Source organism: Lissotriton helveticus, chromosome 7 (genome assembly GCF_964261635.1).
Source record: "Lissotriton helveticus chromosome 7, aLisHel1.1, whole genome shotgun sequence".
NCBI lineage: Eukaryota > Metazoa > Chordata > Amphibia > Caudata > Salamandridae > Lissotriton > Lissotriton helveticus.
The window spans coordinates 1,938,644,967-1,938,789,145 of NC_136068.1; positions in this window are offsets into that span (position 1 = coordinate 1,938,644,967).

The following is a 144,179-nucleotide window of genomic DNA, read 5'->3' on the forward strand; positions in this document are numbered from 1 at the left end:
TTTCTAATTCTATCCCCTCCCTGAACGGATTAAAACAAGGCTGTATATTGGCACCCATATTGTTTTCTTTATATACGGCTGATCTCCCTATGACTGTTTCAGTTTGTGAGGGGTTAGCCCCGAAAATTGGAGGGTCAGCTATATCAATTTTAATGTATGCGGACGATATACTTGTCTTAGATCTGACTCCGAAAGGTCTTTCTAATCGTCTTCATGCATTGAATCAATTCGCAGATGTACATTATATGAAAATTAATAGTTCCAAAAGTAAAGTTATGTGCATCTTCGGTAAGAAGAAAAGCAGGTCTAGTAGCTATAATTGGACAATTAGCGGAGAAAAACTTGAGGTGGTAAAAACCTACACGTTTTTAGGCAAAATAATATCTGCTAACCTTAGTGAGAAGTCTCACATCGAACATAATTCCAGAAAAGCGATGACCCATGGTATGGGATTATGTTCCTTGTATAAAGCTACTGGGAAGAGACATTTCTCCATATGCTTGGAGGTATTCCGAATGAAAATTCCTGCAACTCTCCTTTATGGAATGGAACTAGTGGAGTTGAAACAATGGGGTTTCATGCAAAAAATGGAAGGAAAGATACTAAGAAAAATATTGTCATTTAACTCAGCCTGCTCTACATCCTCATGCAGGCTGGAATTCGGACTTCGAAGTTGTTGGGCACAGGGGTTGGTAGCCCTTGTGAGATGGGTAGCTTGTCTGGCCAGAGGTAAACCGGGAACCTTACGGGAAATTATAAAAAAAGAACTATTAGGCAACTTTAATGAGTTCTCGCTGCTGGTAAGAAATTTTAGAAAAGCGGTATCGCTGCTTGAACTGGATGAAAGCACATTATTCTTACTTTCTCCATTAGAGTTAAAGTTGAAGTTAAAAAGTATGTCCTGGGAACTCTGTATCAAGTCAGATATACTTGCCCAACCGAAGCAAAAAGAAAGGGAAGCACTGGTTACGACATATACTCCCAAAGTAGCCCAACAATATTTAATTTGGAATATTCCACATGGCGTCCGTAGATTCTGGTACCTTCTACGCCATAATTTGCTTCCACTGAATTCACTGTTAGCCAAATGGTATGGGGTTTCGCCTCTGTGCAGTTTTTGTAAAAATGCTGTTCAGGATTTTAATCATGTTTTGCTTATTTGCCCGGTATTGGGACCCATGCGCCAAAAATGGATAAAACCAATTTGTTTACAATTGGGAATTGTGAATGTAATAATGTTTTTCCATGCACTTTATTGCCCCCCAAGCGAAATGTTCTGTTCCAGAATTTTTAACTATTTTAAAGCGTTTTTAGATATTTATGAATGAATTTCCGGGAGATGTTGATAATTGCCTCTCGTGCAGATAATTCTTGTGGCTATTTTCTATGTCGTATGATGTTTTGTATGTATAATATTGTGTTAATATGTGTGTATCTTTTTATGTGGCCCTCAATGAGAGCCAAATCATAATAAATTTTGACTTTGACTTTGACTTTGGTGCAATATGTCAACAACATTTTGCTCTGCAGCACCACAGAACAGCAGTGCAGAAAAGACACCACTTCTCTGCTTACTACCTTAGCATACAGATGTTACAAAGTGGACAAAAACAAACTTCATTACTTCCAAACAGAGGTACACTATTTAGGCCAATTACTATCAGCTTCAGGGAGACGAGTCACACCAGATAGAGTTGAGGCCATAAAAGGCACCCCTGAGCCCCAAACAGTCAAAGACATGCAGAAGTTCCTAGGATTAGTGAACTATGTCCGCCAGTGGGTCTTTGATTTCTCAAAGACAACTGCCCCTTTGTTGAAAGCAGTTAAAGCAGCCAAGGACAGCCGCAATAAAATAGACTGGACACCTGACATTACAGCATCCTTTAAGCAGTTAAAAGATGAAATAACAAACACGCCAGTGTTAGGCTCACCTGACTACACCAAGGAATTCTACCTGTTTACTCACTGCAATGGTCAGGTTATGACTGCTGTACTTACGCAAAAATACCCCATGGGCCATAAGCCCATCACCTACTTTAGCGGCATGCTGGACTCTGTCATGAGAGGTCATTACCCCTTCGAACAAGCTCTTGCCGCTGCAGCTTTCGCTGTAGACAAAAGCACCCCCTTTGTCATGGGATCCCCATTGACACTGTACACTGAACACGTCGTCTTTGCTACAATTCAGAAAGCCAAGACGACAACACAAAGTGTCAGGTTACAAAGTCATACTGTCATTGCTTTCCCATGAAAATTGTCAAATGTCACACAGTCAATCCTGCCACGTTCTTTGCCCATCCCATTGCAGCCTCAGACAATGACACCCCCATGATTGTGCCACATACTCTCCAGATGAGTCAGGAGCAGCAAAGGAGGACCCCTTGCCAGACAGCACTGTATATTTTGTGGATGGGTCCTCCACCATTGACCAGGAGACAGGGATCAGGTACACAGGAGCCGCAGTGGTTAGGGCCTAACAACATGAGTCCTCTGATTCCCAAAACATTGTACAGCAGATTGCATTACCTCCACATTACTCAGCCCAAGCTACTGAGTTAGTGGCACTAATTGCCGCTGTGAACAACGGGGGAGACGACCACATCACCGTTTACTCAGATTCGGCATATGTCACAACAACTACACACTCAAGTATCTTGCGCTGGAAAAGACGCAGATTTCTCAAATCAGATGGGACGTCTGAGTGTCACAAACAACTATTGGAAGAATTAATTGAGGCTCTTACACTTCCTACAGAGGTAGCTGTTGTTAAATGAGCAGCACACACTAATGGACAGGACTTTGTCTCCAGAGGTAACGCTCTGGCAGACTGGCCAGCTAAAGCTGCAGCCAGAGGCCCCCCACCTGTGACTGTATCAGATCCTCAAAGCACCCCTATCCTACTTGCTCAAGCAGTAGCTCCAGCAGAGCAGACAAACACGAATGAAGACAGTATAGCTCCAGCACACAGACACGTAACTGATTAAACTCTTGGCACATGTATGCCTTACACTATCGACAACACGCAACAATATGATCACATTGCCCAACTACATCTCAGAGAAATACAAGAAAGTGCACCACATCAAGAGAGAGAGTTATGGAAGAAGAGGGGAGTACAGAAGGGCCCTGCTGATTTCATTTACAGGCAGACCATGTCTGGGAAGCCTGTCATGCCACAAGCCTTACTGCAGGTGGCAATGGACCAACTACACCTTCCCACACATGTCTCCCGAGATAACATGTCCACAACACTGCAGGCAGACTGGTTAATTCCCAATGCCCACAAATTAATACAACTCTTTGTTAACAAATGTCTCATCTGCCAGCAATATTCACCAAACCCATCTCTCAAAACAGCCGCTTCCACGATCCCCAAACCCTCTGGCCTCTTCAATGAACCTCATATTGACTATGTTCATATGATTGATCAATGCCAAAATTACTGATATCTCATTGTGGTAGTATGCCCATTTTCGCTATGGAGCGAAGCTGGACCATGCGTCCACTGCGATGCCAAAGCAGCAGCCACATTCCTACTCCGTGATATCATCTCCCGCTGGGGGATCCCTGATGCCATCAGGACAGACAACGGAAGCCATTTTTCAAACGCTATCTTTTCTTCTCTGAAGACAATGCTAGGCATCAGACACAAACTGACATCCGCTTATCACCCCCAAAGTAATGGCATTTGTGAGCTCCTCAACGGCTTGCTTAAAAACAAAATAAGCAAAATAAGCGCTGTGAGAAGTTGGCCTGATATATGATGCTCACTAGTTCTAGAGATCACCTTGTATCAGTCCAAACAACCCTTATGGTGATTGGTTGTAAGTCAACCTTATAGACCAGCTATCCTAATGGTAGCATGGACAAAGCAGTCTTAGGCTAAACTCTTTTGGCATGTGAAGCCAGCTGTTTTACCACAATATAACCCCTTGAATACCAGATGAAAGGACACCACATAGGTTGTTATGAAAATAAAGAGTATATTTATTAATAACAACACCTCTGAACTCTTTATGAGGTCAGAGGGTTAAGCACATGACAATCTCTTACGAAAAACACTACAAGTTGCACGAAATTACAATGGTGCCCTAGGGGCACGACAAACCATATACTAAGTAAGTGGAATGTGAGAGTCGATAAAAGGAATGGTGCTGTCCAGAGGCTGTAGGATCGATGGGACCACGCTATACTAACTTCAGGTAAGTAATAGGAGGCCCACGGAACGCGTGTGCAGAGTGTGAACTCACACGCGAGATGCGTAACAACGTCTATGGACAGTACAGTTCAAGAAAAATGTGAGTACGGACAATCCTGACTAGGTAGGACTAAAACGACTGTGGAACTGGACACTAGGACAGTTAAACTACGCTTGAGCACCAAAATGCTCTCGTTACCTCACCCACGGGCTGCGGGTGCATAGGTGTCAAAGTGCGTCGGGTTCTCGCGTTGAAGTCAATGGAGCCTGAAAGAAAAGATGCTGCAGGCGACCAGGAGGAAGATGTCCGGTGCAATCCAAGGGTTGATTGTTGAAGAAGGAGACCTGAAAGCAGAGGGGGCAATGTTCACAGTCACTAGCCAGTGACTGGAGTGGAACCAGGAAGGAACCAGATGTCGTCGTCGCGATCAGGTGAAGAGTGAACTCTTGACTCTGCAGCCACGTGGACCAGGCGGTGTCTTCGACTACCAGGATGGAGGCATGAGCTGTCCCACGCAGGCTCTCGCTGTCGGCGGTGTCGGATCCGGGATTGGACTCAACAGGCCTTGGCAAAGGCAACCCACACGGTGAAGGGAAAAGATGTCTGGTGCAGACTAGGAGAGTCCAGGGTGCCCCTCTTTTGGAAGGGAGCAAGGGCCAGTCTGGAGCAACCAGACCAGCAGCAAAGATTCAAAGGTTCATCATCTAGGAGGCCACTAGCCAGCCGGCAAGTGACCAGACAATGCGTCGAGCAGCAAACAAGCAGAAGGGCCCCACGCAGATCTCGTGGATGCTGGAGGGCTGATCTTCGGTGCAGGGGCTGCTCGGGGCTGGGGCTTCTCAGTCCCCAAAGCACTTGGTCAAGTTTACCTCGGGAGTTGTGCTGGAAGCGAATTGCAGGTTGGTTCAAGATGGCCGGTCCCTCGTGTCTCGTCGCACCCACGGGTCTCAGCTTTGCTGCAGATGTAGGTAGAGGTCGTAGAGGTCTGGGAATCCGGGTCTCGTCGGGCTCTGAAGTCTGGATCCTCGAGGGAAGATGACAAAGTGAAGCCGCTGGATGCTTGATGGTGCCTGCAGTTGCAGGGTGGACACTCCTTGTCCACAAGGGAGATTCTTCAGTCTTCTGTGGAGCAGAACGTCGAAGGCCAGAGTTTCTTCTTGTTGAATAGTTCAGGATAATCTAATTTGGAATGGGACCAGCTCCCACCTTTATTCACCTAAAGGGGGCTGCACTACTGACTAGGTCCCTCCCCTGGGTGGGACCAGGAAGGGGGTGGTTACACCCCTATCCTTTGTCCGGTTTCCCGCCAGAGCTGGGGCAGGGATGCCCCAGCAACTGGTTTGAACCGGTGTATGCACAGGGCACCTTGTGTGCCCCAGGCATGTCTCATTCCTTTCAGGCCTCTCTACCTCAATACACAAAATCCTGTCTGGGGTGGTGCTAGCACCTCCCAATGCAGGAAACCCTTTGTCCAAGCCATCCTCGCTGGAAGGACTCCCAGCAGCAGGAGGTCAGACTTGTGTCTGTGGTGGCAGCATCCATTTTGTGATGCTGAGGCTCGAGTTAACTTTAACCGGGGTTCACAGTTACATACATGTCGTGTCCCTCTAGAAGGGTAGAATGCTATCCCCGTCACCAGAATTGGCAAGGGGGTAGTATTCCAAATCGTATGACACCTTACTCGACATGTTTTGATAATGTCATACCAGAGTTAGCATTTAACCGCAAGGTTGATAATGCACTTAAGAGTATATGGTATAGCGTTATCATGGAACAGCTATTAGGACTTGGTTCCGCAAGCTGCAAACGGGCTTAGCTCATGCCAGAGCACCATCTCACATAATTCCAAGCACTCTGCCTTCAGGATTGATAAGGCCTTCCGTAGGAGTGACTGATATGAATATATGTGTCCATTTTAGGGTTAGATATAGGTATACTATATCTACAGCAAAGGGTGTTTACACCACCTTGCCCCAACTGTCATGCAGCCAGTTGTGTCAGATTTAAATGGCCAGCCAGGGGTGGCATAATACATGTTTCAGCCCCTGGTAGGCCCTGGGTACACCTATGCCCTGAGTACAGGGACTGATAAGGTGGCCCAGTACCAATTGGTAAATGCACCTAAGGTACATGGAATCCATTTTAACAGAGAGAGCAGGAAGCCTGGGGTCCTGAATAGCAGGATCCCAGGCCAACTAAGTAAAAAACCAGCAAAACACCAGGCAAAAAGTTGGGGGCAACCATAGTCAGATATCCACCTTCCTACAAGCGCCACCGTCTGCAAGAAATGGCTCTACTGCCTCCCACTTTCCCTCTTCTCACTAAGAAACTCCCCAAGCTCGGATCACCACCTCATGCCCCACCAGCTTGTCACTGGACAATCCATAAATATAGCTGTCCCTTTCACCAGGCCCAAAACTGATAGTGAGTCATCTTCTGAGATTGTTAAAGCAGAGCTCTACGATTACATGTGCACACTAACCCACACTGCGCAGTTCATTTCTGCCCAGGTATCCAAGAGGAAAGAGAAGGGCCCAATCGATCCTGAGCTCCAACCGATTCTTCCTGGGACCCTGATCTTCATCCAGAAGCACGTCAGGTGCTGGAAGGACCCCAAATTTGAAGGCCCCTTTGAGGTGACGGATTCATCTCCAACTGCCTTCCGGATAGCCGAGAGGAAGACGTAGATACACCGCAAAGACATTCTCCTCGGTCCTGCACTTCCGCAGCATCAAACAATGGACTAAAAGAGGAAAATTATATGCCCATGGCCCCCCTGAATGAGGACAGCTGCTTCCCTTCCATTGTTGACAAAGATGAAGAAGACACTCACGTGCTGCTCTATGAATACAGCGGCTGTGACGCCAAGTTATGTATACTGCCTATACTGATGTTATGTATCATTGTTGGAGTGGCACTAGCAACATTTAATTTGTATATCTTTTTCCTTGCTGTAAAGAGTCATCACGATATAGGTAGCGAAAATGTCCTGGTATCCTCAGTACCCCCCACTGTACCAGCTGTCACCCACAACCAGAAGAACGCAATAAACTCCCTGACAGAAGCACTAGCAATACATACACCAGTACACATCTCAAACTCCCAACTTCGATCTCAAGCCACAGAGACAGTACATGGGAAAGGATTGCTAATCTGACTGAACAGCCACCAGCACTCCACCAACACTCTTCCCGCCACCACAGAGTCCGCCGACTCGCATTTCCCCTCACAGGACAAAGCCCCTTGTCCCCCACAGGCCCACAGGGTATAAGACATTCCAACATCTTGTAGAGATACAGAAGAGCCTAGGGCCAATAATAGGTTTACAGCAGTCAATCAAGGATCATTCGGTCCACTCCGCCCTAGTAGAAAACTCATGGTACAAGGATATGACAGCAGTGGGGAAAACAGTAACAAATGAGGCTTGATACGTATGTTCCTACATCCCCCGTGCAGTAGGTACTGACAGACTAATTTTCCGTAAGGAAGTCCCACAATACATAGTCTTGTGACTTCTGCGTTTGTACTTCTGCCGGATACAAGGGCAAATTTAGGTCCTTTCAGCCGATATGGAGATTGGACTTGTGAACACCACCAAATGGGATTACACTTATACTATACACACGGTTGTCACTAACCCAGCAAAACTTGAGGAAGAGTTCAAGGAAATGGGTAGGATGAATGTAAATGATATGGACTGGCAGGAACCTGCCATTAAGAAGCGTGGATATATAACAAGCGAGTTACCCCGGGCGAACTGCGACGTCTCTTATACCCACCCCCCAGGCCCATGCCCATGCCAAAATAGGACAATGCTACGCCTCCTGGCACATGTCTTCCTTAACAATAAGTGGCAGAGCCCTGGAGGCATTATATGTAAGGCAGCAGCTTTAGGCCCCCCCTTGGGCTGGAGAAACACAATGGGAAGAAAACATTGACTGGGATGTTGAGGATAACTGTGAACAGATATGGGCTCAGGAAAGCGGAAGGTACATCTGGGGTGGGGAAGGAAAGTCCGAACCTAAAAGAGCATTTAAACTTAAAAACCCTCTTCTTTGTTTCATAGGTAACAGCTCTGTACCTGTTTGGCGTAACACAGATTGCAACACGACTATCTTTAATTTTGATATGCAATTCGGCATCTCCGCTTTGATGGACTACTACTGGGCTTGTGGAGAACGCCTCTATCTCCAGCTACCTCCTCAGTGGCTCAGACTGTGCACCTTAGTGACTCTGCATGAAGTACACCTGGTTGTGGCGGCACCGAATGCCTCCCAAATCCTGTCACATCCAATGACAGGTGATGTCACATTCCTCCACCACCACCGGCAATCGACTGAGTACTTTGTGACCGATGTCCTTGGGAACGTTCCTCAGGAGTTCCGCCTCTTCAACGAGGCCCAGCTCTTCTTCGGAGGGGTAGTTCCTGTTTTCCAAACTAATGCAAATGCCCGTTGGCTGGAAGTGACCCGCTACGAGGTCATGAAGGCCATCAACCGCACCAGGGATGGACTAAATGCAATTAGGGAAGAGCTTCGCCCCTCAAGACTGATGGTTTTAGAGCATCACTACTTCCTCGACATGCTGACTGCCAAAGACGGTGGTTTGTGCCATAGAATAGGAAAATCCTGCTGTACGTTTATACCGGGTAACGACGAGGATAACGGATCAATAGCAAGGGCCATTGAGGAGTTGACCAACTTGGGAAAAGAAATGACTGAGGAAGGAGGTACCCCTGCGGACATTGTTCCAACGGACTAGTTCGACTTTGGCTGGATGCCCTCATGGCTGACAGCAATACTGAATTTAGTGATACCCATAGTTGGATTTATGTTGCTTCTGTTTTGCGTCTTTCAGCTAGGGAGCCACTGTATCAAGAAATTTAGCACCAAGATAGTAGGGATACATTGTGCTATCGCAAGGATTTACAAGGCGGCAGCCTATGAAGAAATGGACCGTGTTCCTTGGGATGGGACTGGGATACAATTAGAAATGGGTGAGCGAGCAGCATCTGGCCCTCACTATGACATACCTACAGCTCCCCCACTTCACCCAGGTAGAGACACTCTGCGTGAGGGCCCCACATCTGTTCGATACGAATGACTGCTTATTAGGTCAGGTGGAGACCATGCAGAAATTCTTATTAAATCAGATTGAGAATATGTCGAACTAAGGGAAGGGCAACAGGGCGGGCTTGAATGCTACATTAATGATACACCCTGGTCCCCCCACCGGCAAAAAGATCTCCAAGATACTCTGTAAGAATTGTGTTAAAAAATGAACAAGAGGAGGGAGATGTCGGAGGGTCACGTTTTAATATCCAAAATTAGTTTGACCATTTATACCATACAGAACCACAGAAACTTTCCACAGTTACAAGTACGGGCGCATCACACCCACTCACGGGGCTCAGCTGGTACACCCTCGACATCGTTTGCTTCATTTTTTTAGTATGCAATGTTCCAAGCTTGCTCAGATCAAACCGCAGCAGCACTTTGCGCTGGTAATGCCTGCCTTTAAGTTCCTGTCTCATATGTATTTTTAGAGATATGTACGCTACATATATTCTTTGTTATATTTTGCGGTCAAGCGTTACAGACCACGGCGCCCAATCACCTGACACACTGGCCTGCCACTTCAGTGTTCTCAGGACTTTAGCACCACCAATGTAGGCGTGTGGTCATGCTGTAGGCATGCGGTCAAACACCTGCACAATTACCTACGTCAATGCGGTCTGACCATTTTTGCTCTGAACAGGTATAACAGGCCTAGCACACCACTTAGGGCCCAGAACTCTCCTGCGAGTGCTTTGCTCAAGCGTGGGTTCTACGGCCATCCGTTTATCTGACTCGGGACTTCAAAACCTATTTCTCAGGTGGTACCTCCCAATCTAGATAACCTATTTGCCTTTATCTCTCTTATTATTCTCAGTATTTTTCATCCACACCCAATTCCTTGCATTTAGGGTCTCTTAAAATGATATATCTCGCATGGCTAGTTTTCTTTTAGAAAAGTTTGCCTCCCGGCACTAGAATTTCATAGTGTGCTTTGTATCTTTGACTCTCTAACTGATTACAATTATGCCTTTTTTAGCAGATTCTCATTCCAGCTTGTCTTCTCGAATTTTGAGCATTATAAATATGTAAATGTAGTATACTTGTAAAGCGCACAGCTGCCCCAGCAACGGGGCGTCCCGGCGCTGTATAACTCTGGGGAACCCGTCCTGGCTTTCCCTGTGGGATGGTCCCTTGCTGGGAGTCCCCAAGGTGGAGCCAGGCATCCCCGGAATTGGTGGGGCCGTTGTGGAGATTAGGCAAGCTAATGCCCAGAGTTGCCGAGTGGAACCCCTGATTAGAGTAAGCACCGAAGCGAGAATTATCGAGTCCGCTGACCAAGGTCCACGACCCTGCCGCGTCGGGAATTGAACCCTGGTCCCAGGCTGACTTCTGCTCTCAGGCCTGCCGCCTCTAACCAGTGAGCCACACTACTCCACGAATAATCATGTGTTCTAGTCCTGACAGAGTGAAGGCAGGTTTCTTAATGGTTTTTGCTTAGCTATATGAAATGATCTGCATTTAATGATCTGCTTGTGATTTAACGAATAAAAGTGCCACTTCAACATGGCTCTTCGTCGTCTTATATCTTTCTTCCTTGTTTCTCAGTGAAGAGGTGCTTCGGTGGCTTGTAACTACAGGTGACCACACCCTAAGGGCATTTAGCTCCCTTTTTCATACCCTCAAGGATACCTACACAAATTATTTGTATATAACACCTTCATTGACTGTTTGGTTTCGTGAATTTGTACAATTTTATTCACTTGTTCGCCGTTGCGCCCTCCACAGTCGCTGTACATACTACTTCACGTTATCACTTGCGCTGTCACAATCCTTCATGAGCACTTGTGCACAGTATCCAACAGGTTACATGCCATTTAAAGTAACGCAGCGCAACCTTTCTGCTTGATCACATGGGATTGAATATGTCAAATATGTGAATATACCATTTTTGTTTGCAAAATATTTGGTTTCTTCCCTTTTTTCCCCCTTCTGGATTTATCCTTCAGTAACTATTGGAACTAATTACATTGTCCCTCTATTGACACCCCTTCGAGACATTGTTATTTGTCCCCACACAGCAGCAGTCAGGCTTGATAAACCAATCTCTCCTATTTGGATCACCAAAATATTGCTTGGGTATGAATTAACCATGAAGAAATGAAAAGACAAGAGGCGCTTAACAAAACAGTAACAAGTTGGTTTAATTAAAGGCAGCAGTAGGGATAGTATTGACAGTGCATCGGAAGAAAGACTCTCACTGTACAAAGTTTCAGCCAACATTATATACAGCTCGTGAGGTACAATAAACCAATTCTGCATTCCTAAAAAAATATCTTAGTCGTAAATAACAAGTCCGATCTGATAAGGACACAGATGGCTCTCGACCTCAGAGACTGCTAGTGCGGGTCAGTGTGTATGTGTCCAGATGTCTGGAATGGGGAACGTGCAATCACTACGTGTGGTGTGCATGTTGTGTCCTGATGGATGAGTGTTTCCATCTACATCTGTGGTATTTGGAGGGGAATACGAGTCTTTGGCCAAATGAGTTTTATTGGGGCCAATTTCCTCTGACCTATTTGTGGTGCAACTGTCTATCTGCGGGATGGATCAGGGTTTTCCCTGGGTGCACGTTTGTCTTGTCAAGTTAGATTACAGAGACTACATGTCCTGCATTTAAAGCATCCCTATATAGTATAAGCGACAATGTACTGATGTTTCTGAACTATGAGTTTTGAAGGAGCGTACTTTGCCAAAGGATGCTTCAAATTCCGGCCCCTCTTGAAAACAAACATTGGTATGTTCAAATCGGGTGAAACAGTTGTTACAATACTCAAATTACAAAGAGTCACCTTTTTTCAACTGGTTACCAGTACAGAGATTTGGAATTCCTATAGCCAAACACCCAGGACATATTGTTTGGGGTCAAGGGTGATGGCGCAGGATTACCGGCTCAGTTAATCATACTCACCTGGGCCCATAACATTCACACTTTGAACCGGTAATCCAATTTAACTTCCTGCCATCAGAGTTTTATTCACTTTAGGACTTATAGCTGTACACTATGACTTACCAAATCCTTGTCACATGTGTGCTAAGTCCTATTCTAAGGGAGTTAGAATAATAGGTAGAGAATAACATTTACTTCATGAAAAATAAACCACAGACTCGGGAAAGTTTTAAACACTTTATTTTAGTAATGAAACTGGACAAGTTGAAGTATGTCTGGTTGGTTTATTGAAGATAAGTAGTTGAGTCCAGAAGTAATAAAGTACAAGCCCCACCAGGAGCAGCCAGCCGGCAGCTCAGCCCATCTCAACTGTGCCTTTCTTGAGAGACACCCAACATTCCACAGAGCATCATAACACTGTAACATTCAAGAGGCATTGCAACTGATGAAAGAGGAGAAGGACAAGAATAGACAGAGGTATAAAATACTGGTAAATAGAGAAAAACTGCAGGGAAAGAACAAGAAGGAAGAAAGAGTGGGAAGAGACCACCGAAAGGTACAAACACATAAATAAGTGCTCATCCTCCCTTTACCATAAAACAATAAGAAAGAAAAAGAGAAAAGAAACCCAAGAACTTCTCCAGACACACCCACTGACAGGAAAAGTATGAAAGGAGACAGGCATAGAGTAAATGGAAATAGCTGACAGAGTAGCAGAGGAAAGAACACCAAAAGATCCTTTGTACTACCTTAGAACAGCAATAAAATATAATGAAGATAACTTTAGAATAGAGCCTTACAATGTAACAGGTCACATATTGACAAAAGAAAAGAGATAAAACTTATATCCTATGCATACGAGACGACCTCATAAAGAGTCACACATTAAAAAATTGAGAAGAATGACCCCGTGATGACAACCTGGTAAAGGTCAAACATAGAAAATATATTGATGAATAGAGGGAGTAGCGGGCATGGAGTGGGCGCGCCGGTGGTGCGCTGAATGCGCACCAAAGGCAAGCCCGTCTGCACCCATCCAAGCCTGTCCGGGACCAGGGGCCATACACTATGCCCGTCATTTAATGTACACCCCCTCTGAATTAATGCAACTACAAGGAGCTGCGGACCTTAGCCCTTGTACTAAAGACAAACTAAAGTCACTTGGGATTTTTTCTCATGAGAATCACTATCTTGATAATCCCTTAAAAATTGCTGACCAAGAGTCTTCCCTAAATAACAAATGTCCCACAGCTCCTACTAGCTCTTCACATTATGCACAAGAAGGTCTCTTAGTTTGTTACTTAAACACACGCTCAATGGTAAAACACCAGCTCAAGATTTTCTTCTTGCTGGATACTGTCAGGCCAGACATCCTTCTCCTCTCTGAAACATGGCTGACTGAGGAGACGGGCACTGATATTCTCATGTCACTCCCCGATAACTACCACATTCTTCTAGATAACAGACCTGCAGTGAAGGCTGGCGGAGGGGTGGGTGCCATAATTAACCATAAATACAAATTTACCTCTTTGGTTTCTTTAGGCATCCCTCTAGTTGGTAGCCTTTTACTAAAGTTTGAGTCTCATGACCTCTTATTTACCTGTGTTCTACTTTACAGTCTCCCATCCTACATGCCTACATTCCCTCAGCTGGTGGCGGACAAGATAGCCGGGTTGGTGGTCAACAACTCCCGAGTTTTAATTGTCGTGGACATCAACTACTGGCCCAATAAGTGGATATGGAGGACTTTGGTTCCACACTAACTGCTTTGGCCCCTACAGCCTCGGTGGTGTCCCTTCATACCCAAGCAGCAAACATTAATACTTGGCTGGATATGGCCAGAGCTAGGGTAGCACCTTTGAAGAAGGTTAAAATAAAAAAGCCTCATGATGCACAACGCTGGTTCTCAATAGAACTGAAGGCAAAGAAATTGTATCTGAGGCAGGCAGAACGCAACTGGCAAAGCAATTACTGCCCCAATCTTAAAGTCATCTTTGTGTCTTTATTCAAAGACTATAAAACTTCGCTTATTCAGAGCAAGGCCGATACTTTTCATCTAAAATACTAAACTCAGCCAATAAAGCGAGGGACATTTTTTCAATAGTGGACAAACTTTCTAAATTAGATCGAGTTACAGTAAAACCCACTGCCTCTCAATCCCTATGTGATTCACTTAATCATTTTTTTATTGAACAAAATTGTTACCATCAAGGCTAGCATTCCTAAGCCCATAGATCCATTGCCTTTTTTGTGCTGTGGCACAAACACTGATTCTTTGCATCAATTCCTCCCTGTTACTAAAGAAGCCTTCTTTGGATTACTTATGAAAGTTGTCTCTGACTCCCCTATTACAGCTGCCCCACCCATAATCATTGGGAGGTCTTTCTACGCTGTCCGGATCAATCTCTATCTCTCATTAACAACTCCCTTGCTCAAGGGACTGTTCCAGATTAATTTAAGATGGCTGAAGTCGTTCCTATTCTCAAAAAACCCAACCAACAGATAAAACAGAGTTGATTCTCACTGGCAGTTTGGTTTGGTCAACCCGTGAAATTCTAGCTTTTGGCCTCCATCTTTTGGGAGCCCTCCACTCCCGGCCTCCTCAGTAAAGAGTCTGGGGATTCTGATAAGCAATGATCTCACCATGAAGGCCCAGGTCAGCTCTGTGGTTTCAGCATGCTTTTTTCATCTCTGTAGAATTCGTAAAATTAGCAGATTCCTCTCCTCCGAAGCAATGAGTCAAGTGGTTCTTGCCCTGGTTATTTTGCATATTGACTACGCTAACTCCTTGTACATTGGTATACCTGCATACCATTACATCACCTGCAACGGGTTCAGAACCAGGTAGCCTGATTCATTCTTAGGCAGCCGAAGCAGTCCCATGTGAAAGCACTGCTGAAAAGTATTCATTGGCTTCCCATACCTCAACGCTGTCTGTTTAAACTGGGCTGTACCTTCCACAAAGCCCTGTCAGGACATGGTCCTGCCTTTATTGCTTTAAAAACTCAGCGGTACATCCCCCCCATGATTTACATTCCTCTAACAAGAGCCTGCTGGTCTCTCACTCCTTTAAATGGAAGAAACACGGTGAACTCCGATTTGTGATCCTGGCCCCCCAATTTTGGAACGCCCTCCCTCTTTATTTGCGCATGGCAGACCCCTACATGCAATTTAGGGAATTACTTAAAACTTGGCTTTTCTCCCACGCTTACAATTGATTTCCACTCACTGTTTAATTTTGTTACCGGTCTGCTCACAGCCCCAAGAAACCGTTTGGTGAGCGTGCGCTTTACAAGTTAACTTTAACATAACATAACAGTAACCCCATGTTGACAACCTCATAAAAGTCAAACATTGAAAATTATTGAAGAATTGAGAGGGATAAACCCCAAATTGAAAACTTGGTAAAGGTCACAGATTGAAAAAAACATTGAGAAAAAGTTGAGTAATTGAACAGTCTAGGGTGACCATTTGCAACCCGTAAGTACAGTGGAGAGTACAACACAATGTAATCCTAACTAGCGAGTTCTACTGGAATACATGCAAATTATGAAATGCAATCACGAAAAAGGGATACTGCTTTGAAAAAATAGAGTAAATAAACACATGCATGTACATTGATGCAATAGAGCAATCAAAGCAGGATGAAAAAATGGGCCCGTTAGAGCAAAATAGAAGTGACTTGACCTACAATCATGCACATTACTTGAACAGTAATACTAGACCATTTGCAAACGATAAACATCATTTGAAAGTAAGCCCATAAAGGGGAATGACCTCATAGCGACAATCAAACATAGAAAATATTGAGTAGAATCAAACTGCCAAATGCAGAGCGAGGTTGGCATTGATTTATGATGGGCAGATACAAAACTGTATAGAGTTGGATCCCCAGCCAGAAAATGGCAACAGATACAGAGAACACACGCCGAGAGACTCCCGGCATGCTCTTTAAAGTGCGAGGTGAAAGGGTTGAAGACAGGAAGGACGTAAGGGAAGACTCTTGAATGATTGCGCGTGACACCATAAGACAGGTAAAGTGCGTGAGCTGTTTGAATTGAAAATCATGCTCAACTGTAAGCTTGTACAAGCATCGTAGAGGAAAAGAAAAACACTAAAAAACGAATAAAATTGCACTTTGCTCACCAAGTCGATCAGTTCTCATTCAGCAGACAGGAAGACTCGGCAATAATAGTGCAGCCAAACCACTTAACTTTGAAAGAAACTGTGGGGCATATTACCAACGTTAAGCGATATTTATCGCTAACGATGCTTAGCAACGACTTTTTTAACGCTAAGCATCGTCAGAAATTATCGCAGATAAACCTTGCTATTATCAAGGTTTATCGCAAATGCGATAAAAAACGGCCGCAATGCATGAATATCGCTGAAAAGTCAGCGATATTCATGCATTATCGAGCAAATGCTCTTAGCCATGTTATCCACCTCCCATTGAATAACATGGCTAAGAACTGCTCAGGGCAGGTGCTAGCTTTTGGAGATATTCGCGCTTAGCGCGAATATCTCCAAAAGTTGGTAATAGGAGATAGCGATGTTAGCGACTGTTTCCAGTCGCTAACATCTTGGCACGCCCACTTTGCATGTCATTAGTGATAAATATCACTGACATGCAAAGTGGGGCCCAAGATGGTCGCTATCTCCTACTAGCTGTCGCTAACTGGTGTTAGAGACAGCTTGGTAATAGGGAGATCATTTTATCTCCGCTTTCTTGGCTTTTAAAGCCAAAAAAGCGGAGATAAACCCCCTTGATAATATGCCCCTGTATTTGAATTTGAACTGGCACAAATAAAGTGAAACACAGGTGCAGAGCTGGCACAGACTTGAATGTATTGTTAAATCCAATACAATATTGTGAACGACAATGCACAGGAAGAATTAACAATTGAGACATTGATAAAAAAAACATACAATATACTTAGGGAAAAAGATTTGAAACCATTCAAAAATAGATTTGAGCATTCAAAACAAGAGTAGTGTGCTTAACCATTGTAAACTCAACTAAAGAATACAAGTAGAATGGGCGTGAATTGAGGTGTACAATCCAAGCTAGGTAAAACAGCGCGCATGCACATTGAAATGATTCAGAATAATAGAGCAATAGAATTGAGTTGAATGGAAATAACACAATGTAAAATCCTGTGAAGGAAAACCTTTAAAAAAAACTGTAATATAAACATTTGCATTAGCCTACATTTCACTTGGATTGTACTGTGACTTGAAGGGAGAATGGGACTAGTCACTATCCCCTAAATTGTACAATAAGTCCAACTAAACACAGAAAAGGTTTAAATACCATAAACAAACTGGCTCTGTCAATGGAAAGGTTGAAGAGCGCATCCCTATAAAAATTTAAAAACTCAAGTGGTTTAAATTTGCATTACCTCTTGAGAATACTGCAAACGTTGAAATTGAGTAAAGTTGCACAAATTGAATATTTCGAAAAACAGAGTAATTGAAGACTGAGAGTGTGTAATTAAGGTGCAAATATGCACACGATAGAGATAGATCGAAATTACACACATGCAATCTCACAAAAGATTAACAATTAAGAAAATAATTGAGGAAACTGAAACACAAATACAGTCCTAAGCAAAATGCGGACAACTGTATATAGTAAAATGGGCATAGATAGAATTTTAAGAAATCAACAGTGCATTGAGGTCCCTTAAGAAAGTGAACAAAATAACAACACTAGATCTAAATGTTCTGTGGAAATATTGATCCCTGTCAATGGGCATTACAGATCATTTTAAAATTGAGCAGTTGTACACTAGAGGAGCTGTCTTCAAAGAATGCTTGCAAAGATGTGAAGTAAATGGTAAAACCGAAGTACATCCAGAGTGTTGAAGCAGTGCATAAGTAAACTTGTGGCCTTACTGGAGAGCGACCAAGCAAAAGGATGACACCCAGGAGAAACATACTATATCTGTTCAAGAGAGACATCCATTGCAACTGCAATAAGACCGACAAACCTGACACAAGAAACAACTCAAACTCACCGCCTGAACTTGAAGCAAGTTGAAGGTCCACTACACTTTGAGTCAATGGAACTGACAAAGGCATCAATGACGTTGGAGGATACTTCCAAAATAAGGACACCTTGACTGACAGGTCGAAGAGAAGAAAAGTTCATGACAAGTAGTAGCAGACTCGAAAATATGAGGTAAACTGCCAATTTCGGAGTGTGGTTGGCAGAAACCAAAGGAGAACACGGTGAAGTGTTATGTGCCTCAGCCAAACACAAGATTTTATTTATTTATTTATTTATGGATTTCTAAAGCGCGTAGCTACCCTAGGGCGTCCCAGCACTAACATACAACCTATTGTTCCAGAAGGGGAGGGGGAGAGATAGACATGTTAAGGGAAGAGCCAAGTTTTTAGTTGCCTGCGGAAAGAGAGTAGGTTGTGTTCTCTTCGAATGGAAAGGGGAAGAGAATTCCACATTTTAGAGGCGTTGTAGGCAAACAATCTTCCCCCCGATCGGGCTCTGTTTATTCTTGGAATGCAGGCAAGGGAGAGAGAATCAGACCTGAGTTGTCTGTTAGGGTGGTAGGGTTTGATGAGGGACTTCAGGATTGGCGGGCCTTTGTCTTGCATTAACTTATGTGTAATGCATAAGGACTTGAAAGTGACCCTTTCTTTGATAGGGAGCCAGTGGAAACTTTTAAGAGCCGGTTTGGCCAAACATCTGGGCTTGGTTACTGTAAGGAGTCTGGCGGCTGCATTTTGGGCGCATTGCAGTTTTTTTATGACTGAGGCAGGAGCTCCTAGATACAGGGCATTTCCGTAATCCAGTCTGGAGTTCACCAGACCCTGGATAAGCGTTTTCCTGGATTGGAAGGGGAGTAGATGAAGGATCTTTCGTGCTTGATGAATGAGACCGAAGCAAATGCCAGAGGTTTTCCTGGCTTGGGTTTTAAAATTGAGCTCCTGGTCCAGCCAGATCCCCAGGCTCTTGATTTCGGCTTTCGGAGTAGGGGGTAAGCCCATGCATGGTGGCCAAGAGAGGGACGTGGGGAGTTTGCTTGGGTTGCCTAGCAGAAGAATCTCGGATTTCTCTCCGTTTAATTTGAGGCGAGATTCACACATCCAACGATGGATGGTATTTAGGCACTCCGCTAAGTTGTCCAGGCTTTTGCATGAGTGGTTTAAAGATACCACCAATTGGGTGTCATCGGCATACATGACTGTTTGTATACCAAATGGGGTAATGACTTCCTCTAGGGGGGACATGTAGACATTATAAAGCGTGGGGCTCAGGGAGGAGCCCTGAGGAACCTCACACTGTAAGGGAAAAGCCTTGGACAACAAAGGTCCGTCAGACACCTGAAAGGTTCTACCTTCCAGGAAGGATTTGATCCAGGACAGGGCGGTACCAGACACTCCTGCCGAGCTGAGCCGGTGGAGAAGAATGGAGTGATCCACCGTGTCGAAGGCGGCACTTAAGTCGAGGAGGATCACTGCCACTGATCCTCCTGCGTCTATGATGGTTCGTGCCTCTTCGACCATGGCAAGAAGTGCGGTATCAGTGCCCTGTCCAGGTCTAAACCCTGTCTGGGAATGGCGCAGAAGATTGTTGGTCTCTAGAAAGAGAGACAGTTGGGAATTAACAATTCGTTCGGCGATTTTTCCCATGGCCGGGAGGAGCCAGATGGGTCTGAAGCTGGATAAATCTTTAGGGTCTAGGTGGGGTTTTTTCAGCAGAGCCCTGACTGTCGCTTTTTTCCAGTTCTCTGGAACAATGCCTGATGCCAGAGATTTGTTAATCAGTTGGGTAAAGGGCGGCGTGATAATGTCGGCGACCAGTTTTAATTTGCTCAGCGGAGCAGGATCCGATGGGGCCCCGCTTTTCACGGATTGTAGGGTGGACAGAAACAGATCAGTAGTGACCACGGGGAAGGCTTGGAGGCGTGGAGTTTCTACACCCGGGGGAACGGTGTTGGGTAGTTGGGAGGGGGTGGGGGGCGGAAGGGATTTCAAGATATTACTGATTTTTGTAGCGAAAAATTCGGCTATTTGATTGCATCTAGTACCAGATAGGTCTGGTACAGAAACCGGGACAGGGGTTTTTGTGAGAAGGCGTACGATGCGATAAGTTTCTTTGGAGGAATTTGAGGCTGTCTGTATTGCTTTCTCAAAAAAGTTTATCTGTGCATTTTTTATACAGGATTTGTAATGTTTTATAGCTGATCTGTATGCGTTTTTGCTTTCGGTTGCCCAGTCCTGCCTCCAGAGGCGTTCAAGTTTTTTGCACTGTTTCCTAAGCAGTTGTAGATCTTGGGTAAACCATGGAGATTTAAGGCTTCTCCTCTTACTGGGAAGGGGTTTGACGGGAAGGATAGTATCCAAAGATTGATCTATCCAGTTGCGTAGTTGCGCGTCTGCCTGGGATGGGTCGGACTCCAACGCTGGCAGGGTCGGAGCAAGTGTATGAGCCCATAGAGCTATGTCCAGTTTCTGCCAGGGACGGGATGGTGCTTGCCCCGAGGAAATCTCAGGTATTTCTGCCGATAGCTTGAGGTTAAAGGGTATAAGGAAATGGTCTGACCAAGGGATGGGGGTAGGGGTATTCACTACTAGCCTCGAAAGGTTTGTGAATATAGGGTCTAACATATGGCCCAGGGTGTGGGTTGCATGGCTGTTTTTTAAGTTGAGAGTAAGAGAGGCTAGATCGTTTTTGAGCTCGACGGCTATTTTGTTGTTTAGATCGTCGAAGTGAAGGTTTAAGTCTCCCAGTACCGTAAAGTTGGGAGTTAGGCATGCCAGAGAGGTGATAGCTTCCACTAGTGAGTCACAGAAGAGTCGTTGGTATCCTGGTGGGATATAGACTAAGATCCCTGTAAGGGTTGTATCAGGTGGCAAGTGAATAGAGAAGTGGACGTTTTTGCAGTCCTGGATTGGGCTGTCCTTGAAAGTGCAGGACAGGTGATCACGGTAAATGATAGCTATCCCTCCTCCGGTACCAGAGGATCTGTCCATATGTTTTATGAGGTAGCCTGGGGGGAGTGCTTGGACGATATCTGGGTCCGAGTTGGCATTAAGCCATGTTTCAGTGAGGAAGAGAACTTCAATCTCTAAGGACTGTAAAAGCATGTTGATTTCCACTTGGTGTTTAGGGAGGGATCTACAGTTCAATAAGGCCATACTAATCAGGCGAGGTTTCAGAGAGAGACGTGGGGAGAGTTTGTATGGGCAGTGTGCACAGCGGGACTGTCCTTCTTCTAATGGTGAAGTACTCTGACAGGGAGTCATTGCACCTCTTAGCTTGAGGAGAGTTTCCCGGGTGTATCTCCGAGGGGAGGGGGCAGGAGCAGGGGGCCTGGGCTCTAGGCTCGGTCTGGCGCGGACGGGCGCAGACGGGCTTGCCTTAGGCGTGCCTTCGGCGCGCAAACGGCGCTCCCGCTGCGCTTCCTGTGGATGCACATATTTTATGCCCGAGGGAGGGAGGAGAGGGCGTGGCCTAAAAAGGGTCGTGGCCTCTCTCGTGGCCGGTAATGGCGTCAGGGGGAGTGTCGTGGGGGGCTGCGCGGCAGCGCTGCGATCCGCTGTGCTTTGCCTGTCCCAAATGAGCGAGTGCTCTGCAAGTAACCTCCCAAGCAGGTGAGTTAAAAATACAAGAATTTGTGACAATCAATTTGTAAAAGCAGTTTAAATCAAGTTTTTAAAACCGAGTAGAAATGCGATAGAAAAGCTCCCGGCTTCCGCCTCAGGAGATAGGAGTATCTGACAGTCGCTAGTAATCAGCGGTGTTTTAAGCTCGGCGACGGGGGGCGTGGCCTAAAAATGGGCGTGGCCTCTCTCGTGGCCGGTAATGGCGTCAGGGGGAGTGTCGTGGGGGGCTGCGCGGCAGCGCTGCGATCCGCTGTGCTTTGCCTGTCCCAAATGAGCGAGTGCTCTGCAAGTAACCTCCCAAGCAGGTGAGTTAAAAATACAAGAATTTGTGACAATCAATTTGTAAAAGCAGTTTAAATCAAGTTTTTAAAACCGAGTAGAAATGCGATGGCGGCACGTTTTGCATGTAGTGTCGGGTGGATCACGGCACATTTATACATCCAAATGTCAAGCAGGAGCCGGCGGTCGCGAAGACCTCACCACATAGAAGATTCCAAAAGAAAGACGTCACATGGGATACACGAGGTTTCGCTGGAAACAGGTACGACTCCAGGTGCAGAGGCTTTAGTGATGCATCTTTTGAAATAAGGAACGTGCAGGGAGAATGCACAACAGGTGGCTCATGAAGAGTTTTCAAACAGGCAGTTGAACTCCCAAAATGTCGAGAGTACGGCCGGGCCCCCAAATAAATAAGAAAAGTAGGCTTACCCGAAAGCCGCATAGAGACATTAGCAATGTTGTGCCAAGTCAGTTCATGTTAAACCGACACACTGGAAAACGCCGCTCCGGTGTTGTGCATGCCGGTCCGACACTGCACATGAACAGCTGTCCACACTTGTTCCAGGCAAAGCACGGCATGTCGCAAAATGTGACACTGGTCACACATCGCGCAATAGAGTTGCCTTCAAACATTCGACGCAGTGCAGAGCGATTGACATCTTATGGAAACACAGTTTGTGGATTGCCAGAAAACACTGAGTGAAACAAAAAGTCCTAGGCAACACTTTCCCAGATATTTTGATGCACAGTAAAACACTGTCCCACCACATACAGCAAAGATGGCAGATTGTTGATTCTAGGGAAGCACTTTGAGTCTGGCTTACCTTCTGGAAGGTGGTAGAGAAGGTGTCGTCCTTTCCATTGATGTCGAATATGTTGGGAACACACTTGAATTGAAGAATCTGGTATGTACATGGTGTTTACAAAAAAAATATTGCCATTCCTTCAGAACGTTTGAAGTGCCAAAATGTCGAAGGGACGACTGGGGCCACATATGAGTAAAAACAGACTTTCCCCATAAGTTCATATGTGGATAACTGCATAACTGCTTGATTTGAAGCCTCAACGTTGTAAATGTGCACAGCTCTGTTTTGTGCGATGTTTACCTCATGGAATATGTTTACAGTATTTTGACAGGTCCGTTTTAGGGCAGGACCCTATGTAGAGATCTCTGCTCCTATTGTAGATGCAAGGAGCACTTGAAAACATCATATAGGCACCCCATTAGTAGCAACCACAGGTAGAGGTGCTGGCAGCAGGAACTGACAACCCTTGATTCTTGAGGCAGTTTAACATCATAGTAAAAGAAAACTTAACTGTGTGCAGACAAAGCTTGTCCAAAGGGTATTGATCACAAACACAGCCAGAGTTATTACCTAGCTTGTGGGGGTAGAAGTTGAGATACTGTGAGCGCAACAGGAGATGGCAGGAAAAGGCAAGAAGCAGGAACTGGCAGGTTGGGCTGAAGTCCATTAGTGTAGTGTCGAGACACTGGAGAAATGCTGCTCCGTTGTTGAACACAAACTCTTACCCACACCACTCCAGCACTGCACATAAACAATTGACCACACTTGTTTGGTTGAAGTTGATATGCACATAACTTGAACACCTTACTACTTACGGGAGACACACACAGGCAACCACCAGTTACCTTCCTTGTTGAGGTGGTGCTGTTGTAGTGATGAGATTGCAGTAGTGTGGGTTCCCCTTGAAGTTGAAGAAGTTGAGTTAAAGAGGGATCTGGCATATGTAGGTTGGGGCGACCAGTGAAATGGTCACCGGTGGGGCTTTGTTTGAAGTTTGAAGATTGATTAAGCTTTTTGAATATCCTGCCTTCTTGAAAATTGACTTCTTGAATTGAGCACAATGAGGGTAAGATCAAATTGTTGCCATAAAATTGTAGTAATGAAACTGGACAAGTTGAAGTATGTCAGGTTGGTTTATTGAAAATAAGTAGATGAGTCCAGAAGTAATAAAGTACAAGCCCCACCAGGAGCAGCCAGCAGGCAGCTCAGCCCATCTCAACTGTGCCTTTCTTGAGAGACACCCAACATTCCACAGAGCATCATAACACTGTAACATTCAAGAGGCATTGCAACTGATGAAAGAGGAGAAGGACAAGTATGGGCACAGGTATAAAATACTACATTTATCTATGCAATATTTTGTAAGCCAGTTGCAATAACAGTGAGATTAAGTATTTTTCTAGTAATAAAATAACTATTAAAGCATAAACGTATTTCACCTCTAACCCCATTACTTTATTTTATCTACAGCATTACTATTTAAGCAGAGCATACAAGTTTTAGTTCGAGCAGGAGCATGTGCATTAGGAAAAGAAGCATGAAGTGGCCATCTTTGGCATTAGTACGCAGCTGCAAAGAGTTCCCGCCAAAAGCATAGATTGGTCACACTAAGTAGATGTAGTAGACGCATGCGCAGAAAGGTTCCCGCATTTTCGGCAGCCATATTAGGACACTCTGGTTACAGTTAGTAAAAGCACATAGGAAAGCTCCCACTAGATACTAGAAATGTCGTATAGTGCGGTTTTAGTAATCACTAAACATATTGGTTAATAAGTTACATGTTATTTTGAGAGGATTAAATACGAGCAAGTTTCTGTATGTATGAAACCTTGCGATTTTGGAAAAAGGGGGGTGGTGATGGACAGAGTTTCTGAATGATGCAGAATACTCTTACCAAGTCAATAGATCATGGTTTTAATTCATCACCGTTTTTTAGCTCACTGCACCATCCCAGCTCAGAACTTGGCTATATGCAAATTAGTCTGTTCCTGTCCCAGTGCATGATGGGAACAGGGCAAACCAAACTACCAAGCCAATTCTTATACTGTATGAAACCTTGCCCCATCAAGGGCAAGGGCAACGAGTTTTCATGTGTATTTTGTCCTTGGGACAAATAGGCCCACCCCCCTACAGCACAATCCCTTTGGCTGCCAGTTTACAGTACCACATTATGGATCAGGGAAAGGTTTTGACTGCAGCTAAGGTAATATTTGTGTCCTTGTGTTAATGATGCATTTTAGCATGAGCAAATGTGCAGGTGTAGATTTGCTCATTGAAAATCTGAGTATTCCCTTTCCCTCCAATCACTATTTTCCCAACCCTGGAAGACGTTTGATGTCTGCCATTGTCAGGAGTACATTTCCAATCTGGGAAAAGATTAGAAAAGAGTTGGCAAAAACCCTTAAAACATGCAAGTTAGTAGGTTTCCACAGACTCAAAAGGGCATTCCAACCCTGGAACTGTTGATTACCATTACCTTCAGCCCTAGTATGAAGATCTGCGGAAACGTGGCAACATAAGGGAATTGCTAGTATTCAAACCATACCATTGAAGGAACCCAGGCATAATCAGAGAGTCTATTACAGAGCTCTTATATAATGAGATTGCTGCCATAATTTGACACAGCATTACATGTCACCAAAGGGACAAGTGGATTTTGTTAAAGGACAAGTAGATTTAGGAAGCAAACTGCCCCATGGACAAGTAGATATTTTATTAAATTCCACACCCCGTAGCAGGTTTAAATTGGTTAACAAACTTCAATCGTAATGGAGGCTCTCTGTCATGTGGGAAAAATAGAATGTCTCTATGAAAGTATGAAGCTCTTTTTTGTGTCCTATTGAGAAGACACTTGGGATATCCTCTCTCTATTAAGCACGAAATAAGAATCTGACTCACGAAAGAAATCCTCCGTCAAACAGTTCTGCCGTCTATAAAGGAACTGCCCGAAGGGGAGGTTATCCCTTAGACTATGCAGGTGGAAACTGGAATACTATAGTGTAGATTTTATTTTGGTCGGTTTCCTGAAGAGATATAAATAAATTCTTCCCTGGTCGTGTTTTACCATCAGATCCAGGAAACTTATCTCCTGGACACTAGATGACATGGTATGGTGAATATGTGGACTCTTCTGGTTAAGCCACCGAAGAAAGAATATTGGTTATATGATGATCCTGACAAAAATAAAAAAACAGCATCAATCGAACACTTCCAAGTCGGCATCCTGGACCAGAAAAAGTTAGTCATTTAGCAAGAACTTTTGTTCAAAGTGTGGTAAATAAATAAATAATACCCTATTTTTTGAATGTATAAATGAATAACAGATAGCTCAATAAAATAAGAGTCAAGATTCGAGGTAGTAGGAGTTATGCAGGTTTAATACAGGATAAGGACAGGAACAGGACAACCTGCACAGGAATAGGATGGCAAGCGCTTGCCTGGGGCAGGAAAGGAATGGAATAGGCAACTTTTAATAATAGTACATCGGCATATATACATAACGCAAACACATAGCATTGCATTGCAATAGGCGTAGCAGTGGGTGGAGCAGAAGGTGTGACGCGTAGCAGTCGCGAAAGATAAGGGTGAAAGTGGGTGTAACAGGGCGTATACATAGACATGTGATGCAAACGTAACAGAATATGTCATGAATGGGGCGGAAACCATGGAGGGGGCTACCTAAGGAGCCGGGACCTCTAACCTAGTGGTGCGCGCAAACTTGCAATGACGTATCACTAGGAGAAGCTGGGGGCTATGAACTCTGTGCTAGGAGCAGAGACTGAAGTCTGGAGAGTCAGGGCGACATGTACCTAAGCAGTATCTAGTATCTAATGTTTAGAGAACATGTTGATATAAACTAGAAGTCAGGAGGGGAAAGGCTAACAGACACTAAGACTGGACCATGCATTATTCTACATGTAGTGCGTGATGAAGAATACTAAATGACCATTAAATACAGTATTTCTCTTACATGGAGACGTGAAGGCTAGACAATGACGGAACTATTGATGCAGTTCAGTAGCTTAGGAATGCAGAGAAGAAGGACTGAACTGATAACTGGAATCATAACATACTTTTGGCAGACTCAGAGGCAGAGCCAACTGAACCGGGCACTGCGTGGCAGGAAGTAAGTGAAGGGTCGAGGATACAGGTGGGGGCTGTATCGCTCCTCAGCGAGGCTTCAGGAGACAGGAGCTGAATCTGGAGTCCAGGCCCTTTTGAGGCCTAGAAACGGGGACTTTACAATGAAATAACGTGCACACTGAGAAACGTGGCAACGTAGCTTTACATAGGCCTGATATTCGTAGTATTCACGAGGACTGGAAACTGGCATACTAGAGGTGGACACAACTGTAATTGCGTCATTAATCAAACATAGGGAATACATATGCATATTAATCATGCACACATAACATATGATGGATGACACTTAGTGACACAGAACATGGCAAAATTTACTTTTCCACATTCCCTCCTTGTCACTACGTTTCCATCAGGAAACATCAATTTTCATGATACCGTCTATCATTTCATACAGTATCATTTGCTCGTCTCGAATTATCCTGGAACGGGATTTAGAACGGGGCTTGGGACTAGGAATACAAGAGGTAGCACAAATGCCGCAAATCGCAGGGCCACATTGTATACAGAGACAGCAGCTGAATATGATCGCTACTGCAATACCTAGGAAGGACAATATTTTCCATCCCCATGCGGAAATTATATTCCAGAACCAACCGGACCATGTCCAGGTGCCTGGATCTTGGTGTATCAGATGGGCAATTTTATGGAGTCTGGTTATAGCTGAATAAACAGACGGCGCGTTATTTGGAATGAAAATGCAGCAACTAGATCCGATGACTCTACAGGCCCCGCCCCTATCGGCCAGTATGACGTCAAGGACGAGACGATTCTGTAAAACGACAAATCTCATAGCAGACTGCTCTTCAGTTAAATTACCTAGAGCAGAGGCAGTCTCATTTACTACAGCTTCGAGGGTTCTGGTTAACCTACGGATTAGCTTACTATTCTGGATAGGTCCTATAAAGAAGAAGAAACCTCTATTGAAATCTGTATATTGTTCTAGAGCAGTTTCAGTATAATCGACAATTGGGGACTCCCTTCTATGTCTAATGTGTACTAGATGTGTATTCCTATGATAATCAGGTGGGGCTAGAAAAACAGGTGGCAGTAGGAAGGCAATGTAACAGGTTCCCTCCCAATCGAGGGGCAGACGAACATATGCAGTTTGACCACAAATAAAATAAGAATGACGTGAAGCTTTGAAAATGGATTTCCCACTGTCACTATACTTGATAATAGTAGTACAATCACTATGTCCTACATGTACGGAACCATTATTTCGGACACATAAATCGCCTTTGACCGGTAGTACTGAAATAGCAGGTAAGTCTGGAGTAGTATCAGACTGAACATTCAGGACCATGAAATTCGACGAATAATTACCTAAATTATACACTTCATTTTCTAGATCTAACCCGGTTCTGTGGGGGAGACCTTGCTTGTCTGGAAAACATGTACTGTTAAGAAAAGACATATCTGTTGAGGATGACGTTAACGTGGACCATGCTCCACACGAACCATTATGTGAAAACGGATAAGGAAAAAGTGGCAGAACTCCCTTCGGGGTCTGGAAAGGGGGGAGTCGACCACACACCCAACAATTAGTGGCATTGCTGGTCTGGTGTGAGTAATGTAACATACGGATGAATGAGTTATTTCGCATAGCGAGGCGGTAAGAGAGTTCATGAGGAGGCAGATCACTAAACATGTGCTCTACTGTAGCATTAGCAGACTTATTTACATGAAGAACTGGGAAATACAAGAAAAATGCGTAACTGGTGCAGGAAATCATAATGCTGAGAAATAATATGAAACATAGAAAAACGATACATCGGATTGAGTTTTGACTAACTCTCTCACTATGGGGGTCTATTTTATACATGTCAGAAACAGTCTAACCGTTTCACCTAGGGGAGGACTTATACAATCAAACTGACTGACTTATTTTACTAGACCGGAGTTTTAGCTTATACTCCTGTTGCGGAGTTTTCTCTAACAGGGGAGGGGTTGTAGCAATGTCTTTTGCGGGACAGTCCTTGAGAACAATATTTTGGCAATCCTTCAAATCCTGGGAAATGTTCTTTAAGACGGGTTTCAGTCCATTAAATAGTTTGACATGAGAAAGGTGCACCCAGCCTTTGCGTCCTTCCAACTTCACGGCTGTACGGGTGGTGAGGAGGACCTGTCGGGGCTCTTTCCAACGAGGCTCCAGCAGGCTTGATCTGTCAAAGTTGCGGACCATCACCATGGATCCTGGAACGATTTCGTGCGGTGCCACCTCGGTATTGTCTGGAAATGCAGCGGCAACCTGTGAACGACATGAGTTGAGGGCAGACATCAAGGAAGCTAGGTAATCTGTCAGCATATTACTTGAAACATCGGTAATACTTCGGGGTCTAGGAGTACCCCACATGTTAGGGGGGCGGCCGAAAACGACCTCATACGGGGACAGACCTGATCTGGAATGTGCGACCATGCGCATATAAAACAAAGCAACTGGCAGAGCTACTAGCCAGTCCACACCTTTTTCTTTGCATACTTTGGCGATACGGATTTTCAGAGTCTGATTATGTCTCTCTACGAGACCGGCTGCTTCAGGATGTCGTACACAATGAAACTTCCACTGGTACCCTAATAACAGGGAAACATGCTTCATGAGTTCAGATGAGAATGGCTGGCCGTTGTCAGAATATACGACTCTAGGGAGCCCATAACGAGGGAAGAACTCACAAACCAACTGCTTGGCAGTGGTCGCGGCTGTGTAATCTGGGACTGGATATGCTTCTGTCCACCTGGACAAAGCGCATACAACTACAAGGACATACTTGAAACCTCGACATCGCTCCATCTGAATATAATCCATCTGGAGGACTTCAAAAGGGTGGTCAGGGGGCTGGAATCCACCTTGTTCCACCGGAACACTTTTACCTGGATTAAACTGACAACATATCATACAGGTACGGACTTTCTGCTTGGCTGCAGCTCGTAAATGCTTGTTGAACCAAATGTTCTGGATACTGTCTAACATGGCTTTTTCTCCTAAATGTGCTGGACTATGTGCGGTATTAATAATGACTTGAACCATAGAGTCGGGGAGAAACCATGTGGCTCTACCCTTCGTTAACCATCCTTGATCTGTCTGGACCCCTCCTTGTTCGGACCATTTCTTGATTTCTTCGGGAGTAGCATGTAACTGTATGTCTATGACATCTTGTGTAGGGTCCTTAACTGTCATACATGTAGTCGGATCTAGAGTATGTGTCATGTTAACTGGAATGTCTGGAGTCTGTGCTGTAAGCTTGGCTGTGCGGTCTGCTAGATCATTACCTTGGGAAATAATGTCAGTAACTTTCGTATGTGCTTTGCACTTCATGATAGCGATAGATGTCGGTAAGTGTATGGCATCTAACAGAGCTTGAATAAGTAGACCATGCTGAATCTTGGTTCCATGAGAAGTCATGAAACCTCTCTCCTGCCAGAGCACTCCGAAGTCGTGTACAACTCCAAATGCGTAGCGTGAATCTGTGTAAACATTAACTTTCAAGTTCTTGGCGTGTATACAGGCTTGTGTCAGAGCAACTAGCTCTGCTGCTTGAGCAGACAGGGTGTCAATACGGTGTGTTTCAATAACTTCAGTGTCAGTAGTCACTGCATACGCGGCGACTAGTTCTCCTGTACTTGTTCTCATACATGAACCATCCACATAAAGTGTCAGGTCGGGGTCTGGTAACGGAATATCTATCAGATCTTGTCTTGGCTTTGTCGTAATGTTAACTACTTCCACACAGTCATGTGTGGCAGAATTCAGAGTAACTGAGGGTAACAGTGTAGCAGGATTTAAAACGTTGCAGCGTCTGATTTCTATGTGTGGCTGGAACAGTGTCAATTCATAACCGGTTAAACGTGCAATTGTCAAGTGCTGAGTTTGTGTTCGGTTTAAAAGAACTTCCACGGAATGTGGAACTTGTACTGTATGGGAGTGTCCTAAGACTATGGAATCACTTTGCCTGATAGCTAGTGCTGTGGCTGCAACTGACTTGAGGCACGCAGGCAGAGCCTGGGCTACAGGATCTAATGTGCTCGAAAAATAAGCACAGGGCTTGTACTGTCCTGCTTGATCTTGTGTGAGAACAGATAGTGCTGTACCTTCGCGTTCAGTGACGAAAAGTGTAAAAGGCTTACTGTAGTTCGGTGTAGCTAGAACTGGAGCTTGGCATAGGGCTTTCTTTAACTCATTGAAACTAAGTGTATGTTCAGATGTCCAAGGGAGGACAGTCGATACGGCTGCCTCCTGTGTCGTTAACTGTATCAGTGGCTTGGCTAGAAATGCATACTGAGGAATCCATTGTCTACAATAAGAAGTAAGGCCAATAAAAGCACGTACCTCCTTCTGGGTCTTGGGCTGAGGAAGACTCGCTATTAACTGGATACGATCTGGTGTCAACTGCCTACCCCTCTTGGACAGTAAGTGTCCTAAGTATACCACTTGCTGGACACAGAATTGAAGCTTAGAAGGGGACACCTTGTGCCCCATCTCGGCTAGGAAATACAAGACTGTAAGGGATGCTCGCTCGCAAGCACGTTCAGAACGGGCTGTGATCAGGAGATCATCGACATACTGGAGCAGGGCAGTGTCAGTTGGCATGTGAATGTTGTCTAGTTGTCTCTTAAGTGCTTGACTGTAAATGCTAGGACTTTCTGTGAAACCTTGAGGAGCTCGTGTAAACATATAGCTCCTTCCATTTAAACAAAATCCGAAAAGGAACTGGCTGTCTGGATGAATAGGAACGCTGAAAAACGCGTTCTTGAGGTCGATTACAGTAAAGAACGTGGCATCGGAATCAATGGCTGTTAATAGGGAAGAGATATCTGGGACAACTGGGTACTGAGGAACAATACATTTATTAAGTTCTCGTAAGTCAATCACTAATCGATATACTGGGGGTGCATTTGGATCAGTACGTTTCATGACTGGAATGATCGGAGAATTGCATACATTGGAGTCAGTTTCTACAACCACTCCTTGAGCCATGAGCTCGTCAATAATTTTGGATAAGGCCGCTACAGCCTCAGGTGGCAATCTGTACTGTCTGATTCGTGGTAACACTACATCTGGCTTGAGAGTCACACGATAGGGTGTGATTTGCATGTAACCAACATCAGTTGGACCTTGTGCCCATAGATGCTGCGGGACATTAGACAGTCTTGAATCAAAATCTCGTAATACATAGTGACCCTTAAAGTCACGTAGGAACAATCGTATTCCCTCAGGGGAACAGCATATAACTGCACCTAACTCTTTCAGTGTCTTAATGCCTAATAGGTTTTCTGGACATGACTTAGTAAGTAACAGATCAGTAGTACGGGACAATGGACCTACTTCTAGAGAAACTGGCTTTGATATTTCATTTACGATGGGTTTTCCTGAAAATCCAAGGGAAACATTTCTTGAGCCTGAGAGCGGAGCCCCTGGAACTTCGGCGTGACTAATTGTGGTCCTACTTGCCCCTGTATCAATCAAAAACTTTCTGTCTTTCCCTAATACTTGACTATGAACATAGGGACCTTCTTGATCTACAGGTATCTCGATGAGAGGCAAGCCTACCTCCCTCTCTAGGCTGTTTCATGAATACTGTTGGTACTCTGGATACTCAGACTGTGCATACTGGTACATCTGCTGTGTGACGTGCTGTGTTGCAGCAATAGGCTGCGGTGCTGTAACTGTCTGTGGTGCATTCTGTGGCTGAAGAATCTGTGAAACTTGTTCTTGTCTAGGCGGACGTGGTCTTTCTTTAGTCTTACCGGTAGCTATGTTATGTTTCAGAACTGCACACTCGTTTATAAAATGACCTGGCTGTTTACAATAATTGCAATTCCCTTTAACGGGAGTTGCTGGATGACTGGCTTGATTTGGACCCCTCTTCTGACTGTCTTGAGGAACAGATTGTGCAACTAGTACTTTCATTTTCGTGTCTTTCATACGTTTTCTTTCGTGTTCTTGCTCTTCTCTGATTCTATTCTGGTGGTATTGGAGCATTTGCAACATCTGGGACGGGGTATTAGCTTGCCAGGTACTTTCGACTTTCAAAACTCGATTTTTAATTGATGGACTTGAATTCTCGACTAATTTGGTAACAAAAAGGTGAGGATATGACTCACTACTTGTCTTAAGGCCACTGTTGATGCTAAAACATTTTTCAAATCTAGAATAAAAATCACTAATATCTTCGTCTTGTTTCTGTTTACAGGCTGAGATTGCATTCCAGTCTTCTTTTCTAGTTGTCAATAATCTAGGCAAAACTTGAATCAATAATTCTGGTAATTCTTTACATTTATCTCCGAGACCGGTACCTGGTACTCGTGCCTTGTCTTCAGCTTCTAGGACTGCCCAATCGATCTTTTTCTCTCCCACCTCCCATTCTTTTTCCTTGAGCTTTTCATACACCCCTGCGGGCAGCAGAACCTTTAACATTTTAATTATATCTGGATACGTGTATTCTCCCATACGGAGCATGTCTTTTAATTCTCTATGGAACCCTGCTGGATCTTTATCATGACAGGGAATTAATTTCTTCATCTCAAGAAGTTCCATCTTTGTGATCGGAGTGTATACAAACACTCGTTGCATTTTGCCACCCGTTCCTCTAACTGGGTGGACTTCTCGTAACGGATTCTGTCTGTCTACGTAAAAGGGTTTACTTTCTGGGGGTGAGACATGAACAAAATGCGGGTTCAGAAATGTTCTATATTTGTGGCGCTGTTCTAGAATTACACTAATTAAATCGGTACCTAAACCTTTCCATCTATACTGAAGTAACTCGTTCAGGATATCGTGTAACGGACCTGGATCAGAATGCTGACCCTCATACAGAGTAATGAGGTGCTGAATCATATACATACCCACCAGTCGTTGCTCGGCTGGGGGCATTTTCAGAAACATTTGTGCCACTATTTCGTCTGGAAAAGTGGTAGAATCAGTAATCCATCGGACTGCTGATCGGACTATTTCTTGTTCATGCATAGTACTTAACTCACTGTAACCGATTCGTGATTTCAGAATGTGATCGGTAGCTTGAAACACTTGTTCTAGAGAACCTTGTTCTGGTGCTGGATGGTGGAAAATAGACTTGTGTTCTAGGCGTAAATGGCGATCTGGAAATCTGGATTTTCCTACATACGCTATTCTGACGGGATTCTCGTCCTCTACCTCTTCAGTATCAGAGTTACTTTCTTTCTCGCTTACTTGTGCTGCTTTACGTTGTTCGTGTAACTTTATTATTTCTCTACGGATTTTCTTGTACATACTCTCCATAGCACCGACGGTCTTGTGCTTACCCTCGGCTATATTATCACTCCACCTTGTCAGGGTTCTCATTTCAGCTTGATCTTTAGACGGGTAATCTTGTTCTCTTATTAGACAATTGATCAGAAACTTTAATATCATGAGCTGGATCTCGGCTTTCCTTTGAGACATGGCCTCGCCAATGCTTTCTGGATCATCCCCTGTACGGATGAAACGATATATTCTGTCTAGATCTTCTTTCATATTCGGTAGGGTGATTAGATACTCGGCCACCTTTCTTACGCGGAATGAATATAGAACCATATTATCCTCGCCTGGGACTGGATCATAGCCGTATTCGGCAAGGGATTTTCTTATTTCTGCTACAGTCTGATGTCTGGGCGTACGCTGTGACGCTTGTGCATGTAATTCGGCTGTCGTTAAACGATTACGTGGCGGCGGGGGTTTGAGGAAGACCTCCTCCTGTGGCCCCTAAACTAGAGTCGTCTACTGAGGCTCTTCGTCCTGGCAGAGTTGGAAATGGCTGGACTTGTATGGCAGGCTGGACCGGGGGTACCGTAACAGGTACTCCGGTGTCTGGAGGAGCGGGAAGTGCCTGATTTACAGGGACTGGCGGAGCGCGGACAGGATTTGCGTATTCTGGGACTGTGTCGTCCAAATAGGACGAAATAAAAATATCAGCTGCGGTCTGTTTGTGACGTAGCTTGGTCGGAACTAGTGGTGGCGGGAAATTACTGGATGCCTCTGGGGTCGCTTTTGGCAAGCCCTCGGCAAGAAGAGGATACATACCCCTAATAAGGGCATGTCTCTGTCTGTCTGACTGTTCGGCTTTGACTTGTTCACCTATCTCGATTAGTTCTTTTTCTTGTGCTCGTTCTAAGGATTCTCTACTTAATTCTGACTTTCTGATTTCCTTTTCAGTTCTTTTATGGGCTTCTTTACGCCATAACTCGATGGCATCTTTCTGTGATTGTCTGGCTTTCTTTTTCCATAATGCTTCTTCTACTCGCATGATGCACTCGGCATCCCATGTACCCGATACGGGCCATCTATACTTTTCTTCTAACTGTTTGGTATACTCTACCCATAAATCTAGATACAAAATGGCGCTTATGCCATGCTTCTGATACATAAAATGACCTGGACTGTCCCTCGGCGGAACAGGAACTGCTTCTTCTAACAAACCCTTTCTAGTTTTTAGCTGACGTAATCTCGAAAAGAGAGACATTGTAAACTTGAATCGGAACACAATACAATAGACGAAGAACAATAACAATTGGGAGAACAATTCAGGCATACCACGACATTGGAAATACATTGAACAACATCATAACATAACAGTTCGGACAGAATATTACCTGGAATAATGAGAACAGAATACAAGAATTTCTCGAGAACGGAACAGACTAGAGTTACTGGATGCACTGCTGAAACAGTACGGAACATACCGGTCCCATAAAAGGGACGCATCAAGACCCGTATCCACCTAGGTGAACACTTCGTTTGTGGGTCTGTGTACCACCAACCCACGGACCAGAGTCAATTTAGATTGACCCTGTCTAGATACTACCCCAGCGATGGTACTCACCGGGCAGCAAGAACGGAAAGCCTCGGATCGGACTGGACTGCTACGACGACGGACGACGAACTTCGGACTTCAGTTACGGGTGGGCCTCCGGATACCTCGGACCTTGGACTCTCGGCTTGGGCTCTGGTCGGGACTCGCCGCGTTCCTCCACCGTCTCGTTTGGATGCTGGACCGCCTCCTCCGTCTCCTCCGTGGGCCTGAGGGATACTTGAAGCAGAAATATCTGCCGGTGCGCAGAAGAGTTCCGTCACGACTGCAGAGGGTCAGGGGGTCGGCGTGGCTTCACCGACGCGTGGGGAAAGGGCAAGTCCCTATTCGGGCGCCATTATGTGGTAAATAAATAAATAATACCCTATTTTTTGAATGTATAAATGAATAACAGATAGCTCAATAAAATAAGAGTCAAGATTCGAGGTAGTAGGAGTTATGCAGGTTTAATACAGGATAAGGACAGGAACAGGACAACCTGCACAGGAATAGGATGGCAAGCGCTTGCCTGGGGCAGGGAAGGAATGGAATAGGCAACTTTTAATAATAGTACATCGGCATATATACATAACGCAAACACATAGCATTGCATTGCAATAGGCGTAGCAGTGGGTGGAGCAGAAGGTGTGACGCGTAGCAGTCGCGAAAGATAAGGGTGAAAGTGGGTGTAACAGGGCGTATACATAGACATGTGATGCAAACGTAACAGAATATGTCATGAATGGGGCGGAAACCATGGAGGGGGCTACCTAAGGAGCCGGGACCTCTAACATGGTGGTGCGCGCAAACTTGCAATGACGTATCACTAGGAGAAGCTGGGGGCTATGAACTCTGTGCTAGGAGCAGAGACTGAAGTCTGGAGAGTCAGGGCGACATGTACCTAAGCAGTATCTAGTATCTAATGTTTAGAGAACATGTTGATATAAACTAGAAGTCAGGAGGGGAAAGGCTAACAGACACTAAGACTGGACCATGCATTATTCTACATGTAGTGCGTGATGAAGAATACTAAATGACCATTAAATACAGTATTTCTCTTACATGGAGACGTGAAGGCTAGACAATGACGGAACTATTGATGCAGTTCAGTAGCTTAGGAATGCAGAGAAGAAGGACTGAACTGATAACTGGAATCATAACATACTTTTGGCAGACTCAGAGGCAGAGCCAACTGAACCGGGCACTGCGTGGCAGGAAGTAAGTGAAGGGTCGAGGATACAGGTGGGGGCTGTATCGCTCCTCAGCGAGGCTTCAGGAGACAGGAGCTGAATCTGGAGTCCAGGCCCTTTTGAGGCCTAGAAACGGGGACTTTACAATGAAATAACGTGCACACTGAGAAACGTGGCAACGTAGCTTTACATAGGCCTGATATTCGTAGTATTCACGAGGACTGGAAACTGGCATACTAGAGGTGGACACAACTGTAATTGCGTCATTAATCAAACATAGGGAATACATATGCATATTAATCATGCACACATAACATATGATGGATGACACTTAGTGACACAGAACATGGCAAAATTTACTTTTCCACAAAAGTCAAACATACAGAGTATAAACAAATTTGGTGCAAAAGAAGCTCCCATGGCAACTCCTATGATTTGTAAAAAAAAAATATTTGCCACAGAATAAAAAAAAGAAATGTTTTGCATAGCGATACTCAGTAACTTAATGAGAAAATCTGTTTGGAGTGCCACTGGAACAGGTTGGTGTCTAGATTTGTAATCACCTTCAGAGCCTCCTGTTGAGGGATGTTAGCATATAAGGTATTGGGGCCCAATTACGAAGAGACTCGGAAAGCCTCCAAACTCAGTTCAGTGGTTTTCCGAGGCTCATCGCGGTTTCAGTTTGACCTCTGCATGATACAGGCGGTCGAAAATGAAACCGGCCCTCAACTATGCCCAACAAGCGCTCCCGGGCAAACTCAACAAGGAACTGGAAAAAATTAACTGCAGAGCATATAAGAAGTTATTCTTATTACCGAAGTGTACCAGAAACATGCATGTCCGCCTAGAATTTTCGCTCAACCAACAAAATCAGGAAGAGATGGCTGCTCTGAGCAAATATTACTATCTCATAATAGCGGCACAAGAGAAGACACTGAAGGCAGTCCTGAAATATATTTTCATGGAACCCGGGAACCTTTGGTCAACCGCCCTTACCACGGTGAAGGAACTCCTCAACCTCACCATCGAACATTGGAATCCCGAGCTAGTTAATTATGCGGCAATTGAAAACGCCATCAAAAACAAGTACGTATCCGTTCCCGGGAACTGAACTTGGAGTCATTGGCAAAACGAGACTTCCATGAGTCCCTAAGCTTGCCACATACAGTGCATAATCCCAAACACCATCTTATGCAGGCCGTGGGCCGCCTGGCCATTCAAAAAATGTTATCCTACAGACTACACCCTTTGCCCTTAAAGAACTATATGCACTCGAACGAACAGGACTGGGAGTCCCAGAATGTAGGCTCTGCAACTACAAACGTGAGTCGCTGGCTCATTTATTACTTTGCTGCCCGGCTCTGCGAGCAGCACGTAGCCTTTACCTTAGGCCAATCCTATGACAAATGGGGTCACGTTCCGCAAAGGTTCCGCAATGGTTGCCCAATTACAATCCCGACCCATAGCAAGGATGCAATTTTCTATATGTAACCTTTTATTTCCTAAAATAATCAGGAGACACTTCTACTGAGCTTGAGGGGTCGCTGAATGCTGCAGCTTTTGCCTAGCAGCTGACTGACATCTCCGTGAGGGGTGTCCCGTTCCTGACCAAGACGCAGTCAATCACTCTTACCCATCAGGTAAAGGAGTTAGTTCATCCAGATGGGGGTTTTCTTGGTAAACTATACATTCACACCCTAGACAAGTAGGTAAGAGTTGGCATTGTAGGAGTACTATTGATTATTAAAATCTTTTATATGTACACATATATAACCTGTCTCAACAAGATGGTGGAGCTCTTTGTTTTATTCTGCGTTGACACTCATAACTTTTATCTGCTTCTGTCTATTAATCATCACAGCCCATATATTCTATAAAAGAATCACTCTGGTTCAATAAATATTTAAAACATCCCTTTGTGTATTCTTTTTATATTTCTCTGAACAATAGAAAGCACCAGCTACTGAGGGGAAGTTTGCAGTCTGTCACCATGGTTCTTAAGGGAACAGAGTGGTCATGTTCAGTGGTTCAAATTAAAGTGCTCCTAATGGGTCATTAGTTGCATCCTTGCAGGCACACCATCACCCCTCAATAACAAATGAGGGTTCTGAACACAGTACTCCTTCAATATTTCTTCATGTTTTATTTCACAAAATTTCAATGCTTTTACGTTTTGCTTTCATTTGTTCCATTCATTAGCTGATTTCATTGTTATACATGCGGCATATATTGCGTCAACATCCAATGCATTTCGGGCATCTATGACTGCCCTTCATCAGGGTGCAATACTAAAGAAAATTCAAAGAATGACAATAATCAACATATAAACTACATCAGCAAATTATTCGTACATGCGACTTGTGTGACTTCGTGTTCAATGTTAAAGTGTGATTCTGGAGTGTAAATATCCTACGTGCCACCGCACGACCACTATTAATCCCGTGGAGTCCCCAAAAAATCCTTCTAAGTATCAAGTTTATAAGGTATGCACACTGTGACTTTTACATTCGAACCCTTATGACCTTATAACCTGTGGGAGTAATTTACAAAATTCAAAAAAACTCACATGCCGGTGTCACCGCGTATAGCGAGAACTCTTCTAAGAAAAAAACGAAGGAAACCAAATTGTAACACCTATACTCATGCGGATTATCGCATTCAGATTATTCAAAAAATCTAATCTCCAACAACAAACAAACTGACCTGATCTTAACTCACACCAAAGTTTCTTCGAAGTTCCCAAAAGTTCCAGCTTGTTTGGACTATCAGTTTGCTTTCAAAACTAATCTCATTTACCTTCTCATTGGCCATAAGACCGATCATGTGACAAAAAACTAGCTCGACAACATACTCATGCACTAAAAAGTCTCCCTCCCGGAGTCTCACACTGTCTGTTGCAAAATAAATTCCATAAAGTTTCACCTTATAATACATGCATTAACGCGTAAAAAATTCTACAAATTCAAAAATATTAACTGCTCCTCCCCATGCAAATAGGGGGCGCGAACCCTCAATAGCAAAAAAACTGACTCCAACGTCTGATGTCCTATGTGTAGAGCTATCTAGTGTGTCTGGGTGAATGTGCCTATTAACTAAAGCTATCCACAAGTCTAACCATAACATTCAATATACAAATATATAGTTCATACAAAGTAAAAATACACAACAGTCATCCATTTGATCAAGGAGCATTAAAGTCTTTATGAGTAACATGATAGTTCTGTGCGATCATTGAGACCATTAGGTTTTTGGGTAGATAATTTCTCAATCCAATGGTTTTCTCGCTGTAACATATGTTTAGTATTGTCTCTCCCTTCTTTTTTCTCCACAATCTCCAGAATCATGAATTTCAATTGCGATATATTGTGTTTTTCCACTATGAAATGTGAAGCTACTGAGGACTTCATGTTTTTCGTACGTATATTGGATTTATGTTCCGTAAGTCTTATTCTCATACGTCTTTCGGTTTTCCCAATATACAATTTTCCACAGGGACATTTAAGAGCATAGATGACATTTGCTGTTTCACATGTGGCATTGACTTTGAGTTTTATCTCTTGGCCTTTCATAGGGTGATTGATCTTGTTACCCTTGATGATGCTATTACAATTTCCACAGTTCAAGCATGCTTTTCTACCTTTATATACCTCAACCTTCGGTGGTTTGTTTTTCAATATTTCTCCCAAATTCCGGGCTCTTGTGTAAGCAAACAAAGATGGTTTTTCGAAAATTCCATTGAAATCTGTTTCCAAGTTCAGTATTGCCCAATTCTTTATGATGATTCTCCTGAAACGATCACTATGTGTGGAAAATTTAGAAACTGCCACTATTCTTGACTCATCCGTTTTCGTTTTTGTTTGGAGTAAATCTCTTCTTGCCATTCCCATCACCCGTTCTCTAGATTCATCAATAATGTTATCCGGGTAACCTCTATTTGAAAATCTTGTGGCCATCTCATCAATTCTACGTTTTAGTGTAATTTCATTGGAAATTATTCTTTTTACTCCCGTCATTTGAGAAAACGGAAGATGTTTTTTGAGGCTTGGCTGATGAAAACTTAGGTACTGGAGCATGTTATTCCTATCAGTACTTTTCCTGAAAATATCAGTCTCAAAACCTTTATCTGTAATTGTTACTTCTACATCCAAGAAGCTTACTTGTGTATCTGAAATGTCCCAGGTTAATTGTATGCGGTCATCCCTTTAATTAAACTCTGTAAGTACCTCCTGCAGTTTTTCTTTTGTGTTTTTCCAAACGATGAATATATCGTCGATATACCTCACGAGTAGTTTCAGATTATCCTGCCATTCAGTTTTTCTCAATATGTTTATCTCCTCATAATCCTGCATGAAAATATTGGCATATACCAGTGCCACCGAATTTCCCATGGCCGTACCAACCAGTTGCTGGTACCATTCATCTTTGTAACGGAAATAGCTCTGGTACAGAGTGAATAACATCAATTCCATGAGGAATGTCTGGAATGGAAGTTCTAGATTGGTGTTCATTAGTGCTTTTTCCACTGCCTCTATGCCTAGTAAATGAGGTATCGATATATAAAGTGAATGGACGTCAGCTGTACATAGGATCAGTTTTTCACCAGGTTCCATTGTGCATGATTCCAATTTTAGTAGAAAATCCGTAGTGTCTTTGACATACGTCTTCATACCCTTAACAGTCGGCTGCAGATACTTGTCCAGTAGCTGCCCTATCGGCTCATGCAAACTCCCACAATTTGAAACAATCGGTCGAAGAGGAGGATCCCAGAGATTTTTATGGATCTTAGGTATCATATAGAATACCGGACTTTAGGGGTTAGTTTTAATCAAAAAATTCTTCGTCTTGTCGTTGATGATCCCCCTTTCATAGGCTTTGTCAATGATATTCCTCAACACTCCCATGTAGTCCATTGTAGGATTGTAATCCAATCTCATGTACGTGTTGGTATCCATTATGTGTTCTCTGACTTTATCCTCATACAATGTGGTGTTCATGATCACTATGGCGCCGCCCTTGTCTGCCTTAGTACAAGTTATCTCAGTCTTGGCTGCCAGTTTTCTTAAAGTGTCCATATCCTTTTGGGTGATGTTTTCCTTACCTTGTTTTCCAAATTTTAGTTTCAATAGATCTTGTTTCACTAGTTTTTCAAAAGGATCCAACGTTTTATGGCTAATGGGTGCCTGGAATGTACTGATCGGTCTTAAACCTAACAGTTGGTCTGACTCACTCGTGTCCGGTTTAGGTAGAACATTACCAAAAAAGTGCCTTAACCTCATCTTGTGCATTAGTTTGAACAAGCTTACTTCCAGCTCCAACGCATCTGTACTGGTTGTCGGTACAAATGATGTTCCTCTCTGTAAAAGTTCTTTCTCGTGATCACTCAAATTATTATCACTGATGTTTATAACTAGTTTGTCTGTTGTTGTTGTGGTTTCTTCCATTCTTTGTCTTTTTTTTTGCACAGTCGTGCTCAGTGGTTGCCATACATGTCCACTCCATGTTCAGTTTAGGGGTGGCTAGCAGTGGCACTGTGAACTAGCTGTTCAAAGAACAACATATCTAGCAGGGGTGCATGGATTCATTCTGGCACTGTCCTAAGTTTGTCGTCTGCAAATGTGCAGTTCCTACTGATTGGTGGAAACCACATGACAAGAGACTTACTAGTCGAGCTGTAAAATGAGAGAAACTCTTCCAAATGCACTGGACCAAAATGGAATTCCAGGCAGAGGGATTGATGCCCCATTCTCACTGCTGCCACTGTGACAGTAATCTGTGACCTGGTCCACTTCCTCTATGATTGCCACACTGGCGACCCTTCTGGGGGCTGTAGGGGCCATGCTGGGCACGACTCTGCTGGTCTTTGCTGGTATATCATGTACCCTGTTCTCCGTTGTAGTTTCTTTATGAGATAAACCTGAATAAAGAACTTTGATACAAAAAAAGGCATGATGCCGCTGTCCTACAGCTAGGGCACAACAGCCAAGGCCCCCAGGTATCTGTCCCACCGTAGTCAGGAGGGTCCCATGCAGGGTACTGTGCCTTGGTCCATGGTGGCAGCTCCTCCATGGATTCCACCTGAACGCAGTGGAAGAAGGGTCGCAATCAAGGCCCCTGAAGTCACAGACCATGCTGCAACCCAGATCCCCCAGTGGCGTCGGGCCCTGCCGCGTGGCATTAGCGTTCCTGGCAGCAAGGGCTTCCCTTCGTCCCACCACCATCCAGGTCCCGGGAGTCAGCGGGCATGGCTGCGGGTGCCAGCTATGTGAATATATACTAAAATTACTATGTGAATCAGGCATTTTTTCGGACTTTATGTAATGTTCAAAGTACGTTCTGTATAGCAATAAGTAAGGGGCTGAAAGGGGATCCTCTCCATTATTTGTGAATAGTTATAAAATGGATCAGTGGCATGAAACTGTAATTGTACAAAATTAATCAGCTACTGACACACAAAGTGGGGTAACTGGTTCCACAAGGGACAGCCTGCTTCAGGATTCATGGCAAATATCTAGAATACACAGCCCATATCCCTTTCGGACACACAGTCTGCTTTAAAACTGTCCCCTTGGAATTCTGAGGTATGGAAGGCTGTCTTCTGTTCTTCACAAACCTCCATCCTGATTGGGCATTAGCATAGGGCTCACAATATGGCTGCTGCCTCATAGCTATTCAAGAGTCAATTGGTTTTGTGACCACCTGCACATATACATTTATCAACACAACTGATTATAATACACGTTAATCATTACAAAATTAAGTCCTGTTTCAATGAGCACCCACTGGTTTGTGAAAAGGTCTTGCATCTTGAGCCCCAGCTGTTTTAAACGCTTGACAAAAGATCACTTAAAACATTTTGTAATTTGAAAAAAAGGTACAGGAAAAATAGATGAAAAAACAATGTCCTACCCTTGTCTGCACAACAGCTGCATGTCTCCAATGAAGATATCCACTGCTCACCAGGAGCGTTAAGAAGACTTTCTGGGGGGCACTCCTGTAGGAACTGTTCTCTGGTAACTGCAGAGACAGGTTTCTGACCCGCTCTGGGCCAGATGCAGGGTCCTATGATCTCATGAAGAAAACTCTGATTGAGGAATTTGGACTCACCACTGAGGAGTACAGAATTTGATTCAGGGGGGCTCACAAAACCCAGAACCAATCCTGGATTGATTTTATAGACTGGAGGAACACAGCAGAACTTCTCATGGGCATTCACTGTGAAAGGTGATGTGGAAGTCGGAACGTCCCGAGAACACAAGAAGATAAGCGGTGTGCTTTGTTTCTCTATCACAGGGACTGAAACACTGGATATGGAGCCGCGTGGCTCGGCCAAGCTGACAACAAAATGGTGCCCGCACCATAGAGAGGTGCGTACAGACACAACAAGCCACGATGACAGGAAAGAGACTGGATGGGGTGTAGAGGCTAGGTCACTGGGAGTGCCCTGACTAATGGCAGCCCAAACAAAGCCTGTGACTGAGAGCCACTGAGGTGTCTGGAGACGCGCCTGCCTCCCAGTGGAGTTCCGAGACAAGTTTGCGGAGAGGGGAGCAGAGAGAGAGGGCCATTGAGCAGGGAATAGGTGAACCAGCTGATTGCCCAGGAGGGGGTGACCACCTAAAACAGACCCTAGAGACCACTGCAGAGAGCGATATACATCTACTGGCCCGATGACATGGAGACCAGTAGTCACTCAGAGATACTGAGAGCCCGGTGTGCCCTGGGTTGAGAAAGGAAGTGGCGGGGGAAGGTGATAAGTGAGGCTGTCCTGTGAGGTGGGTGGCGATCGGATCAAGGCGATCACTAGTGCTTCAAGGTACACACGGTTAGCGGTGCATGAGGCATTAAAGAGCCAGTAGTAAGAGGTGTCCTTGCAAGTGCCAAAAATCTGGGTGGCCCCTCTGCAGACTCTTTGAGGACATTAATTGTAGAGTTCCCACAGGCCCAGCGACTTGAGAGGCCCACTCAAGTGGTACCAGATCTGGGTGCATGCAGAGGAACTTCCTGTGAGCGGCCACTGCGAAGCTCAACATGGACATAAGTGCAGAGGTCGGTCCCCTGAAGGATTGCCGGGGCAACGTTAATGGGGACTGTGCTGGGATCTAGGGACCCCCAATACCTTGCACAAGGCTGGCCTGTGCAGTTATTGAAGTACCTCCAGCTCGATAAACATCCACAGTACAGCAAAATCGCCTTTTATATTGAAGGGATTACCTGGTGTTGGAAGGGGAAGATCAGACTCTGACCAGGAAGATGGAGAGAGTCCAGAAAAAAAGGGGTTCCAGTGTGACTTCGAGTGGCCGACCCGTGGGGGGGACCCATTTTTTCACCACACCCCAGGAAGCATGTGAGTAGCTGGACACTCGTCGCCCACAAGACAATCGCCAATTTCTGCCGCATCCACCTCAAGAGAGTCCCCACAGCAACAAAAGTGGGTCCAGAGCTCTGTCTCCTAGGGAGCTCAGTCTGGAATGTTGAGAATTGCTACAGGCAGTTGCAAAACATAGCCAGACTGCGATCAGCCCCACCTCAAGTAAAAGTGGAATGGTCGTGGAAGGGCCGGAGGGTTCGCCAGCACTCAACGCGAGTGATACTTCGGAGTCGGAGTTACCGGACATAACACCCCAAACGGCGGACAATATAGTCTGAAGACTACACTATGGATTATAGGCCCGCAAACCACTATGGCATGATGAAAACTTGACTGGAAGGGTGATCATTAGGAAATGCCAATTGCATCCTTGTCACGTATGGACTCTGAACCAGGGCGATGTATCTGCTTCAGTTATTGTTGGGGCCTGGGCCCAGCAGCGAGAGCTGCATACCCCTGCTACTGCTAGTAGACTTTTGTGAGTTCAGATAAAGTTTGGATGGGAACTAGTTCACCAGTACCTGTCCTGGGTAGGGGGGAGTTGGGGGTTTAGTTTGGTTCATGGGGTGTTGTTTGGGGGCAGGCGTGTCTCTTTAGGGGTATTTAGTGGAAGGGTGATCCACACAATGCAAAGGGACCCTCACTAGATTTAAAAGGTGTTTCTTGGAATGTACGGGGAATGCACTCAGTGATGCGACGTCATAAAATACATGCCTATTCGGTCAGAAAGGGGGGGGTCAGTTTGCTCTACTCCAGGAGACCCATAATATGGCAAAAGAAGGAGCAGCACTACAGCAACGATGAGGTCAAGTATTCTATATCAATTATTCAACATTCTCCAGATGTGTGTCGATCTGGGTGAGGGCAAGGGTGCCCTTTCAATGCGCAAAACAAATTACAGATCCAGAAGGATGGTGTATAGTGGTAAGTGGGAGACTAGATGTCAGGGATATAGTGCTGGGGAGTCTCTATGGCCCTAACTCGGACCCCTTTTTAACACAACTTTCTGGGAGACTGGCTTCACTGTTAACGGGTTCTGTACTATTAGGAGATGACTTCAATTGCATATCAGATGTTGATCTAGTTCGCTCTCATCCTCCCTGTTAGACCTGTCAGCCCTTTGGGTGGTCCCTCCTATTTATTTATTTATTTTGTCCGCTTTCTGCCTCCTAACCTTTGTTTATTTTTGTGTCCACTCAAATGTTTGGTGTTGTCCTTAGGACTTTGGGTGCCTCATTAGGCCTACAACATCCTGAGGCACAGGTGCTCCTTTAAAATGGAGAGTAGGGAGACACAAAATGGAGGCTTATAACTGTCAACATTTTACCTCAGGATCCTTAGCCATAAGAAAACATTGGGAAGGCTCTAAAACCTTCCAGCTAGTTCTAGCAACCAGAGCCCAGACTATAAAAGGACAGAACCAGGGCGGCCATTTTAGAATGACCAGAGAGCTTGAGTTGAACTTGGTGAGGAGTGAGGCGATATTGTGGGGAGGAAGGCGCACTGAGTGAGGCACCCATACACAAAATATCGAGTTGTGGCGAAATAGACAGCGGTGATGGGGGTTAGAGGATTCATGGAGAGCTCAAAACCCTAGAGAGAGGAATTATTCTTTTTTCTCTGCATTGCATGACCTACATATACAACTATATGACAAACTGTGTACCCATGATGTGCATTAGGGGGTGCAAAGCAGTGAATATCTTATTAGAACGTTATCAGACCACAATCCAGTACTGGTAAGGGTGCAGCGGTTGCGCGTGAGGCCCAAAATACCCACCTGGCAACAACAGCCTGGCACCCTAGTTGACCAGGCTTTCCATGAAACAGTAGGTACTTCTATCAACCACTACTACCAAGATAATGTTGACACAGCAACAAATTCACTAACAGAGTGGGATGCTTTTAAAACAGTTGTGAGGGGGTGTTGTATCTCAGAGATGGTAGAAGTGTACCAGGTGCTGCTGCGGGATAGCAGACCAATGCCTTTGAGAACTGGAGCAGGAACACCCTGAGGAAACTGACAAGCAGAGGAAACATGTGGGTGCTTAGAACCAGTGGCGGTCCAAGTGGAACATCTACATTGATTTGATTACAAAAAATACATAACCCGAGCCCACTCCAAGAGGGATACATCTGGGGCCCTTTTGGCTTGGTCGGCTAACCCAGCCCGTAGAGGGACAGCAATTCTGGAGCTTAAAGGACAGAATGGGGATGTTCGGTAAGATCAACAGGGTATTAATGATTTGTTTCTTAAATATTATACAGAATTCTGCAGGAGTAGATTGATTGCTGTAGAGGAAGAGTTGGATAGGTTCAAAAGGGACATGGAGCTGCCTGTATTTGGGGAGGGCTTAGCGGAAACTCTAGGCCGGGTCGTAGAAATTGGAGAAGTGAGAGTGACCATTAAACAAATGGCAAGGAATCCAGGAATGGATGGCTTACCAATTGAATTTTATGTAGTCTACCTTTAAGTGTGTCACTTTCCTTTAAGTGTGCCTATAACCCCCCCTCAAAAATCTCGTAGTGTAGCTCCTATATCCCTGATAGGCTCTGCGCATTGGATTAATATACACTACAGATTTGACATAGGACTAAGGTCAGTATGTCTCTATCGAGTACATTAAACTTAATTACTTGTGTGTGCCAGCTAATTCAGAGGTCACTAGAAACTTCTTGATTGAACAAGAAGGGATTAGTTTCTGACAACCGCATAAACATGACAACTTTGTTTCCCTTAGAGTCAGAACAACATCTTCAGAGTCGTGGAAACAATAGATAACCATTTCACTCAGTCAATCGTGCATCCTTCGTTTCTACAGAGTTGCACAGAAATAGGGAGATGGGCGTTTCAATAAAATGGGTTTATTGAACAGTCTTATTTCTCATGCAAGATATATGAAATGCTACAATAGTAAGACAGAATGCGAAGTATAATACATACAGCGTTAGCAGTAAGATAAAATATAACTGTAATAGCATGTCGTGTAGCTATGACATATATTCGTTAAAATACATAAATAAATAACACTGGCTAAAATACTCATCTGGTGCTTCTAAAATAATCCTGCCCCAGTTAACCTAATCTAAGTCTAGTATGAAGGAAGAAGTAGGTGCTGTCTTAGTCTGGTTTTGTTATGCCAAGAGTTGCCAAAAGTTTCTCTAGGTTCCAATCAGCTCCATACCTTAGAATGAGAGAGGTTGGTATCTCTTTCCCGGGACTCGATCTCTAACACCCCGCAAGCAGAAACAGAAACACTGGAGCTGGATTGTAGGCAAGGAGGATGACAGTGTATGGTCAGTGCATCAGTTGTGGACTTGGCTTCCTTCAGGACTTGCTGTGGCAAGCCACGTGCAGGTAGGTAGCCGAACCACACTGTACAGAACCGTGCCTTGACATAGCAAATGAAGGCATACTTATACCTTGAAGGTGTTTAGGAATGCCAGTATTGCCATAAAAGTCGGGCATAAGAACGTCATGAATGAACCCCTAAGGAATAGGTGTTAATGCATAATAAATGAGCTCTTGGAGAAATCGATATCCAAGCAAAGGAAAGTTCTAACGGCTTAAGAGTCTGGTTTTCCAAGAACTCGTTGTGACGTAGATGAATGGATGTAAGTACCCATGCCTGTATTTGGTTAGCATGAGCAATGCCTAAATAAGGGCTGGATTTCTATGCTTATATAAGGGCAATGTGAATTGTACCTATATAAGGGCATGAATCGGGAAATTCATAGGGAATCTAAATCAAAACACAACACCCACTCCGCTTTTGTATGTACGACATTACTAAATTCTAAACATGCCTTCCCTGGACCAGAAACAAGCTCCGAGGACCGGTTTCTGGCATTCCAGCCGTCTTCCGCCCGGCTTGCTTGAATCCAATGGGAAAGTGAGCAAGGCCACACTTATGGCGGCCAAAAGCGGTACAAAAGGGGGTGGTGATGGACGGAGCAGCTGAATCAATCAAACACTCACATCCAGTCAAATTATCTGTGTTTAATCCATCACCGTTCTTTAGCCCACTCTGCCACCCCAGTTCAGACATGGCTATATGCAAATCAGTCTGACCCTGTGCCTCATGGGAACAGTCCAGCCCAAACTGCCAAGCCATGCCTTCCCTGGACCGAAAACAAGCTTCCGAGGACCGGTTTCTGGCATTCCAGCCGTCTTCAGCCCAGCTTGCTTGAATCCAGTGGCAAAGTGAGAAAGGGACTCACGTCTGAGCATACCCTGCCACACTTATGGCAGCCAAAAGCGGTACAAAAGGCTGTGGTGATGGACGGAGCATCTGAATAAATCAAACACTCACACCCAGTCAAAAGATCTGGGTTTAATCCATCACCGTTCTTTAGCCCACTCTGCCACCCCAGTTCAGACATGGCTGTATGCAAATCAGTCTGACCCTGTGCCTCATGGGAACAGTCCAGCCCGAACTGCCAAGCCATGCCTTCCCTGGACCGGAAACAAGCTTCCGAGGACCGGTTTCTGGCATTCCAGTCGTCTTCAGCCCGGCTTGCTTGAATCCAGTGGCAAAGTGAGCAAGGGACTCACGTCTGAGAATACCCTGCCACACTTATGGCGGCCAAAAGCGGTACAAAAGGGGGTGGTGATGGACGGAGCATCTGAATCAATCAAACACTCACACCCAGTCAAATGATCTGGGTTTAATCCATCACCGTTCTTTAGCCCACTCTGCCACCCCAGTTCAGACATGGCTATATGCAAATCAGTCTGATCCTGTGCCCCATGGGAACAGTCCAGCCCGAACTGCCAAGCCATGCCTTTCCTGGACCGGAAACAAGCTTCCGAGGACCGGTATCTGGCATTCCAGCCGTCTTCAGCCCGGCTTGCTTGAATCCATTGGCAAAGTGAGCAAGGGACTCACGACTGAGCATACCCTGCCACACTTATGGCGGCCAAAAGCAGTACAAAAGGGGGTGGTGATGGACGGAGCATCTGAATCAATCAAACACTCACACCCAGTCAAATGATCTGGGTTTAATCCATCACCGTTCTTTAGCCCACTCTGCCACCCCAGTTCAGACATGGCTATATGCAAATCAGTCTGACCCTGTGCCTCATTGGAACAGTCCAGCCCGAACTGCCAAGCAATGCCTTCCCTGGACCGGAAACAAGCTTCCGAGGACCGGTTTCTGGCATTCCAGCCGTCTTCAGCCTGGCTGGCTTGAATCCAGTGGCAAAGTGAGCAAGGGACTCATGTCTGAGCATACCCTGCCACACTTATGGCAGCCAAAAGCGGTACAAAAGGGGGTGGTGATGGACGGAGCATCTGAATCAATCAAACACTCACACCCAGTCAAAAGATCTGGGTTTAATCTATCACCGTTCTTTAGCCCACTCTTCCACCCCAGTTCAGACATGGCTATATGCAAATCAGTCTGACCCTGTGCCTCATAGGAACAGTCCAGCCCGAACTGCCAAGCCAAGCCTTCCCTGGACCGGAAACAAGCTTCCGAGGACCGGTTTCTGGCATTCCAGCCGTCTTCAGCCCGGCTTTCTTGAATCCAGTGGCAAAGTGAGCAAGGGACTCACGTCTGAGCATACCCTGCCACACTTATGGCGGCCAAAAGCGGTATAAAAAGGGGGTGGTGATGGACGGAGCAGCTGAATCAATCAAACACTCACACCCCGTCAAAAGATCTGGGTTTAATCCATCACCGTTCTTTAGCCCACTCTGCCACCCCAGTTCAGACATGGCTATATGCAAATCAGTCTGACCCTGTGCCTCATGGGAACAGTCCAGCCCGAACTGCCAAGCCATGCCTTCCCTGGACCAGAAACAAGCTTCTGAGGACCGATTTCTGGCATTCCAGCCGTCTTCGCCCGGCTTGCTTGAATCCAGTGGCAAAGTGAGCAAGGGACTCACGTCTGAGCATACCCTGCCACACTTATGGCGGCAAAAAGTGGTACAAAAGGGGGTGGTGATGGACGGAGCATCTGAATCAATCAAACACTCACACCCAGTCAAAAGATCTGGGTTTAATCCATCACCGTTCTTTAGCCCACTCTGCCACCCCAGTTCAGATATGGCTATATGCAAATCAGTATGAACCTGTGCCTCATGGGAACAGTCCAGCCCGAACTGCCAAGCCATGCCTTCCCTGGACCGGAAACAAGCTTCCGAGGAGCGGTTTCTGGCATACCAGCCGTCTTCAGCCCGGCTTGCTTGAATCCAGTGGCAAAGTGAGCAAGGGACTCACATCTGAACATACCCTGCCACACTTATGGTGGCCAAAAATGGTACAAAAGGGGGTGGTGATGGACGGACCATCTGAATCAATCAAACACTCACACCCAGTCAAAAGATCTGCGTTCAATCCATCACTGTTCTTTAGCCCACTCTGCAACCCCAGTTCAGACATGGATTTTTGCAAATCAGTCGGACCCTGTGCCTCATGGGAACAGTCCAGCCCGAACTGCCAAGCCATGCCTTCCCTGGACCAGAAACAAGCTTCCGAGGACCGGTTTCTGGCATTCCAGCCGTCTTCAGCCCGGCTTGCTTGAATCCAGTGGCAAAGTGAGCAAGGGACTCACGTCGGAGGTGTGATCACACTGGATGGAAGGAAAGAGGTGCTGGTTGAGGAGGTGTGATCCCACAGGGTAGAATGGAAAGAAGTGCTGATGGAGGATGGGTGTGACCAAACTGGATGGAGAGGAAAGAAGTGCTGTAGGAGGAGGTGTGGTCCCACTGGATGGAAAGGGAAGAAGTGCGGGTGGAGGAGGTGTAATCCCACTGGATGGAAAGTGAAGAATTGTTGCAGGGGGAGGTGTAATCATACTTGAAGGATAGGGAAGAAGTGCTGCAGGAGGAGGTGAAATCACAATGGATGGACAGGGAAGAAGTGCTGCAGGAGGAGGTATATTCACACTAGATGGAAAGGGAGGAAGTGCTGCAGAAGGAGGTAATGGATAGAAAGGGAAGACGTACTGGTGGAGGAGGTGTGATCACACTGGATGGAAGGGAAGAGGTGCCGCAAGAGGAAGTGTAATCCTACTGGATAGAAAGGGAGGAAGTGCTGCAGGAGGAGGTGTAATCATAATGCATAGAAAGGGAAGTAGTGATGCAAGAGGATGTGTAATCCCACTGAATAGAAAGGACTAAATCTTTCTAGACCAGTGGTCTAGAAAGATTTAGTTAAAAATAAGCCGAACTTCTTTCAGCTGGCTGAGTTGGAACAAGATAAATCCACCTCCACAAAAATTGTAAATCTCTTTCAGACCACCCAGAAAGAACCAGAAGACAAGATATGTGTGCATGACTAACACCCTCCATGGTCTTGACACAATAGATCATAGTAGGACTGGACAATCTTGTAGGAATGCAAATTGTACTAATACATTTTTCAGCCAATAATAGCACTAAATGTTCATTGTCTTATGAGATGACAGACTGATAGTGAAATTTGCATGAATTCTCAAATATTTGAATGTATTCACGTGTATTGTTGTATTGCAATTGAAGCATGAGAGCACTGTCAAGTCTTTATGTTTTTTGTATAAATGTAAAGGTTTCTTCAGAAAATTGAAAATCGTGTTGTGTACAAGGTGAAAGGAATACTTAAATGTAAAATGTATAAATAACCACAAAAAATAACTAAACAACCAAAGAGTCAATAAAAGGGACTTCTGTGAATAAATCCTATGGTGTCAGATTTATTTTGTTTTGTTGAAACGAGCTTCTTTGATTCTAGCCTCTGTCCTGCTTAAATGAATCATTCCCCTTACTTATTTAACCCCCCTTCGAGGCTGATGACGAGCTCAGCTCGTCATGAGTTTTACCTGCCGTGCGTCAGCTCGTCATGAACCGTGGGGGTTTTAAAACTTCAGCGGGCAGCGGGAAAAACCGCTGCGCGCATGAGGTTAATCTATTGTAGGCTGAGGTGTAATCACTGATGGAAAGGGAAGAAGTGCTGCAGGAGAAGGTGTAATCATACACGATGAAAAGGGAAGAAGTGCTGCAGAAGGAGGTGTAATCCCACTGGATGAAAAGGGTAGAAGTGCTGCAGGAGGAGGTGTAATCCTACTGGATGGAATGGGAAGAAGTGCTGCAGGAGGAGGTGTAATCCTACTGGATGGAATGGGAAGAAGTGCTGCAGGAGGAGGTGTAATCCCACTGGATGAAAAGGGTAGAAGTGCTGCAGGAGGAGGTGTAATCCTACTGGATGGAATGGGAAGAAGTGCTGGTGGAGGAAGTGTGATCCCACTGGATGGAAGGGAAGAGGTGCTGCAGGAGGAGTTGTAATCATAGTCACTGGAAAGGGCAGAAGTGCTGGTGGAGGAGGTGTGATCACACTGGATGGAAGGGAAGAGGTGCTGCAGATGGAGGTGTAATTCCACTAGATGGTAAGTTAAGAAGTGCTGATGGAGGAGGTGTAATCATAGTCACTGGAAAGGGCAGAAGTGCTGGTGGAGGAGGTGTAATCCCACTGGATGTAAAGGGAAGAAGTGCTGCAGGAGTAGGTGAAATGACAGTGGATGGAAACGGAAGAAGTGATGCAGGAGGAGGTGTAATCACACTGGATGGAAAGGGAGGAAGTGCTGCAGGAGGAGGTGTAATCATAATGGATAGAAAGGGAAGAAGTGCTGGTGGAGGAGGTGTGATCACACTGGATGGAAAGTGAAGAAGTGCTGCAAGAGGAGGGGTGTGACCAAACTGGATGGAGAGGGAAGAAGTGCTGCAGGAGAACGTCTGATCCCACTGGATGGAAAGGGAAGACGTGCTGCAGGAGGTGGTGTAATCCCAATGGATGGAAAGAGAAGAAGTGCTGCAGGAGTAGGTGTAATCATACTCAATGAAAAGTAAAGTAATGCTGCAGGAGGAGGTGTAATCACACTGGATGGAAATGGAATAAGTGCTGCAGGAGGAGGTATAATCATACTTGATGGAAAGGGAAGAATTGTTGCAGGGGGAGGTGTAATCATACTCAAAGGACAGGGAAGAAGTGCTGCAGGAGGAGGTGAAAGCACACTGGATGGAAAGGGAGGAAGTGCTGCAGGAGGAGGTGTAATCATAATGGATAGAAGGGAAGAAGTGGTGGTGGAGGAGGTGTGATCACACTGGATAGAAGGGAAGAGGTCCTGCAGGAGGAGGTGTAATACCACTGGATAGAAAGGAAAGAAGTGCTGCATTACGAGGTGTAATCACACTGAATGGAAAGGGAGGAAGTGCTGCAGGAGGAGGTATAATCCCACTGGATAGAAAGGAAAGAAGTGCTGCATTACGAGGTGTAATCATACTGGAGGAAAAGGGAAGAAGTGCGGCAGGAGGAGGTTTAATCATAATGGATGGAAAGGGAAGAAGAGCTGCAAGAGGAGGTGTAATCCCACTGGATGGAAAGGGAAGACGAGCTGCAGGAGAAGGTGTAATTATACTTGATGGAAAGTGCAGAAGTGCTGCAGGAAGAGGTGTAATCATACTTGATGGAACGACCCCGCCGCTTCCAGAGCCAACCTTCACGAAGGGATGAAAGATGTAGCCGAGTGGATGACGACCAGCCGCCTGAAACTGAACTCAGACAAGACGGAAGTCCTCATCCTGGGCTCCTCGCCCTCCGCCTGGGACGACTACTGGTGGCCCCCCGCCCTGGGCACCGCACCCACACCGACAGACCACGCACGCAACCTGGGCTTCATCCTGGACTCCTCCCTCTCCATGACCAGACAAGTCAACGCCGTCTCCTCGTCATGCTTCAACATCCTGCGCATGCTACGGAAGATCTTCCGGTGGATCCCCACCGAGACCAGGAAGACGGTCACCCAGGCCCTCGTCACCAGCCGACTGGACTACGGCAACGCCCTCTACGCCGGAACCACCGCCAAGCTCCAGAAGAGACTCCAGCGGATCCAGAACGCCTCTGCCAGACTCATCCTCGACATCCCCCGACGCAGCCACATCTCCGGACATCTGAGAGACCTGCACTGGCTCCCCGTCAACAAGAGAATCACCTTCCGTCTCCTCACCCACGCACACAAAGCCCTACACGATCAAGGCCCGAGCTACCTCAACAACCGCATCAACTTCTACGCTCCCAAACGCCACCTCCGATCAGCCAGTCACGCCCTCGCCGCCGTCCCCCGCATCCGAAGAACGACAACAGGAGGAAGGTCCTTCTCCCACCTGGCCGCCAAGACCTGGAACTCCCTCCCTCCCGACCTGCGCCTGACCCAAGACCACCTCTCCTTCAGGAAGAAGCTCAAGACCTGGCTGTTCGAGCAGTAGCAGCACCCCCCCCCCCCCAAGCACCTTGAGACCCTCCGGGTAAGTAGTGCGCTCTATAAATGTCCTTGATTGATTGATTGATTGAAAGTGCAGAAGTGCTGCAGGAAGAGGTGTAATCATACTTGACGGAAAGTGAAGAATTGCTGCAGGATGAGATATAATCACATGGATGGAAAGGGGAGAAGTGCTTCAGGAGAAGGTGTAATCCCACTGGATGGTAAGGGAAGACGTGCTGCAGGAGGTGGTGTAATCCCAATGGATGGAAAGAGAAGAAGTGCTGCAGGAGTAGGTGTAATCATACTCAATGAAAAGTAAAGTAATGCTGCAGGAGGAGGTGTAATCACACTGGATGGAAATGGAATAAGTGCTGCAGGAGGAGGTATAATCATACTTGATGGAAAGGGAAGAATTGTTGCAGGGGGAGGTGTAATCATACTCAAAGGACAGGGAAGAAGTGCTGCAGGAGGAGGTGAAAGCACACTGGATGGAAAGGGAGGAAGTGCTGCAGGAGGAGGTGTAATCATAATGGATAGAAGGGAAGAAGTGGTGGTGGAGGAGGTGTGATCACACTGGATAGAAGGGAAGAGGTCCTGCAGGAGGAGGTGTAATACCACTGGATAGAAAGGAAAGAAGTGCTGCATTACGAGGTGTAATCACACTGAATGGAAAGGGAGGAAGTGCTGCAGGAGGAGGTATAATCCCACTGGATAGAAAGGAAAGAAGTGCTGCATTACGAGGTGTAATCATACTGGAGGAAAAGGGAAGAAGTGCGGCAGGAGGAGGTTTAATCATAATGGATGGAAAGGGAAGAAGAGCTGCAAGAGGAGGTGTAATCCCACTGGATGGAAAGGGAAGACGAGCTGCAGGAGAAGGTGTAATTATACTTGATGGAAAGTGCAGAAGTGCTGCAGGAAGAGGTGTAATCATACTTGATGGAACGACCCCGCCGCTTCCAGAGCCAACCTTCACGAAGGGATGAAAGATGTAGCCGAGTGGATGACGACCAGCCGCCTGAAACTGAACTCAGACAAGACGGAAGTCCTCATCCTGGGCTCCTCGCCCTCCGCCTGGGACGACTACTGGTGGCCCCCCGCCCTGGGCACCGCACCCACACCGACAGACCACGCACGCAACCTGGGCTTCATCCTGGACTCCTCCCTCTCCATGACCAGACAAGTCAACGCCGTCTCCTCGTCATGCTTCAACATCCTGCGCATGCTACGGAAGATCTTCCGGTGGATCCCCACCGAGACCAGGAAGACGGTCACCCAGGCCCTCGTCACCAGCCGACTGGACTACGGCAACGCCCTCTACGCCGGAACCACCGCCAAGCTCCAGAAGAGACTCCAGCGGATCCAGAACGCCTCTGCCAGACTCATCCTCGACATCCCCCGACGCAGCCACATCTCCGGACATCTGAGAGACCTGCACTGGCTCCCCGTCAACAAGAGAATCACCTTCCGTCTCCTCACCCACGCACACAAAGCCCTACACGATCAAGGCCCGAGCTACCTCAACAACCGCATCAACTTCTACGCTCCCAAACGCCACCTCCGATCAGCCAGTCACGCCCTCGCCGCCGTCCCCCGCATCCGAAGAACGACAACAGGAGGAAGGTCCTTCTCCCACCTGGCCGCCAAGACCTGGAACTCCCTCCCTCCCGACCTGCGCCTGACCCAAGACCACCTCTCCTTCAGGAAGAAGCTCAAGACCTGGCTGTTCGAGCAGTAGCAGCACCCCCCCCCCCCCCCAAGCACCTTGAGACCCTCCGGGTAAGTAGTGCGCTCTATAAATGTCCTTGATTGATTGATTGATTGAAAGTGCAGAAGTGCTGCAGGAAGAGGTGTAATCATACTTGACGGAAAGTGAAGAATTGCTGCAGGATGAGATATAATCACATGGATGGAAAGGGGAGAAGTGCTGCAGGAAGAGGTGTAATCCCACTGGATAGAAAGGGAAGATGTGATGTAGGAGGAGGTGCAATCATAATGGATAGAAAGAGAAGAAGTGCTGGTGGAGGAGCTGTGATCACACTGGATGGAACGGAAGAGGTGCTGAAGAAGGAGGTGAAATCCCACCGGATAGAAAGGAAAGAAGTGCTGCATTAGGAGGTATAATCACACTGGATGAAAAGGCAGGAAGTGCTGCAGGAAGAGGTGTAATCATAATTGATAGAAAGGGAAGAAGTGCTGGTGGAGGAAGTGTGATCAAACTGGATGGAAGGGAAGAGGTCCTGCAGGAGGAGGTGTGATCACACTGGATGGAAGGGAAGAAGTGCTGCAGGAGGAAGTGCATTCAGACTGATGGAAAGGGAAGAAGTGCTAGTGGAGGAGGTGTAATCCCACTGAATGGAAAGGTAATAAGTGCTGCAGGAGAAAGTGCATTCACACTGATGGAAAGGGAAGAAGTGCTGGTGGAGGAGGTGTAATTCCACAGTATGGAAAGTTAATAAGTGATGCAGGAGGAGGTGTGAAACCACTGGATAGAAAGGGGAAAAGTGCTGCAGGAGGAGGTGTCATCACACTGGATGGAAAGGGAGGAAGTGCTGCAGGAGGAGGTGTATCATACTTGATGGAAAGTGAAGAAGTGATGCAGGAGGAGATGTAATCATACTTAATGGAAAGTGAAGAAGTGCTGCAGGATGAGGTGTAATCCCACTGATGGAAAGGGAAGAAGTGCTAGTGAAGGAGGTATAATCCCACTGGATGGAAAGGGTAGAAGTGCTGCAGGAGGAGGTGTAATCCCACTGGATGGAAAGGGAGGAAGTGCTGCAGGAGGAGGTGTAATTCCACAGTATGGAAAGTTAATAAGTGATGCAGGAGGAGGTGTGATCCCACTGAATGGGAGGGAAGAGGTGCTGCAGGAGGTGTAATCCCACTGGATGGAAAAGGAAGAAGTGCTGGTGGAGGAGGTGTGTTCCTACTGGGTGGAAAGGGAAGAAGAGCTGGTGGAGGATGTGTGACCACACTGTATGGAGAGGGAGGAAGCGCTGCAGGAGGAGGTGTAATCCCACTGGATGGAAAGGGAAGAAGTGCGGGTGGAGGAGGTGTAATCCCACTGGATGGAAAGAAGAAGTGCTGCAGGAGGAGGTGTAATTCCACTTGATTGAAAGGAAAAACATGCTAGAGGAGGAGGTGTGATCACGCTGGATGGAAAGGCAAGAAGTGCTGCAGGAAGAGGTGCAATCACACGTATGGAAAGGGAAGAAGTGCTGTGAGAGGAGGTGTTTCACACTGGATAGAAAGGGAAGAAGTGCTGCAGGAGTAGGTGTAATCCCACTGGATGGAAATGGTAGAAGTGCTGCAGGAGGAGATGTAATCCCACTGGATGGAAATTGAAGAAGTGTTGCAGGATGAGGTGTAATCACACTGATGGAAAGGGAAGAAGTTCTGTAGGAGGAGGTGCAATCACACTGATGGAAAAGGAAGAAGTGCTGCAGGAGGAGGTGTAATCCCACTGGATGGAAGGGAAGAAGTGCTGCAAGAGGAGGTGTAATTACACTGGATGGAAAAGGATGTACTGCTGCAGGAGGAGGTGTAATCACACCGATGGAAAGGGAAGAAGTGCTGAAGGAGGAGGTTTAATCATAATGGATGTAAAGGGAAGAAGAGCTGCAAGAGGAGGTGTAATCCCACTGGATAGAAAGGAAAGAAGTGCTGCATTAGGAGGTGTAATAACACTGTATAGAAAGGGAAAACGTTCTGCAGGAGGAGTTGTAATCATAATGGATGGAAAGGGAAGAATGGTTGCAGGGGGAGGTGTATTCATACTCGAAGGATAGGGAAGAAGTACTGCAGGAGGACGTGAAATCACAATGGATGGACAGGGAAGAAGTGCTGCAGGAAGAGGTATATTCACACTGGATGGAAAGGGAGGAAGTGCTGCAGGAGGAGGTGAAATCACAATGGATGGACAGGGAAGAAGTGCTGCAGGAAGAGGTATATTCACACTGGATGGAAAGGGAGGAAGTGCTGCAGGAGGAGGTGAAATCCCACTGGATAGAAAGGAAAGAAGTGCTGCATTAGGAGGTGTAATAACACTGTATAGAAAGGGAAAACGTTCTGCAGGAGGAGTTGTAATCATAATGGATGGAAAGGGAAGAAGTGCTGGTAAACGAGGTGTAATCCCACTGGATGGAAAGGGAAGAAATGCTGCAGGAGGAGGTGTAATCCCACTTGATGGAAAGGGAGGAAGTGCTGCAGGAGGAGGTGTACTCATAATGGATAGAAGGGGAAGAAGTGCTAGTGGAGGAGGTGTGATCCCACTGAATGGAAGGGAATAGGTGCTGCAGTAGGTGTAATCCCACTGGATGGAAAGGGAAGAAGTGCTGGTGGAGGATGTGTGTTTCTACTGGGTGGAAAGGGAAGAAGTGCTGGTGGAGGATGTGTGACCACACTGGATGGAGAGGGAGGAAGCACTAAAGGAGGAGGTGTAATCCCACTGGATGGAAAGGGAAGAAGTGCAGGTGGAGGAAGTGTAATCTCACTGGATGGAAGGGAAGAGGTGCTGCAGGAGGAAGTGTAATACCACTGGATGAAAAGGGAAGAAGTGCTGGTGGAGGAGGTGTAATCCCACTGGATGGAAAGGAAAGAATTGCTGCAGGAGCAGGTGTAATCACACTGATGGAAATTGAATAAGTGCTGCAGGAGGAAATGCATTCACACTGATGGAAAGGGAAGAAGTGCTGGTAGAGGAGGTGTAATCCCACTGGATGGAAAGGGAATAAGTGATGCAGGAGGAGGTGTGAAACCACTGGATCAAAAGGGAAAAAGTGCTGCAGGAGGAGGTGTCATCACACTGGATGGAAAGGGAGGAAGTGCTGCAGGAAGAGGTGTACTCATAATGGATAGAAGGGGAAGAAGTGCTGGTGGAGGAGGTGTGATCCCACTGAATGGAAGGGAATAGGTGCTGCAGTAGGTGTTATCCCACTGGATGGAAAGGGAAGAAGTGCTCGTGGAGGACGTGTGTTTCTACTGGGTGGAAAGGGAAGAAGTGCTGGTGGAGGATGTGTGACCACACTGGATGGAGAGGGAGGATGCACTGAAGGAGGAGGTGTAATCCCACTGGATGGAAAGGGAAGAAGTGCAGGTGGAGGAGGTGTAATTTCACTGGATGGAAAAGGAAGAAGTGCAGGTGGAGGAGGGAGGAGGTTTGATCCCACTGGATGGAAAGGGAAGAAGTGTGGGTGGAGGAGTTGTAAGCCCACTGGATGGAAAGGAAGAAGTGCTGCAGGAGGAGGTGTAATTCCACTTGATAGAAAGGAAAGATGTGCTAGAGGAGGAGGTGTAATCACGCTGGATGGAAAGGCAAGAAGTGCTGCAGGAGGAGGTGTATCACACTGGATGGAAAAGGAAGAAGTGCTACAGGAGGAGGTGTAATCCCACTGGATGGAAAGGGAAGAAGTGCTGGTGGAGGAGGTGTAATCCCACTGGATGGAAAGGGAAGAATTGCTGCAGGAGCAGGTGTAATCACACTGATGGAAATTGAATAAGTGCTGCAGGAGGAAATGCATTCACACTGATGGAAAGGGAAGAAGTGCTGGTAGAGGAGGTGTAATCCCACTGGATGGAAAGGGAGGAAGTGCTGCAGGAGGAGGTGTAATCATAATGGATAGAAAGGGAAGAAGTGCTGGTGTAGGAGGTGTGATCACACTGGATGGAAGAAAGGTGGTGATGCAGGAGAACGTGTAATCCCACTGGATGAAAAGTAACTCTAGGCGTAGTAGGCGTAGTGGGGCTACACGAAGCTACGCGAAGTGGGCAAGAAACTACGTCCACCTATGCACTTCGCATAGTCCCACTACGCACCACCCACCTCCCTCCCGCCCTCCCTAAATACTACCCGCCTCCTTCCCGCCCTCCCTAAATACTTAACTACCCTTTTTAAAAAGAATAAAAACCACGTACCTTGTCCGCTGCGTCTACGGGGCTCTCTCTCGTAATCGCGCCGCCATCTTGGATACTCGTGAGAAATGCGCATGCGCGGGGAGCCGCGCATGCGCATTAGTGTCCGAGATGGCGGCGCGATTACGAGAGGGAGCCCCGGAGACGCAGCCGACAAGGTAAGTGTTTTTAATTCTTTTTAAAAAGGTTATTTAAGTATTAAGGGAGGGCGGGAGGGAGGGAGGCGGGTGGCGGGCAACTTCGCTACGCCCACAGAGTCGTAGTGTTGCCTGCTACGCCTACTTTGCAAATTGCGAAGTAGGCATTACTACGCCCACTCCGTGGGTGTAGCGAAGTACTATGCCCAGGGTAAATGTAAAGGGAAGAAGTGCTGGTGAAAGAGGTGTAATCCCACTGGATGGAAAGGGAAGAAGTGCTGCAGGAGGAGGTGTAATCCCACTGGATGGAAATGGAAGAAGTGCTGCAGGAGGAGGTGTAATCCCACTGGATTAAAAGGGAGGAAGTGCTGCAGGAGGAGGTGTACTCATAATGGATAGAAAGGGAAGAATTGCTGGTGGAGGAGGTGTGATCCCTCTGAATGGAAGGGAAGAGGTGCTGCAGGAGGTGTAATCCCACTGGATGGAAAGGGAAGAAGTGCTGGTGGAGGTGGTGTGTTCTTACTGGGTGGAAAGGGAAGAAGTGCTGGTGGAGGATGTGTGACCAAACTGGATGGAGAGGGAGGAAGCGCTGAAGGAGGAGGTGTAGTTCCACTGGATGGTAAGGGAAGAAGTGCGGGTGGAGGAGGTGTACTCTCACTGGATGGAAAAGGAAGAAGTGCAGGTGGGGGAGGTGTGATCCCACTGGATGGAAAGGGAAGAAGTGCGGGTGGAGGAGATGTAATCCCACTGGATGGAAAGGAAGAAGTGCTGAAGGAGGAGGTGTAATTCCACTTGATAGCGCCAGGAAACTTATGGTGTCAGTGCGCTTTACAAATGTCACTTGATATAAGATAAGATAAGATAGAAAGGAAAGACGTGCTAGAGGAGGAGGTGTAATCACGCTGGATGGAAAGGAAAGAAGTGCTGCAGGAGGAGGTGTAATCACACTGATGGAAAGGGAAGAAGCGCTGCAGGAGTATGTATAATCATACTCGATGGAAAGGGCAGAAGTGCTGGTAGAGGAGGTGTAATCACACTGGATAGAAGGAAAGGTGGTAGAAAGGAAAGAAGTGCTGATGAAGGACAAGTATGGCCAAACTGGATGGAGAGGGAAGAAGTGCTGCAGGAGGAGGTGTGGTCCCACTGGATGGAAAGGGAGGAAGTGCTGCAGGAGGAGGTGTAATCACACTGATGGAAAGGGAAGATGTGCTGGTGGAGGAGGTGTATCACACTGGATGGAAAAGGAAGAAGTGCTGCAGGAGGAGGTGTTTTCACACTGAATGAAAGGGAAGACTTGCTGCAGGTGGAGGTGCAATCCCACTGGATGGAAAGGGAAGAAGTGCTGCAGGAGGAGGTGTAATCACACTGATGGAAAGGGAATAACTGATGAAGGAGGAAGTGTGAAACCACTGGATAGAAATGGAAAGAGTGCTGCAGAAGGAGGTATCATCACACTGGATGGAAAGGGAGGAAGTGCTGCAGGAGGAGGTGTAATCATTATGGATAGAAAGGGAAGAAGTGCTGGTGGAGGAAGTGTGATCACACTGGATGGAAGGGAAGAGGTGCTGCAGGAGGAGGTGTAATACCACTGGATGGAAAGGAAAGAATTGCTGCAGGAGCAGGTGTAATCACACTGATGGAAATTGAATAAGTGCTGCAGGAGGAAATGCATTCACACTGATGGAAAGGGAAGAAGTGCTGGTAGAGGAGGTGTAATCCCACTGGATGGAAAGGGAATAAGTGACGCAGGAGGAGGAGTGAACCCACTGGATGGAAAGGGAAAAAGTGCTGCAGGAGGAGGTATCATCACACTGGATGGAAAGGGAGGAAGTGCTGCAGGAGGAGGTGTAATCATAATGGATAGAAAGGGAAGAAGTGCTGGTGGAGGAGGTGTGATCCCACTGAATGGAAGGGAAGAGGTGCTGCAGGAGGTGTAATCCCACTGGATGTAAAGGGAAGAAGTGCTGGTGAAAGAGGAGTAATCTCACTGGATGGAAAGGGAAGAAGTGCTGCAGGAGGAGGTGTACTCATAATGGATAGAAAGGGAAGAATTGCTGGTGGAGGAGGTGTGATCCCACTTTATGGAAGGGAAGAAGTGCTGCAGGAGGTGTAATCCCACTGGATGTAAAGGGAAGAAGTGCTGGTGAAAGAGGAGTAATCCCACTGGATGGAAAGGGAAGAAGTGCTGCAGGAGGAGGTGTAATACCACTGGATGGAAAGGGAGGAAGTGCTGCAGGAGGAGGTGTACTCATAATGGATAGAAAGTGAAGAATTGCTGGTAGAGGAGGTGTAATCCCACTGGATGGAAAGGGAAGAAGTGCTGGTGGAGGATGTGTGTTCCTACTGGGTGGAAAGTGAAGAAGTGCTGGTGGAGGATGTGTGACCACACTGGATGGAGAGGGAGGAAGTGGTGCCGAGGAGGTGTAATCCCACTGGATGGAAAGGAAAGAAGTGCGGGTGGAGCAGGTGTAATCCCACTGGATGGAAAAGGAAGAAGTGCAGGTGGGGGAGGTGTGATCCCAATGGATGGAAAGGGAAGAAGTGCGGGTGGAGGAGGTGTAATCTCACTCGATGGAAAGGGAGAAGTGCTGCAGGAGGAGGTGTAATTCCACTTGATAGAAAGGAAAGATGTGCTAGAGGAGGAGGTGTAATCACGCTGGATGGAAAGGCAAAAAGTGCTGCAAGAGGAGGTATATCACACTGGATGGAAAGGAAAGAATTGCTGCAGGAGCAGGTGTAATCACACTGATGGAAATTGAATAAGTGCTGCAGGAGGAAATGCATTCACACTGATGGAAAGGGAAGAAGTGCTGGTAGAGGAGGTGTAATCCCACTGGATGGAAAGGGAATAAGTGACGCAGGAGGAGGTGTGAACCCACTGGATGGAAAAGGAAAAAGTTCTGCTGGAGGAGGTATCATCACACTGTATGGAAAGGGAGGAAGTGCTGCAGGAGGAGGTGTAATTATAATGGATAGAAAGGGAAGAAGTGCTGGTGTAGGAGGTGTGATAACACTGGATGGAAGGAAGGAGGTGATGCAGGAGGACGTGTAATCCCACTGGATGTAAAGGGAAGAAGTGCTGGTGAAAGAGGTGTAATCATAATGGATAGAAAGGGAAGACGTGCGGGTGGAGGAGGTGTAATCTCACTCGATGGAAAGGGAGGAAGTGCTGCAGGAGGAGGTGTAATTCCACTTGATAGAAAGGAAAGACGTGATAGAGGAGGAGGTGTAATCACGCTGGATGGAAAGGCAAAAAGTGCTGCAAGAGGAGGTATATCACACTGGATGGAAAGGAAAGAATTGCTGCAGGAGCAGGTGTAATCACACTGATGGAAATTGAATAAGTGCTGCAGGAGGAAATGCATTCACACTGATGGAAAGGGAAGAAGTGCTGGTAGAGGAGGTGTAATCCCACTGGATGGAAAGGGAATAAGTGACGCAGGAGGAGGTGTGAACCCACTGGATGGAAAGGGAAAAAGTTCTGCAGGAGGAGGTATCATCACACTGTATGGAAAGGGAGGAAGTGCTGCAGGAGGAGGTGTAATCATAATGGATAGAAAGGGAAGAAGTGCTGGTGTAGGAGGTGTGATAACACTGGATGGAAGGAAGGAGGTGATGCCTGAGGACGTGTAATCCCACTGGATGTAAAGGGAAGAAGTGCTGGTGAAAGAGGTGTAATCCCACTGGATGGAAAGGGAAGAAGTGCTGCAGGAGGAGGAGTAATCCCACTGGATGGAAAGGGAGGAAGTGCTGCAGGAGGAGGTGTACTCATAATGGATAGAAAGGGAAGAATTGCTGGTGGAGGAGGTGTGATCCCACTGAATGGAAGGGAAGAGGTGCTGCAGGAGGTGTAATCCCACTGGATGTAAAGGGAAGAAGTGCTGGTGAAAGAGGAGTAATCCCACTGGATGGAAAGGGTCAGGGAAGAAGTGCTGCAGGAGGAGGTGTACTCATAATTGATAGAAAGGGAAGAATTGCTGGTGGAGGAGGTGTATCCCACTGAATGGAAGGGAAGAGGTGCTGCAGGAGGTGTAATCCCACTGGATGTAAAGGGAAGAAGTGCTGGTGAAAGAGGAGTAATCCCACTGGATGGAAAGGGAAGAAGTGCTGCAGGAGGAGGTGTAATCCCACTGGATGGATAGGGAGGAAGTGCTGGTGGAGGAGGTGTAATCCCACTTGATGGAAAAGGAAGAAGTGCAGGTGGGGGAGGTGTGATCCCAATGGATGGAAAGGGAAGAAGTGCGGGTGGAGGAGGTGTAATCTCACTGGATGGAAAGGGAGAAGTGCTGCAGGAGGAGGTGTAATTCCACTTGATAGAAAGGAAAGACGTGCTAGAGGAGGAGGTGTAATCACGCTGGATGGAAAGGCAAGAAGTGCTGCAGGAGGAGGTGTATCACACTGGATAGAAAAGGAAGAAGTGCTGCAGGAGGAGATGTAATCATACGTGATGGAATGTGAAGAAGTGATGCAGGAAGAGGTGTACTCATAATGGATAGAAAGGGAAGAATTGCTGGTGGAGGATGTGTGACCACACTGGATGGAGAGGGAGGAAGTGCTGCAGGAGGAGGTGTAATCCCACTGGATGGAAAGGGAAGAAGTGCGGGTGGAGGAGGTGTAATCCCACTTGATGGAAAAGGAAGAAGTGCAGGTGGGGGAGGTGTGATCCCAATGGATGGAAAGGGAAGAAGTGCGGGTGGAGGAGGTGTAATCTCACTGGATGGAAAGGGAGAAGTGCTGCAGGAGGAGGTGTAATTCCACTTGATAGAAAGGAAAGACGTGCTAGAGGAGGAGGTGTAATCACGCTGGATGGAAAGGCAAGAAGTGCTGCAGGAGGAGGTGTATCACACTGGATAGAAAAGGAAGAAGTGCTGCAGGAGGAGATGTAATCATACTTGATGGAATGTGAAGAAGTGATGCAGGAAGAGGTGTACTCATAATGGATAGAAAGGGAAGAATTGCTGGTGGAAGAGGTGTGATCCCACTGAATGGAAGGGAAGAGGTGCTGCAGGAGGTGTAATCCCACTGTATGGAAAGGGAAGAAGTGCTGGTGGAGGAGGTGTGTTCCTACTGGGTGGAAAGGGAAGAAGTGCTGGTGGAGGATGTGTGACCACACTGGATGGAGAGGGAGGAAGTGCTGCAGGAGGAGGTGTAATCCCACTGGATGTAAAGGGAAGAAGTGCGGTGGAGGAGGTGTAATCCCACTGGATGGAAAAGAAAGAAGTGCAGGTGGGGGAGATGTGCTCCCACTGGATGGAAAGGGAAGAAGTGTGGGTGGAATCCCACTGGATGGAAAGGAAGAAGTGCTGCAGGAGGAGGTGTAATCCCACTTGATAGAAAGGAAAGACTTTCTAGAGGAGGAGGTGTAATCACGCTGGATGGAAAGGCAAGAAGTGCTGCAGGAGGTGGTGTATCACACTGGATGGAAAAGGAAGATGTGCTGAAGGAGGAGGTGTAATCCCACTGGATGGAAATGGTAGAAGTGCTGCAAGAGGAGGTGTAATCCCACTGGATGGCAAGGAAAGAAGTGTTGCAGGAGGAGGTGCATTCACACTGATGGAAAGGGAAGACGTGCTGGTGGAGGAGGTGTAATCCCACTGGATGGAAAGGGAATAACTGATGAAGGAGGAGGTGTGAAACCACTGGATAGAAAGGGAAAAAGTGCTGCAGGAGGAGGTGTATTCACACTGAATGAAAGGGGAAAAGTGCTGCAGGTGGAGGTGTAATCCCACTGGATGGAAAGGGAAGAAGTGCAGCAGGAGGAGGTGTATTCACACTGAATGAAAGGGAAGAAGTTCAACCAGCTCGCCGCCTTCCTCGAAACCAACAAATCCCTCGAGTCCTCACAGTCCGGCTTCCGAGCCAAACACAGCACTGAAACCGCCCTCATCGCAGCAACAGACGACATTCGAACTCTACTGCACAATGGAGACACAGTCGCCCTCATCCTCCTCGACCTCTCCGCAGCCTTCGACACAGTCTGTCATAGCACCCTCTTACAGCGCCTCAAAAACGTCGGAATCCAAGGAAAAGCACTGGAATGGATCACCTCGTTCCTCACCGGAAGAACCCAGAGAGTCCGCCTTCCACCATTCAAGTCAGAGGCCACTGAAGTCATCTGCGGCGTACCACAAGGATCTTCACTCAGCCCCACCCTCTTCAACGTATACATGAGCCCCCTCGCGGTCATCGCACGCCAACACAACCTCAACATCATCTCCTACGCCGATGACACTCAACTGATCCTATCACTCACCAGAGACCCTAACACTGCCAAAACCAACCTGCATGAAGGAATGAAAGAAGTAGCCGAATGGATGAAGCACAGCCGTCTGAAACTGAACTCAGACAAAACAGAAGTCCTCATCCTGGGCACCTCCCCCTCCGCCTGGGATGACTCTTGGTGGCCAGAGGCCCTTGGAAAAGCACCCACCCCGACGGACCACGCACGGAACCTGGGCGTCATCCTGGATTCCTCACTCTCGATGAACAGACAAGTCAACGCCGTTTCTTCATCTTGCTTCAATATTCTTCGCATGCTCAAAAAAACATTTCGCTGGATCCCCACCGAAACTAGAAAAACGGTCACCCACGCACTGGTCACGAGCCGCCTGGACTACGGAAACACCCTCTACGCTGGTACCACCGCAAAACTCCAGAAAAAACTCCAACGCATCCAGAACGCTTCAGCCAGGCTCATATTAGACATCCCGCGTAAAGAACACATCTCTGGTCACCTGAAAAACCTCCACTGGCTCCCCGTCAATAAGAGGATTACTTTCCGCCTCCTAACCCACGCACACAAAGCACTCTACGAAATCGGACCCGAATGCCTCAACACACGACTGTCCTTCTACACCCCCTCCCGCCAGCTACGATCCTCCAACCAAGCCCTTGCCACTGTACCTCGCATCAACAAAACCACCATGGGAGGTAGATCCTTCTCCTATCTGGCAGCTAAAACCTGGAACTCACTTCCCACTCACCTTCGCCTTACTCAGAACCACCTAGCATTCAGAAAGCAACTTAAAACGTGGATATTCGACAAGTAATTCCCCACCCTTCTTCAAGCGCCTTGAGACCCTCTGGGTATGTAGCGCGCTATATAAATCTATTGACTTGACTTGACTTGACAAGTGCTGCAGGTGGAGGTGTAATCATAATGAATAGAAAGGGAAGTAGTGCTGCAAGAGGATGTGTAATCCCACTGAATGGAAAGGACTAAATCTTTCTAGACCAGGGGTTTAGAAAGATTTAGTTAAAAAGAAGCCGCTGCTTCTTTCAGCTGGCTGAGTTGGAACAAGATAAATCCACCTCCACAAAAATTGTAAATCTCTTTCATACCACCCAGAAAGAACCAGAAGACAAGATATGTGTGCATGACTAACACCCTCCGTAGTTTGACACAATAAATAATAGTAGGACAGGACAATCTTGTAGGAATTCAAATTGTGCTAATACATTTTTCAGCCATTAATAGCACTAAATGTTCATTGTCTTATGAAGTGACAGAATGAAAGTGTAATTTGCATGAATTCTCAAATATTTGAATGTATTCACGTGTATTGTTGTATTGCAATTGAAGCATGAGAGCACTGTCAAGTCTTTATGTTTTTTGTCCTAATGTAAAGATTTTTTCAGAAAATTGAAAATCGTGTTGTGTACAAGGTGAAAGGAATACTTAAATGTAAAATGTATAAATAACCACAAAAAATAACTAAACAAGCACAGAGTCAATAAAAGGGATTTCTGTGAATAAATCGTGTGCGATCTATAGTGTCAGAGGTATTTTGTTTTGTTGAAACAAGCTTCTTTCTTTCTAGCCTCTGTCCTGCTTAAATGAATCATTCCCCTTACTTATTTAATCAACTGTAGGAGGAGGTGTAATCACTGATGGAAAGGGAAGAAGTGCTGCAGGATGAGGTGTAATCACACTGATGGAAAGGGAAGAAGTGCTGCAGGAGGAGGTGTTAACATACTCAATGGAAAGGGCAGGAGTGCTGCAGGAGGAGGTGTAATCACACTGAATGGAAAGGGAAGATGTGCTGTAGGAGAAGGGGTAATCATACTCAAAGGAAATGGAAGAAGTTCCGCAGGAGGAGATGTAATCACTGATGGATGGAATCACTGATGGAAAGGGAAGAAGTGCTGCAGGAGTAGGTGTAATTATACTCGATGGAAAGGGAAGAAGTGCTGGTAGAGGAAGTGTGATCCCACTGGATGGAAGGGAAGAGGTGCTGCAGTAGGAGTTGTAATTCCACTGGATGGTAAGTTAAGAAGTGCTGATGAAGGAGGTGTAATCATACTCAATGGAAAGGGCAGAAGTGCTGCAGGACAAGGTGTAATCATACTCGATGGAAAGTGGAGAAGTGCTGGTGGAGGAGGTGTGATCACACTGGATGGAAGGGAAGAGGTGCTGCAGGAGGAGGTGTAATCCCACTGGATGGAAAGGGAAGAAGTGTTGCAAGGGGAGGTGTAATCATAATGGCTGGAAAGGGAAGAAGTGCTGCAGGAGGAGAATAAATCACATTGCATGGAAAGGGAAGAAGTGCTGCAGGAGGAGGTGTAATCCGACTGGATGGAAAGAGAAGTGCTGCAGGAGTAGGTGTAATCATACTTGATGGAAAGTGAAGAAGTGGTGCAGGAGGAGGTGTAATCACAGTGGATGGACACGGAAGAAGTGATGTAGGAGGTGGTATAATCATGCTGGATGGAAAGGGAGGAAGTGCTGCAGGAGGAGGTGTAATCATAATGTACAGAAAGGGAAGAAGTGCTGGTGGAGGAGGTGTGATCCCACTGGATAGAAATGGAAGAAGTGCTGCATTAGGAGGTGTAATCACACTGGATGGAAAAGGAAGTACTGCTGCAGGAGGAGGTGTAATCCCACTGGATGGAAAGGGAAGTGCTGCAGGAGGAGGTGTAATCACACTGATGGAAAGGGAAGAAGTGCTGCAGGAGGAGGTTTAATCATAATGGATAGAAAGGGAAGAAGAGCAGCAGGAGGAGGTGTAATGCCACTGGATGGAAAGGGAAGAAGTGATGCAGGAGGAGGTGTAATCATACTTGATGGAAAGTGAAGAAGTGCTGCAGGATGAGGTGTAATCAGACTGATTGAAAGGGAAGAAGTGCTGCAGGAAGAGGTGTAATCACACTGATGGAAAGGGAAGAAGCGCTGCAGGAGGAGGTGTACTCATACTTGAAGGAAAGGGAAGAAGTGCTGGTGGAGGAGGTGTAATCACACTGATGGAAAGGGAAGAAGCGCTGCAGGAGTAGGTGTAATCATACTCGATGGAAAGGGCAGGAGTGCTGCAGGAGAAGGTGTAATGACACTGAATGGAAAGGGAAGAATTGTTGCAGGTGGAGGTGTAATCATACTTGAAGGATAGGGAAGAAGTGCTGCAGGAGGAGGTGAAATCACAATGGATAGAAAGGGAAGAAGTACTGGTGAAGGAGGTGTGATCATACTGGATGGAAGGGAAGTGGTGCTGCAGGAGGAGATGAAATCCCACTGGATAAAAAGGAAAGAAGTGCTGCATTAGGAGGTGTAATCTCACTGGATGGAAAGGGAGGAAGTGCTGCAGGAGGAGGTGTAATCATAATGGATAGAAAGGGAAGAAGTGCTGGTGGAGGAGGTGTGATCACACTGGATGGAAGGGAAGAGGTGCTGCAGGAGGAGGTGTAATACCACTGGATGAAAAGGGAAGAAGTGCTTGTGGAGGAGGTGTAATCCTACTGGATGAAAAGGGAAGAAGTGCTGCAGAAGCAGGTGTAATCACACTGATGGAAATGGAATAAGTGCTGCAGCAGGAGGTGCATTCGCACTGATGGAAAGGGAAGAAGTGGGGGCTGTCCCTTGTAGCAGGGGGGGAGCAAGATGGTGTCTGGCTAGGTGGCTAGTGGAGAACGCTCCGATGCCGACCAGCCCGTTTTTTTTAACAAGACGAATGGAATGAAATGCTGATAACATTTTGGTAGCCTAAAGACTTTACCTAGTACAAGGCTAGTACAAGGCTATACCCCCAGCGATACCTGAATGAAGATTGAAGGGGTCCTGGGGGTGATCTCCACGGCAGTGGCAGCAGCAGCTGAGGTGCTGCGCTTACGGCGCTCTCGGCGTTCTCGGCGTTTTCAGCGCTCTCAGCAACCCAGCGGTGCAGGCGAAGTTCACGGAGCTGGCTGGGCGGAGCGCAGAGGTCACAGATCCTGCAGCATCCAACGGCGCAGGAGACGCGGCAGAGCTCAGAGGGGCGGATCACCTGCCGAAACGCCACAACAGCAGCAGAGACGAGGACAACGGAGGAGGTGTAAGCAGCGGTGCACGTCGCTGCAGTGTCATTTCTACAGATACGATTTGGGAGATCCCCGGATCACTGCGCTCAAGGACTACAAAGCCAACCGCGGCATCAGGGGTAAGGCAGAGGCAGTGTGCGGGGTCAGAGGGGTCAGAGGGGGAGTGAGAAAGACTTTGGCACTTACAATTTGGACTGGCAGGGCTTTGGGGGCAGCAAGCCTCCAAAGAAGCTACATACAACGTCTGAATCAGAGTTTAGAAGTCGGTCAGCAATACTGTATTCTGGTAACAGTGACAGAAGTGGCAGAGGTGGCAGAGGAGGCCAAAGGGGTCGAAATGGCACCAAAAGCTACCCGAGGGGGGAAAGTGAAAGCGCCCGAGGGAGGTGAGAACTCAGGGAAGCCTCCTGGGCATGTTGATAAAAATAAAGGAGTAGATAAAGACCTACGTGCCCATGCCCACAACGCTTTGAATGAGGTATCTGCGGCTGGGAGCAAAACGAGAGCTAGAAAGCAGGCTGCAATAAATGCTGCACAACTAACTGGACAATCAAAAAGTATAGCCGGATACTTTACCCCCTCCAACACAGCTAATACGGCTAAACCAGATGCTGCAAGTATATCTGAGCCGCCCAGAACTCCCTCAATAGAGACTCAGTGGAGTAATATCATGGACCTCAATGATATAGTGGATACTATAGAGGAAGATATACGCCCCACTGAAGGAATAGCAATGGCGACAAATATGGATACTGCCGCAGGTGGAATTTCTGAAACAACAACCACCATAGCGCAACAGACTGGACTACTGGTACAACAAATAACAGCAAATAGCTACCTGAGCGGAACGGAGGATAATGCAGATCCAATAGACAATTTCTACTCAGTAACAGATGGGTCAGATGCATCCAAGGATACACATTCTGACTTGGAAGAGAATGATGGGATATACACTGATTCAAGCCTGGCCATAAGTTTGGAAGGGGAAAGCGGATCTCCACCAAAGGGGAAAGGTCCAGAGCTGAGGAGAAAAAGAATGTCCAGACGGCAGAGAAGTACCCAGTCACAAGAGAAAATCGGCAGCAGCCACAGGCGAATTAGTGCGGCAAGCACCGAAACTGAAGCAGGTCTAAACTGGGATTACTCAACTACACAGCATACCTACAACGAGATTGAGAATGAGAAGGAGGATCCTACGGCTGGGGGGGCACGGGGACAGACACCACCAGCGGAGCCCACACTTCAGCTAATCTTAAACTCAATTAAACAACTGCAGGATGCGACAAAGGCTGAGGGGAAAAAAAATCGCCTAGCAACCAAGCATCTACAAGGTGCCATAAAGAAGGTGGCCAAGATTTGCACAGCCACAAATACGAGGATAACACACCTGGAAGATCGAACGGGCTGGATGGAAGACCAACAAGTCAAAGACTCAGCTAGGCTCAAAGGGTATGAAAAGCAGATGGTGGATGCCCAGTGGAAGCTAGAGGACCTAGAGAACCGCCAGAGACAAAACAACCTCAGAATCCTGGGTATAGAGGAAGGGGCAGAAGGCGGGGATATCAGGGCGTATGCCCTGAAAATGTTCAAAGGAGCCTTCCCGGAATTGAACCATTGGAACTGGGACAGGGAAATTCAAAGAGTCCACAGATTTCCAATGACTATAAAAAAGAAAAGTCCTTCTACTACAGATGGGGTATCAAGATCAAGAGCTATATTAGTGTACTTTGGTAATTTTTTACTGAGAGAAGAAGTGTATGCAAAAGCTCGGCCCAATGCTAAACGCTCGTTTGAGAATCAGTCTTTTTTCTCAACCCCAGATTATTGCCATAGCACTGTCGAAAGAAGGTGGAGACTCAGAGAATTATTGGATCCATGCCATAAGATGGGCCTGCAGGCCTATCTAATGAACCCTGCAAAACTTAAAATAATTCATAAAAACTCTACCAGGGTTTTTTTCTCCGAAATTCAAGCAAAGGAATATATGGACATGATTCACGCCAGCAGGGAAACTAGCGGTGAAGCGAGAGACAAACCTTGAAGACTTCTATGATGACCCTATCTCTATTTTAGCCCCTTAGCTCTGTGGAAAGATATGTTGGTCCTAGATGGATTTAGTCTTGTCTAAGTATACAAAGAGATAGTATATGGATGATGGAGGGCTAGGGGTAATTCGATCGCATATGCTGAATAGGGATAAAATAGGAACAATAAATATAATGGTGAGGGTACTGGTAAAGTAACGGGGGAATTGGATGATATGAAGGAGATATCAAAGTGAAGCAACTTATTCAGGCGATCTAATGTAATTATAATGGTCGGCAAAGGGGAGTCGATAGCCAGACTCCATCACAGAGGTCTTCGGCCAGCTTGCTCTAACAGGTGGGGGGGGGGGGAGGCGGAAGGAGGGGAAAAAAAAGAACATCATCACATCAAGATAAGACAAGACAAGGGGAAGATCAGAAACATAAAAATTTGAAAGATGAGAGAGTTGTTGAAAGGCTGAATGAGGATGTGAGGATAAAACAAGAATATCAATGCGGATAGGCACATTAAATATCTGTGGATTGAATGATGGGAGGAAGCGAAGGGAGGTGAGGGAGTATTTGAAAACAATTCAAGTTGACTTGCTTTGTCTGCAGGAGACCCATATAGAGGTTGCTCAAAAGGGATTATTGGGGCAGCTAGGTTATCAACTGCTTGTTTGTACGACAAAAGGCACGAGGACACGAGGGGTGGCTGTATTAGCGCGGCACGGCAGTGTGGTTGTTAAAAGACAAAAAGCAGATTCACATGCGCGTTGGGTGCTGATGGAATGCCAGGTGCAGGGATTTAAACTTTACTTTATGCTCATTGTATGCCCCGACAGTAGACGACCCTGAAGTTATTAATGCTATGAATACACAACTAACTAATTGGCCCCAACCCCTGGTGGTATGTGGGGATCTAAATTTTAATGGCCTGAATGGTTTATGGAAGAATGATCCCAAAAGATTTGTGGGGAGAAAAAAGAGAAGCCATATGGCTTTGATAAGGCTATTGGAAGATAATGGCTTAGTGGACATATGGGAGCAGCAACATAATGTTGGTGGGGGCAGCACATATTTTTCAGCACCCCACAAAGTATTAGCAAGGCTAGATTATTTTTTGGTCTCCCTTACAATAGCAACTATAGGTAAAGTGAGCAGGCTCCCACGAGTCATGTCGGATCATAACCCGCTCATCTTGGATATTGCAGTCCCAACGCAACACAAACAGACCTCAAACTGGACTTTTAAGAGAGCCCTGTTACACGATGCTAAATACATTGACCATATGAGAGAATGGATGAAAGGGTTTTTAGAGGTAAATAGAGGAACAGCTTTCCCCCGCTATAGTTTGGGATACAATAAAAGCAGGCATAAGGGGAGAGACAATTAGCTACTCAACCAGACGAAATAAGGTGGAGAGGGAGGAGGTAGAAGGCAGAATAAGGATGGTGGATAATATTGAGGAAGAACTTGGCATCGCTATTAGGTCTAAACAAGACATTATTGTAATATCACAGAGACTAACAGTTGCAAAAGCGGCAGTGGGGGAGATATTTGCATCTAAGGCAGCAGGGAAATATCTGGCATGGAGGAAAAAACAATACGAATACAGTGAGCAGATTGGACGCATATTAGCTATTCGAACAAGGCAGGCAGCCCCTAAGGGGGATATTGCAGAGATCATGCTTCACGATGGCAGTAAAGTCACAGCACCCAGGGACATATGTGCAAGGTTTCCGGAGTTTTATCAATTACTCTATAGTCCTGATCAAGGGGGTGAGATATGTGATATTGAGGAGTTTCTTAAAGGAGCAAATTTAGATAAATTGGACGCGGCTGATAAAGGGGCTCTGGAAACAACGTTCAATCGGTGGGAAATGCATAGAGGAATCTTGGATCTTCCAGCAGGTAAAGCTGTAGGTCCGGATTCTATCCCATTAGAATTCTATAAAACCTTTATGCCCGAAATAGAGGGGGATTTTTTTAATTTAATAATTAATATCTAAAATGGCACACCTCCCCCAGAGTCTTGAGGTGAAGCAGTTATGATTGTGTTCATTAAAAAAAAAAAACTCCGACTAATCCTGGGTCATATAGACCTATTAGTCTTATGAATAGCGATGTAAAAATGTACTCGAAAATTTTGGCAAACAGGTTAGGGAGTATAATAGGCAAGATCGTATCTCCCAGACAACATGGGTTCATCCCTGGGAGAGGGACTGCAGAGCACGTTAGGAGAGTTTTAACCCTGTTTGACGGAACAGCAGCCTCACGAGACCCTATGTCATTAATACTATTAGATGCGGAAAAAGCATTTGATAGGGTTTCGTGGGGATTCCTTTGGGCAGTGTTGGAGAAGGTAAACCTTGGGAGCATATTTATAAAGGCTGTAAGGGCATTATATTTCAACCCAAGAATAAGACTCAGAATCATGGGTGAAATGAGTAATATAATAACGATTGGGCAGGGAACCAGACAGGGGTGTCCTTGCTCCCCGCTCCTCTTTGCCTTGTATATAGATGCATTCATACGAAGAATAGAGCAGAATATAGACATCCGGCCAATTGTTCTGAATGGATGCGAAACAAAAATTCTGGGATATGCGGACGATTTGGCGGTTACATCAGGTGATCCTGAATTGGCATTGCGGGCGATAGAAGAAGAGGCAGCTATATATGGAAAGCTATCAGGATATAAGCTAAACGTAGACAAAACGCAGGTTGTAATAAATCAAAAAATAACAATGGCAGATCGAAGAATCACTGGAACAGCGATATATTTAGGGGTTTTAATCACCTCTGATATTTCGGCAGTTGTGGCAAAAAATATAGAACCGATAATAAGTAAGGCCAAGCTTGATTTTCATAGATTGCGCAATCTACATTTGACTACAATCGGTCGGTGCAATTTGATAAAAATGTCATTTTTACCTAAGGTGCTATATCTTTTTAGGACCATCCCACTGCTATTTGACAATAAGTGGTTTAGGGAGCTGGAAGGGGTAACAAACAGGTTTATCTGGGCAGAAGGAAGAACACGCCGCAGTCAAAAAATGTTATTGCTACCAAGAGAACGCAGCGGGCTGTGCTTCCCAACTTTAAAGCCTATTATTGGGCTACAGTATTACAATATATAAGAGGGATGCTGGGGGGGAATATAACAGATAAATAGAGAGGGAGGTGTGTGATTCCAGATGTGTATGAACTTTTGGTTAAAGACTCGGATAGATGGCTTCTTAAATATGATGAGAAAAGCTACTATAAGAAGGTACGCTTCAAGACCCTGGGGGCCGCAATAACAGTATGGTCCATCATTAAGAGGAAGATAAAATTGGGTAGAATGAATTATTATACACCGCTATATGGGAACCCATCGCTACCAGGAATATTCCATGACTCTGTAATGAAAGGCTGGGATAGGCAGGGGGTAAGAACTATAGGAGATCTTATAGGGGCGGCAGGGATAATTACCTATGAGAATGCGCAACGGCTATATAATCTAAGGCATAGAGATTTTTATAAATATCTACAAGTTAGATCTGTCTTATCAAAGAAGCGTGGTGGAGGTGCTGACATGCAAAAAATAGATTTAATGGAAGATATAAGAAATGAGACAGGATGCTCCATATCACAACTATATGGTGAAATATGTAAATATAAGGAGGATGACAGTGAAAAAATGTATGAGAAATGGGGAAAAAAATTGGGGCTGTCAGGGAATGAGGCTGAGAAATCGCTAAAACTGTCAAACTCTGTGCTGAGAGCAGCAAATGTGCAAACCCAGCAATATAAAACATTGTTTGAATTATACCATACCCCCACAGGGTGGCACAGTGGGGTGGAACAAGAGGCATAACCTGTCCAAGATGTCAATCTACCCAAGCTGATACTATCCACATGTTTGCATCATGCTCTGCTTTAGATAAGTACAAAAAAGAATTGGAGCAGTTTTTCAAGAACTCGTAGGGAATGAGTATAGTATTGCAAGATGAAGTAATGATTTTAGGGATAACAAAGGATGGCTTGGAAGTACCTCACTACGAGTTTTTGTATATGGCCATGGCACTAAGCAGATTATGTATAGCGTCGCTATGGAAAGACCCAAGGCCGCCGACTCTACAACAATGGGTCTCCAGGGTTTTGGCGATATACACGTTGGAACAGGCCTTATTTGAAAAAAAGGGAAGGGTAAGAAGAGAGGCTGTGAGGCGGATATGGGCCCCAATAATAGAATGGAAGTTAAGATTGGGGGAGGCTTAAGTATGTAGTATGAGACTTAATAGCCTTAATGACTTTGAGTTAGCAAGAATCAATATAGCCAGAATTCGCACGTTGAGCGAAGTACATGGATTAATTTGTTGATTTGTTGATATGAATTTTTGCTTATTTTCTTATTTCTGATGAAACATATAATGAAAATGTATTCTTGATGTTGATGAACAATAAAAAATAAAAAAAATAAAAAGGAAAGGGAAGAAGTGCTTGTGGAGGAGGTGTAATCCCACTGGATGGAAAGGGAATAACTGATGAAGGAGGAGGTGTGAAACCACTGGATAGAAAGGGAAAAAGTGCTGCAGGAGGAGGTGTCCTCACACTGGATGGAAAGGGAGGAAGTACTGCAGGAGGAGGTGTAATCATAATGGATAGAAAGGGAAGAAGTGCTGGTGGAGGAAGTGTGATCACACTGGATGGAAGGGAAGAGGTCCTGCAGGAGGAGGTGTAATACCACTGGATGGAAAGGGAAGAAGTGCTGGTGGAGGAGGTGTAATTCCACTGGATGGAAAGTGTTAGAACTGGTGATTTCTGGTAGGCTAAGACTGATGCCAAAGCCAGGCAGAAACCACCATTATAGTCAGGGCAAGGGAGTCACACGCCAAGATAACCCCTGCTCACCCCCTTGGTAGCTTGGCACGAGCAGTAAGGCTAAACTCGGAGGCAATGTGTAAAGCATTTGCGCCAGCACACAACAGCAACAACATCCTAGGCACACCACAAGAGGAACTCCACACAAGGTTATATAAAAATAACTTCTGTATTGTCAAAACCACATCAGATAGAAATCACACATGTACATTGTGCCAACTTGCATGGGCAATATTCACAAGGGATTATTTACAAGACAGGGCCACATGGGCCACTGTCAGAATCAACACTTTTAGAAATAGCACTTCTAGAACTTAGAATAAGTATAGCACAAAATAACAGTTATAAATCACAATCAGTAACTACCGGTAACAGGTAAGTACCACCTACGCAACCCTAAAAACCTTAGGAGAATGTCACGCAGGGGACCAGGACCTCACTAGGACCACCTGTACTGGAAAGAACAACCACCTAAGAATAAAGTACATATAGGGGTCTCAGCAAGAACACATTACACATGATGCATCAAAATACATTTAGCGGTGTAAGAACAAGGCAAATGATGCATCAAAAATACATTCAGAGGTGCAGGGAAGGAAAAACACATGATGCATAAACCAACACATTCAGAGGTGTAAAATCAAGGAAGACACATGATGCATAAAAACATTCAGAGGTGCCAGACCATAACTCAATAGCGCAAAAACACATGATGCCCAAAAACATTCAGAGGTGTAAGATCAAGGTGCGTAATCATATTAAATGCATTACATTTCCTAGCACCACATCACATTGCGCAAAACTCACATTAGGCAATTACCATCACACAGATAATCACATTGCGCCTAAATAAAGTCACATACCAGCCCACATCTAATAAAGGGACTAAAGAGCCCTATGTCCAGAATGTCAGGGCGCGCTGCCAATGCAGCGCCAGTCAGGGGTGCGCCACTGGTGCAAAACCTAAACGTTGCAGGTGCCCACTACCTGCTGGGCACCTGGGAACAATCACAAGACCTAAACGGTGCAGCTGCCCACTAATTGCTGGGCAGCTGTGAAGCAAAACTGCGGCAGGGCTCTCACTAGCCCTCAGGGACCCAAAACTGCGCCAACTGGGAGCCTTCTAGGCTCTGAACTATGCACGTTGGAGCCACACAGGCTCTGGACATCACACATGTCCCAAACATTGGAGCCACACAGGCTCTTAAACAATTATGGCCCATAGAGCCCTCGTGGCTCTGAACAAATACCTTGCATGCAGGAGGGGGCGGGCACCGGCAATGTGCCACGACGCCCCCTCTAAATAATATGGCCCCCGGAGCCTTCTCGGGGCTCCAGACAAACATGGTCCCCAAGCCCCTCACAGGGACTTTTAAACAAATGTGGGCCTGGGTTGGAGCACTCGGGCTCTGTCGGAACATTGGGGTGACCCACTGTCATCTGGGGCCGCCCTACTTCCACCCTCGTCATTGTGCCATCTCATGGCACCAACAGCAGCCCCCACGGAGCCCCCCAGCCCATGTGTACTCACCAGGCTGCTCTCTCTGGGGACTCCACTTCTCTGCTTCTCTTCCCGGGCGGTCGGCGGGGCTCTCTATCTCCGGGGCTCCCTCCACAACACTCTGGCGCTGGTTTGCTGGCGGCCCTGGGGCTCTCCCTCACTCCTGGGAGCCCCGGGCCACAGGTATTTGCCGGCTTTTCCTCCTCTTTCCCGGTGGCAGCAGGCAGCCAATCGGGGTGTGGTGGCAGGCGGGACTACCTTCCAAAACCGGAAGTCCCTCCCCGCGTCAGGTACCATAGTGCCTGGCTTCCTGTTTTTGCGACGCGAGGGCCACGGCAGTGAGAACTCGGGGCACAAATGAGGGGTGGGCACCCTCGAGGTCCAAAATAAACATAGAAGCGAGGTGGGCACTCGCTAAGGCACCCTTAAACGGGGTGGGCACCTGTATATAACAATATAGCGATAACGGGCATAAAGCAGGGTGGCACCTGCCATTCCTCACGCAAAATGCGGGGCGGAGAAACGCTCCCATAAAGCAAAAAGCGCTCCCAAGCGCTAAGAAAGACAAATCAAGCGCTCCCAAGCGCTATAGCAAAGAAAAAGCACTTCCAGGTGCTTAGGGGAGCAGAGAGTCCAGCAACAAAGTCCTTTCAGGGGTCCAGGGGCTGGGCAGGGCAAAGCAAAGTCCCCCTATCAGCCCAGGCAAGGCAGAGGGGTCCCCCAGAAGTCCTCCAGGCATCCAGGGGCTGGGCAGGGCCCAGGGATTCCCCTGGGCCCAAGCAGCAGCATGCCCCTGACAGGATTCAAGTTAGAAACAAGAACCTTTTTATAGTGTCACAGCACCCTTTTCATACCCAAAATCCTTTGTCTAAAGGGTGCAGGCAGTGTGAGAACCAGCTAGAACTGGTTATAGGGAATTCCTTTCACTGACCAGGCTAGGGACATCAGACGCACCCCAGGAGGTGGAGCCAGCACTGTGTGGGGAAAACCCAGCCTCATTCAGGACCCTCAAACCAGACGGTCAATCCACAAGCAGGCCCAGGCTCACTCCTCCCCTCACATCAGCATGCTAAACACTCCATTCACCACCGGGTCAGACCCTCCCAGACTCTTGGAGCCAGGCTCACCAGTAAGCCTCAGCCAATCACACAGGTATGGGGACACTCGGTGTTTTGTAAAATACCCCTCACACACCAACAGGCCCCTTGGTGTCATGCTTCATCATAGGAAGTGGTTGGGGTATTTTAATGTGAGTGGTACCTCAGGTGTGCGTCGACTGTCCATAGTCACGACAGATTATTACCTCGCACTGCACTTCTTTTAACAGTACCAGCCCGGGGTTGTGAATAAAGTTTTTTCTATACACCCACGAGCCAGGTACTTTTTAAACCTTCACTATATCCCATCACTCACATTAAAATACCCCTACCACTTCCACCACATACACCACACATAGTCTATACTTTCAGTGCTCCCGCATAGTCGTAGGTCGCAGCACCCCGCATCCTGTTAGAGGCCGGGGTGCGAAGACCCCTATGATGAAGCATGACACCAAGGGGCCTGTTGTTGTGTGAGGGGTATTTTACAAAACACCGAGTGTCCCCACACCTGTGGTAGACACTTTGCCTTTCCACTGTGAGTAGGATTCCTTTTGTTTATGTAACTGTGCCCGTGGAGTAAGAATCCTACCTCTATACTCTACCTCCCTCCTGATGTTTTTTTGTGTCAGCCAATCACACGCCAGACACAAATTACACAAATATGCCAACTTCTAAAAGTGGCACTTCTACACTAGACACAATCATGCCGCATATACCATTATGCAGCATTCAATCTCACGAGTTCGTACATACCAAACTCGACCCTGCACTCCCCACACATCAGGAACTACCATGGTCACACATATTCCCCATGCATTCCTATGGGAGGGCAGGTCACTCACCACACATACACAGAGACCTCACGCACTTTACACTGTACCACAGTGAAAAAGTGCGCAAAGGCCTAAAATCACCAACACCAGGTCACAGAAACAGGCTAGGAAAAAGCAAAAAGTTTAGGGGTGAACCTGCCAGAAAGGGCCAGGTCCAACAGAAAGGGAATAAGTGATGCAGGAGGAGGTGTGAAACCACTGAATCAAAAGGGAAAAAGTGCTGCAGGTGGAGGTGTCATCACACTGGATGGAAAGGGAGGAAGTGCTGCAAGAGGAGGTGTAATCATAATGGAAAGAAAGGGAAGAAGTGCTGGTGGAGGAGGTGTGATCACACTGGATGAAAGGGAAGAGGTGATGCAGGAGGAGGTGTAATCCCACTGGATGGAGAGGGAAGAAGTGCTGGTGAAGGAGGTGTAATCCCACTGGATGGAAAGGGAAGAAGTGCTGCAGGAGGAGCTGTACTCATAATGGATAGAAAGGGAAGAAGTGCTGGTGGAGGAGGTGTGATCCCACTGAATGGAAGGGAAGAGGTGCTGCAGGAGGTGTTATCCCACTGGATGGAAAGGGAAGAAGTACTGGTGGAGGAGGTGTGTTCCTACTGGGTGGAATGGGAAGAAGTGCTGGTGGAGGATGTGTGACCACACTGGATGGAGAGGGAGGAAACGCTGCAGGAAGAGGTGTAATCCCACTGGATGGAAAGGGAAGAAGTACGGGTGGAGGAGGTGTAATCCCACTGGATGGAAAGGGAAGAAGTGCAGGTGGGGGAGGTGTGATCCCACTGGATGGAAAGGGAAGACATGCGGGTGGAGGAGGTATAATCCCACTGGATGGAAAGGGAAGAAGTGCGGGTGGAAGAGGTGTAATCCCACTGGATGGAAAGGGAAGAAGTGCAGGTGGGGGAGGTGTGATCCCACTGGATGGAAAGGGAAGAAATGCGGGTGGAGGAGGTATAATCCTACTGGATGGGAAGGAAAGAAGTGCTGCAGGAGAAGGTGTATTCACACTGAATGAAAGGGAAAAAGTGCTGCAGGTGGAGGTGTAATCCCACTGGATGGAAAGGGAAGAAGTGCTGCAGGTGGAGGTGTAATCCCACTGGATGGAAAGGGAGGAAGTGCTGCAGGAGGAGGTGTAATCTTAATGAATAGAAAGGGAAGTAGTGCTGCAAGAGGAGGTGTAATTCCACTGTTTGGAAAGGACTAAATCTTTCTAGACCAGGGGTTTAGAAAGATTTAGTTAAAAAGAAGCCGCTGCTTCTTTCAGCTGGCTGAGTTGGAACAAGATAAATCCACCTCCACAAAAATTGTAAATCTCTTTCATACCACCCAGAAAGAACCAGAAGACAAGATATGTGTGCATGACTAACACCCTCCGTAGTTTGACACAATAAATAATAGTAGGACAGGACAATCTTGTAGGAATTCAAATTGTGCTAATACATTTTTCAGCCAACAATAGCACTACATGTTCATTGTCTTATGAAGTGACAGAATGAAAGTGTAATTTTCATGAATTCTCAAATATTTGAATGTATTCACGTGTATTGTTGTATTGCAATTGAAGCATGAGAGCACTATCAAGTTTTTATGTTTTTTGTCATAATGTAAAGATTTTTTCAGAAAATTGAAAATCGTGTTGTGTTCAAGGTGAAAGGAATACTTAAATGTAAAAAGTATAAATAACCACAAAAAATATCTAAACAACCAAAGAGTCAATAAAAGGGACTTCTCTGAATACATCCAGAGTGATCTATGGTGTCAGAGGTATTTTGTTTTGTTGAAACGAGCTTCTTTGATTCTAGCCTCTGTCCTGCTTAAATGAATCATTCCCCATATTTATTTAATCAATTGTAGGAGGAGGTGTAATCACTGATGGAAAGGGAAGAAGTGCTGCAGGAAGAGGGGTAATCATACTCAAGGAAAGGGAAGAAGTGCTGCAGAAGGAGGTGTAATCATACTTGATGGAAAGTGAAGAAGTGCTGCAGGAGGAGGTGTAATCACACTGAATGGAAAGGGAAGATGTGCTGTAGGAGGAGGGGTAATCATACTCAAAGGAAATGGAAGACGTGCTGCAGGAGGAGATGTAATCACACTGATGGAAAGGGAAGAAGTGCTGCAGGACTGGGTGTAATCATACTCGATGGAATGGAAAGAAGTGCTGGTGGAGGAAGTGTGATCCCACTGGATGGAAGGGAAGAGGTGCTGCAGGAGGAGTTGTAATTCCACTGGATGGTAAGTTAAGAAGTGCTGATGGAGGAGGTGTAATCATACTCGATGGAAAGTGAAGAAGTGCTTGTTGAACCTGGCCTCGTGGCGTGGTCCTACCCCTCCCGCATGGCGGGCCCGCGATGACATCGGCCCTCCATCGACCCGCTGTCGCCCCCCTGGCACTACCCTATATGAACTCTCGACGAGAGCAGCCACCCTGGCAACCCACGGCTCTCCCCCCTGGAACCCGGCGAACCCTACTTGCCCCACCGCTGCAGGTCCGGCTACTACTCCGGACCACCAATTCAGGCCCGACTCCATCTTGGGCCCATCACGTCCCGAGCACGTGGTCTCAGCCCGACCCCGGCCACGGCACCAGCGAAGCCCCGACATCGAGGCACCAAGATCCACCCAGGTGGTAGAGTGGCCACTCGACGGATCTAAGAGGAGGGGAGTTTCGATGGCCCTCCAGCCGTCCCCGGATGCCTGGTATCGATTGCCCTCCAGCCTCCCTGGGCGCTGGCTCCACCCCCCTGCTGGGTGTCTGGACACCCTCATCCCGGCACCTCTGGCCCCCAGGCGCGAGGGTCCGGACATCAAAGGACTCCAGTCCTATATCTGGGCTAGCCCTGGATTAGGACGGCAGTTGTATCCTAGAGTCGAGAACCCTGCTGACGCTGTCGCGGCTGACTCCGAGAAGAACTCACTACCTTGAACGCTGAAACCGTCTTGGAGTCCTGCTGGCGCTGCTGCGGCCCAACCTCGCTGAAACCACCTTTGGAGTCCTGCTGGCGCTGCCGCGGCCCAACCTCGCTGAAACCATCTTTGGAGTCCTGCTGGCGCTGCCGCGGCCCAACCTCGCTGAAACCATCTTCGGAGTCTGCTGGCGCTGCTGCGGCCTATCCTCGCTGAAACTATCTTTGGAGCCTGCTGGCGCTGCCGCGGCCTATCCTCGCTGAAACCATCTTGGAGCCTGCTGCCGCTGCCGCGGTCCATCTTCACTGAAACCAATTTTGGAGCCCTGCTGGTGCTGCCGCGGCTCAACCTTGCAGAACCCCCCGGCTCGAGGATTGAGAGCTGTGCGCAGGGTATCCCTGTACCCATCCGGTACTGAGACTGTCCCGCTACCCCCTGTTCCCTGTTACCGAGACTTTATGGATCCCTCGATCCGCTTGTACATAGTGCCGAAGATAATCAACCTTTTATTACTGATAAAGCCTAAGAAACTATCCTCTTGTGTGGTGTCCATTTGTAGTGGTGTGATTGCTTTGCTGTTATGATTATAGGAGAGGAACCTCACCCAGGAGGCCTCTCGACAACGCTCGGCCACTTCCCGAAGGAGGGGTGGACCTAGGGGTGGTCAGTCAGACAGCTTCTGCCTCCCCCGGGATCGCCTTTCTAACATTGGTGACAGGCGGTGGGATCCGAGCCAACGCAAATCGTACAGAGCGTGACTCACCCACTACCGACAGAAATACACCGCGACCATGACTACCAAAGAAACCAGACCGACCGCAGAGTTCCAGAAAGAAAAGTTAAAAGATTACAGTCATAAGGAATTGAAGCAATTCTGCAAAGACCTAGGCATCGCTACCACTGGACTAAACACCAAAGAAGACTTCAAGTCGGCCCTACAAACATGGGTGGAAGCAGGAGCGACGCCACCCCAGAGCAAATATAACCCGGGCCCGAACGGACCCCCGGAGACCGACGCAACCCCAACGGGGAAAAGACCTGCAAACATAGACACGGGCCTCTCCCACGAAGACGCCCGAGAGCGAGAGAGGAACCGGCTCCACGAATTGGAGCTCGCCCGACTCCGGCTGGACGGAGAACTGCAGCTAGCTGAAAGAAAAATAGCCCTTGAGCAACTACGGCTGGAAGGAGACCTTGAGGAGAAACGGAGGCAGAGAGACCTAGAAGAAAAGAAACTCACGTTCGAGCACGAACGTGGCCTTAAAGAAATTGAAATCAAGTCCAAAACGAGTGAGGCCAGCGCCTCCGGGAGCAGGAGCTCGCCTCCTCCTGTGGACACGAAAGTTCACATCCCCAAGGATGTCGTCAAAGAGTACTATAAAAACGACGACATCCAACAGTGGTTCAAAGCTTACGAAGTGGCCATGAGCGCGCATCGAGTACCCCTCAAGGACTGGGGCACCGGCTTGTGGGGGAAATTCGTCACCGAAGGAAGAGACGCTCTGCTAGAGCTCCCCGATGCCGAGATGACCTCGTACGAACACATGAAAGCTGCCCTCTTCACTCGCTACAGACTCACCCCCGAAATGTACCGGCAGCGATTCCGAGACTGTAAAAAACTCCCCGGTACCACATGGGTGGAGTACGTAAACTTTTATAGTAGAGCCCTAGAGGGGTGGATCAAAGGCAGCCAGGTCACCACCTACGAGCAGTTGTTCAACCTCATTGTGTGGGAACACCTCTCCAACAACTGTTTCATCGAACTCCGGCAGCATCTCCTCGACAGCAAACTGACCAAGCAACGTAAACTCGCCGTCGAGGCCGATCGATGGGTGAACATCCGAGTCCCCCGGAGCCCGATGGGAGACTACGGCTGAGGATCCCCGGGGAGCCACCGGCCGCGAGGCGGCGGAGGAGGCCAGAACTGGGGCCGAGACGCCCCCACGGGGCCACCCCCGACCTCCACTTCGCCATCCCTGGCCAGAAGAGGGGCCCCCCCAGCAGGACTGGGGCCCCGCCCTAACGTTACCTGCCGCAGATGCCAGTGGCCTGGTCACTACGCTAATGACCCCCTCTGCCCGATGAACACACGGCCTGGCCCCACCGGTCCGCCCAACCGCCAGATCGCGGCTGCCGCCCTGGGCGAAGAAAGAGGCGAAGAAGAAGACGACAACCCCGACTAGGCCGAGTGGGAGCCCGCCGCTATGTCTTTGGTGTGCCTAGGTGAAAGAGACATGATCCCCCGGGCCCCGATCCCAGGCAACACGCAAAAGTACCGCCAATGGGTCACCATTAATGGACACCGGGCTGAAGCCCTCCGTGACACTGGAGCCAGCGTGACGGCTGTCCGCTGCCATTTGGTGGCCCCCGACCACATCTTGCCCAATGTCCTGTGCCCAGTACGGTCGGCGGACAACTCCGAGAGCCTGTGCCAGATGGCCCGTATTCCCTTTGAATGGGGAGGGGTGTCAGGCATGCTGAAAGTGACTGTCTGGGACGATGCCCCCGTGGACTGCCACCTCGGGAATGACCTGGAAAGCTCCCCTTGGGCCCACGTCAAGCGGAGGGAGCATCTGGGGATGCTGGGCCTTCCCGAGTGGGTCTGTGCAACCACCCGATCCATGGCCGCCCGGGCCAAAGCCCCAAACGAAGACACCCCGACTGAAGAACCGGAGTGGCCCGCACCTCCGCCGCCCGCCGTCCCCGAGGACGCCGACCCAGAGCCCGGCCCCCGGGGGCCCAGCAATGCAGACATCACCGAGCTCGGCCAACTCCCCGAACTAGCCCAATGGTGCCAAGAAGGTGGCCCCACGCGAGAACAGTTCCGGCAAGAACAAAAAACCTGTCCCTCCCTCGAGGGAATCCGACAACAAGCCGCCACTCAAGCCGCCGGAGACCCATCGGGGTCCCACTGGGTCTATTGGGACCACGATCTCCTCTACAGCGAGCAGAAAATTGCCGAACTGGAGGCCAGCCGAGTGTTGGTGGTCCCCCTACGATTCAGAGACTTCCTCTTAAACCTGGCACACGACGTGCCCCTCGCCGGGCACCTGGGGCAGGACAAAACCTACAGCCGCCTGGTGACCCATTTTTACTGGCCAAAGATGCGCAACGATGTGCACAATCACTGCAGAACCTGTCCGACCTGCCAAGCCAGCGGGAAGAGCGGGCGAAAAGTCAAGGCCCCGCTCCAACCCTTTCCCGTGGTAACCACCCCCTTCGAACGAGTGGGGATCAACATAGTGGGGCCCCTGGACCCCCGCACCTCTCAGGGACATCGCTTCATCCTCGTCCTGGTGGACCATGCCACCCGCTACCCAGAAGCCATCCCCCTCCGGACCATAACGGCCCCCGTGGTGGGCCGGGCGCTGATGGGGATCTTCTCCAGAGTCGGATTCCCCCGAGAGGTCGTGAGTGATCGGGGCACTAACTTTATATCCAAATATATGCGGTCCCTGTGGCAACAGTGCGGGTTCACATATAAGTTCACCACCCCATATCACCCCCAAGGGAATGGACTTGTGGAGCGGTTTAACCGAACACTCAAGGGGATGATCAAGGGCCTAGAAGAGCCCCTACGCCGCAAATGGGACGTCCTACTGCCCTGCCTCCTGTTCGCTTATCGGAAGGTGCCCCAGAAGTCCCTGGGGTTCAGCCCCTTTGAACTATTGTACGGACACCCTGTCCGAGGTCCCCTCAGCCTGGTCAAAGAAGGCTGGGAGGCTACAGTCCGAGATGCTCCACCTGATGTCTACCGGTACCTCCTGACCCTCCACAACCAGACTCGGAAGTTCTGGGAACTGGCCGAGGCCAACCTTGAAGCCAGCCAGGAGGAAATGAAACCCTGGTATGACCAGAACACCTCGTCCATCGAGTTCGAGCCGGGCCAGCAGGTCTGGGTCATGTCCCCGGTCCAACCTTGTGCCCTCCAGGACAAGTGGACAGGGCCCTTCAAAGTGGTGGAGCGCAAGAGTACCGTCACCTATTTGGTGGACATGGAGTCCCCCAGGAACCCCCTCCGGGTTCTACACGCCAACCGGCTCAAGCCTCACTTTGCCCGCACAGAACTGAGCCTGCTGTTGGCTACGGATGACGGAGCCGAAGACGACTCCGAGCCCCTGCCCGACCTCCTAAAGTGCTCTGAAAAAGACGGCTCCGTCGAGGGAATACTCCTCTCCTCCGCCCTGACCCCCGAACAGCACCAGGACTGCCGAAAGCTGCTGGGGCAATTTGCGGACCTGTTTTCACTCACTCCCGGGGTCACCCAGTGGTGTGTCCACGATGTCGACACCGGGGATAGCCCGCCCGTGAGACACCGGGCTTTCCGAGTTCCCGACCGAGTTCGGGCCTGCATCCAGTCCGAAGTTGCCAAGATGCTAGCCCCTGGGATGGTCGAGCCCTCAGACAGTCCCTGAGCCAGTCCAGTTGTCCTGGTCCCTAAAGCCGCCGCCCCCGGCGCCCCCCCGGAACTCTGGTTTTGTGTTGACTACCGGGGGCTGAATGCCGTCACCAGGACCAACGCCCATCCCATCCCCCGGGCCGATGAACTGATCGACCGCCTGGGGGCCGCCAGGTACCTCAGCACCTTCGACCTCACAGCCGGGTATTGGCAGATCGGCCTCACCCCTGGGGCCCAAGAGCGATCTGCCTTCTCGACCTCCGATGGCCACTTCCATTTCAAAGTGATGCCCTTCGACATGAAAAACGCCCCGGCCACCTTCCAGAGACTGGTGAATAGGGTGCTGGCGGGGCTAGAAGAGTTCAGTGCCACATATCTGGACGATATCGCGGTGTACAGCCTCCACTGGGACGAGCACCTGATGCACCTCTGGGAGGTCCTGACGGCCCTCCGACGGGTCGGAGTGACAATAAAAGCCAGCAAGTGCCAGATAGGCCAAGGGTCTGTGACCTATCTAGGGCACCAAGTAGGGAGCGGCCAGGTGGCTCCCCGGCCACCCAGACAGCCGTCCGAGCCTTCCTGGGGCTCACGGGATATTACCGGGGCTTTATAAAAGACTATGGGAGCATTGTGGGGCCTCTCACTGAACCAACATCCAAAAAGCAACCACAGAAGGTGCACTGGACCCCCGAGTGCCAAACAGCCTTTGAGACTCTGAAGATTGCCATGTGCACCGCCCCTGTGCTCCAAGCCCCCGACTACAGCCGCGAGTTTGTGGTCCAAACCGACGCCTCGGAGCACGGCATCGGGGCGGTCCTATCACAAGTTAACACTGAGGGAGTTGACCTTCCTGTGGCCTTCATCAGTCGGCGCCTGCTGTCTAGAGAACAACGATGGAGCACCATCGAGTGTGGGCCCTAAAGAAACTCCGGCCCTACCTCTTCGGCACCCACTTCCGGGTGCAGACCGACTACCGGCCCCTGCGGTGGTTGATGCAGATGCGGGGCGAGAACCCGAAGCTGTTGCGATGGTCCATCTCCCTCCAAGGGATGGACTTCACTGTGGAGCATCGCCCTGGCAACGACCACGACAATGCTGATGGCCTGTCCCGCTTCTTCTGCCTCAGCGAGGAGAACCCCCAAGAAGATAGGTGACTCTCCCTGCCTTCAGCTGGAGGGGACGTGTGTTGGACCCGGCCTCGTGGCGTGGTCCTACCCCTCCCGCATGGCGGGCCCGGGACTACATCGGCCCTCCATCGACCCGCTGTCACCCCCCTGGCACTACCCTCCACGAACTCTCGACGAGAGTAGCCACCCTGGCAACCCACGGCTCTCCTCCCTGGAACCCGGCGAACCCTACTCGCCCCACCGCTGCAGGTCCGGCTACTACTCCGGACCACCAATTCAGGCCCGACTCCATCTTGGGCCCATCACGTCCCGAGCACGTGGCCTCAGCCCGACCCCGGCCACGGCCCCAGCGAAGCACCGACATCGAGGCACCAAGATCCACCCAGGTGGTAGAGTGGCCACTCGGCGGATCTAAGAGGAGGGGAGTTTCGATGGCCCTCCAGCCGTCCCCGGACGCCTGGTATCGATCGCCCTCCGGCCTCCCTGGGCGCTGGCTCCACCCGCCTGCTGGGTGTCTGGACACCCTCATCCCGGCCCCTCTGGCCCCCAGGCGTGAGGGTCTGGACATCAAAGGACTCCAGTCCTATATCTGGGCTAGCCCTGGATTAGGACGGCAGTTGTATCCTGGAGTCGAGAGCCCTGCTGACGCTGTCGCGGCTGACCCCGAGAAGAACTCACTACCTTGAACGCTGAAACCGTCTTGGAGTCCTGCTGGCGCTGTCGCTGCCCAACCTCGCTGAAACCACCTTTGGAGTCCTGCTGTCGCTGCCGCGGCCCAACCTCGCTGAAACCATCTTTGGAGCCCTGCTGGCGCTGCCGCGGCCCAACCTCGCTGAAACCATCTTCGGAGCCTGCTGGCGCTGTCACGGCCTATCCTCGCTGAAACTATCTTTGGAGCCTGCTGGCGCTGCCGCGGCCTATCCTCGCTGAAACCATCTTGGAGCCTGCTGGCGCTGCCACGGTCCATCTTCACTGAAACCACCTTTGGAGCCCTGCTGGCGCTGCCGCGGCTCGACCTTGCAGAACCCTTCGGCTCGAGGATTGAGAGCTGTGCGCAGGGTATCCCTGTACCCATCCGGTACTGAGACTGTCCCGCTACCCCCTGTTCCCTGTTACCGAGACTTTACGGATCCGTCGATCCGCTTGTACATAGTGCCGAAGATAATCAACCTTTTATTACTGATAAACAATCCTCTTGTGTGGTGTCCATTTGTAGTGGTGTGATTGCTCTGCTGTTACGATTATATGAGATGAACCTCACCCAGGAGGCCTCTCGACAACACTCGGCCACTTCCCGAAGGGTGGACCTATGGGTGGTCAGTCAGACAGCTTCTGCCTCCCCCGGGATTGCCTTTCTAACAGTGCTGGTGGAGGAGGTGTGATCACACTGGATGGAAGGGAAGAGGTGCTGCAGGAGGAGGTGTAATCCCACTGGATGGAAAGGGAAGAAGTGTTGCAGGGGAGGTGTAATCATACTCGTAGGAAAGGGAAAAACTGCTGCAGGAGGAGATAAAATCACATTGGATGGAAAGGGAAGAAGTGCTGCAGGAGGAGGTGTAATCCCACTTGATGGAAAGAGAAGAAGTGCTGCAGGAGTAGGTGTATGCAAAAAACAACAAGTGATGGACTGAATGTGGATCAATGTCACACACTCCCCCAGTCAAAAGATCTGGGCCCAAATCCATCGTTTTTTTGCACTCCACACCACCCTGGGTCAGATAATGGCTTTATGCAAATCAGCTCTGACCCTGTTGCCCCATGGGAACAGTCCAGTCCGAACTACAACAGCCATATCTTTCCCAGACCGGAATCAAGCATCCGAGGACCGGACCGGTTTCGAGGTAACACCTCTCTTCAGCCCGGCTAGCTTGACTCCAAGTGGTGTGGAGTGCCTGGGACCCACGTCTGGGCATCCCCAGCGCACTTAGGGCGGCAATTGCAAAAAACAACAAGTGATGGACTGAATGTGGATCAATGTCACACACTCCCCCAGTCAAAAGATCTGGGCCCAAATCCATCGTTTTTTTGCACTCCACACCACCCTGGGTCAGATAATGGCTTTATGCAAATCAGCTCTGACCCTGTTGCCCCATGGGAACAGTCCAGTCCGAACTACAACAGCCATATCTTTCCCAGACCGGAATCAAGCATCCGAGGACCGGACCGGTTTCGAGGTAACACCTCTCTTCAGCCCGGCTAGCTTGACTCCAAGTGGTGTGGAGTGCCTGGGACCCACGTCTGGGCATCCCCCGCGCACTTAGGGCGGCAATTGCAAAAAACAACAAGTGATGGACTGAATGTGGATCAATGTCACACACTCCCCCAGTCAAAAGATCTGGGCCCAAATCCATCGTTTTTTTGCACTCCACACCACCCTGGGTCAGATAATGGCTTTATGCAAATCAGCTCTGACCCTGTTGCCCCATGGGAACAGTCCAGTCCGAACTACAACAGCCATATCTTTCCCAGACCGGAATCAAGCATCCGAGGACCGGACCGGTTTCGAGGTAACACCTCTCTTCAGCCCGGCTAGCTTGACTCCAAGTGGTGTGGAGTGCCTGGGACCCACGTCTGGGCATCCCCAGCGCACTTAGGGCGGCAATTGCAAAAAACAACAAGTGATGGACTGAATGTGGATCAATGTCACACACTCCCCCAGTCAAAAGATCTGGGCCCAAATCCATCGTTTTTTTGCACTCCACACCACCCTGGGTCAGATAATGGCTTTATGCAAATCAGCTCTGACCCTGTTGCCCCATGGGAACAGTCCAGTCCGAACTACAACAGCCATATCTTTCCCAGACCGGAATCAAGCATCCGAGGACCGGACCGGTTTCGAGGTAACACCTCTCTTCAGCCCGGCTAGCTTGACTCCAAGTGGTGTGGAGTGCCTGGGACCCACGTCTGGGCATCCCCAGCGCACTTAGGGCGGCAATTGCAAAAAACAACAAGTGATGGACTGAATGTGGATCAATGTCACACACTCCCCCAGTCAAAAGATCTGGGCCCAAATCCATCGTTTTTTTGCACTCCACACCACCCTGGGTCAGATAATGGCTTTATGCAAATCAGCTCTGACCCTGTTGCCCCATGGGAACAGTCCAGTCCGAACTACAACAGCCATATCTTTCCCAGACCGGAATCAAGCATCCGAGGACCGGACCGGTTTCGAGGTAACACCTCTCTTCAGCCCGGCTAGCTTGACTCCAAGTGGTGTGGAGTGCCTGGGACCCACGTCTGGGCATCCCCAGCGCACTTAGGGCGGCAATTGCAAAAAACAACAAGTGATGGACTGAATGTGGATCAATGTCACACACTCCCCCAGTCAAAAGATCTGGGCCCAAATCCATCGTTTTTTTGCACTCCACACTGTTTTTTGCAGGAGTAGGTGTAATCATACTTGATGGAAAGAGAAGAAGTGCTGCAGGACTAGGTGTAATCATACTTGATGGAAAGTGAAAAAGTGCTGCAGGAGGAGGTGTAATCACAGTGGATGGAAACGGAAGAGTGCAGGAGGAGGTATAATCAGGCTAGATGGAAAGGGAGGAAGCGCTGAAGGAGGAGATGTAATCATAATGGATAGAAAGGGAAGAAGTGCTAGTGGAGGAGGTATGATCCCACTGGATAGAAAAGGAAGAAGTGCTGCATTAGGAGGTGTAATCACACAGGATGGAAAGGGAGGAAGTGCTGCAGGAGGAGGTATAATCCCACTGAATGGAAAGGACTAAATCTTTCTGGACCAGTGGTCTAGAAAGATTTAGTTAAAAATAAGCCTCGGCTTCTTTCAGCTGGCTGAGTTGGAACAAGATAAATCCACCTCTACAAAACTTGGAAATCTCTTTCAGACCACCCAGAAAGGACCAGAAGACAAGATATGTGTGCAGGACTAACACCCTCCATGGTCTTGACACAATAGATCATAGTAGGACAGGACAATCTTGTAGGAATTCAAATTGTGCTAATACATTTTTCAGCCAATAATAGCACTAAATGTTCATTGTCTTATGAAGTGGCAGAATGAAAGTGTAATTTTCATGAATTCTCAAATATTTGAATGTATTCACGTGTATTGTTTTTATTTTATTTTTTTTTATATCCTCATTTGCCTGATCCTCCTCTTATTCAGCCTCCAACTGCCAAGCGCATGTTAACTCAAAGTGCAAGCCTCCTGCTGCACATGAAAATGCGATTGGTTACCATCGGCAGGAGATGGCCTGAAGAGAGGGCGGGGTGTTACTCCAAACTTGGTGTTACGCCAGTTGAACTAGCCTTGGAGCCAAGTGGAGGGGGCCTAGTTCTTGGAGTTACTAAGGCATAATCATTGGACGGAGGAAAAAAAAAAAAAAAAACCCGGTTATTGTTTCCACTGAACCAAGTAGTTCCAAAACGCCCGGTTACGTGAGCCACCTGATCTCAACATGTCAGTTTTAGAGTTTGTATACAAAGATGTTAGCCAATTTGCATGTGTTGGTGGCGATTTTTCAATCCAGACCTTGCATATCTCTCTTCTTGCAAGCAATGTTGCATAAAACAAAAACATCCTTGCATGGCCCTTTATACTATTGTCCATCCGAAAATAATCAGGGGTAGTGTAAGAGAAATCGAGATGTTAAGGATCGAATCCAGGGTCGCTTTTACTTCATTCCAGAACTGCAATAGGCTAGGGCAATCTATAAACATGTGAGTGTCCGAAGCTGCGATATAATTGCATTTATTACATTTCTTCCCTGGAATGAATTTAGACAGTTTTACAGGGTAAAATAGGCTCGATGTATCGTAAAGAGATGGTTACGCCTAAGCCATGCTGGTTTAACACACTAATATAGCAGGGTGCAGGATTTCCTGCCAGATTTCAATACTCTGGGCCCCAAGTTCTATGCCCCATAGTTGTTCCGGGAGGATAAACTCTCCATCTATCTCTTCTAACAGACTCCAGGACCACTGCGAGACTTCCTTACCCCCTCCTGGTCTTTCTACCAATTTCTCTTCAGTGGTGCTACACTTCCCAAATGTTACCCCTGACCTGATCATTGCTTTAAACCAACTGTTTAATTGTAGAAATTTAAACCTCGAGAGCTCTGAGCCCAGTTGGTCCCGTAACTCCTCTCAAGGCCTCAATGATTCGCCTGCCAGCAGATCTCCCCATGTTGCTATTCCTCCTTCTCTCAACGGAATTGCCAGCCTGTCTTCCAGACAAAGTGGCAAACCCGGAGATTCCCAAATGGGTGCAAAGTTAGAATAGTATGGCAATCCTAGTTTCCTCCTTATATGTGACCAGGCCTTCGCTTGGGACATAAGAATTTTTAATTTCACTTTTTTAAAGTATTTCTGATCGCCATATTTAAACATATAGCCTTTAGTTGGTAAACTGGCTCCGGTCAGCATCGCATTAAACATGAGACCTATAGATGTATTAGTTGGGACTTTTAAGACCATTCTTGAATGCGACAATTGGAATGCCCACGCATAATACTGCAAATCAGGCATAGACAGTCCCCCCTTTTCCCTCCTCCTTCTCAGTTTCTTCCATGCCACTCTTGCCGATTTGTAGCACCAAATAAATCAATTAAGCTCTCTTTGGCATTTCTCCAAGGCCACGTTATCAAAAGCGAGAGGGATAGTGTTAAAAATAAAAGTGAATTTAGGAAGAATGGACATCTTCATCAGACTTATTCTGCCGAGGACAGTCAGTGGAAGACTAGACCAAGATTTTAAGAGTTTCTTACTTTCATTAGACACTCTCGCGAGATTAACTTGAGCGATTTTATCGATGTCATGAACTATCCGAATACCCAGGTATCTCATCGAATTGGTTACGTTTAGCTGTAAGTCAGGAATGTTCCAAGCCATGATGTCGGTTTTACTTGGGTTGATCTCATAGCCCGAGATACGGCCAAACTCTACGGCTCTCCTTATTACCTCTGGGAATGTTGTCTCTGGGTCTGAAGTAAAGACTAGGATGTCATCTGCATAAAGAGCTACCCGCTTTTCCCACTCTCCAAACCTGAAAGATGGAATAAGTACATCTTGTCTTAAGACTTCCGTAAACGGTTCAATGTACAGATTGAAGAGGAGGGGGGAAAGCGGCAGCCCTGTCTAGTGCCTCTCGAAATCCCCAATGCTTCAGACAGTGTACCATTTATTAGGAGCCGGGCAGATGGTGAGTTGTACATAAGTTCAATGGTACGACAAAATCTCTCCCCGAAGTTGAATTTCTTCAGTACATCGTTAAGATAGGTCCAATTTACCCTATCAAAGGCTTTAGCCGCATCTAAGGTGAGTGCTGCCAGCGGAAGGGAAAAGGATGAGGCAATGTCAATTGCCCCCACAAGGTCGTACGTTAGGTCAGAAAGCTGGCGGCCTTTAATAAATCCCTTCTGGTCCTGGTGAATAATTTCCCCCGCTACTGAGCTAGATGCTAAGATGGAAGCGAAGATCTTAAAATCGCTGTTCAATAGAGATATTGGGTGATATGACCCACATAAAGTTGGGTCTTTGCCAGGTTTGGGAATCAATACTATAGTAGCCTCACTCCATGACCGGGGAGGCTCGAATCCCTCCCTCAAGATGCCATTGAAGAGGGCCGTTAAAGTAGGGGCAATTTCGTCAACCAAGACGCGGTATAGTTCCCCGGGGAGTCCATCCGGACCTGCAGCTTTACCATGTTTAAGTGACAGAATGACCCTCCTTACTTCTATTTCAGAGATATCCATCTCAATCCCATCACGTTGTATGGGTGAAAGGGATGGTAAAGGAATCTGATTTAGCCAAATGTCTCTTATCTGTTGGTTGTCAGGGATATCTTCCCTGTATATTTCCTCAAAGAATTCCCTAAAGGCAGTAATAATTTCTTGATTTGATGTTCTAAGGTCATTTTCGCCTTCAGCCTTTATCCCTCTTATATGACTTTTGGCCTAATCTGCTTTGACCCTCCAAGCCAGAATCTTGCCCGCTGTTTCCCCGAATTCAAAATTTGAAATTTTTCTAGCCTCCCATCTCTTTGTTACTCTCTCTTGTAGTATATTATCCAACCGATTTCTCAGATCAGACAGATTCTTTTGATCTTGTATTGACCCAGTTGATGCCTCGAGTCTCTGCTCGATTTTCTCTAGTTCCAATTCGAGATTTAGAATTTTCGATAAATAGATTTTCCTCAAATACGAGGCTCTATTTGTGATACAACCTCTCAGGTAGGCTTTTAAAGCTTCCCAGACAGTATCAAGAGAGGCTGAACACAAGTTTATTTCTAGGAACATATTTATTTCGGTCTTTAAGTATGTCACTTCCTCCGATTCCATAAAATGGTACGGTCGAATGACCAAGAGGGATGTTTAACTTGATCTGGGAGTTTTAGTGTAAATAAGAGAGCCGAGTGGTCCGATAAGTGGGAGGGCAGATACTTAATGCTAGATATAGAGTTTTGAAGGCAGTAGCTGAACAAGGCAAAATCGATTCTTGAGGTATGTTTATATTTTAGGTTCCTAAAAGATACCCCTTGTTTGGAGCCCGCCCTTTCCCTCCATAAATCTGTCAGACCTATTTGCTCCATAATCCCTTTGAGAGACTGTCTAGCTTTGGATGTAGGATGACCTTTATGTCTACTGTAATGGGTGGATTTATCTAGTTTTGGGTTCAATATGACATTGAAATCCCCTGTCCATATTATAGGTTCCGAAGTGGTCATTAAGTTATTCCTCACTATTTCTAAGAAGGATGGATCGTCTATGTTGGGACCATAGTAGCCGACTAGGTTACACACCCACCCATCAATAGACAGCTTAACTAAAAGCCATCTTCCACTGTTGTCCTCGTTGAAGTTAAGAATCTGCACCTTTGCAGCTTTTTTGCAAATTAAAAGAATTCCTCTTATGTTGGCGTTATGATCAGTGCTGATGAATTTGTCAATCCACTTCTGTTTTTTCAATATCTCGTTGGCCTCACTTTTTAAAAGATGTGATTCTTGGATGACAATGATCTGCGCTGGGGAATCTCGTAGATATTGTAAAATACGTTCTCTTCTCCCTCACAAGCGCAGACCATTGACATTCCAAGATAGAAACTGGATTGAGGTCATTTATCACAATCCTCCCTAGCGTATGCCTCTCTACTGTCGGCATTTAAATTGTTGCCTTTATTAACTTTATTTATCTTGCCTGTGGCAGTTGATTTGTTTAATAAGAAACCTAGTCTTGGAGGACCTGACTCCTGAGGATTATTTTGAATGTTTGTGCCCCCCTCCACCAACTCCCAACTCCCCCCCTTGGGGAACCCTCCCATACCTACTCCAACCAGATGTAAGGCCGGTTTCGCGCTGACTACGCCTTCTCCTCCCTCACCACGAAGTGCTCATCCTACAAAAACTAAAGAAGAAGTTGCCTGTGTGTTTACCTGTACAGGGGCTTTATACATATTACTTCCCCCTTTTTTTTTGTTCATATGTTTATTTTATATGTATGTATTTATTTATTTATTTATTTATTTATTTATTTTATTTATTTATTTATTTATTTATTTTATTTATTTATTATTATTTTTTTATTTTTTTTATTGTGTTAAAACAAAAATCCATATCTGTATATTCCCATCCTTCCTTCCTGAAAACTTCCTATAGCCCTTACAAGCCTGTATATTGCCCCTTTATGATTCAACTAGTGCTGGTGCAGTATGATAGAAAATGGGGCTTAATGGTTCCGGTCACAGTTTACCCTGAGAGTGATTACGGATGGTTTACAAAGTTCGTCTGCCTCGTAAGAGGATCTAACATTATGCATCTTGTTGTTATACATAACACGTAAGAACGCCGGGAACCTCATCTGACTGTTGCGCCAGACGCTCTAAATTTATCCATCTTTTGGCCCAGCTCCCACTGCCTATCAAGCGTGGTCTTGGATAGATCAGAGCGGACTTCAAAAGGGAAATCAGGGCCTTTTACAGTTTTAAGTTTAAGTGCCACATTCAGAATTTTCTCTTTCAAGGCGTAGGTCAGGAAATTTATAAGAACTTTCCTGGGTTTAGTCTGCCAGAGTTTAATCGGAAAGGATCACGGTGGATTCTCTGTATGTCTTTGTCCAACTCCTCTACTGACTCCTCAAGGTTTAGGGATTCCAGAAGTTTAACTATAAAACTTTTAAGATCTCCGCCTTCCTTTCCCTCCGGGATTTTCAAGAGGCGCAAGTTGTTTCTGCGTGAATAATTCTCTAATGATTCCAGTCTTTCTTTCATTGCGTCCCCTTCTCTCCGTAGAGTTTGAATCTTGGACTCAGCAGCATCTAAGTTAGCTTTCATTGCTCCAACTGAGCTCTCCAGTGCCTCTGTTCTTTCTCCCAGGCCATCTACTTTCCGCTCCAGTGCCTCACAAGATGCCCGAATATCATTCTGGTTTGTCTTAGAGACCAAAAAGTCATTGCGGATCTCTACTCTCATTGAGGCAATCGAGGCAACCAGAGCCTCCAATGCAGACTCGGTGTTAGTTAAGTTAATAGGGCTCTTATGGCTGTCTCGTTCTTCTTCCTCTTTATCTCTCACTGTTAAGCTTTGTAACTCGCCTGTAAAGATCAAAGCTTGCCCCTCTCCATCATTTTCCAGGGTATTTGCTAATGTATTAAGTGGCGGTGGGGACAGTGGGTTAGCCATTACAGTGACTAGAGTGGGTATACCAGATATTTCAGGGACTCTGGTAGAGCTATAGGTATTCGGATCGGTGTTATTAGTAGGCAAACTACCAGAGGGGGTGCCTATACTGACATTCTCATCCAGATTATTAACAGGTACCAAGTCTAGTACCTGGGGCAACACTTTGAAAAAAGAACGCAGAGAGGGAGTTACTTTCCCAGCATTACATGTTAAGCTCAGAGCCTTAAAACCCCCCCGAGGGCCAGTATTACTGTTTTTTTTACTTCTTTTCCCTTTAGGTTTTGGCTTAGATTTCTGGTTTGGCTTCCCCTTCCCCTTTACTAAGTCTTTGAGAGAAGAAGCAGAGGGGTCAGTCGCTGTCAGAGTAGGTGTAGAGGGGTCAGTTGCTGCCACTGTCCCTGAAACAGGGGATTCTGGGAGTTGTAGTAACCTTTTGCTGACCCCTTGTATCCTCTCCAGGTTCCCTATTACAGATCTAAAGTTTTTAGCACTGCCCCCTCCTTGGGAGATTTTCTTGTCTCTCTCACCCCTCTGATTCACAGGAGTCCCTGGGCAAACATTAACCCCCTCCCGACTCCTTTCTCCAATCACAGAGACTAAACCCCCTCCAGTCGTAACCTCCTGCTCACGTCTAGTTTGAACAGGGAAAATGAATTCACCACCCTGTTTCTGCAGTAACTGGACCTCTGCCCCCCCTGAGCCTGCACAGCCCAGCTTACCTCTCTGCTGTCCCTGCGCCGAGCGGCCCCGACGTAGCTCCACAGCTGCCCTGTGCCACAAGCCCTGGAGGGGCGGAGAGCTGCTGGGAGGAGATAGCGAGGCGTGACACATCCGAGAAACGAAGGAACGCCGAGTAAACACCGACCCCCCCAGGCCTCAGGTGAACGAGCAGGCGAGGGATCCGGAGACACAGTGTTTACACAAAGACGCAGTCACAGTTCCGTGGTTACATGTTCGGAACCCTAACAGGTAAAAGCAAAGTGATTTCCGTCATATCAGGCTTTGAAAGAAGCAGAACGAGGAAGAGCAACTCCGTGGTGCGGAGCTCTGCGTCTGGCGCAGGCACCGCACTAGCCTGCGGCCGCCATGTTCTCCAAGGTGGCAAAGGCTGCCCCTCACGTGTATTGTTGTATTGCAATTGAAGCATGAGAGCACTGTCAAGCTATTATGTTTTTTGTATTAATGTAAAGATTTTTTCAGAAAATTGAAAATCATGTTGTGTAAAAGGTGAAAGGAATACTTAAATGTAAAAAGTATAAATAACCACAAAAAATAACTAAACAAGAAAAGAGTCGAAGGGAAGAAGTGCTGCAGGAGGAGGTGTAATCACACTGATGGAAAGGGAAGAAGTGCTGTAGGAGGAGGTGTAATCCCACTGGATGGAAAGTGAAGAAGTTCTGCAGGAGGAGGGGTAATCATATTCAATGGAAAGGGTAGAAGTGCTGTAGGAGCAGGTATGATCGCACCTGATGGAAAGGGATGAAGTGCTGATGGAGGAAGTATAATCCCACTGATGGCAAGGGACGAAGTGTTGTAGGAGGAGGTGTAATCACACTGATAGAAAGGGAAGAAGTGCTGGTGGAGGAGGTGTAATCCCACTGGATGGAAAGGGAAGAAGTTCTGCAGGAGGAGGTGTAATCACACAGGATGGAAAGGGAAGAAGTGATGCATGAGGAGGTGTAATCACACTGATGGCAAGGGACAAAGTATTGTAGGAGGAGGTGTAATCACACTGATGGAAAGGGAAGAAGTGCTGGTGGAGGAGGTGTAATCCCACTGGATGGAAAGGGAAGAAGTGATGCAGGAGGAGGTATGAAACCACTGGATAGAAAGGGAAGAAGTGCTGCAGGAGGAGGTGTCATCACACTGGATGGAAAGGGAAGAAGTGCTGCAGGTGCAGGTGTAATCACACTGATGGAAAGGGAAGAAGTGCTGCAGGTGCAGGTGTAACCACACTGATGAAAAGGGAAGAAGTGATGCAGCAGGATGTGTAATCACACTGATGGAAAGGGAAGAAGTGCTGCAGCAGGAGGTGTGATCACAATGGATGGAAAAGGAAGACGAGCTGCAGGAGGAGGTGTAATCGCACTGGATGGAAAGGGAAGAAGTGCTGCAGGAGTAGGTGTAATCATACTTGATGGAAAGTGAAGAAGTGCTACAGGCGGAGGTGTAATCCCACTGGATGGAAAGTGAAAAGGTGCTGCTGGAGTAGGTGTAATCACACTGATGGAAAGGGAAGAGGTGCTGGTGGAGGAGGTGTGATCCCACAGGGTGGAAAGGGAAGTGCTGCAGGAGGAGGTGTAATCACACTGATGGAAAGGGAAGAAGTGCTGCAGGTGCAGGTGTAATCACTCTGATGGAAAGGGAAAAAGTGCTGCAGGAGGAGGTGTGATCACAATGGATGGAAAAGGAAGACGAGCTGCAGGAGGAGGTGTAATCGCACTGGATGGAAAGGGAAGAAGTGCTGCAGGAGAAGGTGTAATCATACTCGATGGAAAGTGAAGAAGTGCTGGTGGAGGAGGTGTGATCACACTGGATGGAAAGGGAAGAAGTGCTGGTGGAGGAGGTGTGATCCCACAGGGTGGAAAGGGAAGTGCTGCAGGAGGAGGTATAATCACACTGATGGAAAGGGAAGAAGTGCTGCAGGTGCAGGTGTAATCACTCTGATGGAAAGGGAAAAAGTGCTGCAGGAGGAGGTTGAACTATCTTCATAAATAAATCCAAGATACAGATTGCTTCTTAAAATGAAGTTTAATCCAGGAATAGGATCCCATCCATATGCAAGACAACCAAGCATCAACTGACTAACAGAGGAATCCTCATATGTCAGCATACTGCATGACATACTAAATGACATCCTTAATATTCTAAAAAGAAACTTAAAGATACAGTGCTAAATATCACACATCTCCTTCCCTCCAGAAACACATAATAATAACATAAGACTTAAAGAATACAATGCCCAACTATACAAAATCAGAAAGGTAACTAGGCCTTTTTGACACTCTCATAGAAGACCTAATGATCCTAGATTCAATTTTATTTTTATTTTTGACCAATGCATTTTCCTTTTCCTTGATGATAACATTCTCATCATTTTGCAATTTCTTCCTAACAATCACCACTCTATTTAAATTCCATATGCGATGGTCTTGTGTCTGAACAGCATTGTTAAAAACTTTAATTACTTTGATTGGCTTCATGAACTTTGTTTATGAACTTCCCACCATGCCAGGACGTCTGATCATAACCACATCATCAACACACACCACTGTTTGACACTTTTTTTAGCATCAAAATAAGCCTTTCTGCGTTCAGCTTTATCCTCCTCATTCTTCACAACTTCTTCATTGTTGCACATACATTCTTTACCCTTCAACACTTCATACTTATTAACCCAGAAAGGTTCAACAGATGTATTAGGAATTCTCCCACGAATTAACAAAAATGGAGTCTTCCCAGTCGTAGTATGAGGTGTATATCAATATTCTTCCACTTTGGCCAATACACTTTTCTTCCAATCAGATGACATGTTCTTAGCTAGGCTAATTGTGTCCTTAATCACTTTGTTAAATCTCTCGACCATAACATTGGCCTTTAGGTGGTAAAGAGAACAAGTTTTATGAGTAATGCCTTTACAAGATAAATAATGTTCCATTTCTTAAGCAACAAATTGAACGCCATTGTCAGACAAAATAGTTCCAGGAAAACCTTCTCTAGAGAATAACTCATTCAAACATAGAATAATTTTACTAGAATCTATTCCTGACAAGAAAATCACTTCTGGCCATCTTGAATACATATCAATAACCACCAAAACAAACACTTGTGAATCTCTATGTTGAATTGGACCCACCAAATCCAGAGCAATGTCCTGCCATGGACCATTCGGTCGCCTTCTTAAAATCATGGGTTTTGTACGTGTACAATAAGACTTGTCGCTAATATTGCAATGAACACAATCTCTGATCACCCGTTCTACCATATTGTCCATACCTGGCCACTAATATGACATGCAAAGCCTCTGCTTACATTTAGACAAACCAGAATGGGCAACATGTACTAAATCAACCAATTCTTTCCTAAGACTTGATGGAGGAATCAACCTCGTCCCACGAAATAACAAATCATTATCCACAGATTACTCATTACGTATTATCCAAAAAGGCTTTGTCTAAGCAGAACCTTTCTTACATCAAGGACATGACCTCACATAATGTATCATCTTTTCCAAATTCTTCAGACCATTTCTTCTCAGATAGAAAGTTATAATCAATTGCACAAACCAACTCTTCATCTAACTCAGGATCACTATCTAAATCTTCACAGGAGACTAGATGAGAAAGAACATCCGCCACACCATTATCAACTCCCGGAATGTAGTGAACTCCAAAGTTATACTCTTGCAAACCTATGACCCATTTAGATATTCTCCCAGATATAAGATCTAAACCTTTCTTGCTAAAGATGTCCACTAAGGGTTTATGATCAGTGTGTACATCAAAATCTAAACCCCAAAGAATTTTTTTTAACTTTCTCACCGCCCTGAAAACTGCCAATGCTTCCCTCTCCACAACAGAATAACGGGTTTCAGCATCTCTTAAACTCCTAGACAAAAACATTATAGTTTACATGCCATCCGGAATATTTTGTTTTAATACTGCACCTAATCCCTTTACGCTAGCGTTGGTAAGTAAGATAGATTTAATCTTAGGGTTAAAACTTTTCAATGAAGGAGCACAATTTAATTTTTGTTTGATTTCATTAAATTCATTCTCACATAGATCTGACCATAGAAATTCTACTCCTTTCCTTAACAAGCACCTCATATTAACAGTTAATTTGGCAAAACCCTTGACAAATTTTGCATAATACTCAATCATTCCTAAAAACTTCATGAGTTTTGCTTTATTTTCAGGAGCAATCATTTTGTTTATAGTGTCAATCAATTCAGCCCTCGGTCTCACCCCATTGCCAGAAATGTTATGTCCTAAGTAATTTATAGAATCAGATCTGAATTTACATTTACTAACTTTTACAGTAAGATTGTGTTTACTGAACCTTTCCAAGACCATATTCAATCTTGAATCATGGTCCGATTCATTCCCCGCAAAGATTAATACATCATTCTGATATATGCAAACACCAGGAACATCTTTCAGGACCCTTTCCATTACTCGCTGAAACACTGAGGAAGCAGATACAAAGCCTAATTGTCAGGTCCCTCTCATGCTCAGTTCCGATAACATCCACAACCACTTTGAGTAAGGTCCGTCGGACTTATAATCTGCCATCTTTCCGTGGAAGTTGGAGACAGAGATTGACTCGCTTCTGGTTAAAGAAAGAGATCGCGGGTCTATCCCCTTGCGGTCCCAATCTTTGAAGCGGTCAGCGTTCTAGTTTATTTGTTGTTCCGCCATTTCGTGCGCTCGCGGTCAAGCCGCGGCGCACTTCAACTGTGAAATTCCGGCGGTTAGACCTATCTTCCCTGAACTCATATGTTACCCGCAAACTTTTAGTCAAAATTCCGGTTTGGGGTTTCTTGGAGTTTTTTCGGATTCCTGAATTACGAGTGCTTGTAGTTTTAGCCTTGTAATCCCTATTTGTCCCCTCTGCTGTTCAGTTCTTATTCGTGCTCGTGCAGACGTTGCTGAGGAAGTAAGATTTACCCGCCCCCCTTCCCCTATGTCCAAATAGACAGCTGAACTCGTTGGTATCCCGTTAAGTTGAATCTTCCTTGGAGTGCGGGTAAGCTGTCATTTTACTTCAAATTTCTCATGGACATCGAAAGTGACTTACTCTGAACTCTTCTTGAAAAGACAGTTCTCAGTCAACTCAGTTCAGGTCAAGCGAAGGTAAATACTTGTTAAAGACAGTATCTCCTTGAGTTCATACTAGTTCTGCGCAACCTTAAGTAGAGACGACTACAAGCTCCAAGTATATAGGGGTATTATTGTATATGCATATATAGGATACTCGTATTTACCACCACTTCTTCAGTTCTACCATCTCTTCCGGAAGGCTTCGTTCATCTGCTTCAATCCACTAAGACTGTTCATTTCATCGTTAGAACGCAGACATTCTCAGACATACACAGAGAGAGGCGCATTCCACACATATTCAGGTATATTAAAGAGTGGGCAAATAAAAGTATAGAAAGTTTAGTCAGAGGTGTTAGAGAATGTTGTAATCCTGTGATTATTATTTCAGGTGTTCTCCTTATATGAAAAAGACGAAGAGAAGAAGAAGACACCTGTGTGGCAGTCTCTCTTTTGTTATCCACTTCCCCTTTCCCCCTCATTCCTAGACTTGGAGTTCTCCGAGGCTAGGGGTGTTTGGGAATTGGGAAATATCTTCAACGAAGTGTTAGCGGTTTGCCCCCACGGAATCTGTAAATTACAGGTACGACTTCTGACAGATTGAAGTGCCTTAATTACCTTCCGTCTGGGCAAGATGGCTGAGGGATTAGATGTCAAGGCTTTAGCTTCCATATTAGAGGGGTTACAAAAGCAGTTGAGTGAGACTAGGGAGGAAGTTAGGAAGTCCAACCAAGAAGCTCATAATTTGTGTCAGAGACTTGATGAGCTTACTGTGAGTCCTAGTCCCAATTTTGGAGGAATTAAGTCCCCAACCTTTGCCCATTCACCCTCTTCCTCCTCTGCCTTGACCACTCAAGCAGTACATGCCATGTCCCCTACGATTCCTTTGGCCCCCCCTGAAAGATTTCAGGGAGATCCCCATAAAGCACAAATCTTTCTCACACAGTGTTCTTTGCATTTTCTTTGTAAGCCCATCTTGTTCAAGGAGGATCAGTCAAAAGTGGCGTTCGTGCTGTCATACCTGAGTGGCGATGCTGCAGCGTGGTCCTTGCCTTTGGTTGCGTCAAATGATCCAGTATTGTATAAGTTTGAAGATTTCAAGACAGAATTTTTGCGCATCTTCGATCGCAGAACAATATCTCAGACTACAGATAATGAGTTATTGGATTTGAAACAGGGTAATAAGGAACTAGTGGCATATTTGGCTCGATTCAATAAATTGATTGTAGAGACCAGTTGGCCAGAGGCAAAAAGGGCAGCAATTTTTTACAGAGGACTGAAAGATGAGTTAAAAGACGGCTTAGCCCAAATTCCGAAAAGGCCAACAGATGTTTCAGAGCTCATTGATTTAGTACTTCAAATTGACCAGCGACAATCTGAAAGACGAAGCGAGCGACGGAGAGATACTAAGGTATATCCACCACGATTTGATCGAGTTAGGTCTGAACCAGTGAAAAGTCAAGAAGGGAATTCAAGTGAAGAACCTATGCAGATTGGAACGGTTCGTGGTCCACTCACTCAGGAAGAGAGAGAGAAGAGGCGTTTGGGCAAGCTTTGTATGTATTGCGGCCTCTCAGGTCATTTCGTGAAGGAGTGTCCGCAGAAACCGAAGACCAATCCATGGGTAAAAGGCAAGCTCCACCAGTAGACGGAGTTGCTCTGGTAGGAGCGAGTGAAGAGACAACTCCCAATCCTCAACTTTTGGCCAATGCCCTACAATCTGCTGCTCCGCATCTGATTCTCTCTTGTAAAATCTCCTTCGGAGAGTCCAGAAGTGAAGAAGTCTCAGTCATGGTGGACTCAGGCGCTACTGGGAACTTTTGTGACCTCCAGTTTGCCAAATCTTTGGGAATTCAGTTTAAGAGAAAACTGAGACCGGAACCGGTTCGAGCGGTGGTTGGCACCAATTTATCCTCTGGTCCAATAGTATTTGATACTGAAGTCATTCAGGTGCAGGGTCCAGGAGAAAATCGGAGTTATATAAATTTTAATCTCATTGATGCTCCACAGTTTCAGTTGATTTTAGGTTTGCCCTGGCTCACTGAGCACAACCCCAAAATTGATTGGGCTAGTCGTACTGTGGAGATGAATTCAACTTTCTGTCAAGAACATTGTTTTCAATCTTTGCCAATAGATCTGAGATCTACCATGTCTTCAAGTTTGGCCAATCAAACCCAAATGATCTGTACCGTGGAAGTTCCCGAAATTCCAGAAGAGTATCAAGATTTGAAGGAAGTGTTCAATGAAAGAGAAGCACAGAAACTTCCTCCTCATAGGGAGTACGACTGCAGGATTGAATTAGAACCTGGGGCCTCCTTACCTTGTAGTCGCATTTATGCCTTATCCGAACCTGAGAATCTCCATTTGAAGAAGTATATTGATCAAAGTCTTGCCAACGGATTCATTCAGCCATCCCAGTCTCCAGTGTCCTCTCCTTTATTTTTTATCCCTAGGAAGGATGGATCTCTGAGGACGTGCATAGACTATCGAGCAATTAATCTGGTCACAAAGAAGAATCGCTACCCGCTACCCCTCATATCAGAACTTTTATATCAGGTCAAGGATGCTTGCATCTATACCAAATTGGATCTAAGAGGGGCATACCATCTGGTGCGTATGGCTGAGGGGGAGGAATGGAAGACAGCTTTTCGGACACGGCTGGGGTTATTTGAATATCAAGTAATGCCGTTTGGATAGTGCAATGCCCCAGCTGCCTTTCAGCACTTTGTAAATGATGTCCTTCGAGAATTTTTAGATCGATTTGCAGTTGTGTATATCAATGACATTCTCATTTTTTCCAACAGCCTTGAGGAACATGTGCATCATGTACGGGCCATCTTGGAGCGTTTGTTGGAGCATCAACTGTTTGTAAAATTGGAAAAATGCATTTTCCACTCTTCTAGGGTAGAATTTCTGGGCTTCATCCTCTCCCCGGAAGGAGTCTCAATGGACAATTCTAAATTGCAGGCAATTAAATCCTGGCCAGCCCCAAGATCAGTCAAAGAGATACAAAGTTTTTGGGGATTCGCTAATTTTTATAGGCGATTTATCCAGAATTTTTCCGAGAAGGTGAGCCTGATCACTCGGTTGCTCAAGAAAGATGTGCGATTTGTCTGGGGAAGAGAAACAGAAGAGGCCTTTTAATTGTTGAAGGAAGCTTTTACTTCAGCTCCTGTGTTGCAGCATCCAGATTTGAAAGAACCTTTTTTCATTGAAGCAGATGCGTCCAGCTTGGCTATTGAGGGAATCCTTTCCCAACGTCAGAAAAATACTGGACAGCTTCATCCGGTGGCCTATCATTCTCGGAAACTGTCACCAGCAGAAGTAAACTTTTCCATTGCAGACAAGGAGCTCTTAGCTGTAAAGGAGGCTTTCAAGGTCTGGAGACACTATTTTGTTTGGAGCAAGACACGTGATCACAGTCTTCACGGATCATCGTAATTTGCAATTTCTCAAATCAGCCAGAACCCTTACACCTCGGCAATTGAGGTGGTCACTCTTCTTTGCAGACTATGATTTTGTACTGACTTATAAACCTGGGTCGGCCAATGGGAAGGCGGATGCGCTTTCTCGCCTAGGTTTGGGCAGAGAATCTGAAGCCAAGGTAGAAGGTCATATCATTTCGCAAGAGAAGATTGTAGCCACTGTCGTCGAGGATGATTTGGGTAACAGAATCAGAGAAGAATTTGCAAAAGAAGAGTTCAAAGATTGGAAAATGGAAGGTCCAGATCGAGAAGTTATGGATGGGAAACCATTCATTCAAGGAAAAATGTTTGTTCTAGTGAAGATCTTCGAGTTGAGATTATTCAACAGTTTCATGATAACCAATTGGCTGGACACAAAGGAGCTAGCAAGACACTGGATTTAATTAAAAGATCTTTTTTCTGGTCGGGCATGGACGCTCAGGTGAGGCAGCACGTTGCCACTTGCGAACAGTGTGTTAAGGGCAAAAGTGCTAGACTGTCCCCGCAAGGTCTTCTCATGCCCCTGCTTGTGGCCCCTTCTCCATGGCACACCCTTTCCATGGATTTCATAGTAGAGCTGCCATCTAGCCAGGGTTATTCAGTGATCTGGGTGGTTGTAGATCAGTTTACTAAGATGAGTCATTTCATTCCATTAAAGACTTTACCAAATGCTTCCCAATTAGCCACACTATTGATTCAGCACATTGTAAGATTGCATGGAATTCCTAAGGTGATCATTTCCGATCGAGGTCCACAGTTTGTGTCTCGATTTTGGAAATCATTCTTAAAAGGACTTGGTGTAGACTCTCGTTTGTCCACCAGTTTCCATCCAGAAACGGATGGACAGACGGAAAGAGTGAATCAGGATCTGGAGCAATATCTTCGCATGTATTTGATGGATCAAGAAGGAGAGTGGCCTTCTTTATTAAGTACTGCGGAGTTTGCTTATAACAATTCAGTCCATTCCGCTACAGGTTTCTCTCCATTCTTTTTAAATTCTGGTCGTCACCCCAATATGTTAGTTGGAAAAGAGGAGATAGAAGTTCCAGCGGCAGAGGAAGTGATCCAAAATCTGCAAAAGGCATATCAGGTAGCTTCTTCAAATCTCACAAAGGCAAAATTGGCTTATAAGAAGCAGGCAGACAAAAAATGTAGAGTGAGTCCGATTTTTGAGCCTGGAGATCAGGTTTGGATTTCCACACATCACATGAGGTTGAAAGGAAATCGTAAGTTCCAGCCAAGATTTGTGGGTCCATATCCAGTGATTCGGATGGTGAATCCAGTCAGTGTCAGGGTAGCTCTTCCAAGATCCTTGAAAATCCATCCCACTTTTCATGTTTCTCTGATTAAACGGAATCCATCAAATCTTAAACAAGAACTCCCACCAGCTCCAATTCATGTCCAATCTACTGAGGAGTTTGAGGTCAAAAGAATATTAGACTCAAAATGGAAAAAGAGAAAACTCTTTTATCTTGTGGACTGGAAGGGTTTCGGTCCAGAGGAACGGTCTTGGGAGCAGTAATGTCCATGCACCAAGATTGATATCTGAATTTCACAAGACTTATCCACAGAAGCCCAGAGAGGGGGCTTTGGGGGGGGTACTGTCAGGTCCCTCTCATGCTCAGTTCCGATAACATCTACAGCCACTTTGAGTAAGGTCCGTCGGACTTATAATCTGCCATCTTTCCGTGGAAGTTGGAGACAGAGATTGACTCGCTTCTGGTTAAAGAAAGAGATCACGGGTCTATCCCCTTGCAGTCCAGATCTTTGAAGCGGTCAGCGTTCTAGTTTATTTGTTGTTCCGCCATTTCGTGCGCTCGCGGTCAAGCCGCGGCGCACTTCAACTGTGAAATTCCGGCGGTTAGACGTATCTTCCCTGAACTCCTATGTTACCCGCAAAATTTTCGTCAAAATTCCGGTTTGGGGTTTCTTGGAGTTTTTCCGTATTCCTGAATTACGAGTGCTTGTAGTTTTAGCCTCGTAATCCATATTTGTCCCCTCTGCTGTTCAGTTCTTGTTCGTGCTTGTGCAGAGGTTGCTGAGGAAGTAAGATTTACCCGCCCCCCTTCCCCTATGTCCAAATAGACAGCTGAACTCGTTGGTATCCCGTTAAGTTGAATCTTCCTTGGAGTGCGGGTAAGCTGTCATTTTACTTAAAATTTCTCATGGACATCGAAAGTGACTTACTCTGAACTCTTCTTGAAAAGAGATTTCTCAGTCAACTCAGTTCAGGTCAAGCGAAGGTAAATACTTGTTAAAGACAGTATCTCCTTGAGTTCATACCAGTTCTGCGCAACCTGAAGTAGAGACGACTACAAGCTCCAAGTATATAGGGGTATTATTGTATATGCATATATAGGATACTCGTATTTACCACCACTTCTTCAGTTCTACCATCTCTTCCGGAAGGCTTCGTTCATCTGCTTCAATCCACTAAGACTGTTCATTTCATCGTTAGAACGCAGACATTCTCAGACATACACAGAGAGAGGCGCTTTCCACACATATTCAGGTATATTAAAGAGTGGGCAAAGAAAAGTATAGAAAGTTTAGTCAGAGGTGTTAGAGAATGTTGTAATCCTGTGATTATTATTTCAGGTGTTCTCCTTATATGAAAAAGACGAAGAGAAGAAGAAGACACCTGTGTGGCAGTCTCTCTTTTGTTATCCACTTCCCCTTTCCCCCTCATTCCTAGACTTGGAGTTCTCCGAGGCTAGGGGTGTTTGGGAATTGGGAAATATCTTCAACGAAGATTTAGCGGTTTGTCCCCACGGAATCTGGAAATTACAGGTACGACTTCTGACACTAATGGCATCCTCTTGAACCGATACGTGCCAAAAGGTGTGATGAAAGATGTAAAATCTCTGCAAGACTCCTCTAATTCAATCTGGTGATATGCAGAGGTGAGATCTATTGTACTGAAAATTTTGGCATTTTCCAGCAATACTAACAACTCTGCAATGTTTGGAAGGGGATACCTGTCGACAATTACACATTTATTAAGTTGCCACAGGTTAATGCATAAGCGCAAATCGCCATTCGGCTTCCGCGCTGCGACGACCGGAGCCATCCATTCACAACCTTCTATTTCCTCAATTATCTCATTTTCAATAAGCTTTTCAATTTCTCTTTTCATATCTTCTTTTACAGCTAATGGAACTCCACAGACTTTACAACTCACAGGAATAGCATCATTCTTTAACCGTATCTTATGTTGGTACCCTTTAAGACAACCTAAACTCTCTTTAAATACATTTGGAAACTTTTCTTTTCAATCACATGTAAACTCGTCTTCAATTAATTTCCCTTCAATCAAATTTCCTTTCTCCTTTACAACACTAAGAATTTTATCTCTCAATTGTATGCAAGGATTTGTATTAGGGTCCAATTATACCCCTAGATCTCCTTGGTGTATCCAGCTAATAATGCTGTCCCCCTTCTTCGAGAAATACACTTTAACAGACACAAGTCTAGACTTGTACTCTATAAGACCCACACAATAACCATGTAATTTTATAGGTTTCTCACCATATGCCAGTGGAATGATGTCAGGTTTTAAAAGAGATACTTTACCCTTTAGTTTGCTATTGAAAAACTAATTTGAAATTATTGTGATTCTGGCACCAGAGTCAAATAATTCCTTGGTTTTTTCACCATCAACCAATATTTCATCAACAGGATTAGGTCTTTTATGTGGTGGCTTTTCCCCACCTTCCCCAATAGTTTGAACCAACTCAACATCACAATCAGATCCTGAAGAAGCTTTCTCAAAAATGTCTACTTCTTTTACTTTAGACCTAACTTTCGTTTTACACAATGAAGGGACATGTCCTCTCAACTTACATTTAGAACAGGTTTGTTTGAGAGCTGGACACTTTTTGTCATTTGCAAGATGACCTGACTTACCACATCTGAAACATTTAAACTCAGTTCAAGGCTTTTTAGAATCTGACTTGACAGTATCCTTAACATATTTATCACTTTTACTCTTTACAACTTGAACTTTGTTGTCCTTCTCTGTACTGTTTTTTTATTATAGCTACACATTTAAGAGAATGTTCAATACGGTTAGCAACAGCTAAGACCTCTTCAAGTGGAGGCTCATCTTTTAACCATAACTCATCCCTAACTTTTTCTATTCCACAACCAAACATAAGTTGATCGCAAATGCGTTCATCTATGAGAGCTCCAAATTTGCATGAAGATGCAAGCTTCCTTAAACGAGTTACATAAGTTTCAATGGTCTCTTCATCATTTTGCATACATTTCGTTAACTGATATCTCTCAAGAATAGTACTAACTTTGGGTAAAAAATGTAAATCCAATTTTCTTATGCTGATTTCATATTCATTTAAACCATTTGCTTCTGAAGGCAAATCGGGTAAATCATCAAAAATATCTTGGCCTACAGACCCTAAACAGTGAAGTAATAAGGAACATTTTCTTTCAGCACTTAGAGAAGGCCCACATACTTTAGCATATCGTTCAGAGACTACCTTCCATTTTTTCCATTTAATTGGAGGTTCACCCGGACTAGATAAGAAAAATGGGGCTAATGTAACATTTTCCATTTTGTTAATTTCTAAAATGACACACTTTATACACTCTAAAATGGGATAGAAAACAGTTAAAGAAAATGTTAAGAAAATCTTTTGACTTGTTTTTACAAACAATTGGCCTTGTGTTAAAAAGAAAAGCAGGAAGTAGAACAACCAATCAGCACCCACTTTTAAAAGCCATGCGAATTCTGTATGAACCAATAAAAACTCTTCTTATGTTTGGCTGAAACTTTGAGGTAAATATGAAGAATTTGTTTAAATATGAGAATGTAGCAACCAATCAGTAACCACATTTGAAAACCAATGAATTTGTTAAGGCCAATCACAGCTCATCTTGTAATACAGTTCTTGGTGCTTGACTGAAACCATTAAAGTCTGAAAACAGAGAAGGCAAGATATAAAATCAATCAATGTTTAAATCCAAAGATGTTTGAATACATGAATTGCCAAGTTTATTTGAAGAATATGAGTTTTCTTTCATGTTAAAATGCTCGCGTTAAACTGAAACTGTGCTTCATGAATCACACAATTATAGATCTCTTCACGCTTGACTGTTCATGTTTACTATTAATTAGAATTCACATGATGACAGTTTCCTCAAGTTTAGACTGCTCGCGCTCTGCACATGAAAAGCGTGTTTGCTTTTAATCGGAGTCCGCGCGACAGCAGCTTCCTCCAATTCAAACTGCTCGCGCTTTTCTCACTCGATAGCTTGTTTACTTTTAATTAGCACCCACACGATGGCGCTGGCGCTGCTCGCGCTCCTTTCATCCAACAACTTGTGTATATTCAATAAGCAGCCACACGATGACAGCTGTTTCTTCTGCTGACTCCTCGCGCTCTAATCGCTTGATGAAGTTGTTTATATTCAATTAAAATGGGTAAAAAACGCCTTCTCAGACAGCTCAAAATATACCATGTCAACAAAATTATATTAACCAACGTAGGGGCACGAGCAGAATGACAGCTTCGAGCTTTACATGCACAACAAGACTGTTTAAATGTTAATAAGCGTGTTAGGCATGAAATCCTACGTTTCCACGATGATGAAATTTCAAGTCAAAGACATGGACTGCACATAAATAATTTAGGATTCAATTACGGAGCTCAAGTGCAGTCAAAATTATATATCAACACATGAGTTTCTTTTCCTTCAAGCTTGAAAGCACACAGAAACGTTCGCATAAGAGCGATAAGATAAATATTGTAGTTTTATTCAAGCTTAAATGCACACAGATACACAGCAGGAACATCAATTAAGATCAAAGTTAATGAAATGAAGATCAGTCTTTTGCTTTAGAAAAACAGCAAACAGCCAAATAAGTTTCTACTCACAAACTGCTTGCCAGTTAAGCGAGGGTTGACTCTTGACTTTGTCAAAACAAATAATATTGGTACTTCTCCTCGCAAAAACTTATGTTGAGATCCTTTCATGAAAAAATCATCCTCATGATCATTTCAGATGTTTCCAATGTCGACTACGCCAGTGAAGTATCTTCATAAATAAATCCAAGATACAGATTGCTTCTTAAAATGAAGTTTAATCCAGGAATAGGATCCCATCCATATGCAAGACAACCAAGCATCAACTGACTAACAGAGGAATCCTCATATGTCAGCATACTGCATGACATACTAAATTACATCCTTAATATTCTAAAAAGAAACTTAAAGATACAGTGCTAAATATCACAGAGGTGCAATCACACTGATGAAAAGGGAAGAAGTGATGCAGCAGGAGGTGTAATCACAATGGATGGAAAAGGAAGAAGTGCTGCAAGAGGAGGTGTAATCCCACTGGATCTAAAGGGAAGAAATGATGCAGGAAGAGGTGTAATCCCACTGGATGGGAGGGAAGAAGTGATGCAGGAGGAGGTGTAATCATACTCAAAGGAAAGGGAAGAAGTGCTGCAGGAGGAGTTGTAAACACATTGGATGGAAAAGGAAGACAAGCTGCAGGAGGTGTAATTCCACTGGATGGAAAGGAAAGAAGTGCTACAGGAGTAGGTGTAATCATACTTGATGGAAAGGGAAGAAGTGATACAGGCGGAGGTGTAATCCCACTGGATGGAAAGGGAAAAGGTGCTGCAGGAGTAGGTGTAATCACACTGCTATGAAAGTGAATGATTGCTGTAGGAGGAGGTGTAATCATACTCGATCGAAAGGGGAGAAGTACTGCAGGAGGAGTTGTAATCATTTTGGATGGAAAGAGAAGATGTGATATAGGAGGAGGTGTAATCATACTCTAAGGAAAGGGAAGAAGTGCTGCAGGAGGAGCGTAATCCCACTGATGGAAAGGGAAGAAGTGCTACAGGAGTAGGTGTAATCATACTCGATGGAAAGGGCAGGAGTGCTGCAGGAGAAGGTGTAATCATACTCGATGGAAAGTGAAGAAGTGCTGATGGAGGAGGTGTGATCACACTGGATGGAAGGGAAGAGGTGCTGCAGGAGGAGGTGTAATCCCAATGGATCGAAAGAGAAGTAGTGCTGGTGGAGGAGGTGTAACTACACTGGATGGAGAGGGAAGAAGTGCTGCAGGAGTAGGTGTGATCCCACTGGATGGAAAGAGAAGAAGTGCCTTTGTTGTAAATTGACTGCAATGGGTTAGCATTAGCAGAAGCCATCCTGTATTTAGAAGTCATTTTGTATTTCTTGCAGCCATTTTGTTTACCATGTGCTCTGTCCTCCCTCAATGTTGACTGCTCTTGAAATCTGCCCAGAGACAAACTATATTCAGCATCTTCCACCTTCTTACATGCCCAGAAGGGACTAGTTAGTAGAATGCACCTGCTTCTCTCATACAACTGTCGGGCTATTTATGCTGCTGTATGGAGCAGTAACTCTCCTCCCACTTTGTTGTACAAGCTGATTTTGTATGCCCATATTAGTCATTGTTGCATGCTTACACAAGCCAGGACTGCCCCTTGGTCTTATACTGAGTATGTAACCCTAAGCATATATAAGGCCTCTGTTTTCTGCACTCCTCAGACTGCCTCATTCAGTTGCTAAGGCTTCTGTGTGACGTAGTCTCACTCATTTGAGGTTAATAAAGATGTTCTTTTATATTTCAGCTTCTGTGCCAATTTCTTCTTTGTTGGTTTAAAAGGATCAAGTATCAGTGGGACCACTAAGAGGGTTTATTGATTCCTTCAAAGTGGGAGGAGGTTTAATCCCACTGGATGGAAAGAGGAGAAGTGCTAGAGGAGGAAGTGTAATCTCACTGGATGGAAAGGGACGAAGTGCTACAGGAGGAGGTGTAATCACACTGATGGAAAGGGAAGAAGTACTGAATGAGGAGGAGTAATCCCACTGGATGGAAAGGGAAGAAGTGATGAAAGAGGATGTGTATCACACTGGATGGAAAGGGAAGAAGTGCTGCAGGAGGAGGTGTAATCCTACTGGATGGAAAGGGAAGAAGTGCTGCAGAAGGAGGTGTAAACAAACTGATGGAAAGGGAAGAAGTACTGCAGGAGGAGGTGTAATCCCACTGGAAGGAAAGGGAAGCACTGCTGAAGGAGGAGGTGCAATCATAATAGATAGAAAGGGAAGAAGGGCTACAAGAGGATGTGTAATCCCACTGAATGAAAAGGGAAGAAGTGCTGCAGGGGGAGGTGTAATCATACTCGAAGGAAAGTGAAGAAGTGTTGCAGGAGGAGGTGTAATCACACTGATGGAAAGGAAAGAAGTCCTGCAGGAGGAGGTGTTTTCACACTGATGGAAAGGGAAGAAGTGCTGCAGGAGTAATCACACTGATGGAAAGGGAAGAAGTGCTGCAGGAGGAGGTGCAATAACACTGATGGAAAGGGAAGAAGTGCTGCAGGAGGAGGTGTAATCCCACTGGACAGAAAAGAAAGAAGAGAGGCAGGAGGAGTTGTAATCATATTCAATGGAAGGGTAGAAGTGCTTTAGGAGCAGGTGTTATCCCAGTGGTTGGAAAGGTAAGATATGCTGGTGGAGGAGGTTTAAACTCACTGGATGGGAAGGGAAGAAGTGCTGCAGGAGGAGGTGTGAAACCACTGGATAGAAAGGGAAGACGTGCTGCAGTATACGGTGTAATCTCACTGGATGGAAAGGGAAGAAGTGCTTGTGGAGGAGGTGTAATCCCACTGGATGGAAATAGAAGAAGTGCTACAGGAGGAGATGTAATCATAATGGATGGAAAGGGAAGAAGTACTTGTGGAGGAGGTGTAATCCCACTGGAAGGAAATAGAAGAAGTGCTACAGGAGGAGATGTAATCATAATGGATGGAAAGGGAAGAAGTGCTGCAAGAGGAGGTGTAATCCCACTGGATGGAAAGGGAAGAAGTTATGCAGGAGGAGGTGTAATCATACTTGAAGGAAAGGGAAAAAGTGCTGCAGGACGAGGTGTAATCACAATGATGGAAAGGGAAGAAATGCTGTAGGAGGAGGTGTAATCCCACTGGATGGAAAGGGAAGAAATGCTGTAGGAGGAGGTGTAATCACAATGATGGAAAGGGAAGAAGTGCTGCAGGAGGAGGTGTAATCATAATCGATGGAAAGGGAAGAAGTGCTGCAGGAGGAGGTGTAATCACACTGATGTAAAGGGAAGAAGTGCTGCAGGGGGAGGTGTAATCATACTCGAAGGAAAGGGAAGAAGTGCTGCTGGGGGAAGTGTAATCATACTCGATGGAAAGTGAAGAAGTGCAAAAAGTTTAGGGGTCAACCTGCCAGAAAGGGCCAGGTCCAACACAACACAACCCCCTTCCAGCCAAAACGCAGGGTAGACCAATCACTTCACTGATGGGCTTCCTTGCTTTGGGCGACAAAACAAGGACACGGGCCCGCACGGCAGGGACACCCTCCGGTTTTGCGCCACTCTGAACCCACATGGATCTCTATCAACAAAAGCTCGCTGGCACAACTAGGATACCCCACTGGTACTCCCTAGTCGTCCACCGCCAGGACCAGGCCCTAGGCCGTCCAAATGTCACAGGTCCTGACCAATCCACAGAGTGGGGGGCAGTAACCCCTGGTACACAATAGCCTTTCTCCACTCTCCCTCTCAGTGTAGCTACAACTACCACTGATCCTTCAACCTAGGGACCATACCCTCAGGCTGACCAGAGGTCACGGGCAAGAATGCCCCACCCTACCTCTACTTCTGGGTTTCCGCACCCTCACAGGGAAGCACTCACCAGAACACAATTCTCCTACCAGATCAGGACCTCACTCCATCACTGGTCTACCACCTGGAAACTATTTCACTCCTGAGGTACAAAGCACACAGCACAGTTCCTCTTCAAGCAGGTGGGGGTACACAGCACACAGCAAAATCCCCTTTCCTCTACCTTAGTGGAAACAACAAACTGCAGGTGGGCCCCAGATCACGCAGCAAGGGCAGCCCCCTCAGTCTCTTCAGCTGATCCACTTTGGTAGAGATTCCTCTTGACCTGGAAGCTTCCTAATCTCCCAACCTAGGATCTAAACCCTCAGGTTGCACCGGGGTCAGAAGTACACCATCCCTCTGCACCCCCTTCCAGAGTTCTGTACCTTCCCACCTTGGAGTAGTACCCCTGGAAGCCAAAACCGGTCAGGACACTGATTACAGATGCCCTTCCCTCCAGGTCAGGCTGAACCTGAATGACCTCCAGAGGCCCCACAAATGGTCAAGCACTCTAGACAGTCAAATGCCCAGCGAACCAGGACTTCTGCACCCTCCACTAGGAGCGGTACTTCTCAACACTAGGACCGCCGGAGTTCTGGTTACAGACACTCCCCGTCCTCTAGACACAGGAAGATCCTCCTCAAATGACCTCTAAGTACAGCCTAGGCCCCTGACCTGGCGCTCCCGTAGGGAACCCTCCAGGCCTTGAGACAGGGTTTCAGGCCAATGTGGGACACACCGTCCCACACTCACTCCGCCTCCACTGAGACAGGACATGAGTCCCTACACCCCTACCATCCTACTGGGACCTAGCTGGGCTACACATGAACCTCTTCCCCTACACAGGATCAACAGATACACAAGCCACTACTTTTAGAATCACTCCCTAATGTCTCTGCAAGACATCCAGCACACCGCCAGACATCCACCTTCTTGTCCAGTGCCTCTGCAGGACCTCCTGCACACCACCAGAGGTACACCTCCTGTGCAAGCTCCTTTTAAAAAAACTCACACCAACTCCTCTAGTTCAACACACCACTCATCCACACACTCCCCCTCCAGACTGGCGAGACAGTTCCTCACTGCCCCTGACTCTCAACCTGTACCCCTCTTACTGAGCACCAGGCACCATACTCTGGGAACTGGGAATGGGACTTCACGCACTGGACATATTTTAGCTGCCACCACTGGATCCTACTATACTGGGGAATCCATACACACACACTACACTCAGGGGATAACCACCCTCCCGAGCAAGCCATTCCTCCTCCACACTCCCTCTCTTTCATCTACCCACACAGGGACAGGAACAGGGATTGGGCACTGGACCCAGCAAGGGATTCCTAATCTATGGGAACCTCCCCCTCTACTGGCGTCCCGCCCTGTCATTTTCTATCATCTGCCACTAAACATAAAGCGCAGGAACACCATCTGAAAATGACACTCTTGAGGAAAAACAAAAATCATAAACAATAATCCCAAACATGTGACTATCTAAAAAAAAATGCAGAGTTTTGTAATGCAGCCAGCTGTAGCTGTGGCACTGCGCAAACACAAGTCCTAATCCCACCGCTGTCACCAATGTTAGAACTGGCTATTTCTGGTAGGCTAAGGCTGACGCCAGAGCCAGGCAGAAACCACCATTCTAGTCAGGGCAAGGGAGTCACACGCCAAGATAACCCCTGCTCACCCCCTTGGTAGCTTGGCACGAGCAGTAAGGCTAAACTCGGAGGCAATGTGTAAAGCATTTGCACCAGAAAACAACAGCAACAACATCCTAGGCACACCACAAAAGGAACTCCACACAAGGTTATATAAAAATAACTTCTGTATTGTCAAAACCACATCAGATAGAAATCACACATGTACATTGTGCCAACTGGCACGGGCAATATTCACAAGGGATTATTTACAAGACAGGGCCACATGGGCCACTGTCAGAATCAACACTTTTAGAAATAACAGTTATAAATCACAATCAGTAACTACTGGTAAGATGTAAGTACCACCTACGCAACCCTAAACACCTTAGGAGAATGTCACGCAGGGGACCAGGACCTCACTAGGACCACCTGTACTGGAAAGAACAACCACCTAAGAATAAAATACATTTAGGGTTCTCAGCAAGAACACATTACACATGATGCATCAAAATACATTCAGCGGTGTAAGAACAAGGTACATGATGCATCAAAAATACATTCAGAGGCGCAGGGAAGTAAAAACACATGATGCATAAACCAACACATTCAGAGGTGTAAAATCAAGGAAGGCACAGGATGCATAAAAACATTCAGAGGTGCCAGACCATAAATCAATAGCACAAAAACACATGATGCCCAAAAACATTCAGAGGTGTAAGATCAAGGTGCGTAATCATATTAAATGCATTACATTTCCTAGCACCACATCACATTGCGCAAAACTCACATTAGGCAATTACCATCACACAGATAATCACATTGCGCCTAAATAAAGTCACATACCAGCCCCATCTATTAAAGGGACTAAAGAGCCCTATGTCCAGAATGTCGAGGCGCGCTGCCAATGTAGCGCCAGTCAGGGGTGTGCCACTGGCGCAAAACCTAAACATTGCAGGTGCCCACTACTTGCTGGGCACCTGGGAACAATCACAAGACCTAAACGGTGCAGCTGCCCACTAATTGCTGGGCAACTGTGAAGCAGAACTGCGGCAGGGCTCTCACTAGCCCTCAGGGACCCAAAACTGCGCCAACTGGGAGCCTTCTAGGCTCTGAACTGCGCACGTTGGAGCCACACAGGCTCTGGACATCACACATGTCCCAAACGTTGGAGCCACACAGGCTCTTAAACAATTATGGCCCATAGAGCCCTCGAGGCTCTGAACAAATACCTCGCAGGCAGGAGGGGGCGGGCAACGGCAATGTACCCCGACGCCCCCTCTCATTAATATGGCCCCCGGAGCCTTCTCGGGGCTCTAGACAAACATGGTCCCCAAGCCCCTCACAGGGACTTTTAAACAAATGTGGGCCTGGGTTGGAGCACTCGGGCTCTGTCGGAACATTGGGGTGGCCCACTGTCATCTGGGGCTTCCCTACTTCCACCCTCGTCATTGTGCCATCTCATGGCACCAACAGCAGCACCCACGGAGCCCCCCAGCCCTTTGTACTCACCGGGCTGCTCTCTCTGGGGACTACGTTTCTCTGCTTCTCTTCCCGGGCGGCCGGCGGGGCTCTCTATCTCCGGGGCTCCCTCCTCTACATGGGAGCCCCGCAACACACTGGCGCTGGTTTGCTGGCGGCCCCAGGGCTCTCCCTCACTCCTGGGAGCCCCGGGCCACAGGCATTTGCCGGCTTTTCCTCCTCTTTCCCGGTGGCAGCAGGCAGCCAATCAGGGTGCGGCGGCAGGCCAGACTTCCTTCCTAAACCGGATGTCCCGCCCCACGGCAGGCACCATAGTGCCTGGCTTCCTGTTTTAGTGGCGAGAGGGCCGCGGCGGTGAGAACTCGGGGCACAAATGAGGGGTGGGCACCCTCGAGGTCCAAAATAAACATAGAAGCGAGGTGGGCACTCGCTAAGGCACCCATAAACGGGGAGGGCACGCGTATATAAAAATATAGCGATATCGGGCATAAAGCATGGTGGCACCTGCAATTCCTCACGCAAAATGTGGGGCGGAGAAACGCTCCCATAAAGCAAAAAGCGCTCCCAAGCGCTAAGAAAGACAAATCAAGCGCTCCCAAGCGCTATAGCAAAGAAAAAGCACTTCCAGGTGCTTAGGGGAGCAGAAAGTCCAGCAACAAAGTCCTTTCAGGGGTCCAGGGGCTGGGCAGGGCAAAGCAAAGTCCCCCTATCAGCCCAGGCAAGGCAGAGGGGTCCCCCAGAAGTCCTCCAGGCATCCATGGGCTGGGCAGGGCCCAGGGAACCCCCTGAGCTCCAGCAGCATCACGCCCCTGGCAGGATTCAAGTTAGAAACAAGAACCTTTTTAGAGTGTCACAGCACCCTTTTTATACCCAAAATCCTTTGTCTAAAGGGTGCAGGCAGTGTGAGAACCAGCTTGAACTGTTTATAGGGAATTCCTTTCACTGACCAGGCTAGGGACATCAGACGCACCCCAGGGGGTGGAGCCAGCACTGTGTGGGGAAAACCCAGCCTCATTCAGGACCCTCAAACCAGACGGTCAATCCACAAGCAGGCCCAGGCTCACTCCTCCCCTCACATCAGCATGCTAAACACTCCATTCACCACCGAGGCAGACCCTCCCAGACTCTTGGAGCCAGGCTCACCAGTCAGCCTCAGCCAATCACACGCCAGACACAAATTACACAAATATGCCAACTTCTAAAAGTGGCACTTATACACTAGACACAATCATGCCGCATATACCATTACGCAGCATTCAATCTCACGAGTACGTACATACCAAACCCGAACCTGCACTCCCCACACATCAGGAACTACCATGGTCACACATATTCCCCATGCATTCCTATGGGAGGGCAGGTCACTCACCACACATACACAGAGAGCTCACACACTTTACACTGTACCACAGTGAAAAAGTGCGCAGAGGCCTAAAATCACCAACACCAGGTCACAGAAACAGGCTAGGAAAAAGCAAAACGTTTAGGGGTGAACCTGCCAGAAAGAGCCAGGTCCAACAGAAAGGGAATAAGTGATGCAGGAGGAGGTGTGAAACCACTGAATCTAAAGGGAAACAGTGCTGCAGGAGGAGGTGTCATCACACTGGATGGAAAGGGAGGAAGTGCTGCAAGAGGAGGTGTAATCATAATGGAAAGAAAGGGAAGAAGTGCTGGTGGAGGAGGTGTGATCAAACTGGATGAAAGGGAAGAGGTGATGCAGGAAGAGGTGTAATCCCACTGGATGGAGAGGGAAGAAGTGCTGGTGAAGGAGGTGTAATCCCACTGGATGGAAATGGAAGAAGTGCTGCAGGAGGAGGTGTAATCCCAATGGATGGAAAGGGAGGAAGTGCTGCAGGAGGAGGTGTACTCATAATGGATAGAAAGGGAAGAAGTGCTGGTGGAGGAGGTGTGATCCCACTGAATGGAAGGGAAGAGGTGCTGCAGGAGGTGTAATCCCACTTGATGGAAAGGGAAGAAGTACTGGTGGAGGAGGTGTGTTCCTACTGGGTGGAAAGGGAAGAAGTGCTGGTGGAGGATGTGTGACCACACTGGATGGAGAGGGAGGAAGCGCTGCAGGAGGAGGTGTAATCCCACTGGATGGAAAGGGAAGAAGTGCGGGTGGAAGAGGTGTAATCCCACTGGATGGAAAGGGAAGAAGTGCAGGTGGGGGAGGTGTGATCCCACTGGATGGAAAGGGAAGAAATGCGGGTGGAGGAGGTATAATCCCACTGGATAGAAAGGAAGAAGTACTGCAGGAGGAGGTGTATTCACACTGAATGAAAGGGAAGAAGTGCTGCAGGAGGAGGTGTAATCATAATGAATAGAAAGGGAAGTAGTGCTGCAAGAGGAGGTGTAATTCCACTGAATGGAAAGGACTAAATCTTTCTAGACCAGGGGTTTAGAAAGATTTAGTTAAAAAGAAGCCGCTGCTTCTTTCAGCTGGCTGAGTTGGAACAAGATAAATCCACCTCCACAAAAATTGTAAATCTCTTTCATACCACCCAGAAAGAACCAGAAGACAAGATATGTGTGCATGACTAACACCCTCCGTAGTTTGACACAATAAATAATAGTAGGACAGGACAATCTTGTAGGAATTCAAATTGTGCTAATACATTTTTCAGCCAATAATAGCACTACATGTTCATTGTCTTATGAAGTGGCAGAATGAAAGTGAAATTTTCATGAATTCTCAAATATTTGAATGTATTCACGTATATTGTTGTATTGCAATTGAAGCATGAGAGCACTGTCAAGTTTTTATGTTTTTTGTCCTAATGTAAAGATTTTTTCAGAAAAATGAAAATCGTGTTGTGTTCAAGGTGAAAGGAATACTTAAATGTAAAAAGTATAAATAACCACAAAAAATATCTAAACAACCAAAGAGTCAATAAAAGTGACTTCTGTGAATAAATCCAGAGTGATCTATGGTGTCAGAGGTATTTTGTTTTATTGAAACGAGCTTCTTTGATTCTAGCCTCTGTCCTGCTTAAATGAATCATTCCCCATAATTATTTAATCAATTGTAGGAGGAGGTGTAATCACTGGTGGAAAGGGAAGAAGTGCAGCAAGTTGAGGTGTAATCATACTTTATGGAAAGGGAAGAAGCGGTGCAGGGGTAGGTGTAATCACACTGAATGGAAAGGGAAGATGTGCTGTAGGAGGAGGGGTAATCATACTCAAAGGAAATGGAAGACGTGCTGCAGGAGGAGATGTAATCACACTGATGGAAAGGGAAGAAGTGCTGCAGGACTGGGTGTAATCATACTCAATGAAATGGAAAGAAGTGCTGGTGGAGGAAGTGTAATCAAACTCGATGGAAAGGGCAGAAGTGCTGCAGGAGAAGGTGTAATCATACTCGATGGAAAGTGAAGTAGTGCTGGTGGAGGAGGTGTGATCACACTGGATGGAAGGGAAGAGGTGCTGCAGGAGGAGGTGTAATCATACTTGATGGAAAGAGAAGAAGTGCTGCAGGAGGAGGTGTAATCCCACTGGATGGAAAGGGAAGAAGTGGTGCAGGAGGAGGTGTAATCACAGTGGATGGAAACGGAAGAAGTGATGCAGAAGGTGGTATAATCACGATGGATGGAAAGGGAGGAAGTGCTGCAGGAGGAGGTGTAATCACACTGGATGGAAGGGAAGAAGTGCTATAGGAGGAGGTGTAATCCCACTGGATGGAAAGTGAAGAAGTTCTGCACGAGGAGGGGTAATCATATTCAATGGAGAGGGTAGAAGTGCTGTAGGAGCAGGTATGATCGCACTGGATGGAAAGGGATGAAGTGCTGGTGGAGGAAGTATAATCACACTGATGGCAAGGGACGAAGTGTTGTAGGAGGAGGTGTAATCACACTGATAAAAAGGGAAGAAGTGCTGGTGGAGGAGGTGTGAAGCCACTGAATAGAAAGGGAAGAAGTGATGCAGGAGGAGGTGTAATCACACAGGATGGAAAGGGAAGAAGTGATGCATGAGGAGGTGTAATCACACTGATGGCAAGAAACGAAGTATTGTAGGAGGAGGTGTAATCACACTGATGGAAAGGGAAGAAGTGATGGTGGAGGAGGTGTAATCCCACTGGATGGAAAGGGAAGAAGTGATGCAGGAGGAGGTATGAAACCACTGGATAGAAAGGGAAGAAATGCTGCAGGAGGAGGTGTCATCACACTGGATGGAAAGGGAAGAAGTGCTGCAGGAGGAGGTGTAATCACACTGATGGAAAGGAAAGAAGTGCCACTTTCTATCAAAGACCTTACTTGCGAGGAGTCATCGCCAGGAGGGGAACTCGCCCTTTCTCAGCCTCGGACCTCGCCTGGTGGTGTGAGGGGCTGGACACCTGATCTTGAGGGAGCTGTGGTGTTTTGGAACTGGGCTGAGGCAGACAGCGGGGCTGCGAGCGTGCAGGGACTCCATTTCCCAGGAGTCCCTGCTTGACCAATTGCCAGATTCCGGTCCGCTCTCCCTGTTGTCCCGCCCACCGCCCATTGGAGGCCTTTTTAAATCCCTGCTGTCCCTTTTACTGCGGGACCACTTTCTATCAAAGACCTTACATGCGAGGAGTCATCGCCAGGAGGGGAACTCGCCCTTTCTCAGCCTCGGACCTCGCCTGGTGGTGTGAGGGGCTGGACGCCTGATCTTGAGGGAGCTGTGGTGTTTTGGAACTGGGCTGAGGCAGACAGCGGGGCTGCGAGCATGCAGGGACTCCATTTCCCAGGAGTCCCTGCTTGACCGATTGCCAGCTTCCGGTCCACTCTCCCTGTTGTCCCGCCCACCGCCCATTGGAGGCCTTTTTAAATCCCTGCTTTCCCTTTTACTGCGGGACCACTTTCTATCAAAGACCTTACTTGCGAGGAGTCATCGCCAGGAGGGGAACTCGCCCTTTCTCAGCCTCGGACCTCGCCTGGTGGTGTGAGGGGCTGGACGCCTGATCTTGAGGGAGCTGTGGTGTTTTGGAACTGGGCTGAGGCAGACAGCGGGGCTGCGAGCGTGCAGGGACTCCATTTCCCAGGAGTGCCTGCTTGACCGATTGCCAGCTTCCGGTCCGCTCACCCTGTTGTCCCGCCCACTGCCCGTAAAGTCCCCTATATCTATGGTCTATCCTCCCGCAGCGCGGGACGCAGCTCGGGGCGAAAACCGGGCAAAGACTGGGCCGTTTGAGGCCGTTCGAGGACGGAAAGGACTGGACTGGGCCACCCCTATTGTATAATATTTGCCTCTCTATTTATTAATTATCAAGGCTTGTTTGTTGTAAATGTACAATGTGCTCACGGGGTACTCGCAGTAAAACTGCTAAGGGAGGGAAAATACTCAACGGGACTCTAGACGATTTCATTACTAAGACCAATATGGCTATTGATATTAAAATCACTAAAATGCAGAATAGAGTGTCCTTAGAGTTAGATGCAGCACGAAGATTATCTCAGGATCTAGCCCTGTCAAAAAAATCTTCTCTTGGTAACATTGCCTCCGCCAAAACCCCCGAGCCCTCGAGAAAGCCTGGAGAAGGGAGCCAACACCGGACAACATGACCACCCTCAAGCTCGCCACCCGGAAGCACCATCAACTGATCCACACCACCAAGAAAACAGCATTCAAGGACCGGCTGGACAACAACGCACACAACTGCAAGGAACTCTTCAACATCGTGAAAGAGCTCTCCAACCCCAACGCCGGAAACAACGACATCACCCCTTCGCAAGACCTCTGCAACTCCCTCGCCTCCTACTTCCACAACAAGATCGCTGACATACACAACAGCTTCAGCCCACAAACAACTCTCCCCACGACCGCACCAACGCCCCCCACCACCACCCTCAGCGCCTGGACCCAGATCAACACAGAAGACACCATCTGCATGATGAACTCTATCCACTCCGGATCTCCGACCGACCCCTGCCCCCACCACGTCTTCAACAGAGCCGACACTGTCATCGCACCCCACCTGTGGGACATCATCAACACCTCCTTCGACACAGCCACCTTCCCTGAGAGCTGGAAGCACGCCAAACTCAGCGCTCTACTAAAGAAACCAACAGCGGACCCCACCGAACTCAAGAATTACCGCCCCATCTCGCTCCTCCCGTTGCCAGCCAAAGTCATCGAGAAGACCGTCAACAAGCAGCTGGCCGCCTTCCTCGAGACGAATGGATCCCTCGACCCCTCACAGTCTGGCTTCCAACCACAGCACCGAGACCGCCCTCATCGCTGCCACCGATGACATCCGAGCCCTGCTGGACAACGGTGAAACAGCGGCCCTCATCCTCCTAGACCTCTCCGCGGCGTTCGACACTGTTTGCCACCGCACCCTAGTGCAGCGCCTCAGCAACATCGGAATCCAGGAGAAGGCACTGGAGTGGATCATCTCCTTCCTCGCTGGAAGGACACAGAGAGTCCGCCTACCACCGTTCAGATCTGCAGCCACGGAAGTCATCTGCGGCGTTCCTCAGGGCTCCTCCCTCTTTAACGTCTACATGAGCCCCCTGGCGACCATCGCACGCCAGCACAGCCTCAACATCATCTCCTACGCCGACGACACCCAGCTGATCCTCTCCCTGACCAACGACCCCGCTGCCGCCAGAACCAACCTCCACGAAGGGATGAAAGACGTAGCCGAGTGGATGACGACCAGCCGCCTGAAACTGAACTCAGACAAGACGGAAGTCCTCATCCTGGGCTCCTCGCCCTCCACCTGGGACAACTCCTGGTGGCCCCCCGCCCTGGGCACCGCACCCAAACCGACAGACCACGCACGCAACCTGGGCTTCATCCTGGACTCCTCCCTCTCCATGACCAGACAAGTCAACGCCGTCTCCGCGTCCTGTTTCAACATCCTGCGCATGCTACGGAAGATCTTCCGGTGGATCCCCACCGAGACCAGGAAGACGGTCACCCAGGCCCTCGTCACCAGCCGACTAGACTACGGCAACGCCCTCTACGCCGGAATCACCGCCAAGCTCCAGAAGAGACTCCAGCGGATCCAGAACGCCTCAGCCAGACTCATCCTCGACATCCCCCAACGCAGCCACATCTCCGGACACCTGAGAGACCTGCACTGGCTCCCCGTCAACAAGAGAATCACCTTCCGTCTCCTCACCCACGCACACAAAGCCCTACACGACCAAGGCCCGAGCTACCTCAACAACCGCCTCAACTTCTACGCTCCCAAACACCACCTCCAATCGACCAACCACGCCCTCGCCGCCGTCCCCCGCATCCGAAGAGCGACAACAGGAGGAAGGTCCTTCTCCTACCTGGCCGCCAAGACCTGGAACACCCTCCCTACCGACCTCCGCCTGACCCAAGATCACCTCTTCTTCAGGAAGAAGCTCAAGACCTGGCTGTTCGAGCAGTAGCACCCTCTCCCCCCCCCCCAAGCGCCTTGAGACCCTCCGGGTGAGTAGTGCGCTCTATAAATGCCTTGATTGATTGATTGATTGAGCGCTTGTCTGGTCCCCGGCCATTATTAACTACGGCGGTTATTCATCACTCCCCTACAACCCCGCTCATGGAGCAATCCTTTATTTCATTGTCGGCCTCTCCTGGGCCTGAACAGATCCTGCCATTGAATACCCTTGTTTTGGATTTAGGTATCCCAAAAAAACCTGAGAAGAATAAGCCAATTATAAGTGTTATTAATAGGGATGCTGTCCAAAAAAGGAAACGCCTTGCAAGATCAGCCTACGCCCGGAAAAAGGCTAAAATTGCAAGGGCACAATTCTTCAATAATCGAAGATTCCCAGTTCTAAATAGGGTGAGTGCTGATGTTCCCAAAGCAAATGGCTGTTTAAGGGGTGAGGAGACTTGTACTAGTATAGATAGTGTGGAATTAGATTCACCAGTGAGTATAAGCCGTCCCCATCTTGCTGAGGGGGTTCTTGAGGGACCGCCAGATGAGCTACAGGGGGGTGATGGAGATTTCCTAAAAATCGTATGGGAGACACTGAAAAAGCTTTTATCCCCTCTCGAACTTAGACTCTCACGTATTGAAAATAACCTGTTAGAGATGGACAAGACAATTGTCACCCCTAGCTAGTCTTAGTCTAAAACAAATGGAACTGATAAACTCACAGGGAGATGAGAGTACTCCACAGACCTGAGCTGCACCACCACCCGCTCAGCCCCTCCCTATCCCTAAACCCATACCCAAACCCCGTACAAAGGCCTGTATCCCGACAGTTACTACCTCACAAAATAATGCCCCAATTCTTCGCCCCGCCCAAGGCATACTTCCTTCTAAATCTGGGTCTCGGGTCGCTGTCCAAAAATCCAACAGGACCGCGACCCAACGTACATATCCACAAGGCCCTAGAAATACACATAACTTCCGTGGGGGTTTTATAGACCTACCCCCAGATGCCAGTTTGTATGTTGTAGTGTTAGCCGGTGTACCTGCTTTGGAGTCACAATCCCATGAGAACTTTTGGTCATTAAAAAATAAGGTTATCCACTGGCTTAACACAAACAGACAGCTACCGAATCACCTAAGAAGCAACATTCTAATGGTACGCAGGGTACCGTGGGTAGGTCCAACTCCTAAGTCCATCCCGGGCGACTGTATTGTTGTTTCTTTTGCTGATCCATGTACAGCACAACAACTATGCTCATGGGATACACAAGGCGGAAATAAAACAATTTTTGTAAGGCCACTTACCTTCTTTTATCCCCCAAGGCAAAACCCAATCCTTGAAGGGAATTGGTCATTAGTTCAAAATACTGGGCGAGGTGGGCGAAGGGATGGATGGCAAGGTCATAACGGATGGTGGAAAGGGGCACCAACATCCAATCAGTTCGGTTGTTTGGAAGATATTGATTGACTGTGGAAGGTAAATGATCCCGAACTTACTTCCACTTCTGTGATTGCTGCTCCTATCCTACCAGAACCTTGTATAGATAGTGCTAATCCCATAGAAGGACCCCTAATGGACCCAAGTCTTGTAACTAGGTCCATTGAGTCCAGGGCGGAAGATGTAAGGTCACCAGAGGTTAATCTTATTTGTAGCCAAACAGGGTTGCTCAAAATGGTCTCCTGGAACATAGCGGGGTTGAGGAGTCGCTTGGACAATGATGACTGGGTAGAATTTATCGATACCCATGACATTGTTGTATTCCAGGAAACATGGGCAACAGCCCCCTTATTTAGAGCGGGGTTTTTGAACCACTATAAGCCTGCTATACAGGGCCCAAAGGGAAGAGCCTCTGGAGGATTGGTGGTGTGGATTAGAGACTCTTTGGGGTATCAATCTACTGAAATCCTGGTAGATAATCCAGACCTCTTATGTATTAATCTTAGTAAGGGTAATCACGAGAGCATTGTCTTAATAAACATCTATGCCCGTGGCTGTCAAGGTGGCCGTAAACAACCGGTTTTGAATGCCCTTGATTTGTTTTTGAGGAATCTAGGCTGTGATGGTCTTATCATAGTGGCAGGGGATTTGAACTGCTCATTCGAACCCCTCCTCAGTTTAAATGAGGATGTGGGAACCGATGAGGACACTGTTTGGAATATACCGCCATTAACTATAGGCAAGGGTGTTAGGGGAACTGAGGCGGCCCTGCATTGGTTGGGATTTTATATGGAGTGGGGCCTACGGGCAGTGAATGGGCGCACAAATTCTGACAAGCACGGCCAACCAACCTTCGACAACGGGACCAGCGTGAATTGAATCGACTACATACTGGTTAAAGTCGATTTTTGGTCGCTCGTGGTAGACATGGTGGTAGAGGTACGGCCAGAGAGCGATCACAATCCTCTCTCATTGGGCCTAAGGGTATCCGGTTTGGGGGGGGGACCACTTGTAACAGCATGCCCGACGTCCGAGATCATTTTGTGTAACGATAGAAAGCGGGTAAAATGGCCTAGGGTCCTAGCAGAGCCTCTGCTTATCGAAGAAATAGAGGAGGTAGTAACGAGAACAATGGGTAACATGGTGGATTTACCATCCTCCTTCGGGCTGATTCTTTAATTATCAACCTCCACGAGAAGTGCTTTAAGGAATTAAAAAACCTGTTTACAAAGCCATCGAGGTTTAAGAAAATTAATGCTCCCAAAAGGTGGTACAATAAGAGGTGCAGGGAAGCACATAGTAAATTAATTGCAGCAGTCAAATCTAGGGTCACTTTTGATATTAAGAATGCCAGGCTAACTTATAAACAGGCCTTATGGATAGCCAAGAGGGAATGGGATGACCATTATTGGACTGAACTTCTCTCGGCGTGTAACTCGTCTAATCAAATGAAGTTCTGGGAGACTGTTAAATGGGGTAGGGACCCGGACTCCCAAACACCTGTTAACTACGTCCCTGCATTGGACTGGGTGGACTTCTACTCCGCACAATTTGTAGACACTAGTGAAGTGCCTGTTACACAAAAAGTGCACGCATCGGGGTTGCGTTTTAGTGTTGGGACCGCACTCACCTTTTCTCTTTCTGACACAGAACGTGCCCTGGGCACAGTTCAGTCAGGAAAAGCACCGGGACTGGATGCAATCCCTGCAGATCTCTTCAAATCGAACCTTGACATATGGGTCCCTTACATAACAAAGCTGGCCAATGCCATCGCAGCCGGGGCCAGGATCCCTGAATCTTGGAAAGGGGCAGAGATCTTACCAATATTTAAAAAAGGCGACCGCACGCTGCCAAAAAATTATCGCCCCATAAGCCTGATAGACTCACTTCAAAAAGTAGTTGCCAGGATGGTTCTTGTAAGAATTCAGGGATGGATAGAGCAGGAAAACATACTATCCCCCATGCAAGCAGAGTTCAGATCAGGCACTAGCACCATAGATCAGGTGTTTAGACTCACTATGCTCTATTGGAAGGTGTTTTTTTTGGGTGGAGGGGTTATTTATGCCGCATTTGTAGATCTCAAGTCGGCTTTTGATTTGGTCCCTAGATCTAATCTTTGGAACTCACTGAGACGTATGGGTTTACCTGCTGAACTCTTGGAAATAGTTATGAGATTTCACGAGGATAACTTCGCCCGAGTGAGGTGGGGCAAACAGGGCCAGGTGACCGACAGCTTCCCGATAAAACGTGGGGTGCGCCAGGGATGTGTGCTGGCCCCCACCCTGTTTCTCCTCTTCATTAATCAGGTTGTTAAATTTTTCACCAACTCACAGACAGATGCACCTTCTTTGGGCGGGTCGAAGTACCCGATGCTAATATTTGCTGACGACACCCTGCTTCTCTCAAAAACCCGTAGTGGGTTGCAGACAGCCCTGAATAGGTTTGCAGAGTTTTGCAGGATCAATGATCTACAGATCAACGTAGACAAAACAAAATTTATGGTTTTCAGCAATAAAAACCCGATCACAAGCTCTGTTAGTCTGAATGGTGTTCTGATCGAACAGGTGAAGGTAATGACTTATCTGGGTGTGACCTTAGATTACCAACTAAATTGGAAACCCCAGATTGAGGCATTATATCTCAAACTTGTTCGTCTCACGGGTTGCCTATTGCAGGAACAAAGGAAATCTCTGACCAAACGCATTTCCCCTGCATTAAAGATGTGCGAAGTTAAAACCAAAGCAGCTACCCTGTATGGTACCGATATTTGGGAATATAAGGATTTATCTACCTTGGTTATAGCCCAGAACAAGTTCTTGCGAAATTTGGTAGGGCTTCCCCAGTCTACACCAACTAAACCAATGCTGCTGGACCTTGGTTGTAGACCCTTAAATGAGATGGCCCGATTTCGCCTGGTGGCACTATAGCGTAGGCTCTGGACAACCCCGGAGCTTAGCCTCTTTGCCAATGAATTGGCGGAGGTTAAATCATTGTTGGGTGCCTCTAGATTCCCCTGGCTTAGGGAAGCTAAACACACTCTGCTAGAAATGGGCCTTTACCAGCAGTGGACTAATCCGGGGGGGTTCTATTTTTCCATCCAAACGTGACTTTAAAGACCTGTATTGGGCATCTGCTAATCCATCTACAGTCACTCAATCCTCAGATACCAACTTAACAGGGCATTTTTTGACTCATAATTTGACACCCTTTCTTGAGCCTTACTGGGATGTGATTTATAAAACTCTCCATAGGAAACTGTACCATCACTGCCCATTAACGCATTTACTGTCAAGTGGACAGGGAATGCAAATAACAAATGTCCTTGGTGCCCGGATCACGTGGAAAGTATTGGCCATCTGTTTTTTGCCTGTCCAGCCTATCAAGCCCCGCGTTTAAAATGGCTCCAACGCCTATGTAGTAGGCTGAATAGTGGGGGTCACCTCGAAGCCTTGTGGAAGCTTCGTACTATCAGATCTGAGCTCGTTGTGGTTGGTGTGGCCAAGTTCCTAGGCGGGGCTTGGTTGATCCGTATTAGGAAATTGAATACCCTATAAACGATAATATACGAAGGTTTTTTTTTTTACTGTATAGTCTTTTCTAAAAAAAAAAAATTTTAAATGTATTTAAATGAGTTGTGATTCTTGTTTTTTAAATATTTCATGTACTGTACGCTGTCTTTTATGAATTTTATTTCGAAATAAAGACTTAATGACCTGACCTGACCTGAAAGAAGTGCTGCTGGTGCAGGTGTAATCACACTGATGAAAAGGGAAGAAGTGATGCAGCAGGAGGTGTAATCACACTGATTGAAAGGGAAGAAGTGCTGCAGCAGGAGGTGTAATCACACTGATGGAAAGGGAAGACGAGCTGCAGGAGGAGGTGTAATCGCACTGGATGGAAAGGGAAGAAGTGCTGCAGGAGTTGGTGTAATCATACTGAAGAAGTGCTACAGGCGGAGGTGTGATCACAATGGATGGAAAAGGAAGACGAGCTGCAGGAGGAGGTGTAATCGCACTGGATGGAAAGGGAAGAAGTACTGCAGGAGTTGGTGTAATCATACTGAAGAAGTGCTACAGGCGGAGGTGTAATCCCACTGGATGGAAAGGGAAGAAGTTTTGTAAGAGGAGGTGTAATCACACTGGTTTGAAAGGGAATAATTGCTGTAGGAGGAGGTGTGTACATACTCGATGGAAAGGGAAGAAGTACTGCAGGAGGAGTTGTAATCACACTGGATGGAAAGGGAAGATGTGATGTAGGAGGAGGTGTAATCATACTCGAAGGAAAGGGAAGAAGTGCTGCAGGAGCAGGTGTAATCACACTGATGGAAAGGGAAGAAGTGCTGCAGGAGTAGGTATAATCATACTCGATGGAAAGGGCAGGAGTGCTGCAGGAGAAGGTGTAATCATACTCGATGGAAAGTGAAGAAGTGCTGGTGGAGGAGGTGTGATCACACTGGATGGAAGGGAAAAGGTGCTGCAGGAGGAGGTGTAATCCCACTGGATGGAAAGGGAAGAAGTGCTGGTGGAGGAGGTGTGATCCCACAGGGTGGAAAGGGAAATGCTGCAGGAGGAGGTGTAATCACACTGATGGAAAGGGAAGAAGTGCTGCAGGTGCAGGTGTAATCACTCTGATGGAAAGGGAAAAAGTGCTGCAGGAGGAGGTTGAACTATCTTCATGAATAAATCCAAGATACAGATTGCTTCTTAAAATGAAGTTTAATCCAGGAATAGGATCCCATCCATATGCAAGACAACCAAGCATCAACTGACTAACAGAGGAATCCTCATATGTCAGCATAATGCATGACATACTAAATGACATCCTTAATATTCTAAAAAGAAACTTAAAGATACAGTGCTAAATATCACACATCTCCGTCCCTTCAGAAACACAAAATAATAACATAAGACATAAAGAATACAATGCCCAACTATACAAAATCAGAAAGGTAACTAGGCCTTTTTGACACTCTCGTAGAAGACCTAATGATCCTAGAATAAATTTTATTTTTATTTTTGACCAATGCATTTTCCTTTTCCTTGATGATAACATTCTCATCATTTTGTAATTTCTTCCTAACAATCACCACTCTATTTAAATTCCATATTCGATGGTCTTGTGTCTGAACAGCATTGTTAAAAACTTTAATTACTTTGATTGGCTTCATGAACTTTGTTTATGAACTTCCCACCATGCCAGGACGTCTGATCATAACCACATCACCAACACACACCACTGTTTTCCTGACACTTTTTTAGCATCAAAATAAGCCTTTCTGCGTTCAGCTTTGTCCTCCTCATTCTTCACAACTTCTTCTTTGTTGCACATACATTCTTTACCCTTCAACACTTCATACTTATTAACCCAGAAAGGTTCAACAGATGTATTAGGAATTCTCCCACGAATTAACAAAAATGGAGTCTTCCCAGTCGTAGTATGAGGTATATATCAATATCCTTCCATTTTGGCTAATACACTTTTCTTCCAATCAGATGACATGTTCTTAGCTAGGCTAATTGTGTCCTTAATCACTTTATTAAATCTCTCGTCCATAGCATTGGCCTTTGGGTGATAAAGAGAACAAGTTTTATGAGTAATGCCTTTACAAGATAAATAATGTTCCATTTCTTTAGAAACAAATTGAACGCCATTGTCAGACAAAATAGTTCCAGGAAAACCTTCTCTAGAGAATAGCTCATTCAAACATAGAATAATTTTACTAGAATCTATTCCTGACAAGAAAAACACTTCTGGCCATCTTGAATACATATCAATAACCACCAAAACAAACACTTGTGAATCTCTATGTTGAATTGGACCAACAAAATCCAGAGCAATGTCCTGCCATGGACCATTCGGTCACCTTCTTAAAATCATGGGTTGTGTACGTGTACAATAAGACTTGTCGCTAATATTGCAATGAACACAATCTCTGATCACCCGTTCTACCATATTGTCCATACCTGGCCACTAATATGACATGCGAAGCCTCTGCTTACATTTAGACAAACCAGAATGGGCAACATGCACTAAATCAACCAATTCTTTCCTAAGACTTGATGGAGGAATCAACCTTGTCCCACGAAATAACAAATCATTATCCACAGATAACTTATTACGTATTATCCAAAAAGGCTTTGTCTAAGCAGAACTTTCCTTACATTTGGTCCAACCATTTCTCATCAAGGACATGACCTCACATAATGTATCATCTTTTCCCAATTCTTCAGATCATTTCTTCTCAGATAGGAAGTTATAATCAATTGCACAAACCAACTCTTCATCTAACTCAGGATCACTATCTAAATCTTCACAGGAGACTAGATGAGAAAGAACATCCGCCACACCATTATCAACTCCCGGAATGTAGTGAACTCCAAAGTTATACTCTTGCAAACCTATTACCCATTTAGATATTCTCCCAGATATAAGATCTAAACCTTTCTTGCTAAATATTTACACTAAGGGTTTATGATCAGTGTGGACATCAAAATCTAAACCCCAGAGAATTTTTTTTAACTTTCTCACCGCCCTGAAAAATGCCAATGCTTCCCTCTCCACAACAGAATAACGGGTTTCAGCATCTCTCAAACTCCTAGACAAAAACATTATATTTTGTATGCCATCCGGAATATTTTGTTTTAATACTGCACCTAATCCCTTTTCGCTAGCGCCGGTAATAAGATAGATTTAATCTTAGGGTTAAAACTTTTCAATGAAGGAGCACAATTGAATTTTTGTTTGATTTCAATAAATTCATTCTCACATAGATCTGACCATAGAAATTCTACTCCTTTCCTTAACAAGCACCTCATATTAACAGTTAATTTGGCAAAACCCTTGACAAATTTTGCATAATACTCAATCATTCCTAAAAACTTCATGAATTTGCTTTATTTTCAGGAGCAATCATTTTGTTTATAGTGTCAATCAATTCAGCCCTCGGTCTCACCCCAATGCCAGAAATGTTATGTCCTAAGTAATTTATAGAATCAGATCTGAATTTACATTTACTCACTTTTACAGTAAGATTGTGTTTACTGAACATTTCCAAGACCATATTCAATCTTGAATCATGGTCCGATTCATTCCCCGCAAAGATTAATACACCATTCTGATATATGCAAACACCGGGAACATCTTTCAGGACCCTTTCCATTACTCGCTGAAACACTGAGGAAGCAGATACCAAGCCAAATGGCATCCTCTTGAACCGATACGTGCCAAAAGGTGTGATGAAAGATGTAAAATCTCTGCAAGACTCCTCTAATTCAATCTGGTAATATGCAGAGGTGAGATCTATTGTACTGAAACCTTTGGCATTTTCCAGCAATACTAACAACTCTGCAATGTTTGGAAGGGGATACCTGTCGACAATTACACATTTATTAAGTTGCCTCAGGTTAATGCATAAGCGCAAATCGCCATTCGGCTTCCGCGCTGCGACGACCGGAGCCATCCATTCACAACCTTCTATTTCCTCAATTATCTCATTTTAAATAAGCTTTTCAATTTCTCTTTTCATATCTTCTTTTACAGCTAATGGAACTCCACAGACTTTACAACTCATAGGAATAGCATCATTCTTTAACCGTATCTTATGTTGGTACCCTTTAAGACAACCTAAACTCTCTTTAAATACATTTGGAAACTTTTCTTTTAAATCGCATGTAAACTTGTCTTCAATTAATTTCCCTTCAATCAAATTTCCTTTCTCCTTTACAACACTAAGAATTTTATCTCTCAATTGTATGCAAGGATTTGTATTAGGGTCCAAATATACCCCTAGATTTCCTTGGTGTATCCAGCTAATAATGCTGTCCCCCTTCTTCGAGACATACACTTTACCAGACACAAGTCTAGACTTGTACTCTATAAGACCCACAAAATAACCATGTAATTTTATAGGTTTCTCACCATATGCCAGTGGAATGATGTCAGGTTTTAAAAGAGATACTTTACCCTTTAGTTTGCTATTGAAAAACTCATTAGAAATGATTGTGATTCTGGCTCCAGAGTCAAATAATACCTTGGTTTTTTCACCATCAACCAATATTTCATCAACAGGATTAGGTCTTTTATGTGGTGGCTTTTCCCCACCTTCCCCAATAGTTTGAACCAACTCAACATCACAATCAGATCCTGAAGAAGCTTTCTCAAAAATTTCAACTTCTTTTACTTTAGACCTAACTTTCGTTTTACACAATGCAGTGACATGTCCTCTCAACTTACATTTAGAACAGGTTTGTTTGAGAGCTGGACACTTTTTGTCATTTGCAAGATGGCCTGACTTACCACATCTGAAACATTTAAACTCAGTTCCAGGCTTTTTAGAATCTGACTTGACAGTATCCTTAACATATTTATCACTTTTACTCTTAACAACTTGAACCGTGTTGTCATTCTCTGTACTGTTTTTTTATTATAGCTACACATTTAAGAGAATGTTCAATACGCTTAGCAACAGCTAAGACCTCTTCAAGTGGAGGCTCATCTTTTAAGCATAACTCATCCCTAACTTTTTCTATTCCACAACGAAACATAAGTTGATCGCAAATGCGTTCATCTATGAGAGCTACAAATTTGCATGAAGATGCAAGCTTCCTTAAATGAGTTACATAAGTTTCAATGGTCTCTTCATCATTTTGCATACATTTCTTGAACTGATATCTCTCAAGAATAGTACTAACTTTGGGTAAAAAATGTAAATCCAATTTTCTTATGCTGATTTCATATTCATTTAAACCATTTGCTTCTGAAGAAGGCAAATCGGATAAATCATCGAAAATATCTTGGCCTTCAGACCCTAAACAGTGAAGTAATAAGGAATATTTTCTTTCAGCACTTAGAGAAGGCCCACATACTTTAGCATATCGTTCAAAGACTACCTTCCATTTTTTCCATTTAATTGGAGGTTCACCCAGACTAGATATATATATATAGAAAATAGCAATGGCGACAAATATGGATACTGCCGCAGGTGGAATTTCTGAAACAACAACCACCATAGCGCAACAGACTGGACTACTGGTACAACAAATAACAGCAAATAGCTGCCTGAGCGGACCGGAGGATAATGCAGATCCAATAGACAATTTCTACTCAGTAACAGATGGGTCAGATGCATCCAAGGATACACATTCTGACTTGGAAGAGAATGATGGGATATACACTGATTCAAGCCTGGCCATAAGTTTGGAAGGGGAAAGCGGATCTCCACCAAAGGGGAAAGGTCCAGAGCTGAGGAGAAAAAGAATGTCCAGACGGCAGAGAAGTACCCAGTCACAAGAGAAAATCGGCAGCAGCCACAGGCGAATTAGTGCGGCAAGCACCGAAACTGAAGCAGGTCTAAACTGGGATTACTCAGCTACACAGCATACCTACAATGAGATTGAGAATGAGAAGGAGGATCCTACGGCTGGGGGGGCACGGGGACAGACACCACCAGCGGAGCCCACACTTCAGCTAATCTTAAACGCAATTAAAAAACTGCAGGATGCGACAAAGGCTGAGGGAAAAAAAAATCGCCTAGCAACCAAGCATCTACAAGGTGCCATAAAGAAGGTGGCCAAGATTTGCACAGCCACAAATACGAGGATAACACACCTGGAAGATCGAACGGGCTTGATGGAAGACCAACAAGTCAAACACTCGGCTAGGCTGAAAGGGTATGAAAAGCAGATGGTGGATGCCCAGTGGAAGCTAGAGGACCTAGAGAACCGCCAGAGACGAAACAACCTCAGAATCCTGGGTATAGAGGAAGTTTGGGACTGGGACAGGGAAATTCAGAGTCCACAGATTTCCAATGACTATAAAAAAGAAAAGTCCTTCTACTACAGATGGGGTATCAAGATCAAGAGCTATATTAGTGTACTTTGGTAATTTTTTACTGAGAGAAGAAGTGTATGCAAAAGCTCGGCCCAATGCTAAACGCTCGTTTGAGAATCAGTCTTTTTTCTCAACCCCAGATTATTGCCATAGCACTGTCGAAAGAAGGTGGAGACTCAGAGAATTATTGGATCCATGCCATAAAATGGGCCTGCAGGCCTATCTAATGAACCCTGCAAAACTTAAAATAATTCATAAAAACTCTACCAGGGTTTTTTTCTCCGAAATTCAAGCAAAGGAATATATGGACATGATTCACGCCAGCAGGGAAACTAACGGTGAAGCGAGAGACAAACCTTGAAGACTTCTATGATGACCCTATCTCTATTTTAGCCCCTTAGCTCTGTGGAAAGATATGTTGGTCCTAGATGGATTTAGTCTTGTCTAAGTATACAAAGAGATAGTATATGGATGATGGAGGGCTAGGGGTAATTCGATCGCATATGCTGAATAGGGATAAAATAGGAACAATAAATATAATGGTGAGGGTACTGGTAAAGTAACGGGGGAATTGGATGATATGAAGGAGATATCAAAGTGAAGCAACTTATTCAGGTGATCTAATGTAATTATAATGGTCGGCAAAGGGGAGTCGATAGCCAGACTCCATCACAGAGGCCAGCGGCCTGCTTGCTCTAACAGGTGGGGGGGGGGGGAGGGGGGAGGCGGAAGGAGGGGAAAAAAAAGAAAATCATCACATCAAGATAAGACAAGACAAGGGGAAGATCAGAAACATAAGAATTTGAAAGATGAGAGAGTTGTTGAAAGGCTGAATGAGGATGTGAGGATAAAACAAGAATATCAATGCGGATAGGCACATTAAATATCTGTGGATTGAATGATGGGAGGAAGCGAAGGGGGGTGAGGGAGTATTTGAAAACAATTCAAGTTGACTTGCTTTGTCTGCAGGAGACCCATATAGAGGTTGCTCAAAAGGGATTATTTGGGCAGCTAGGTTATCAACTGCTTGTTTGTACGACACAAGGCATGAGGACACGAGGGGTGGCTGTATTAGTACGGCACGGCAGTGTGGTTGTTAAAAGACAAAAAGCAGATTCACATGGGCGTTGGGTGCTGATGGAATGCCAGGTGCAGGGATTTAACTTTACTTTATGCTCATTGTATGCCCCGACAGTAGACGACCCTGAAGTTATTAATGCTATGAATACACAACTAACTAATTGGCCCCAACCCCTGGTGGTATGTGGGGATCTAAATATTAATGGCCTGAATGGTTTATGGAAGAATGATCCCAAAAGATTTGTGGGGAGAAAAAAGAGAAGCAATATGGCTTTGATAAGGCTAATGGAAGATAATGGCTTAGTGGACATATGGGAGCAGCAACATAATGTTGGTGGGGGCAGCACGTATTTTTCAGCACCCCACAAAGTATTAGCAAGGCTAGATTATTTTTTCGTCTCCCTTACAATAGCAACTATAGGTAAAGTGAGCAGGCTCCCACAAGTCATGTCGGATCATAACCCGCTGATCTTGGATATTGCAGTCCCAACGCAACACAAACAGACCTCAAACTGGACTTTTGAGAGAGCCCTGTTACACGATGCTAAATACATTGATCATATGAGAGAATGGATGAAAGGGTTTTTAGAGGTAAATAGAGGAACAGCTTCCCCCGCTATAGTTTGGGATACAATGAAAGCAGGCATAAGGGGAGAGACAATTAGCTACTCAACCAGACGAAATAAGGTGGAGAGGGAGGAGGTAGAAGGCAGAATAAGTATGATGGCTAATATTGAGGAAGAACTTGGCATCGCTATTAGGTCTAAACAAGACATTATTGTAATATCGCAGAGACTAACAGTTGCAAAAGCGGCAGTGGGGGAGATATTTGCATCTAAGGCAGCAGGGAAATATCTGGCATGGAGGAAAGAACAATACGAATACAGTGAGCAGATTGGCCGCATATTAGCTATTCGAACAAGGCAGGCAGCCACAAAGGGGGATATTGCAGAGATCATGCTTCACGATGGCAGTAAAGTCACAGCACCCAGGGACATATGTGCAAGGTTTCAGGAGTTTTATCAATTACTCTATAGTCCTGATCAAGGGGGTGAGATATGTGATATTGAGGAGTTTCTTAAAGGAGCAAATTTAGATAAATTGGACGCGGCTGATAAAGGGGCTCTGGAAACAACGTTCAATCGGGGGGAAATGCATAGAGCAATATTGGATCTTCCAGCAGGTAAAGCTGCAGGTCCGGATTCTATCCCATTAGAATTCTATAAAACCTTTATGCCCGAAATAGAGGGGGATTTTTTTAATTTAATAATTAATATCTAAAATGGCACACCTCCCCCAGAGTCTTGAGGTGAAGCAGTTATGATTGTGTTCATGAAAAAAAAAAAAACCTCCGACTAATCCTGGGTCATATAGACCTATTAGTCTTATGAATAGCGATGTAAAAATTTACTCGAAAATTTTGGCAAATAGGTTAGGGAGTATAATAGGCAAGATCGTATCCCCCAGACAACATGGGTTCATCCCTGGGAGAGGGACTGCAGAGCACGTTAGGAGAGTTTTAACCCTGTTTGACGGAACAGCAGCCTCACGAGACCCTATGTCATTAATACTATTAGATGCGGAAAAAGCATTTGATAGGGTCTCGTGGGGATTCCTTTGGGCAGTGTTGGAGAAGGTAAACCTTGGGAGCATATTTATAAAGGCTGTAAGGGCATTATATTTCAACCCAAGAATAAGACTCAGAATCATGGGTGAAATGAGTAATATAATAACGATTGGGCAGGGAATCAGACAGGGGTGTCCTTGCTCCCCGCTCCTCTTTGCCTTGTATATAGATGCATTCATACGAAGAATAGAGCAGAATATAGACATCCGGCCAATTGTTCTGAATGGATGCGAAACAAAAATTCTGGGATATGCGGACGATTTGGCGGTTACATCAGGTGATCCTGAATTGGCATTGCGGGCGATAGAAGAAGAGGCAGCTATATATGGAAAGCTATCAGGATATAAGCTAAACGTAGACAAAACGCAGGTTGTAATAAATCAAAGAATAACAATGGCAGAT